Source organism: Lepisma saccharinum, chromosome 5 (assembly GCF_977018435.1).
Source record: "Lepisma saccharinum chromosome 5, izLepSacc3.1, whole genome shotgun sequence".
NCBI lineage: Eukaryota > Metazoa > Arthropoda > Insecta > Zygentoma > Lepismatidae > Lepisma > Lepisma saccharinum.
Genome location: NC_139233.1, coordinates 38,250,780 through 38,379,224, shown reverse-complemented (window position 1 = coordinate 38,379,224; position 128,445 = coordinate 38,250,780). Strand labels below are relative to the sequence as shown.

The 128,445-nt window shown below is 38.2% G+C and overlaps 2 protein-coding genes across 4 annotated transcripts; both read left to right on the top strand.

Moving 5' to 3' along the window:
- The first annotated feature begins 20,789 nt into the window (after positions 1-20,789).
- LOC145987766 (uncharacterized) lies at positions 20,790-64,845 on the top strand. 2 transcript variants are annotated; one of them, XM_083122441.1, is made up of 2 exons: positions 20,790-21,065; positions 58,414-64,845. In XM_083122441.1, the coding sequence occupies exon 2, from the start codon at positions 58,422-58,424 to the stop codon at positions 59,886-59,888; it is 1,467 nt and encodes a 488-aa protein (XP_082978567.1). In that variant the 5' UTR covers positions 20,790-21,065; positions 58,414-58,421; the 3' UTR covers positions 59,889-64,845. The 2 variants fall into 2 exon arrangements, with proteins under 2 accessions (XP_082978567.1, XP_082978568.1); XM_083122442.1 differs by lacking the exon at positions 20,790-21,065 and adding an exon at positions 43,112-43,203.
- Positions 64,846-93,464: 28,619 nt separating this feature from the next.
- Positions 93,465-123,552, top strand: LOC145987765 (serine/arginine-rich splicing factor 7-like). 2 transcript variants are annotated; one of them, XM_083122439.1, is made up of 6 exons: positions 93,465-93,580; positions 95,718-95,781; positions 104,975-105,128; positions 110,887-111,063; positions 117,687-117,896; positions 122,967-123,552. In XM_083122439.1, exons 2-6 carry the CDS (start codon positions 95,724-95,726, stop codon positions 123,043-123,045), a joined length of 678 nt encoding a protein of 225 aa, XP_082978565.1. In that variant the 5' UTR covers positions 93,465-93,580; positions 95,718-95,723; the 3' UTR covers positions 123,046-123,552. The 2 variants fall into 2 exon arrangements, with proteins under 2 accessions (XP_082978565.1, XP_082978566.1); XM_083122440.1 differs by having other exon boundaries at positions 122,916-123,145.
- The last annotated feature ends 4,893 nt before the right edge of the window (positions 123,553-128,445 follow it).

Genomic DNA, 128,445 nt, shown 5'->3' with positions numbered 1-128,445 from the left:
AGATTTCTGATTACTTGTTGATCACTATTGGTGTTGTTTGAACAATGATATTAGTGATTATTGTATTAGCACTCGAACTAGTGTGACATTTAGTGAGCATGTTGTTTTTAATTTTTTACATTTTTTTGTTAACCTTTTTCTGTAACATATAGGCGCATGGATGATACCTCTCATGCGGCCCTTTAAATGTCTCTAAAGTATGAAATACACTGCAACTATACTGCACATGCATGTTGAACATTCTTTCTTTGTCTTTGTTCTAAGCTCAGCTGCGTTGTACTGCTTTTCTAAGTGACATAATATTATAAGGTTAACATCAATCAAGACGACTTAGAAGGGCAGGCCATGTGGCACGAATGGGAGAGGAAAGAAGAGTTTACCGGTTTCTTTCTGTGAAACATGATGGTAAGACACCTGTAGGAAGGCCAAGACGAAGATGGAGGGATAATGTTGGGATGGACCTAAAGGAAATCGGTAAGGAAAGCAGTGCCTTCTTCACTTTGTCACTTCAGTTTTCATTTTCTTGATTTATACACACCTCCGTTGTTCAAGCGGCTCCAGCGCCCACCCAGCATCGTATAAAGTGAATTGGGTGGTAAAGGCAGCCAGGGGCATGGTGCTGATCACATCACCCCCAGCTCGACCGAGATCAAGAAAGTATGGGGCACTAACCCCACACCCCCTATACGCCTTCATGGCGTGGTGCAAAGCACAGGGGAGCACTTTTTTTTTTTTTTTTTTATACACACCTCCGTGTCTTTCTCTTCTTCATTATCCCACCTCTGTGTAACATGTGAGTCTGCTCTGTGCTCTGACTTTCAACGCTATGATATTTTTCTTGTTGTTCTTAAAGGTTCACATAACCATTTTTTGTAGATTCAAAATAATCTAACACAGTTATTTTTAGAGGTATTTATTTTATTTTATCTGTGACGTTTTGTCCTGGTTTCCCAGAACTTTTTCAACCTACACGAAGAAATACTTACAACAACACAACCTCACATGGCAAGTCACTATGTCAGGTAACCAGGACGAAACGTGGCAGATAATGTGAAATACAAACCACTAAAAATAACTGTTTTAGATATTATTCTTGTCACACATTTCAGCATAGGTTTGAACCAAATTTCTAATTCGAGAATAGTAATTAAAACTTCAGAGAATGGTGAATTAATAATGTCCATTTAATTGATAGTCGTTTGGTAGATATAACTGATTTATTTATTTATTTTTCTTTACTTTTCTGCCATTTTTGGTTAATCACAAAGATGAGGATGAGTGATGGTACGATGAAATAGATGAAGGAACACTCACAAAGAGCACCAATGCCCAGTCTAGGTTCGATTAAATTCATGGGCATATAAAGCTTGATGCCGACTGAGACGTGGAGAAATGCTGGAAAAGAAACGACAGAACTTCTATTGTCTTCTTATATTGCAATCAAATGGTGTAACACCCACTACAGGGAAACGCATGGAACTGAAGCCAGAATTTATTTGCCAGAAGACTGCAGGTGTTATCTTAAGGGTTATTGCCCACTGAGACGTCGGAAAAGGTTGTATTGCCTTCTGTTGCCATTTTTCCTGCATCTCAGTAGGCGTCAAACTTTAGTTGTTGATTATATTTTCCCCTTGTACTTGTGACATTTAGAAAAGATTGAGGGTTAGGTGGTAGAGCAGCCCGTGGCTGAAGCTTGCATGTTGAATGAAGAATTATTATTATATCTATCTCTCCCAATATAAGGTGTATTGTTTCCATTGAGTATGTACGTACAAGGGTGCAAAATTATCCTCAATATTAATTCAAAATTGAACGAAATCTTAATACTTAATTGACAGGTGTTTGTTTATTTCACATGTAATATTGTATAACTGGAACTGTGTGTGTGTGTATGTATATATATATATATATATATATATATATATAAATCAAATAAGGTAAAAGGAAACACTCACCGGACAGTAGGAAAATTCAAAATTTTCGCTAATTTATAGCATCATCGGTCATAGAGGTCTTCTGTTTCTTCTCACACCGATGATGCTATAAATTAGCGAAAATTTTGAATTTTCCTACTGTCCGGTGAGTGTTTCCTTTTACCTTATTTGATTTTTACTTAGCCCTTTTGGCCCTCCTTGCTTTTATCCATTATATATATATATATATATATATATATATATATATATATATATATATATATATATATATATATATATATATATATATATAATATATATATATATATTACTAACTATATAAGGATGTCACCAATTCCTCATACCATGGTTAGATAAATAACATTTTTAGACTTTGGTTGTAGCTTAAACCAAAAGTTGGCAAATTGCTCATCATTATTTTGATTCTATTTTATTCTACATCCTGTGGTGTTTTAAGGAATGAAATTCTGTTGATGCAAAGGATATATGTTCTGTGCTTTTATTTCAAGACATGATCACACATTGTGGAACACAAATTGAAAATGATGGACAAGTCGCCAACTACAGTATTACTTTTGCCGTTTAGTGTATACACATTCAACCATGTCTTTAAGGACTGGATTTTTATGTATGCTGGTGCAGAGGTTGTCAGCAGTTTGTTTGGCACATTGTTTCAATTCTCGAAACTCTCATTGCATAAAACTGGTGTAAAACAAAAAGAACAAACATGGTTTTGGACAATTTGCTTGGTCAACAGGGTCTGGAGAGGGTGGCTTTGGCAGAACCACGAGTATTTGTCTGGGGGGAGAGGGCAAGTACCTGGGTAAACATGCCAATAATAATAATATTGTTATTATTATTATTATTATTAGTAGTAGTAGTATCAAGGATGATGTTATCCTTATAAATCACACAAAAAGGGGATAGAAGTTGGTGCATTTGTGTTGGAACAAACTATTTGAAATATTTTTTCAACACATTCAATTTCACATTAACTAATAATGGAAAACAAGCACAACAAACTGTATTTTTGAAAGACAGAAAATGCATGATGAATATATTTGAAAACTAAATATGCTGACCAAGGCAGAAATTTATTTTATTATAAAACATAAACTAAACGTAACGTTTCAACCTTCTAGCAAGGTCTTCTTCAGACTCTGTACCAAGTACAAATGTAACCAGATACACAACAGGACAAAATATATATACACACAAATACTCCCCTCCAGACTATTAGAAAGTAGTTCTGGAACAATCTAGCAGGTGGTGAAAAAGGAGGTGACAAAATGATTCTGTTTTGCAGATATGTGGACGATTGTTTTGGCATATGGAAGGGAACGAAGAGGCAGCTCGACGTATTTGCCAAAGTAATACAAGATGAAGAAAAAGGGATATTATTGGAACTCGAAATAGAAGAAGACAAGATTAGCTACCTAGATATATTGATGAAAAGGAAGAGAGGACACGAAATTGAAACCGCTTGGCATCAGAAAAAGTGTGCAGCAGGGGTATTCTGCCACAAGAGAAGTGATGCAAGTGAGGTGACAAAAATAAATTTTATAAAGAATATGGAGGACAGAATCAAGAAAATATGCATAAAAGAATGTGGAAAAGAAGGCAAAATAAATAGCCTATGGAAACAGCTGGAAAATAATGACTATGAGAAGGAGGATAGACTGGACATAAACAGAAGAAGGAAGAAAAGTGGCAGAGGAGAATTGGAAGAGAAAGAAAAAGAAAGGAGGTTTGGAATGAGGAGTATGGGGAAGACCACACAAAAGATATGCAAAGTGCTTAGAAAAGCGGGCATTAAAACTTACAGGAAGGGAGGGAGAAGCATCTTAAGAATAGCGAAGAATGCAAACAAGAAAAAGGAAAACAGAGAAGAGGAAGAGGAAGGGATTATCTACGAAGTGAAATGTAAAGAATGTCAGAGTGTGTACATAGGAGAAACAAAAAAGAGGCTGAAAGACAGGTTGAAACAACATAAGGATGATGTACGACTTAAGAGAGAGAGAAATGCGATATTTAAACACATTAGAGAAACAGGACATGACATAGAGTGGGATGAGGCTAAGCAGATAGGAATGGAGGAGAAAATACTAGTGAGAAAATGGAAGGAGTTCAAGGAAATAGAAAAGAAAGGTGAAGAAGACACAATGAACTGGAAAGGGGGACTGAAGTTAAACAAAGAATGGAAGAAGGTGTTAGAAAGAGTGGAAAGGACAAGAGAGAAAGAGGAGAGCAGAAGGAAGAAGAATAAAGGAAATAGAGCGTGAGATAAAGAGTCCAGCGACATTCTCTTTCAGGTGAAAGTACAGTTGACAAGGGAAAGCCACCTGCTAGATTGTTCCAGAACTACTTTCCAATAGTCTGGAGGGGAGTATTTTTGTGTATATATATTTCGTCCTGTTGTGTATCTGGTTACATTTGTACTTGGTACAGAGAATGAAGAAGACCTTGCTAGAAGGTTGAAACGTTACGTTTAATTTGTTTTATAATAAAATAAATTTCTGCCTTGGTCAGCATATTTAGTTTTTATATCATGGAAACAAGGCTTAATGGTGTTATAATCGAATATAATTCTTTTTGTACATATGAGATGTATAACTTTCATGTACAATATGTTTTACACATATGCAACATGGAGCGATGTAAAATTAGAAAATACATACTCTATGCAACATGTTAACACCAAGTTTCTTTACATATTTGGTCTTACTTCTCTCTCTGGTAATTTACAATACATTACAGAAAATAATAACATTGCAAGCGACTTGAGCAAAATAATTTTAGATCCAATTTTTTGCAAACTGAAAACAATATTGGTTTAATAGGATGCAAATAGTTTCACCAGTCGCCATGGCATTCTCTCTTTCACTACTTTTTTGTTTTTTTAAATCGTTTGTCACCCAGGGCTGACCCTCATGCCACCTAGTTATGACTCAGAACTTGATGAGACTGTAAGAAAAGCAAGTATTGCAAGCTAAGCAATCAGGAAAATTTCACAAAATTTTTTTTTACTTACTCTGCTATGGAAGAATTTGGAATTCATTCAAAGCTAGTAAGTCTGGTGAAGTTGATCATGACATAGTGCAATGTTTAATCAGAGTGCAATCATAACTTTCTGAACCGCTAATAGCAAAGAATTGCTTAAGATTCTGTTGCCAGTCTCCTCTTTAACATCGTCCTCGAGAGAGATTCCGAGATACATACAAGAGGAACTATAAAACAGTACAGATGTTGGCCTATGCAGAAGATGTAGATTTTGTGTCCAGTACTATAGATCATAGGCATGCACAGATCCTTTGATTGGGGGGGGGGGGAGGCAAGGCCTTGATCCAGTGGCGTGACTTTTTCAAAAGTGTTACCGGCCATCAGACGTTATCTTCTCCACCCTACCGCCCCCCCCCCCCAAAAAAAAAAAACATGCCTTTGATCTGGATTTTTGTTCTCTTTAATTGCAATCCGCCAATGATTTAGCCACAATCACTCCTAAAAAGAACTACCACTCATGAGAGAGTTACCGCGAAAATCCAGTGAATAGTAGTCGAGCCCTGTCAGCCATCTCTATTTCTTTGCAAAGAGGTGGAAAGGTGAAGAACTACACATTCGGGTCAGTTTGACGTTTCTGCGGTGAGCAGACGACAGAATTCCCCTCCTCCAGCGGTGGAAGGGAAGTCCAGATGTACGTACTACTGTTGCTAACTTAGTTTTTTGTAGCAAGGTTTTTTCCAAATCACGAATCGCATCAAGTACTTATCTTTTCGTCTATTACTGAACGGTCTCAGTTGTAGTTAAATCTAGCTTTGCTTTGCAGTCTAGCTCTTGTTGCTTCAGAGAAATAGTATCCCCGTTTTAGGCAGGATTTAGCTCTTTTCTGGAAATCCAATGTGACAACACTTGCTGATCCGATATGCCGCAGTGGCAACAGAGCCCCTAAACAGGCATATGAATAACCCCCTAGCACACTTGCCTCCAAGTCCTTCCCCGGTGTTCCCTTGCATTGACGGGCATCCTTTCCTCTTGTTGCCTCTTGAGGGTGGCGGAACGGCCTGTCTCTTCGCTTTTGTCGGCTGCAGATAAAATGTCCTCTGCAATATACACTCAACTGCAACGCTGTCGGTTAACTTATTTAACAATGTTGTTATTTTATTAAGACAAAAACTTTTTAATATCTTTACATTTTGCTGTTTCCTGCGGTAACACCGGTAACGCCTCTGCCTTGATCAAAGTTCAGTCGGGAAAGAAAAATCTCATTTTTTCTACCTGTTTTAGTGGCCGCGGTGGCTCAGTCGGTAACGCGTCTGACTACCATGATAAAGGTCCCGGGTTCGATCCCCGGCCGGTTCAAATCCGGGAACTTTTCTAACATTGGAAGCGGCTCCGGCGCCCACCCAGCGTCGAATAACATGGGTACCTGGGGGAAACCCTGGGGGGTAAAGGCGGTCAGGGGCGTGATGCTGATCACATCACCCCCACTCACGACCGGATCAAGAAAGTGTGGGGCGTTACCCCCACACCCCCTATACGCCTTCATGGCATGGTGCTAAGCACAGGGGAGAACTTTACTTTTTTTTTTGTTTTAGTTGCATTGCATTGCATACATATATATAATAATGCAACAACATAGAAACACCATAACAAATAGATAAATTGTCTCTGAAATGTGCCACGCTCCTTTTCCTGCGAGCAATTCTGTTCATGCATTTGAAACAAAACAGTTTGGCAGCAAGAGTCTGAAGTACTTAGTAGTTATAACTTCTCTCTCTGGTAATTTACAATGCATTACAGAAAACAACAAAATTGTGAGCTAAGTGAGCAAGAACATTTTTAGATCCAAATTTTTGCAAACTGAAAACAATATTGATTTAATATGGCACAGAAAATTCCATGGGGCATCATGGCATTCTCTTTTACATTTTTTATCATTTAAATTGTTCGGCTCCCAGGGCCAACTCCCACTGCCCCTTTGCTACGGTTCTGAACTTGACAAGGCTGTAAGAAAAGAAGATGTTGCGAGCGAAGCAAGCATTATAATTTTACAAAATGTATTTTTATTTGTATAAAATTTGATATCAAGGGGGCAAAGTCCCCCTGCAGGTGCTCTTGGCCGTCTGGAAGAAATAATGCAAGAAAGGCGTGAGAACTAATTTCATCTTCAGTATCCTTTTGTCCTGCTACTCTTAGATTCTACTAGTCTTGCTTTCTTTTACCTCAATGTTTGCCCCCTAGAAATGATTTCCGTCCAAGGTTTGAGAACGGCAATGCCCATTGCGCCCCTGTGGTTGAGCCACTGCACCTCCTTGCACCGTAGTTGCTTCGAACTTTAATCGGCTTGAAAATACTTGATTTATTTTAAGAGTATAATATCGTTTAATAACAGTGATAAGATTCCTCTACACTAAATATCTAGGTGAAAGTATAATAATGTAGGGAAATAGATGTCTGGAAGGTGTAGGGTGGCCACACCCTATGTCAACCTAAAAATATATATTTCACACGTATAATTTGATTTCAGTCATAGTAATTTACATTAATGGGATAATTTCAAATTCAAGTGGTGTTTTTTTGAGGGGGCAACACTATTATCGGGGTAATATTCTCGATGGAAAAATACTTTGCTTGTCCCTCCTTGGAAAAAATCTGGGGACATCCATGATTGGGGGAGGGTAATTGTCCCCCCCCCCCCTGTGCACACACCTATGTTATAAATCCACCAAAGCATTTGAAACCCTGGCATGGGAGCAGTGGTCACTACTGTCACTAGTTAAAGTCACAAGGAAGCCTGTAGTTTGCATATTTTCCGAGGTTTCAGCAGTCTTGGCTCTACTATATGATGGGATTGAAGGATTCTTTTCTTCCTTTCCCCTGAGAAGGCTGCTAGGTGAATGGGTCTAGAAGACAGTCTACATGTTTGGTGGTAAAGTCTCAAACCATGCAGAAACAATAACCATTGGGGAGTATACTTTTCAATGGGTTGATAGTTTTAAATACTTGGGCTGTATAGCAAGTAAGGATGATGACATCTTTTGAAACAGATGCACGATTCACTCTGGCTAATAGATGTTTGTTTCTATGACCTTATAAATCACATGAAATCAAGACTTTTGTCTAGACAGATGAAAACCCTTTTATACAAGATCTTGATAAGACTAGTTCTAGTCTACGGAGCAGAGACATGGTTACTGTCCAAATCAGTTGAAACACGGCCTGGGGGTTTTGAATGGAAGATCCTTCGAAAATTCTGTAATGCAATTTTAAATAAAGGAAGGTGGCGCTGAAAAACTAATGATGAACTGAACTAGCTGTTTGGTGATTTTGATATGGTTAAGAAGTAGACTCAGATGGGCTGACCATGCCATCTGGCTCAAGGAAAGTGATCCTGCAAGAGAAGTGTTATTAACAGCTAGGTGGACAGAATTGAAGAGGAAGGCCTAAGCTACGTTGAGAGGAGGGTATTGAAGAGGATGCAGCGAGAGCAGAGTCTAGAAATTAGAAGAAGACAGCGGCTAACCAGAAAGTTGAAGGAAGCTTTTGCTTTTGGTCTCTTACGTCAATGGAATAATAATAATAATAATACTTAAGCATCCCACCCTACAAGACCAGTAACTACCACCTCCAACTTTTTTTCTGTATTCATCTTGCACTTATTCATTCATCTTGGTTGGGGGTGTGCGGGACAGAATTGTTTTTAATCCCGACATTCGGGACGGGAAAAATTCGCCATTTCCCAACAAAGTCGGAAAATTTTCGGAACGGAAAATGTTCGAAATTTGCAGATGTTCTGAAAATCTCGAATTCTACACGTTCAACATAAGTGATTGTTTTTGCATTTCTGGAATAAAAACAATGTCCGATAAGTTCCAGACACTTGCAATGCAGAAAACGTCGAGAATTAGCATCTTTTTAAAATGACCATTCGGTATTTCCCGAGTGCTCGGGATCCCGAAAAGTTGGGACGTCATTTCCCGAAGTCTGGATCGGGACGGGAATTTTTTTTCCCGATCCCGACTTTTCGGGATTTCGCACACCCCTTAATCTTGGTTGACCTAAAATGTGCGTGTGCAGTGGCGAAGCGTCCTATGAGGCCTGGAGGCCGGGCCTACCCTAATATATTTGTCTATTACGGATTATTTTATTACTTATAAATTACCTTAAACGACGCTTAATAAAAGAAAACTGAAATTGTAGGTCTTCCGATAATTACCGCAAGTTTGCAACCCTGCCTGGAACCGTATCTGCGCATTCAGCGAGGCCCGCCTGAGAGTGCCTCAGCTGGTCCCATAACAACCTATGTGATTCATGCGGGAAAGCATAATTTCAGGGGCACGTTCGCCTGTAATGTAAACTGAGAGGCCGGCGTCTTTTCTCTCTCTCACCCTCTCTCCCGAAGAGTGCCGATCGTGTACAAGAGCGTGACGAAGCAGGCAGTGGACGTAGAGAGCTTGTTGAGAAGCAGCGTTTCCATGGAAGATTCAGAGCTGTGCCGGGAGCGGAGCACACCCAGCTGCTAACATGAAGCGAAAATGTGTTGCTAAGGGCCGGTTGCACCATCTCCGCTTAACGTCTTATGCCCCACTTAACACCATTTTGCGGTTGTTCAATGTCCGCCTAACGTTACCTAGCACTTATGGCTGTGTGCACGAACGAAGATCAAATTTTAAACTGGGATCGGGAAAGGATCACTGGAAAATTCCATTGCACGAAGACGGTTCAACACTTAATCGCGATCTAGGAACATCAAAACGAGTTTATCTTCTGATCGGCCATTCGCCACCGTTTCGGTGTCTGATCCTGGTTCACGACTGCAGGCAGTTGTTTTTTAATATAAAAAGGGACCACAGCTTGTACGTATGTGCAAGGTATATTTTCCGGGTGAATAATACTGTTTTTTTAAAAAATATATATACGTTCTTGCAATGCACTAGCATATAACGTTGCACGAAACTACCTATCTGAAAGTATATACAGCCTGGAGTTTCTTCTTTTTTCTTAAAAGAATAAAACATGCGTACATACAGTACTACAGTACTTTACATACTATATGATTCTTCCTTTTGTGCTAAGATGATAGCAATTCCCAAAATGTACCTTGTACATGGAACCGTTGATTAACGATTTTTTTTGTGCTATTCGAATTTGTTTTGAATACAAAAAAATAATTTTCATCTGCATCGTTATTACTCAACCAACTTTCAATATTAATCTTGCACAAAAGCTGCATTATGAATAAAGAAGAAACCTATAAGATGGTCAACGTTGATAATACTAATACTCGCTATTCGCTAAAGAAGGGGTTACGGATTGATAAATTATAACAGAAACGAATGATAAATTAGTAAGAACAGAATAGAAGATTGCTCTTCTCATTCCGTATATTTACACAAACTCAGATATGTCAGCCTTGCACTAAAAATTTAATAAATGTAACTTGCATTGGTTACGACTTCGTAAAATTTTGGTCACTGTTTAGTAGTGTTTAATATTTTTAAAAAAGTGACCGTATGTCTTACTGAATATTCTTTTTTGCATTATGTTAATTGGAGTACGTGTAAAATAAATTGAAAATTTTGTAAGCTTTCCACTACTTTGAAAGATTACGGGTTATATTGTATCATATAACATACATTTGATATTATATGAGAGTACGACACATGCATTACCTACTTCTATCAGCTGTTTCATTTTATTGCAATAAATATTTAGCTTTTTTAAACATATTTCAGTTGAAAAAGCATGCATTTGGAATTGACAAGCAGACATTAGCACGTAATAAACAAACAAAACACAACTTTCTCCAGTTTCTGTTGCTAGGTCGTACGGCAAGCAGGAGAAAGTTCCACCTTACAAGGCGGAGGATAAAAATGCTTGGTGCAACCCACCGCCGCCTAAATCTCCCGCCTGTCGTTATCCAGCACTTTGTAAAGTGGCAGATTGAGTGGCGATGGTGCAACCGGCCCTAACACCTCTAAGCCTGCCCAGTCAACAAGGTAATGTTACCACAACGTTGTGGCAACGTTAGCCCTAACATACCTAACGTTGTTACAACGTTGAATGTATGTTGATACAACGTTGCGAAAACGTTGTGTCAACGTTTAAGGGTCATTTATTTCAACGTTGTCGCTGAACATTATGTAGCAACGTTAGATATGTAAGGGGTTAACGTTGCCACAACTTTTTTGCAACATTACCTTGCTGCCTGTATGATTTACGAATATAACAATACACATTTAAAATATGGTTATTTCACATGGTAAGCTATTAGCAATCTTGCCAAATTTTTTGTATGTACTACATACGTGTAACAAGAAACTTTTCCTGCTCCACGAAAATAGAGAATTGTTAGTCTGGAGATTTTCATGAATTAACAAATCTCTAACTACACCTGGTAATAGGTTTCTTTTTGGAGCACTTAGCTCCTGATTATATAGTCTGGGATAAAAATATTTATCATGGGAGATTCACTTGTATTCAACATATTTCATTTTCTGATCTTCCTTACAACTTCAATATTCACACCTCTTTCGAAGTATAATAAAACACATTTTTTCACTAATTACAATTGAAGTTATCCTTATTTGTGTTACTAAAAGTTATGTTTGTTTTGAATTTGAGTCGCACTGCCATCTAGTGTACGCTGTAGGAAATTAAGGTTTGGTGGTCAGTGCACATACAAGTTCAGATTAAACAAAACACTCCGATCTGACGCTTGTGGCGCTCATGGTGGTGACCATCACAACGTTGTTCCCCTACATACAACATTCATCATAAATACAACATACATACAACGTTGTTCCCCTACATACAACATTCATCATAAATACAACATTCATACAACGTTGTTCCCCTACATACCCCTATGTTGAATATGGCATAATAGCTTGGGGTGGATCATTTTATAATAATACTGTCAGAATACTGAGACTTCAAAAGAGAGCACTAAGAATAATGTACAAACTAGGCTGTAGGGAATCTTGCAAAGAGTTATTCAGGGAAAAACAAATAATGACAATATACTCCCTATACATCTATAAGGCTATAATGTTTGTTCTAAATACTGGAAGCATGACTAAAAATAACCAATTACACAACCACAATACAAGGGGGAAAGATAATTATTACCAGAACCAACACAGACTCAATATCTCAAAACAATCACCAATGAATGCCGGAAAAATATTCTACAACCAGCTGCCTCATGACATAAAACTGATATCTCCAAAAGATAATCAAATACAAACAATAAAAAAATATTTGACAGATAGAGCTCTCTACAGTATTGGAGAATTCATGGAACAAGACAATACAAGGCCAATGTACTAAAAAAGGTGTATTTTAATTGTATTCTTATTTCAATCATGCAACAATGATAATGTGTTTTTTTATTTTTATTGTAGTGTAATGAAGTGTATTTTTTCATTTTTACTTTGGTGTAGTGATGTAATGTACTACGCAATGTTTCTTCTTTTTTGTTATGATGTACTTAACTAATTATTATTTCATTATGTATCTTGACGTTTTCCATGCCCTTTTAAACAAGGGTCAACGGAAGAAAAATAAAATTCAAATTCAAATTCATCATAAATACAACGTTGTGGCAACGTTAGTGTGTTGACTGGGTGGCCTCCTAACCTATCAAAGTAGGCATTATTAGAATTCTAACTGCAAATAATACATACAAGTTGGTTACCAGAGTTAAGTTTAGTGCTTTCAGCTCTTTTGAGGACCCGTGTTTCGCGAAGTGTTAGCTGCTGGTTGTCCCCCACACCAATCTCGATTCAGAGAGGGAAAGTATTTTATTTCTTTGAGGAAAGGGATATTGAGGCGACATTTCCTTTCATGATTAGTGACATAACTGAAAACGCGCTACTTTTAAAATGGGGCAAAGTACGTACAATGCAAACGTATAGAGAAAATCCATGTTACTGAAATTTTCTGGTCGGTGTGTTACACAGAAAGGTGTCCGTGTTCTCATTTAGCATTTCATCATTCTCTAAATCATATTATATTTTTTTTTAAAAAAAAGTCGCCTGTTGAAGAAGAATTATATGCATAAAAGAGTTAAAAAGAAATAATTGATTGATAGATTTAGTTTATTTCACTTGGCTTTCTGCCATTTTTGGCTAATTGGGAAGATGAGAATGAGCGATAATATGATGACATTGACGAAGGGACACTCGCGAAGAACACCTATGCCCAGGTGGGGATTCGAACCTGAGGCCCTTGTCGTAGCATGCTGTTATAACCAATCCGCCGCGGAGGTGAGCATTAAAATGAAATAAACGCCTAGTGACGATCAAGTGAACCAACCATTTCTGTAATGCGAGAAACATTTATAATACTGTTATTGAAGTAGCAAATAATTTTTACGAGCAGCTTTAATCTAACAAATGTAAGATGGCTAGGGCCTGACAGAACAGCTTTTTCATTTAGTTTAGTTTAGTTTAGTTTATTTGCGTCCAAGGACTACCGCTGTGTACAAATTACAGTACATGGTAATATAGGACATGTCAATACTTACATTACAATACAGGTACATTAATAGATTTTACAAATACAAAATATATAGCCAAAAATTGTAAAAAATTGGGTCTTACTCTGCTATTATATCAAAATCACAAAAAAAATATAACATGAGAAGATATACTAATTACCCACTTTCATTTGACATTTAATTTTACAAGAATAATATGTGAGTATACTACATTATGTACATTTGTCTTATGTAAAAGCCGCTTCCATGTATTCAGCTATAGAATAAAAAACATGCTTCAGAAGCATTGATTTTATCTTGTGCTTGAATATCATCAAGTTTGGTTCTTTCCTCACATCTTGTGGTAGTTTATTGTAGAGATCTATGGAAGAATTTAGGGGACCTTTCTTACATAAGTTAAGGCGGCAGTGTTTTATGTGAAGTTTGTCTTTATTTCTTGTGTTTAGGCCATGTATTTGGGTGACGCGTGGTCAGAACATCGAGTTCCATTGTCACTGTTTTCTGACCTTCGAGACAGAAGCGCCTTTATTCTCAGATATCTAATCGAGACTAGATTAAAGTAGAATCTGAACCAATGCCTCCAGGGGGAATCGAACCTTCTACTTCTTGATTATAAGGCGAGAGCGTTAATCACTACATTATCCTTTACAATCACTATCCCGACTTAAGTAGACGAGATTCAGGCAATATGTTATCTAAAAGTTATGTTTGTTTTGAATTTGAGTCGCACTGCCATCTAGTGTACGCTGTAGGAAATATAAGGTTTGGTGGTCAGTGCACATACAAGTTCAGATTAAACAAAACACTCCGATCTGACGTTTGTGGCGCTCATGGTGGTGGGGGGCTATATTTTCTGGGGGCTATATTTTAACATACTACTGTTAAAAAAAATCACATCTTCCCCTCCCACCAAACACTACTCCGTCCTGTGCCTACCCTTCCCGAGACAGCACGCTTCGCCACTGGTGGTACTAATTCCAACACGCAAACAATGGGGGTTATTCCTAAGTAAACAAAAAATGATCGATCAGACAATTCGATTATTGATGGCGGGGAAAGAACTTCCTGTTTGGCAAATTTTCCAATGTAAACAAGTGAAATACAGATAGTCACCGAGCTTATTTTCTTATAAAAGATCGGAAACAAAATGGATCACTTGAAACTTTTGAGTGATACAGAGAAACAAAAGTTCCTAGAAAAGATTGGCAATTTCCCGGATCCTTTGGATGCAGATATAAGGGACAATATTAATATTTTTATTTTCCAAGGCAATATTGATCTTCTAACATCAGTTTCGTTTTTGAAAAGACTTCTGCAGGTTGAAATGAAGCTTACATTAATTATAAACATTGGAATACATCGATCGCAACAGTAAAATAAATAATAATAATTACTACGGTTAAAATTATTGTTATACACTAAAAACATATACCTAATTAAATAAATTTTATTATTATTATTATTGTTTATTATTATCATGTTATTCGATCCTCAAGTCGAGTGAATATCCAACACAACTATTTTCCATTAATACTTTTACATTTCATAGTTACTGTACTGAAATGCACAGTTATTGTATTTTGTTATTAACTTTTGGAAGTGTCGTTCAAGAAAGGACTTTAGAAGTTAGAAAAAAATACTCACAAAGTTTATATTGTGTGACCTCATCTAAAATTATAATGTTTCGAATTCTGAATACTGTGGAGCCATTTATTGTTTGAATTAAGACGAGGAAGGACAATTTCCCCTAGGTCTTTCTCACTGGGGCACCTGCCGATCACTGTTGCCAACTTTGCTCTTTTGGAGCCCGATCTGGCTCTTTCGTGCTCTCGTTTGACTGTGAACTATGGCACCCGCCCTCTGCCCCACCATGATGCCGCCACTGGCTCCGGCCCATAAAGACCAATCTTTGCCATGAGTGTACATTTTGCACGTGACGTGATATTCATATATAGGATGCGTCACCCACCTCCTCTTTCCTCCCCAGGTATTTTAAAATATAGCGCTGTGGCTAAGGTGAAGATGACAATATTATTACTCGGAAATCCTTTATTTTCGATTTCAAATGAACATCATTGGATTATTGAGATGTGTGATGCCGCCAAATCTAGGCGGTGAAAACTAAGAATAAATTGCCACCACTTTATAGCTAACGGTAATAACACTGCCCCCACCTCTCCGACACCTAAAATTACCCTAGAAGGCACTTTATGCCGCCTTCGTTAATGTAGCTTCTTGAAAGTCATCTAGCTCTATTAATGGTGAAATGTAGCCCATTTTTGCACATCAGGTTTGGCAAGGAGAAATGCAATTGGTTTATGGGACCTTTATTTTATTCGTTCTCTCGGGAATATCAAACATCCAATGACGTAGAAAAGTACATGGACGGAAAAAGAACACGTTGAACTATGTCATAGTAGGAAGAAAAGTCGAATCTCCCATTTGATTAGCCATAACTTGAAGTTGAGGTCGATTTCCCGTAAGAAATACATGGGATTCTGTAAATACTTATTTATCATAATTTTCAAACATCATGTCTAGCTTACTAATCAACTTGAAAAACAGTTTCCACTTGCAACATGGAGAGAAATTCATACTCTCTTGTATACTAAACCCTTTTTTAAATAGCAGTGCCCAATCCGACGATATTGAAATATATGCGCAACTAGTGCGTAATTGTCTCTCCCCGCCTTAACTGGCAGAATATGAAAAATCCTGGTTCCTGTATTTTTCACTCATTTTTTCGATCTAATGAATATTTTAGATTGATTACTCTGTTCAAATACTAACCAAGTGAACTTTATTTCTGTTATTAACAATAAAATAACAAACTTCCTGATTTTTTGCAACTTGAAATGAAGAATGTCAATTTCCAGAGGGGGAAGAAGGGGTCGACTGACATACCAACCCCAATGGAGAGAGCGTTTATCAACAACCGAGAGGCAAATGTGTTATAAAATATGATTATAAATATTTTCAACTTTTAAACTTAATCAACACATGTGCGTTAGACAATTATAATTTTCGAAACACGTAAAATATTTTCATATGATGTGATGAAGTGCCGACTGCAGAGCCAACTCCCTCGTGTTTGTGTCGAATATTTTCGCTTTACTGCTTAAATCCACGGATCTTTCCCTATCGGGTCTGTCTGAAGAATATTGTCGCCTTTTCCGAAGACACTTCCATTACACCATTGAATTCAATGTTATTCTTTTCAAAACCGGAAGTGCAGTCCCCGCCAGCGCCAAGGAAGCACAGAAATGTAAACATCGGGGGAATAGCGCCATAATTCGACTTATCCAGCACATTCAATTTTTGACAGACAAACTTTTGACTTTACTCAAAGACAATGCCTAAGGTGACATCGGAAATTGGTAACATCTTACAATGGAATGTGAATAGTTTCTCCGCACGTAAACTCGAACTATTAGATTTAATTGCTGAATACCACCCGCTTATTCTTTGCTTGCAGGAAGTTAAAGGTACGAAGCACGAGAATTATAGACTCGTCCATTATCACTTGTACGGCAACCCCACGCATCAGCGTGGTACTGTCATATATGTTCATGAAACCCTTTCTCATACAGAAATCCAAATTCCACATAACCTTTCCCTCGTCCAGACCTTTCAATTAGAGTTAGTGGCTATCAGAGTCAACATTAATGACCGATATATAGTCATCATTTCATTATATATTCCCTCCTCAAACAACTCCCAACGGATCCGTTCTCACGAGTTACAAGAGATAATATCCCTTGCTCCGGGCCCCTATCTCATTCTCGGTGACTTTAATGGCCATCATCCCTCTTGGGGACATCCGTACGCGGACCGTTTGGGGAAAAATTTAGATGCATGGATTACACACAATCGGTTTATCCTTTTTAACGATGGCAGCCCTACTCATTATCCATTAAATGGTAATCGACCCTCCTGTATTGACCTCACAATTACTTCTCCCCGCTTGTATCATAGTTTTCATTGGGTAAAGGAACAAGATCTCCGTGGCAGTGAACATTCCCCCATTTTACTTATAGCCCGTAGATCGTTTTCCACATGCTGGTTGAGAGAAAATAGGGAGTCGGTTCCAGTGAAACGTTGGACCAAAGCTTCCATAAAATGGGACGCATTTACAGCACAATTTAAAAGCATTTATGATCAAACAACTCCCCACAATGACGGAAATATGACATACCAAAATTTCCTCCGTATGATTACCGTTGCAATAGACAATAGTGCCCATCGAAGTCAATATAGTAGTCCAAGTAAATTTCCTTCCCTCAGTTGGTGGACCCGAGATTGTGCTTTAATAAAATGTCAAAAAAAAGATCAATTAAAACGATACGAACGAAACCCCTCGCCGGGGAAGAAAATCGAACTTAGGCGACTGCAAGCTAAGGCGAAGAAAATATATTTACAAGCGAAAAGAGAAGCGTGGCATTCATTTTGTAATTCTCTCGATTGCACAGATAGCCTTAGTTCCATATGGAATAAATTTCATTCTATTAGGAATCCGGCCCACCCAAAACGGAAACATCTCGATAGACAGTGGGAAGCCGAATTCATGCAAATACTCACGCCACCCTCTGTATGCGCACGAGAGGCAAAAGCCTTTGCACAGAATTTCGATTTCACTGCCGATTTCCCGGCTGTTAATGCTGTCGAAATACAACAAATTTTAGAAATTGTGCCGAGCACTTCGCCGAGATATGACGGTCTCACCTATGACATGCTCAAACATCTGCCACATCAAGGTATACAATTACTTGCTCACATATTCAATACCGTCTATCGCACAGGCCGAATCCCTATCGAGTGGCGTCACCATATAGTGCTCCCCATATTAAAACCTAACAAACCTCCCGCGGAGGCAAAGTCATACCGACCAATAGTATTAATACCAGTAGTTGCCAAACTTTTCGAACGAACATTTCAACATCGCATTAACTGGGCGTTGGAAAAGAATAAGTTATTTTCGCCAACACAAATGGGTTCTCGCATGCAGCATGGTAGCCAAGATGCCATAGCTACCCTTACAGTTGAAATCCAAAATAGCCAGATTACTCAAGATTATTGCTTTGGCCTATTCACTGACATAGAACATGCTTATGATGCTGTTCACATCCCGATCTTATATAAAATGATGGTCCAACTAAACATACATCCCATAGTAGGGACCATAATCTGGAATTTATATCACGAAAGAAATTTACAATTCTGGTTTGAAGATAGGTTGGAAGGCCCCCGTATAGCTCGCACGGGGATCCCTCAGGGTTCGCCCCTTAGCCCCCTACTATTTAATATCTATACCCATCATAATCATCACCTAAATATGCATGGCTTTAAATTGTTACAATACGCCGACGATCTTTGCTGCTATAAATGCACTCCTGACGCCACGCAAGGCTTACTCGCCCTAAAGAAAACAGTCACAATTCTTACAGATCACTTAGATACCTTAGGACTCACTATTTCCATTCCGAAATCTAAAATCATAATTTTTAACTCGAGAAAAATGAGCAGTTACCCTAACAATATCACAGAAATACAGCACATTCCAGTAGTCGACAATGTCAAATACCTGGGTGTATACTTTGATAGGAAACTGAATTGGGCAAGGCATATAAAATATCTCAAGGAAAAGGGGTTAAACATTGTTAATTTACTTCGCTGTATTTCCACGACCAAGTGGGGAGGACACCCCCATACAATGCTATTATTTTATAAAAATTGTTTTCGTGCATTGTTTGATTATGCAGCACCAGCATGTGGTGGGGCCAATCCAAAACTTCTTACGTCTATAGACGTATTACAACGACGAGCCTTACGAACATGTCTAGGACTCATGCCGTCCAGTCCCAATGTTAGTGTATATTTAGAAAGCAATGAATCCTCTTTGTCACACCGACGCATCAAACTCACCGTGCAATATTTGTTCAAATCGTGGGCGCGACACGCTCATCCCTTTAATAAAACATTTGCGATTCAACGACAATGGTTCAGCCTCCCGACCCCCCCTCCCCCACTAAACGTTTTTTCTTCTTACAATGTTACAATATAGACCCTGAAGCTTACCACCAAACTTTTACCCATCCGGACCCGCTTTTATATCAACTGAATATTCCCACAGAACCCCGAGTAGAGATACAATATGAAGATCATGGCAGACATGAAAATTATAGAGAATTGTGGCCCACATCGACCTTTATTTATACTGACGGATCGAAGTCTACAGACGGTGTGGGATGCGCTTTTTACGTACCATCTCATAACATCACCCGACAATTTTCCCTCCCATCCGATATGTCGATCTTCTCGGCGGAATGTTATGCTATCTATAAAGCACTACAATTCGCCCTGCAGTTCCGAGTCGATCATTCTTTAATTCTTACGGACGCATTGAGTGTACTACAAACGTTAGCACGAACAGGTCGGGCAGCATATAAATTAACGGTATTTCCCTATCTTATTCTCCGAATCATGCTAGACATTCAACGGCAGGGTCTGTCAGCGACCTTCACATATATTCGCGCCCACAGTGACCTTAATAAATATCAAGATCGCGTTGATGTAATGGCTAAACAAGCAAGAACGAAAGAAACTGTTACCCCGATGCGCCTGCCGTACACTGACCTCCTCCCACGGGTAAAAATCAAAGTAGAACAACAATGGGACGATTGGTGCACCCAGCAACTCCTGAATACCAATACATATAGATGGCATGCATAAGTCGGCAATAAACGTCCTTGGTTTCAACACATTAACCTACCCCGTGCAGTTTTAGTGTTTACCATGCGAATGCGGACAGGTCACGTTGTTATACATCCCAGTTCATATACCGTACCTGCAACTTCCTGTCAATGTGGAGAACCTATACAATCAACCACACATTTGTTTTTACAATGCCCAATTCGACAACAACATCGCAATACTCTATACAACCAGTTACAACGTGTGGGTATTCCATTTCCGATGTCCCTTTCGACTCTACTCTACGAACCACGGTCTGATGTCATGTGGATACTGTACAGCTTTGCACGCAAACACAACATTGTAACATAAACAAACAGATACTTGGAATGTAAACAAACTTTCTCATAACAAACCAAATAGGAACCCTGGCAAGAAATCGCTCATAGGCGGTGTGTGCCAATCAAAGAAGAAGGAAGGAAGGAAGAACGATAGCGCCCATACATGTTCTCTGCTCTGTGACTGTACATCTGTGACTGTACTACGTGTCTGAAACGTGTAGAATTCGAGATTTCCACCGAGTCGGGAAATTTTGAATATTACCTGCCTTGTGCATTTATTTACCGCACAATTCAGTATTAATACGCCATTCCATGCATGTGGAGATGGTAGAATTTTCCATATATTTGGAATTTTGGCCTAACAAATTCCACTGTGAAAATAGAAAGATGAGATCATGGCGACTGGCGTATGGTTGCTAAATTTGTGTGGTAGCTGAAACTATGTGAAAATAAGAATTCCCATTTTGACATCTGCCATCTTTGCATCAGACTGCAAAATGAATAGTTTGTTGTGCATTTTTTGTGATTGAGTTAAGTGTTTAGAAATTAATTATTCCAAAGAAGAATGTCAATACATTTTACTCGGATATGCTTCCAATGGTAAGTAATAGTTTGCTAATATGATGATTATGATTTAAATTGTTTCTGATGTAAAGGAGGGAATGTGTGATTGTTTACATAAATGAACTAGCAGAATGCTGATATTATTCTTTAGTTTCTCCTTACGGGTCTATTTCTTTCTTGCCTTCCTTTCTCATTCTGTTAGGCTGACATCGCTTTTTGGAACGATTTTTGCAATTTATAAATGTTTAAATCGAGAACACTGCATATTTTTATTCCGAACCTTGTGTCGTGTAATTGCTAATAAAATTTTACGTAAGGTTAATTATTGTACCTCATAATCTTCCTAATTGAAATGAGGTGGGTATTTATATACAAACGTACGTTAGTGTGTTAACAGTTATTATTTATTTAGAGGAATAGCAGAAAAAATGAAAAATATTGTCTAGCATATGACTGCCCCTCCCCCCATAGAATTTTCAAGATTTTTCCATACACATTTATTTATTGAAACTATTTACGGTACTACGTTACCATACCGGAGACACCTATCAATGATTTATTTCGCAATTTTTTACATTGCTAACATACTATTCTGCATTGCGGAACATTTCTTTAGGTGAAATAATGAATTTCTAATGAAAATAATGTCTTGTTTCTTACATTAACGAGTACTTACTGTTGTTCCTTATTTCCACACACAATATGGCGATAGCTTACCCGTTCATCGTGCGTTGTGCCAGTGTTTTGTCGATTTGGAGTGTGCATACAGTGTTGCAACCTTGTTCACTGAAAAATACCTAAATTTTTTAAAAAATAACACTTCACGAAAGAAGTAGAATTTTTGACATGAAGAGTAATTGTAAAACCATTAACGTTAGCCCCAAAAACCATTGACGTTAGCCCAAAAATTCACGATAGTCCCACGAACCATCACGGGTACGAGGTATGCCTACTAGGTTAGATTAGACCTGTTAGGTTAGGTTCCATTAGCACTCCTTTCATTCAATTTAGCATATACGGACAACATCGGTTTTTCTCGATGAAAGAAAATACACGGAATTCTTTTAATTTTAACCTTCCACGTCCTGCATTCCACTTATTTCTTCAAGATTCTGTGTTGAATTACAAACTCCTTGGCATCTTCCACACCCGGCAAGAACTTCACATGTCATCTTGTAGTGATAACACAGCGTGGTTTGAAACACTGACTACGGAGTTTACGCTTTGTGCTCTTGTGCAGAAAGCAAATGGCGGCAGCAGCAATAGCGCGTATTGTGGTCTTGTGCAGAAAGCAAATGGCGGCAGCAGGAATAGCATGTTGGAAATAGATTTTCGTAGAAAGCCACATAGATTCGCATTAAAATGGATGAAAACTACATTCCCGAACTTCAACAACACTACAGAAAATGATTTGCGTAAGTATTTTCTCCTGTAAATTTGAAGAAATCCGTCTCCGGTATAGTAAAGTGTTACCCTATTTACTTCGTTTCGCGTCTTTAAATTTATTTTGGTACTAATCTGGGTAAAAATTTACTATCCTTCGGACACCTCTAATTTTTTCGTTTCGTCAATTTTTGACATTCGTACTTATGTATCTGCTTCGCGGAACATTCCTGAAGGTGTAGAACATCTAGAAATTGCAAAATAAGCGAAAGTAAGGCGTTAGTTTTCGGAATGGAATCTGTCGATTTTCGCGATTTTTTTTGTTTCACAACCAAATATATATATTCCTGATACTACCACGACACCAAATTTTAACTATGTTTGCCTAACCTAACCGCGTGCCAATGGTTCGTGGGGCTAGCGTCAATGGTTCGTGGGGCTAGCGCCAATGGTTCGTGGGGCTAGCGCCAATGGTTCGTGGGGCTAGCGTCAATGGTACGCAATTATTTCCAATTTCTAGATCCTGATACTAACACGACACCAAATTTTAACTATGTTTGCTAACCTAACAGAACTAACCTATCCACGCGCCAATGGTTCGTGGGGCTAGCTATTCTCCGCCGGAGAATTAATTTTCAACAAACAACATGAATTTCAGCTATGAAACATTCCCACATCACACAAAACACCTTCCCGATGTAAAACAATGCTACAGGAACTTATTACGGTAAGTAGTTTCTTCTGTAAAAATAAATAAATGTGTCCGAAGGATAGTAAACTTGTACCCATTGTCTAACATCTGGAAAGTGTTTTGTGTGATGTAACGGATTTCTTCACATTTAAAAGTTTGGTTGCAGGTGACTCCGGCCAATTTCTAACATGCCTTTAACAGAGAGACTATAGATAAAGCTGGGGAGTGGAGGCGGGGCCGCGTTAGCGGTTGGGGGCGGTAGGTCAATTACCCCAGGGACGGAGCGCGGAATCGGTGGGAAATTTCAAACAAAAATATTTTTTTAGCTTAAATTTCCCACCGATTCAGGGACGAAAAACGTGAATACACCTTTAATAATGTTCCGCGAAGCAGATAGTTAAGTACAAATATAAAAAAAGTTTCAAAAAAAAAAATGCAAGATTTTAGAAAACTAGACTTTTTTGTAAAATTTTGAAAATTGGGCATTTGCATCTGGAGACCTTATTGTTGCACGTTGTGAACAAGTTATTTTGTTTCCGTTATTGCATGTAAAAGTAAAATATATCATCAGAAAGCAGTGTTTGAAGAGCAATACCCCATTTATAAGCTATATATAACATTACATTCCATAATTGGCAGGGAAAAGATTGACATTTTAAAATTGTTAATAATTGTAACAATAAACATATTGTTTTGCATGCTTTTATATGCATACAAGACAACAAGAAAAACAGAACTGAAATATCGTGTGTAGTTCTGAAGAAATGATGCATTCATTGCTGCCAAATACAAACTATACTGCTCAGCCATCATACAGTACACATGCTGGTAAACCCATGCTATCCTGTGCCTCCACTGGGTTTGATACCAGGTGGAGACACATTGCACAGTGGTTCGGATTCTACTTTAAACTGTGGGTCCAGTCCCAATTAGCCTATCTGTGCATAAAGTGGACTTAAAACAAAAAAAACTGAAACATGCTGGTAAACATGCTTTGTCACTCACCCTTTAAATGTTGAAGGGGTTTTGGGGATGAAAGAGTGGTGGTTCATGATTTGGAATGTTGGTGGTACAATTTAAATATATATATATCTGTGTGTGTGTTATTCTCACAAGAATCTAGCAGAGACAATGTCTCTCTTTTAGATGACATGCATCTCAACCCTGCCCCCTAGCATATAGAAATTAGAAGGGGGAATATTCTCTTATCCCCCATCAAATACCACCCTAATAATAATAATGATGTCATTATATATTGAAAATAATTTTATCCCCTTGAAAACTGAATGCCAGTTGTTCTGTTGGGAGAGACTCATCTTAGTCCCCCTTTAACATTATACTATTTTCCTGGTTTTTCTGCAATATACTGGAACATATATAGGGGAGCTGTCGTGCTCTAGTCGGGAGGGTGTCTGACTGCCATGTAGGAGAACCAGGTTCGATTCTGAGTATAGGTGATCTATGGTAGGAATTTCTTCCATCCTAGTCTCTGCATAAAGCAGCTCTGGGGTTCACCCATCCTCAAATAAATAGGTACCTGGGAGATAAAGTAAAGAACTGTGATTTGAACGTTTTTATTACATAGTGTTACAAACAGTATTTGTTTTTTGTTTCTTTTTTGTGTTTTGTGTATGCTTGGGGTTCTTCCATGATTCTGTGTAGTTTAAAAGAGCCAATAAGATTTGAACTTTTAGTCCTCCCCCATGCGACGAGGGAGGAAGTATAAATATGGCCTCCGACAGAGGACAGGACAGAGAGTGTGTGTGAAACGGATAGCAGAAGGGAGAGTGATCTTCGGTCTCCAGTGGACTCCCATGAGAAAGAGCATCCCGAGGCGGTTTCGTCGATGTTTAGCTTCCACTTGGCAGTTCTGCCGTGGGGCTCAAGTTAGAGGATGTAAGTAATGTAAATTAGAGAATTATTGGAAGAATCTGAGCCTTGTTTTGTTGAATTGTAAATAAATGTATAAAGCCCATTTCTGCGAGTTTTCAGCAATCAACCTGCAACATTAAGTCAGTAAGTTCTTGCCTGTGATTGATTCTTTGGTTCTGAGCACTTTGGTGAGGAACGGGATGGGAACCCAGGACTAACAAGCCTATTTAGTTGTTTATTTGGAGTTTTTCCTGCCAGAAGCGGCCCGGTAAGGGTGGAGTGTTGTGGAACAATATGCTATTGTAAATGAGCTTCAGGTCCTGCACCATGGCTGTGTGGTCTACATGTCGTCGTGCCTTGGGCTTTGGCTATGGGACGTGCACAGATTCGAATCTCCCGGGAGGAAGCATAACTACTTTCCTTCTGATTTTGGTCAGTGGCTACTCACCATCTTGATGAAATCGGGGAACTATAAATGAGTAGTGTAACCTTGTCACGGAAACCTACAAACAACTGGGGGTTTGTGTTCACCACTCATTACCAGCTCTTTGGATAGTCTTCCACATTGGCAGGTGGGAGTGAGGCTGCAATCGGTAGGTAGGCCCTGGCCCTCTTTGGCTGTGGTGCCACAGGTTATAAACAAGCATCAGAAATTCCCGCAACTTGAAAAATGTCAATAATCAACTTCCTTCACATACTGAAAAAGATCTTTAAAAGTGATAGAAATATATATAAGCATTAGAAACAGCAGTTGTTAAAAAATATCAAACTATGCTCTACTATTTGAAACTTATTTGTTTTTTACATCAAAAGTAGCCTGTTGTTCATCTAGCTATTTCTATCCTTTATGTTGTGTTTGTTTACATCCCTTTTCTACATTGCAATGATGACATTGAAAGAATGAATCGCACAAACCCGATGACCCATGCCTTGGCCAGAGTTCGAAACTGGGAGCTCTGGCTTTGTAGCACTTGACCATGCCAACTCTGCCATCTTATGTTACATACCAGGTGTATAAGCTTAAATCTGCTGTTTGCTCATAGATGGCGTTAGTGAGCGTATGAAGCTACCATGGGCACGCCATACCTGGTGTTTGTATGAGTTGGACATCTGCCAACACGAATCAGTGCGCATCGTCAGCACGTGCAGACAACAACAGACAGTGTTCCTGTGGTAAGCATGTCTAGTTTTGTGCCAGAAAAAGAGCATATGCGGGAAGCTCTGCTTTTCTGCTTCCATTTGAAGAAATCGGCTGCCGAATCGCATCGAATTCTTGTGGAGGCCTATGGTGACAGTGCTGTATCGGAAACAACGTGCAGGGATTGGTTTCGTCGGTTCAAAGACGGCAATTTTGACCTGAGCGACAAGAAGCGTGAAAATCGGCCCAGGAAGGTTGAAGACCATCAATTGCAGGCTCTTTTGGACGAGGACGATACCCAAACGCAAAAGATGCTTGCCGAGCAATTGGGTGTTACTCAAACAGCCATCTCCATGCGTCTACGTGCCATGGGAAAGGTAAAAGATCGGAAAATTGGTGCCGCATGAATTGACCGATCGGCAGCTGGAGAGACGCCAAAACACATGCGAAATCTTGTTTGCCAGACAAAAAAGAAAGTCCTTCCTGCATCGGATTGTGACTGGTGAAAAGTGGATATTTCGAGAATCCTAAACGCAAGAAATCGTGGGTTGATCCCGGCCAACCATAAACATCTTTCTCGAGACCAAATCGCTTCGGTGGGAAGACGATGCTGTCTGTTTGGTGGGATCAACAGGATATCGTCTACTTTGAGCTGTTGAAACCTGGTGAAACTGTCGCTGCCCACCGCTACCACCAACAACTGATCAAATTGCACCGTGCTCTGTGTGACAAAAGGCCGGATTATCAACAAAGACGTGACAAGCTGATTTTCCTCCACGACAACGCCCCATCGCACACGTCAATACTGGTCCAAAACTACTTGGAGACACGCAATTGAGAGGTGATACCCCATCCCGCCTATTCACCAGACCTGGCCCCTTCCGACTACCATCTGTTTTCGTCGATGGGCCACGCCCTCGCTGAGCAGCACTTCGATTCGTATGCAGACGTCCGGAAATGGCTTGACGAGTGGTTTGCCTCGAAAGAGGAGGACTTTTTTTGGCGTGGTATCCACAAATTGCCCGAGAGGTGGGCAAAATGTGTAGCTCGCGAGGGCAAGTACTTTGAATAAATTTCTTGTTGCTTTCTATGAACAAACCATGTGTTTTTCTGACTACAAAACAGCAGATTTAAGCTTATACACCTGGTAAGTCATTAAATGCAAGCCTACCACAGATAAACTGTCCATTTTTCTGTGTGAGCATATGCTCAAAAGGCAAGAATGTGGTCACTTTCACATGCATGGATGGTTTTGACATTCTGAGGTTGGCAGCACCAGAGGTAGTTGGTCTGCAACCCCCACGGAAACATAAGCATGCTGTTGTAATGAGCATAAGATGTTTCTGGTATTGGCATTGTAAGGCGTGCATGAACATTTTTAGTGGAAAGAGAGTTCTCTTAAGAAATCAGAATAGTACCTTATGAGATTTTTTTTACAAATAAATTTACAGCATATTGCTTTTCACCGACATATAATTTGACAATGAAGGTTGACATTTTTTCTGGATTTGCTCTGCAAAAGAACACTGGAAAAAAAAAATAGCCAACATAAGATCCAGTATGGAGTTCTCTTTTTCACAAATGGAGTAAGCCACCACATTTGAAATTTAATCCAAATGAAGAGATCAAGGAACATTACCTTATGGCATGTGGGACTGATAATTAAAAATTTGATGAGACCTTCAATTTAAGAAAGGGAAAGAAATAGTTGCTTGTTTCACAGTTGAGGTGTTAGATTCCTGGAATGTAACATTATTGAAAAGATTCATTGTATAACTGCTTCTCTTTTGTTTTTATTTAATTTGTCCCATTACGAGAAGAGATAGAGTAGGTGATGAAAGAATCAGAGAATAATTAAATCAGAAGCCAATAGAAGAAAAACTGACACAAAGACAATTAAAATGGTTCAGACATGTGGTAAGAATGGATGAAGATATAAAAGCAAAACAATTTATGGAAGCTAAAACAGAGGGAAGGAGAACAAGAGGTAGACCCCGGAAGACATTTGAAAAAGGAATACAAGAAATATGACAAAAGAAAGGAAAGGGAATAAGAGAATTGAATTAGTATGGCAAAGGAACGGGAGAGATGGAAGGAGTGGATAGAGGCAACCCCGATACTATAAGGCGAAAGGGGAAAGAGGAAGAAGAAGTTATAAGTTGATTGATTTGCTTTAATTGACTGTCTTTCCCACTTACAATGATGATGAAGATAAGATGAAATCGATGAAACGACAATTTCCAATGCACATGGACAGGACTCGACACAAGCCCCATAGAGGATTATACTAGAGAGAGTCAGTATGCTAGAACCTAATTATTATGCAAATGCGGTACTGCATGGAAGAGAGGTTGACATTTGGTGGACTTAATAAAGGACACCCCTTACACCTCAAACTACAAATAAGTGTCTGATGAGGGAGTTTTCTCCCAAAACTTAATATCAAGAAATGTGTTTAATGTGTTTAAATGCTTGTAACAACTGCAAACATATTTATAAGGGTCAGTCAGTAGAAAACAGGCCACCTCGTATATCTCAACATGTATATGCTACGGCTCCCTGAAACTCGTGTCCACTGGAAGGGTGTTCCGTTTTCGCCCGGTAGATGGAAATCGTGTCGCAGTCTTGTGAAATGTAGACGTGCAGGGACTTGCCGTCCGGAATATCAAAATATGGACTTGAAGTAAGTCTTGAAGCTTTCCTGGTAACGAATGATAGGTGGAAGTGAAGATGAGAGTGAAGTTAGCTCTCGAAAGCTTGGAATCTTTTCCACAACTCACGTAGTCGATAGCCCTAGAGTATCTTTTCAAAATAGAGACTTACATATAAATACTCATGTAGACATCCGTTTGCTATGGCTGAAGATAGAGGATAGTAAAGTAAATGTGGTTGAGATAAAATTTTCAAATGTCATACCGAAGTCGCGGTCTCGTCTCGACTTTACAGAAGTCTTGGTCTAGTCTCAGAGAGTCAGGGAATGTTCTCATCTCACTTTATAAACTGTAGTCAATACATCGCAGGTCAGCATTACTCCACTAGAAAAACCTCCATTCCAATGACGTATTTACGAATTTTAATATGGTTCGAATCCGACAGCTCCCTTTAAACAAGCCACTTCCCTTTCCTCTTTCTTATTTCATTCACACCATTCTAATCAATAGCCTTTTTCCAGATGATTTTGTTCATGTCTTTCTGATTTAATTTGTTTGTTAGTATCGTATTTCTTTCGTAAGATATGCACTACCTCACGACCACAGTTCCGTAAATGTGACGTTTTGCTGCCTACGGCATTCTTTCACACCATCTAGCCCCCTATTGGCAATGATTTATCCACACACCTCCAACACCCCCCCCCAACACACACCCTAAATTACCTCAACATCCCCTATAATTTTTCACAAAGGCCCAGTTTATGGTAACTTTTGCTGCAAATTCCCACTTGCACCCCCCTAAGTACAAACTTGCACCCCTGTTAGATTAAATGTTCTGGATAAACTCCTGCCTGTAGGCATAGCTGTCGCAATCCTCCTTGACAAAAGGAACTACAAACGAAACGGCGATACAATACAGGTGTCATTATCGAGTCATTATCAATCGTAAATTCAATAAAATATAGGTGGGAGTTTCAACTTATATATTGTTATTTATGATGATGTTAATGAAGATAAGAAGTTGCCAAGTTCTAGGAAACCAGTATAAAATTGTCAATAATGATACACCTCCAATAAGTGTCTTTCTCACAGATTTCTGAAGTGAATTCCCACACTGCCATGTATCGATTTATTTTTCCCTCTAGAAAGGGCAAGGCTATAATTTCCATTCTCCTTTTACTCCCTGGTGAATGTGAGTGTGGAGAAGTTGGGGCCTACACGATCGTGATCTGGTGGTGAAACTGAGCAGGGGCGAATGTGAATCCTGAACTGTTTTGTTTGTTTTGTACTGTTTGCTCTTGCTAAGTACCGTCATGTACAGAAGAACGTGTGTTTCAATACCGACAAATTAATATTTCAATATCGAAATATTGCACAGCGCTAGTCCAAGCCTGGATTTGAACCCGAGACCCCTGGCTTTCATGCACACTGAGTTGACACTATTCTCGCCAAGTAATTCATATTGCTTGTTGATACTGATTGATGCCTTGGGATCCTGAAGACAACCTTGACTTTTCCTGCGTGCACTTGCTCAAAACTGGTTGTGTTTCAAGTCCTCATTGGAAGAACACTTCAAAGAAAGTTCCGAAAGATGTTTCCCTCTGACAACCATATGTAGGGGAGCAGAGCGGCAGGAGTGCTTTCGGGGGTGATTACATTTATAAAACTTTTAGGCTAAGAATAAAAATATTTCTCTAGTTTTTCTTTTTTGCTGGGAGGAGGGAGACTGACCAACGGTGGGGGCCTTCGTCTCTGCCCTCTTCTGGATGCTCGTAGCATCGAAACTATGCTCCTGACAGAAAAATCTTATTACAAAATAGTTTGTCTTCATGTACTACCTCCAAGAGTTCTGTCCTCGCGACTACAACATTGTACTTTACTTAACGTAACATAAGGAATGCAAAAACACCATTCAAGCTCGCTTACTTTTAGTTCATTGATTACGGTAGAGTGGTTAAGAACTACAGACTCCATTGTGTTATGGGACTACTATTTTCGATTCCACCGAAGAACAACACGATTCTCTGATTCTCCTGGATAACACTACAATTGAAACTTCACACTGAATGTTTTAGATGTGTTGTGATTGTCATCATTATCATCGATATTTTCGGTATCATCGATATCGAACTTCTATATCGAAAAATCGATATCGCACAGCCAACCCAGTATATCCTCCCCTCAAACTTTTCCCACCAATAGCGTCCGTTTTAGGACTAGCGGTACTTGTCAAGTCCACGTCGAGTAAATGGGATGTTGTCAGTTCAGTTTCTTTAGAGATTTCATAACGTGAGATTGCCGTTATCTTTGCTATGTTGTGTTATTGTGTTGTGCTATTTTTTAATTAAAAAAACAACAACCCAAAGCAATATGGATACTTTGGTAGTGCAACGTCGTCGCAGTTCGTCTAAACACTGCAGGTAAAAGGTTCAACAGTGCTTCTCATAAAAACAGGCGCTGGCTCGAAACCAGATACGCGTCCTGTCGGCTTCCTCTCGAGCTATATCAAAGATACCGAACTGGCGTTCCAATCAGGACTCGAACTTGAACAGTATGGCAATATTGACATTCAGCCACAATCAAGTAACATGTAGAATGCATGCATTGACAGTCTTTGCCCATTCGTCACCTTGCCAATGAATCATTGAACATAGATTTTTTTTATATATAATATAAGCCTGTCTGCGGCAACAGATGTTGTTGTATCACTCACAGAGACAACTCCACATATCTAGTACCAAGGCTTACTTGGTAGCTCACTTGACAAAGGATTGGTACAATAAGCCAGAGACCCAGGTTCGAGTCTTGGTTATTTCACTTAAATTTACATGCAAAAGTCTACATTGTCTTGTGTACACGCACATCACTCGGGCACCAACTTACATGGGCCTGTGGGGCCCGAGCCCACCCAATAATTGTTATGTTTTTATAATATAATGATAGATTTGTTATCTGGTTGGTGGATTGCTTATTGAAATCAGTAATTTCAGATTTTTTTTATAAAATAAGTGAGGATGCATTGTTGTGTAGTTTATTCTCTCCTACTGCTAGTCACATGGCTTGTATTCCCAGTAGCATACGCAGGATTTTATCAAGGGGGGGGGTTATTTCTAAAAATTTCTCCAAATTGACTTTACCATTGTTTTTATACTTTAATTAAATAATAATACTCATAATTAATTAATAATACTTATAATTAATGAATTAGCTAAATTACTACTAATAATCCTACTAATACCACTACTACTATTAAGTAGTAGAGATCTATTAATACATAAGTATAGTATTTATGAAAGCAATAGGACGAAATTACTTTCTAGTCATTCGATTTTTATCAAATTCTGGGAGCATTTCTTTGTATCTTTGTTACGAAATAATTGTGTGGTCAACGAGGTGAGTCATTTTAAGTGTGAAGAAAATCCATAAAAACAAGAAAAGATATTACAATAAATTGAAATAATCTAGGTATGGAACTCATCCAAGGAGCTGTGATGGTCTGGTCGGTAGAGAATCTGACAACCACGCGGGAGATCCGGGTTCGATTCCTAGAATACGTTGGAATTTTTCCGGCTTCTTCCCTGCATAAATGTTCCCTATAATTCACATCTGGATTGTCTCGCTGTTCTTACCAACAAAACATTTTGCAATATTAAGCATATTGTCGTTTGGATAATTGTCTAGTCAACAAGGTGAGACATTGAAACGTGCTGCGGTAAACTATGGGAAGGCGGACTGGTGACTTTATTCTTCTCCGCCCAGGGATGGCGACAGGGGTGGGCACCAAAAATTCCTGTGCCCACCCAATCAAATTCAATAAGTACATATACTCGGGGATATTTGAATGATTAAATATGTAAGTGTAACTTGGTGTTCATAGCATGTATATTTTACTTGTGAATATTATCTATGCTGGAAATGTTCACATATTATCAACCCATAAAAAGCCACTTTTGTCATTGTTGAAACAAAAACTGTGATCAAATTAATACTTCCATGTTTAAAAGCAGCTTGTAGGCTTAGGAGGCTCAAAATTATGCAGGGTATGATCAAGATTAAATCAGAATTGAGGGTGAACTTAAGGACTGCAGCTCCGGGCCTCCGGCTATGGTGAAAATAATCTCCAAATAAACAAATCTAAACATCATCTTAGCGTTATGTCCACCAGCAACACAATAAATTATTTCGACTTTTTAATTAATATTAGAATAATTTAATCAAGAAGACTTAGTTAGATGGGCAGGCCATGCGACACGAATGGCAAAGGAAAGAGTTGTTTACAGGATTCTTGTTGGGAAACCTGATGGTAAGGGACCAGTAGGAAGGCTAAGACGAGGATGGAGTGATAATGTTGAGATGGACCTAAAATAAATCTGTAAGGAAGGGAAAGATTGAATTGATCTTGCCCAGGATAGGGACAGATGGGAGGCTTGTGTTGCTGCAGCCATAAACCTTCGGGTTTAAGTATGCTATAGAGCAGGCATGTCCAACGCGTCGATCACGATTGACCGGTCGATCGCGGGGTGTTTGTTGGTCGATCGCAGTTATCTATTGTAATTATATGAATATACATTATTTGATTTCAACTTCTATAATGTATAATGGCTGAGTAGGTACACATTTTTGCAAAGAGAACGATTAATAGTAGCTCACTGCCTGTTGTGACAATAAAAAGTAGATCACTGCTGATTGAAGTTGGACATGCCTGCTATAGAGTATAATATAATTTTAATTAGTTCTGCATTGAAATTCCAGAAGTGTCCCTTTTTTTTCATTACAATTTTTATATGCCTGTCATCTTCAAAAATCAATATGGTATACGAAATATGAACTTTATATTCGTTCTACTAATAAGAAGGAATCACTACAATACCGAAGTGAATAAATTTTAATAAATCAGTTATATATGGAAAAAGCTACAGAATTATTCCATTGCTAATGAGTGGCTTATCCTATTTAGAAATCCTCGTTCCACATAAATTTTGTCACATGAATCAGCCGAAAATGTCAACAGAATCTGTAGATGTAGCTGAAGTAAAGAAAAAAGTTATGTCACGAAGTATATAGAAGACGATTTTGTTAGTTTGTTTCTAAGCCCATTTTTATGCTTGTTTCTAAGCCCACTTTTATGCTCAGATATGCTAATCGGTACTAAACCTACAGTTTAACGTATAGTCCGAACCCGTGTGCATTGTGATTCCACCAGAGGATGGGGGAGTCGAATACAGGACCTCTTCATTATAATGCGACAGCGTTATGCCATTGGGGGAAAAAATATACAGAAAGAACTCTCACCAAACGTGGCATTTTATCACCACAGAAGATGCATCTATTTTAAGAGGGCGATTGCCTGAGACAAATATTTGAGACTTTCGGAAAACAACGTCATTGTTCACGGAATTAACTGCCTTGATCCACAAATGAAACGCTGCGCGATTGAAATTACCACCTCAACTTTCTAAGAGGTATAAACTAATGAAACCCCATTTTTGGAAGAGTAAGTTCTGGTTGATTTGTTTTATTGTAAGTCATTTTTCTGCTAATTTTAAAAATGACGACGTTATAAGGTTCAATGGTGATTAGATGAAAGTAACGAAGGGGCGAAAACAAACACACGCTGACACTCAAAATACAAACCTTCATAAATTATTACTTTGACAGTGGTTCCAGGCGCCAGGGACTCGTTGCCCTGTAAGAATAAAGTTTCCAGGGTATGCTGCACAGGATAGAGGTTGACATTCTAGTGTGTTCGAAATGGTCACGCCATACAACCCAATGAAAAATAGATGAAGTATTACTGGTACGATGATCAACTTCGATGAATTCCTTGTGTCCTAAATCATTTTGTTACCTCAAAAAATATGTTCATGTAACCATATGTGTATTGCTTCTCCCACATTAGTAATATGACAGTTCTTCAGAAAACGAAGAGCAACTTAGCTAATAATCTCTTAAATTCTGAACAGATTTCTCAATCTTACTTGCTTATTACTTATGACGAGTGATATTTTGTCAAAATAGCCTTTCATTAGCCTAGGGATACTTAATGGACAATGAACAAATAATTTGTTTTCCGTGTGTGTTTTAAATCATTCCTAATAAGACGTTCATTTTAATCCAAACATTCAGTGGCGGCGATTAGGAGGAGCGGGGAGTGGGAGATGTAGTTCCCCAGCCACATTTTGCCAAATTTTGACCCCGCACTATGGCCTCTTTATGCTAAGCCTTTTCTACCAAGAAAACGTATATTCAGGGGTGCCCACAGGGGAGATTATGGCGCAGGCTGCACCATCGAGATTGTTTTGGGGATTTTTACCCTTCAGATAATGTAAAATTGAACATTTATATATTTTTACAAAATTCAGGTAAAAATTGTACACCTTAAATTCACCATATTTAATCCATTAGATGAAAAAAAGCAAGCGTTAAGGTCATTATTGAAGGTGCGAGAGGGGGGGGGGATAAATATCCAACTCTTATATACACTGCCCTCCAGAAATTAAGCAACAACAAGAAAATGTGAGGTACAAGAGAAAACAGTTGGAGAAAAGAGAAGAAGAGTGGTGGGCACGCTGAAAGAAAGCAACGAATGCGTTAGGGATCATATCCCTTATTAGTGTCAGACAACGGTCACTTTCGTTACAAATAAAATATGTACACCCTCCGGCCTTGTGTTTGATTCTATTGGATGATCACCATTTGTTGCGTAATTTATGGAGAGCAGTGTATTAGGCCTTAATTGACAGGTGAGGTCTGGGGGGAATACTGAATTAAACGTTGGCAGGGACATTATTCAACTCAAGTCTTAGATTATGGCGGGTATTTTAGTTAGAGGGGCATTGAGCATTAAGGTATCCAATTCTTATGTATTACTATTGTCTTCGAATGTTGCAGAAATTCTGGTTTCGAGACTGAGAATTAATTTTTTGGAGGAGACAATATCCTGTCTTCAATATCAACAGTAAGTCTAAAATTGGCATGGACATTTTTGTGGTAGGATTGGATATGAAATTTAAAGGGGGAGATAGGAAGCTGTTGGTTAAGTGTTAAATCTTAGATTGTCAAGGGATTTCTGTAGTGAAGATAGAGTTTGAACATTACATTTTGGAGACTGAGCGATATGGTATCCACACGTTTTCGACCCCGAACGTGCCAAAACAGAAGTTGGAAAAGACTAAATATCCCAGGATCCTAAGAAAGTATTGACACCCCGTTAAATTCATATTCTTGAAATCCTGCAAAGAAATGGGTGTAAAAATGTGTGTGTGTTGCCTTGCACCAGGATGGCGTTTTGCTATTTGGCAGGGAACACATTTCTTGACCTGATCATACACACATCGTTTCATGTTGGGGATATAGTATCTACGGTATTTCTATGTTTCGAGTGATTTTATCAGGTTATCCATTGCTGAATTACATATTGCACAATAACATCGCTCTCCTCGTGATTGGCTGAATAATTTCCGAATAATTTGAAATTTGTAAAAAAAATCCGTGTTAAAAAAATCATGACATATAACTGTCATAGCCTCATTTTCAGTGAAAGGTGATCAAAACTTGGGTTGCCAATATATTAAGCATCATTATGTACGCGAGTGCGAGTATTTCACAGGGGTGGAAATAATACTTCTGAACGCGAGACTGAAGTGCACACCCATAGAGCCAGACCACGAGCTGGCACTGCCAGTATCTACAAGCCGAATGTGAAGTTTGTATGTCTTATCTGCGCCTTGGTGAGCGAAAATTTCCTTCCGATTAGCCTTTGGAATGCAGATTTACTTCTTGAATCCAGTAGCAAATTTGTTATCCTATAAAGTAAACCGTTTTCAATTGTGAAAGAATATGAGTTTTTTCAAATTTAGGGTTTGCTGATGGGTCATCCTCGAGTATTTTGATTATGTCACCAAAGTATGGGTCTTGCCTTTGTGCCAAAGTTAAGTCAAAATACACATTTTGAATAGAAAATACCTGACGAGCCATATCTTCGCTATCTGAGTCTGGTTCATCGTCGCGATTAACCTGGTTGGGGGCTGGAAAAAGGCTGAGGCTGTCTGCCAGTGCATTCTGTGCTAATGATATGTGTTGGATATCAAAGTCGAATTCCTGGAAAAATAGAGATTTCCTAGCCAAAATGGAACTTTCTGCTTTTGTTGTTCTAAGGTGAGAAAGAGCGTGCTTATCCGTTAATACAAGGAATTTTGGAATTTATTGAAAAGTAACTGAAGGTTTTTAGTAAATATTGCGCTGCTGTGATTTCAAGTGTGAACACGTCATACTTTTTTCGGTGTCCGTGAGACAGCGGCTGCAATATGCGATGGGTGAGCGTGATCCGTCTTTTTCTTGCATAAGTGCTCCAGCTACGCCTACATAAGATGCATCACAAAATACGACTGTTTTCTTTGTCGGGTCGTACCTTTTGAGTATGGGGGCCGTTGTGTTTATTTGTTCGAAAGCTGCTTGATGAATTTCGGTCCATTCAAATTTGACATTATATATATATATATATATATATATATATATAATGTGTGTATGTAATTCTTATCTCATGTTGACAAAGTCACATACAAGGCCCTACAGGGATTCAAGAGTCCCTTAACACCCCCTATGAAAAGTAATGGATTTAGGCTGGGTGCAATTGGTCATGATAGAAACAGGTTAGACTATTTTGCAATTGAACTGGCTCATTGAAGAGTATGACTACAGTGTTCCCATGTTTTCTCCTCTATTCTCGCATATATTCATTCATAATATACCATGCGTTTTCCTTAATTCATTGTCGGATTGAAAAAGGAAATACTGAAATAGGAAACGCACCAGCACAAGAAAGACACTTAAACCGAGTTATAGTTCCACATTATTGAATTGATTCATCCATTGAATTGTTGTTCTAAGTCCACTTTATGTACAGAAAGGCTAATCGGGACTGGACTTACAGTTTAAAGCATGATCCGAACCACTGTGCCATGTGCCTCCACCGGATATCGAACCCGCGACACCTTGATTACAAGGCGACGACGTTACCACTACCCAATCAGAGGCCTCCATATTATTGATTTTGCCCATTTCAGAGCACAATCCTGCATAATTTTCGACTTGTGTGCAAAAGTTATGCATTGGGCTTCTTATAAGTGGGGGCCAAACGAGAACTGGAGGGGCCCTGGCACCCTGCCCCTCCCCCCAAGGTTTCGGCGCCCGTGATGATGTGATATATATCTGACAAGTGTTTTCTCACACCTGGAAAATGATACATTTGTTACAATCATGCAGTCATAACTTTTTCCTGATTAAAGATAGGTTAAAGAAACCTTCACCGCTTCATTTCTCGTGAAATTTTAGCCTGATTTGATTCTAGTCTGACTACCACGCGGGAGATTCGGGGTGGGTGATCTAAGGTCGGAATTTTTCCGTCTTTGTCCTCGCATAAATGGCCCAACCAGCCTAAAAAAGGCGGCCGGAGCGTAGTGCTGATCACATCACCTCCAAGATGTCCGATATCGAAAATATGTGGGGCCCTACCCCCCACATACCCTAAATGTCCTTTCATGGCACTGTGTTATATGCACAGGGAACTTTAAATTCACCTTTACATGTATATATTGTATTCGTTTCTGTACCCATGAGTAACTACGTTTATATTTTTACATACGCATATACGAACCCTCTACTATGTCGATGACTGAGGCCCCCCGCACTGCAGGGTTTTGCGGCTTGTAGATCCGGTACTGTAAACAGTAGATTTCATGGCATGAAACAAATCAAAGAAAGCTTCACCTTTTTAGTTTGTAAGCCCCATCGCCCTAACGGAACACACCGATAGGCAGTTAGTGAAATCCGCTACTAATTTCTGGAAGAAATATGAAGAAGATGTATCTTGTACTATAGCTACAGAAATTGTTTGTTTTCGGAACGTAGTGTGTGTTAACTGAAAGGCTACAGCGGGATTGCGCACACTTTTCCGGTTTTATACGTGGTATCTGATAAGCCGTTAACAAGCTGTCACAATGTACAGGATTGATGAGGCGATGTTGTCAGATGTTGTTCTACTCGCCGTCTTCAGATACTCGCCGTCTCCAGACATTCATCAGGTGATTTCATCCCTTCTACAGATACAGCCAGAAGCAAAATTGAAATTAGGATCAATTGTGAAAGGGGAAGTCAGTGCACAAAGGAAGGACGAATTGAAAAGACATAACTTCATAGTGGAACAGTATCAGAAACTTAAAAGTTGCAGACATTCAGAATATTAGACAGGACGTATTAAATTTCTGAAAACTGTAGGGTTAAAATTACAACCAAGGAAACGTTGTAATAGTGCCAATAGTGACTTACTGTATTATGCAAATTGATATGAAAATTGTATCTTGAATGATAAGACAAGAGTGAAATTGAGTGGACTGGCGTTGTTAATCATTGAAAGCGATCGGGCTCGAGTACTGGACTTGACCAAACTAGCAAAAGAATTTGCTTCCATCAAAAAACGCAGAGGACTGGTAATGGACATTTAACAATATCGAAATTTTTGTAGTATTTTCATATATATTTATAATATATACAGTTTGTCTGTTGTCTTAAGCTTTCGTACTAGTTTTTCCAATTGATTCAAATTACATGCATGTATTTTCATGTTTGTATTTACCTAATACTGGGTGAGTCTTTTAAAAGAGGCCCCGTGGAAAATGCGCTCCTTGCATGTAGGCAACCTTGGTACACCGAAGAGAAGAGCGGGTTAGAGAACAGTCCAGGATATGTCATGTCATGTTGTCGAATATGCTTGGCACCGATATCCTGGACTGTTCTCTAACCCGCTCTTCTCTTCAGTGTACCAGGGTTGCCTACAAGCAAGGAGCACATTTTCCACGGGGCCCTTTTAAAAGACTTACCCAGTATAAATGTAGGCGTGAATTAATATTTTTGAAAATAATATTTATTTTTTAAAAAAAAACTAACGAGAAGGGACGCACAACTGAAAGTTGCGGAGGGAGGGGAGGGGGAGGTGGAACGTGTTAGTTACGCTACTACCTAACACCATTCTATATGAAACGTTATTTCTCTCGGTTAAATAGTTATCGGCTTTTAATAATATGAAGTGATACATTGTGTACATCTGCACTCGCGACCTAGAGCTCGCTTCTGATTGGATATACTACGGAAAGAGGACCGATTCTATCTTTGACAAATGCCAGGAAATATGCCATGGCATCTGACATGCGATAAGATTTTTTTTTCACGGTGGCTTTTTGATCATGACATAAATGTTAAGGAAAATGCTTTCGTCTAAACCGGCCCGTACTTTAGAAGCATCCTACATCGTCGAATTTGTGTTTCCATTCCCAGGCCAAACGTCGTATTGTGCGTTGATGGAGAGGCGATGTTGCGTGGCATTGTAGGCGTCGAAGACAACGCAACTCGTTTCCTCCCGTGATTCACTATCACGTGTACTTGTTTTACACCGTTCACGCTGGCTGGACACTAACGCGTATCCGGTTGATGTGATTCACGTCTAATTTTCAACCCTTTGACTACAGCGTGGTTCCTCAAAACACCTCACACCTTTGTAATATATTTTTTTTGTTCTTCGAAACAGACTTTACAAATTGCAGTTTTGTTTTCACTTGGCGGAATAGTAGATGATAGGTGATTATGGAATACCAACATAACTAAGTATGTATATATTCATGAGAAACAACTTTTTCGACTACAAGTTATTCTAATTTTAATTATACTCATTCCGCGGTGGTGTAGTTGTTAGGGCGTCTGACTGCCACGCGGGAGACCCGGGCTCGACTTCCGAGGTGGGTGATTCGAATCAATGGGTGCCTTGGGGCAAAGGCGTGGTGCTGATCACATCGCCTCCAAAAATTGCAGAGATCGATTATGTGTGGTGGCCCTACCCCCACATCCCCTAAATGTGCCTTCATGGCACGATTCTATATGCACGGGGAACTTTACCTTTTACCTTTACTCATTACGCTATAAGTACAAGCAATGGCGACAGTTGGGTTCCAAAACTGGGCACAAGGTGCCAAAACAAAAGTTGCGGTCATGGACACTACTTTCCCCTGGTAGATAAGTTTTAGCATAGTGCAGGGGCAAAAGTGACAACTGCCAACCATCGCCTCCCCCCCAAATCGCCGCCACTGAGTACAATCACTTCAAATACATGTGCTATAGCATGAACATAATTTTTTAAAAAAAGGTTAGAAATGAGGGGAAAGGTAAGGGTTATGGAATACCCACACCTGAACTGTATGTAGCTTTCTCGCGTGCACTTCCTGCACACTCCTCCTTGTCCCATTTCTCACGCAGCATATCATATTTACCCCTCTGACGTCTTCGAAAAATCTGGTACCAGAATGTGCGCACCTGAAAAACTTTTCGTCACATCTGAAATTGATTTTCAGCTCTTGTGACAATTCATCGAACACTTACAGTCGATGTCTTAGGAGTCCGTAGAGAACTAGTTCCGTGTCTCTTCTCTCTCTCTTGTCTCGCGTCGGTTGCAAATGTTTAGTCCTTTGGGGAAGGAATGTCAGTCATGGGGAATCCCCATACTAGATTTTTTCAAATATTCCAAGTTTATGTATGTACGCCATACAACAAAATGCATTTTTGTGGTTATTACTTGTTCTTTTTTGTCATTGGACGTTACGACACCACACGCGGACTCGCGTTTGTTTGGGTGTCAGGGATAAACAGAAAATCCACTGTTCCAATCCTCATTGTTTTGTGCTAATTCAATTTTTACTCTTGGTTGTGGTTGAGTAATTGATTCAGTTTATTCAACTTCGCAATTTTGCTACTTGCGGCTAATCGCGACGATAGGGACGAATGCCGATAAGCTGACAACACAATACAAGCCTCTCCATGGATGATTATACGGGCTGTGAGCCCAGACGCCAGAGCCTCGTCGTCCTGCAACATTGGTGTACTACATGGAAGCGATGTTGAGCAAATCTTAATGAGAAGTATAGGTTAAGAAAATGCAATTTTCTCCAAACATGAGCTGGGGACACTATTCTCGCCGCAGAGGTCATATTCATAATGCATATGTCAATTTCAGAATTTCCCTATCAGAAAAGACGGTTTTTAAAGATGTGTGTGTGTTTTGGAGGGTGCAATAACGCTGACAGAAAGACTGGTTACCATATGGCATTGCTTTAACCAGTTATGCCATACGTAACTGGTTAATAAATGCCATACATAACTGGTTAAAGCAATGCCATACATACATGCATGCGAACAATGCATTCTCATTGACATTTCATCGATCAACTCGGATTCCCCCGCCCCGAAGATATACTCCGAGTTACGTTTATGCAAAGAAAGCAGTGGCAGCGATTAGGGTCAGTTGCATCCCCCACTTTTGATCCCGTACTATGCTAAACCTTATCTATAGATCGACCACAAGGAAAAAAAAAACTTGGGACGAAAAGTCCCCGCGCAGCTTTCCCTTCTTCCCTCCACCTCGGACCATAAGGAAGCATGGTCCACTCTCCCCTCCCCTACTCGCGGGGGTACGGTGCACAGGAGTCGCGGGTCTGCGCAGGTTATTTTGCTCGTGGTTCCAGTATACCAAGGGAATGTAAACTGTCCTCCCCCCTCCTCCCTCGCAGTTTTGGAACCCAATTGCTGCCACTGTAGGGAAGACTATATTAATTTGAACGACCAGTTCCTTTTTTTTTTCTTTCGAGAAGGCATATGTGTATCTGTCGAAAATGTCGAATGAATACCTCCCCCCTCCAAAAAAGAAAAAGATATATATATATATATTGTACATGTTTCGTTACACGTATAATCTGTACGCTCAACGCATGAAACATTGTCTATGGTAGTGGTTCCCAAAGTGTGCGCCTCAGGGCGCTGCTAAATGTTCCAATATTTTCACTGAAATGATATGATTGTTCCAAATATGTGCTTTTTTACTACTTTCTACACATAAAATGTTTCTGAATTTGAAATATGTGTTTATTTTTTTAACTTAAGGGAAGCAAACTAACCACACTAACTGAGCGTTTATAGTGTTAGATACATTCTGACTTGGACGCGGCGGGAAAATCTTGAAACACTAAGGGCGCCGTGAATCGAAAAAGTTTTTAAACCCCCTGGTCTACAGCACATCACTGGTCGGTTACATGCCATTGACATTAATAATCCCTTCTGGCCAGAGTTGTCTCATCAGAATCTGCCCTGCAGTTGAATGACGTCATTCGTTATTGGGATGCAAGTGCAGCTTCTGTCGGTGGCGGAGGACAGAAGGAAGAATCAAGTGTGTCATTTTATTAACCTTTGTTACGAGGCATTATGCAATTTTAGCACATCAGGGCCGATGCAACGGAACTCGACGAGACACAATGAACATCTCCGTATTTGTTCGCTGCTTTGTATGCAGAACATTAGTTCTCACATTATAGCCGAAGAAACATGGTCAAGTGCGGTGTACGTGTGAGTATTGAAAGTAATTGATAAGCTAATTTCATTGTTAGCATAATTATATCCTTGGGGAGACTTTTCTACTCTATCCACCAGGTGAGTGAATATCGAGCACAACTGTTTTTCATTATTATTATTTTTTACATTTCATACAGTTAATGTGCTAAAATGCAGAGTTATTCTATATTGTTAACTTCGCACATACCTCGTTCAAGAAAATCCTTTAGAAGTTGGGGAATTTTTAGTCATAAATTTACGTGCTTGCTCTTTCAGTTATCTCCCCTTTCGCCGAATGCCCCGAAGACAAATATCTCACCTAAGCAAAATTTTCGGCGAAATGGGAATTCCCGTTTTGCCGAATCCCTTTTCGCCGAATATTCTGAGGCGAGGGAGTTTTCTCTCTGCCGGGAAATTTCAGGAACTGAAGTGAAAAAGTAACCTCCGTAGATTCGGCCTGTTACCATCTTCCAACATGGTAATTAACCCTTCATTCTCGCTTTGCAACTCTTTCAAAAGAGTGATGAATTCGTAAACGTTCGGAGGTGTGTCTGTAGCCTCCTGTCCAGCCTTGAATGCCATCCCTCTAACTAACGAACTCTCTGGCTGCAGCAACACAGGCCTTCCATTTGTCCCTATCCTGAGCAAGATCTATATACTCTTTTCAATCCCTACCAATTTCCTTTAGGTCCATCTCAACATTTATTATCCCTCCATCTTCGTCTTGGTCTTCCTACTGGTCTCTTACCATCTGGTTTCTCAACAAGAATCCTGTAAACTCTTCCTTCCTCTCCCATTCGTGCCACATGGCCTGCCCACCTAAGTCTTCTTGATTTAATTATTCTAATAATATCTTGACATGAATACAAATTATGTACTTCTAAATTATGTAACCTTCTCCACTCACCTGTCTCCTCATCCCTTTAGGCCCAAATATTTTCCTAAGTATTTTATTTTCAAATACTCTCAATTTATGTTCCTCTTTCAATGTAAGGGACCAAGTTTCGCATCCATATATTATTACAGGCAAAATTACTGTTTTGTATATTTTAACTTTTAGTTTCTTAGATATTAAACGAGAAGACAAAAGTTTATGAAGAGAAAAGTAACATACATTTCCTGAATTAAGCCTGCTTTTTATTTCCTCTTTAATATAATTTTCCTTTGTTAGTATTACTCCTAAGTACTTGAATTTGGAAATTGGTTCGAACAAGTTGTTATCAATAATAAGATTTTGATTATTACCTAACACTTGGTTTCGGGCTGTAAGCATATATTTAGTTTTCTCTTTGCTAACTTCCAAACCTCTCTCTTTAGCTGCTTCGATAAATATCTTAGCATTGTTCTTAATTGTATTTACGTCATCCCTCAGTAAGTCTACATCATCTGCATATGCTAACAGCTGAGTCACCATTTAATTTTAGTCCTTCGTGAGTTTCTTTTACTTTCCTAACAGCGTATTCTAAGGCAAAATTAAAGAGTAATGGAGATAATGCATCTCCTTGTTTTAACCCATCATGAATTGTAAATTTGTCAGACATATTAATATCCACACGAATTTTACTTTGTTTCACTGGTGCATACTTTTATCATATTAACAAGCTTCTTAGGTATCCCAAACTCGACTAATATATTATATAATTTATCTCTTTTGACTGAATCATATGCTTTTTTAATATTTTGTTGAGAGTAGAGAAATTCCCCGGTAATTATTGCAGTTCATTTTATCACCTTTTATAAACACAGGAACAATTATGGATTCTTTCCACTGTTGAGGATTTTTTTCTTTATTCCATATTAAACAAATTAATTTATGAATTTGACATATTAACGAATTCCCACCATATTTAATTAACTCAGCTGGTATTAAATCAATGCCAGGTGCTTTGTTATTCTTTAGCCTTTTAATAGCATCTTTAACTTCAGTCAAGTTAGCTTCTGGAAATAAAGGTTCTGCTGTGTGTACTTCATTTACTTCTGATGTATCTCCTACATGAACATTTAAAAGGTCATTAAAGTAGTTCTTCCATCTAGTGGAAATATCACTTGGGTCAGCCAAAAAAATTGCCGTTCTTATCTTTATCAAGTTTACTTTAGGTTGCCACCCCTTTCTAAATTCATTTACACCTTTATATAAATCTCTGATATTTTTGTTTTTGCTGTTTGTTTCAAATTCGTTAATTTTAGTTTTCAAGTAATATTTTTTTTTTACTTATAAACGTGCGGTTAACTTCTCGCTTTATTCTATTATAATTGCTTAAATTTGTATCATCAGAGTTATTTAACCATCTAAGTCTAGCCTGATTTCTTATTTCTATTAGGTTTTGACTTTCATTATCAAAACATGGCTTACTTTTTCTTGGTTTATGGTATCCTATACTTTCTTTAGCTGCTGATTCAATTGCATTACGTATGTGTTCCCAATTCTTATTTACGTCTGTTTCATTTATATTTTCATCATCATTTAAATCCTGCAAAACATCGAATCTATTTGACAGTTTAATTTGGTAATCTTTCTTAATTCTATCATCAGCAAATTTTCCTGTATTAAATTTTAGAGCTTTTAGATATTACCGAGAGTCTTTCTCTTAATTTAGCATTAACTAAATAATGGTCACTGGCACAGTCAGCACCTCTATGTGAACGAAGAGTGCCATCCCTCTACATATTTCATTTGTCTTTCCTCATCATTTTTGAAATGGTTCCACGTATCACTGAGAAAAATAAAACTATATATCAATGGAGATCCATGAACTGCCCAGGCAATAATACGAAAATTTGGTGTGCCACTTATTACTACAACATTTCTGACTGAAATTAGATTGAAATACTCTTCAGTTATTTTTAAAGGTTTAAAAATCTCTTTAAATTGATATTGATGTGTACTTACAAGGGGGTAAATGGATATGCGTCGTCGACCCAAGTTTCCACCATGTACTTATGGATAGAATCCCTGTTAGGCACCTCCGGAGCTTCATCTTGCAGGAAGAGGAACAAGTCCTCTCGACCGGGACGAGGGGTAGAACTTATAAAGGACCTGAAATTTCCATATGGGGAAATGGAAAGACACGGCTCTTTCACATGAAGGTCTAATTTTTGGAATTTTTGAAACTGTGGAATCATTAATTCTTTGTTTCCTGTATTTTACACTCTACTTTGGTTATTCTGTTCGAATATTAACTAATAACCGACCTTGATTTCCGTTATTAAAAGAACGAGAAGCTTCTTTCTTTTTTGTAACTTGAAATTAACGGTGCCAATTTCCAAAGACGGGGATGGTGGCTTTCTGCCGGTGGTGGGTATCGAATGCATGATGAAACTGTAATTTACTGCAAGAGTCAAGTTAAAAATTGCACATACCACAACCATGTGAATACAGACAAACTTAGCATATCCTGGACGCACTCTAAAGAAGAGGATAGGATAGATATACATAAGCAGCATACTCGGAAGTAAGAAGAAGAAAGGTACGAAAATAACCTAATACGCATGGAATGAATCTCGTAGAATTTAATGGGACAACGCAAGAGTACTATGCAATGGACCAAATTGGAAACAGAACAGCGACCTATATAACTCTGGTCCAAAACCCCGCAAGAAAATATCTCCCTCCCCCTATCAGGGAATAGAAAGAGTAAATTAAATGTAGCAAAAAAGTATAGTTTAGAACTCCGAGGGGAGTTCATTTTTTTCTACTTTGGCTAATCGCTACGAAGATGAATGGTGATAAGATGAAGAGGATTGGGGGGGGGGCAATCACTAACACACAAGGATTTCAGAACTCGAGCCCCACAGAGGATTATCCTGGCTTTTAACGTCCAGACGCCAGAGCCTCGTTTGCAATTGTACAGTCGACGGCAAGATAATGGTAGGCAAATTGTCCACCACTATTTTCATTACTTTTTTATTTTACATCCTGTGTTGTTTTAAGGAATGAAACTATGTTGGTTCGAAGCAGGCATTGTTCTCTGCTTATTGACGTCATTATTTCAATTCATTGTCATCACATTGTGTAATACAGACCGAATGAAAATGGTGGTGAACAATTCGTATACTGTTTCTTTCGCCGTTGGGAGTACTACGTGGAAGTGAGGTTGATTTTTAGATACCTTCTCAAAAAGTTGCACCCCCCCCCCTTCCCGAATTTATAGTAAACAAAAGAAAGACGTTAGATAAGCCTTTATTAGAATAGGTAAAAGTAACAGCACTAGCCAATGTAATCTATGCATACATTGTGTAAACAACACATGTAAACATAGACTTGTAATCTACGGCACATCACTGACAAGAATCGAACGCGGGTCTGTTTGTTCCAAAACACAATCCATTATTCACTGGCCTTTGTGACGCAGTAGCCAGCGTCACGCGCTTCGAAGCCAAAGGTCCCAGGTTCGAACATTTTCATCGTTCATCCTCATCGTCTTGATTGACCCAATCAGTGCTTGAAGGGGAAAATGTTAGCTGGGGGGTTGGTGGGTGGACGAGCCTTGGGGTTGGGTTAGCTGGCGGGATCCTTTGCGAAAATTTTGTTAGCTGGACGACCACATTACCCCCGAGCACTGGATCCAATAGGTAGAAAAGCGACGTAAAATAACCAAAATGTAGAAATAATGCAATCTTTGGCACCATGTTGATGATATTTCATCCACTTCACCAGTAATTCGAAGCAACCGACCCCGTTTCTGTATCGCTGGATGGGGCAACACACACACACGTTCAACAGCGTAAATGGAGAAAAAAATGGGTGAACCCACAACTGACTCAGTAGTTCAGTTCGTAGAACAGAGATCGTGTTCGAGTACAGGCCGAGTGTAGATTTTTCGCGTGTGTAATTTATAACTTGGACCCTTAAGTTGGATAAAATAAGAGGCAAAAAGGTATTTAAAATAGGAACCAGAAGTACAAAATAAACTAAACATTTTCTACACTTACAAGTTAATCATGAATCTCTCCGATGGGGCAGGGGTGTAAGGGGTGATCTGTTAAGGGTGCTCAAATGTAAATCTCTCGCACTTATTACACCCCCCTCCCGGACTGCATTCTTGCAGACTAACTAGTAGGCTTTGGTGCCTGGACCAACAGCCAACATAACCCTTTGTGGGACTCGTATTGTGCCCTGCTTATGTGTGTTTATGATAGTCCTCTCATCAGTTTCAACCTACCGCCATTCATCCTCATCTTCGCGATTAGTCAAAGTAGTAGTGGTAACCCGACTTCTTGTAATCAAGTGAACCCGGTTCTATCTGATTTAATGGTATATCATCCTCTCATCATACGCATGCTGTTAAAATAGCATTTTGTAGGTTTGTCTACAATTCAAAGGGGGGGGGGTAATGGGACTTTTGGTACACCCTGTACAATGGTCCGGATCTAAAACTATAGGTCCCGCTGAGCATAAAGTGGACTTAAAAGAAGAAACGTATTCTTTTTGCTGTGTGTTCGTTCACGTTCGAGGCTATAGTTATTGTGGTCGCCACAGCTGGAACTGACAACTGTGAATGCCCAGTATTCCTTGCCCCAACCCTCGTTTCTGTGAAATCCTTCCCGAAAGTACAAAAATGCAACCATGCCATCGTCCGTGTGCTGTTTCCGGTTCGAAACTCGAGTCGTAATTAATGTTTGGAAGCAGCAGTTCCTCTCTTTCCAGTAATTACCAGCAACTGGTGTTTTTTTTAAGCGATTACCTGTAACTCAGTTATTTTTCCTAGGTAAGGAGTAACGAAATTAACAGTTACTTCTTTGTATTTATTTTGGACCTCCCCGGTGGCATAGTGGTAACACCGTCATCTTGTAATGCCGTAACTTTTTCAAGGCGTAGATTTTTTACTCTATATCGTCTTATTTAAACATATGTTTATTATAATTTTATGAACATTAGTGTTAACTTTTAGGCGGTTATCATTAAGAATAAAAGTTCATGTGTGCAATATGTTCCTTGAGTCATAACGTAGTAAAGTTAACTTACTTGCTTCTAAAGTAACTGTTACTGTAACAGAGTTTCTTTTGAAAAGAACGTTCCAAAGACTGGTTGTAAGTGCAAGCTCCAACTGTATTCGCTTCATGTGCTGCCTACCTCCGTGGCGGAGTGGTAATCACAGCGCGCTACGATGTCAGGGATCCCGAGTTCGAATCCCGGCCTGGACATGGTTGTGCTTTGTGAATATCCCTTCATGTATTTAATCGTATCATCACTCATCCTCATCTTCGCGATTAGCCAAAAGTAGCAGAAAAAGCGAAGTAAAATTAACCAAATTAGCCAAACTTCATGTGCTCGTAGTTGTGTTTCAAGTTCGCCGAACTGCAAAGCTCCGCGTTACTTTCTGTGATGGTTCTCCTTTCTTCTTCGAGTGCATCCTATCAAGCAAATCCACATGTTATCTCTAACCACAGTGTTTTGTTTTCTCTCTCTTTCAAAAGAAAAAAGAGGTCGCTGTTCACTGTGACTCACGGGCTAGGAGTTTGACGTCACCGTGATCTTTCTTGGGTCGTCCGGGGTTACGGTCCGGTAACCTCCCCTATTGTAGGTGCAGCCGGAGGGCTTGAAACTCGACGAGCCGAAACAAGCCCTCCACCCTGCTTACGGCATGAGAAACATTGCTTTTTCTCCGGCAGAGTCGCATTGTTCTCTAAGGCGCAAGGATCGAGGGTGTCGCCTGAAATCAAGAAATCTCGTTTGAGGGAGTAGGTAAGTCTACCTCATTGTGGTGTATGGTAGATCAGTGTTTCCAGAAGTGTGCGCCGCAGCTTTTTTTTTCAACTACAAAAGATGGACTTTGTGTTTATCTCATTTTGCCACTTTTTGGCTAATCGCGACAGCGAATGAACGAATGAGATGATACCGAAGAGACACTCGCTTCTATGAGGCTGGGTGTCAGAACTCTTGAAAGGGCAATCATGAAGGACACATGCCCAAGCCAGGTCTAGAACCGTAAACTTCCGTGCTCTGTCCCGGTACCTCTGGAGCAAGCGAGCGAAATCAAGTCTCTGCGCAAGTTGTGACGCCAGACGGCTCCACCAATGAACACGTGAGGGGAATGGGATTGCGTGTTCTGCTTCGCTCTGCCCACTCGACCCTTCTCTGCTTCTCCTCGTCGCTATGCGCGGCCTTGCTCCATAGATAGCCGGAACAGAGTATAGAATTAAGAACGCCTGTGCCACTTTCTACTCACGGTCTCGCTAATGGAAGATTCTGGTTCGAATACCAACGCCTTTCTTCGAGGTTGTTCTTTCATTAGGGAAGGTAAGAGACGAGACACGGTGACGGTTTCGTGTCGATTTAAACTTCCGCCTCGGTTTCAAAGGGCAAGTCTCAAACTCGTGATTTTCGAATATATGTAATAACAGCGTGCGCCAAATAAACGTTCACATAGAGGCCATTAAGGCAAATGAAGTTCTTTTGCATATCGTTCCGACGCTACTAACCTCGAAATATTGGCACTTTTACTTAATATATATACAGGGTATCTCATAAGTAATAACGCAAACTGACACAGGTGAAAGTACACGATAATAGAAGCAAAAAAGTTTCAGTAAACATGGGTCTGCAAACAAGCAGTTTTCGAGATAATCGCGAATGTGTGATTACAAGCCGCCACTGGCTTCATTGTTTGTAAACGTCGTCCTAGTTGGTAAAATGCTAATAATGTGTCCGAATGTGTGGTTAGAAGCCGTCACTGATTGCATTTTGTAAACACAGAGTGCTTTACTCCTTGCGCGTTCCAAGGTTTGCTCTTTGTTTACAAAACAACATTTCCGAGAGGTTGCGTTGTAATCAAACAGGATGGATACAGTCTAATCGTACTGTGGGAGTCACGCCAGTTGTGCTGGACTGCGTAGTGAAAATGGAACCTTACAGCAACGAAGAGTATGCGGATATGCATTTCATGTGTGGTTTGGGTAACGGCAATGCACGGGAGGTTGCATGCTTGTACCAAGAAAAATACTCTGCTCGAAGGCACCCCGAGAGTCGCTCATTTACAAGGGTACATCAGCGCCGCAGAGAACATTATTATTACTGTATTATTAACATTTTGCCAACTAGGACGACGTTTACAAACAATGAAGTCAGTGGCGGCTTGTAATCACACATTCGCGATTATCTCGAAAACGGCTCGTTTTCAGACTCATGTTTACTGAAACTTTTTTGCTTCTATTATCGTGTACTTCCACCTGTGTCAGTTTGCGCTACTACTTTTGAGACACCCTGAATACACACGTCACCAGATAGCACAATTGCCACATGTGGGAAAGTAATTAGAATATCATACCAAAGTCTCGAAAGAAACCGAGATTGTCGGGTATTATGATTCGGTCTCGTCTAGATTTTTACAGAGCTCTATTTTCTCTTCGACACTAGAATGAGACCAGACACTTCGAGACTTGCTTCTGTACCATCTCCAGTGGCGGCGATTGGGTTCCAAAACTAGGGGGCAACGTGCCAAAACTGGGAGGCAAGACAGTTTACTTTTCCCTCATAGGTAAGGTTTAGCATAGTGCGGGGCAAAAGTGGCAAAAAGTGGGGGGCAATTGCCCCCCCCCCCCTAATCGCCGCCACTGACCATCCCCCATTCGTCATCCAACCTTATAAGGTGAGAACGGGACTCGATAATCAAATACCTAATTTTTAATTATCGATAATATTGTAGATAAGAGTTGAGAACGCGATACAATGGTGTTGTGTTGCATTGTATCTGTGTCTTTTCAGCGCGGACTCTTGGGTGGCCGTGATCATCGTTAGTGTGTCGTTTGTTATGCACAAAGTTCGTTTTTTTATCATTATACATTTGTATATATTGTGGAAAGTCATACGAGACATACAGTATATGTAAATGTAAATTCGAATATTTCAGAATATCCGAACGAGTAAAATGGAAATCATAATATTTTTGCCTAAGTTTTCCGTTTTTCAACTGACCATGTCGATGCACACAATTTGATTTCAACTCCAAATAACTTGGTCGGTATTTTTTGCAAATAACAAAGTTTTAGTTTCATGAGCAGTCCTTTGTTCACTATTTCTCGTATTGCGAAAATCTCTCCATCATCTGCCTCTTATTTTACGTTTCAGCTACCAAGAACGTGTAAGTTGTAAGCGTAGGAGGAGCGAAGGGGAAGGGGATCCGAGCACCTACCTTTGGTTTTCATTTTCCTGATGAAAATGGAGCAATGTAATTATTTCGCCGCATTTTGTATTTCGTAATTGCATCGACATTTTTTTTGGGCGATTCTACCTTTAAAAAATCGGGACGAACCTACGCCGTACTGCATTTGCATGAGGCCGCGCGTTGTCATGCAGTAACCACGATGATGATAACGAATAGGTTGAATAGGCTGTAGATGTAGCCCGGGGCCCCAAAATCATAGGGGATGTCAAGCAAACATACCTTTCTTCGCCCGTTGAATGCTGTTGTTACGCATTTGCGTTGTGTGTTTAGACAAAGATGACCTTGAGTTAGGATGTGTCCTGTTGTTGACAACAAGCCAGAAGATTTATCCTATGTCTGAAATGTTGGTGACAGAAATACTGCCTAAATCGTTTCAGATGTCGCCACTGAACGTGTTTGACTGATCGACGTGCATTTGTCAGCAAAGTTACGACATTATCAAACTTTATGCATGTTCTATTCCTAAATTTTCTAACGTGGTGGGTGTACAGTCAAACTCGAATATATATGTATTCAGATTACAGAAGACACGTGCTTAGAGCCACCAATAAAGTGATTGAAAACAGTGATTGACAATTTTACTCTACCTAGCGATATTGAACTAGTACGACCACCTTAGTCCCTGTTGCCTTCAAAATGGCGACTAACAACTTTTATCATAAATTTTAAATGTCAAATAGTAGTGTACAAATTATTTATACAGGATGGTGCAAAAGACACAAAGGGTATAAATAATCATAACGTATTCCATTTTATTTTTTTTATCTTCAAAATAATAGAATTTCATTTGTAGAAATTTTTTGAGCTGAGTGTAGACGGCACATAAGTGACCAACATACGAAGTTTTACAAGGTCACAAGGTCGGGCTATTTCAATCTTTAGTATTGTCCATGATGTTGATGATCGGCATACAGAATGTCCAATTTTGGCTCAAATATTTCCTTTCAGCAGTTCAGTAGTCGAGGGTTTCTTGGCATATTCCTGCCCATAAGATATATTCAATCACCAATTCAAATGTCAGTCATTTTTGTCCCACTTCTTAACTGGTGAGTGGGGCCAGTTTTATGTGGGATACCCTGTATGTAGTATCTGTAATACTCATTGATTGTGGGTAGAGAACGATCACTCAAAGTAGATGAAAGTAATACAATTTATATACTAGAATCTGAATAACTTAATCTCATTTTCAGTTTGAGGTGGGTGACAAAAAATATTATAGTGTAAAAGTATGCTGTGAGACCATTCTTCATTTCTTATCTACTTGTTCTCAACAATTCTCACCTTTACACATGTTTGATTCACTTTGTTTACCTGCACTCGAGAGATAATTTGTCTGGTGATAACTTCATTGCAAATAGTGATTTATTTCTCAATTCTTTAATGTGATGTAAGATATGTTTTAGTTATGTTTTTTTGTCTGCCAGGCATACTGTATGAGTCACAGACAGATTTTCTTTAAATCTTGTGGAATTGTTACCTATGAATCTAACTCTTCATGTTTTGATGTATCTAGATCAAGAAATTTAAAAAGATATATAATGGAAAATGAAATTAAGAAATGTTAGTGTGATACCTTGATCGATTTATTTAACTTCAAAATATTTGTATCCCAGTTATGTATATTATGAAACTTTTTCTGTCAGTGACCCTCCCCCACCCTATGAAAGAGTTGTCAAGTACTAAAATAAGCAAAATACTTGTATGATGTATTTTACTGTATTTTTCACTGAAGATAAGATTTGATTGGGATAAATAAGTTTTGTACTCAGTGTTTACAAAAATTCAGGGATAATATAATAATATGCATTAAAGAAAAGATGATTGACACCTTTTTTTGTCAGCTGGAAGTGACGAAAGAAAATCTTTCATTTTTCTTTTTATTTTGACATTATTTTTCCTCTTAGAACAGTTTCTTTATAAAAATTATTTTAGTGTTTGTAGCTAGAAATGAGATAGATAATGAATGTATGCTTATATATGTATTCTGTTATATATATACATATTGTTATCCCATGCAATAATTAGACCTTGGGTTTTAAGTTTTTAACCAATTTGTCCTTTGCAGATAAATAAGAAATACCAAGTTACGTAACGTTTCATTAAAAATGCAACAACTGATGAAGTTTTATAGTGCCTAAAATAGCCTATTTTAGCTTTATGCACCTAAATCAAACCTTTTTAAAGGTCCTTTTCTATATTTTAAGGTTTTACAGGATTTTTATATCATACAGAGGTCTTTGCTCTGTTTGGTGCCAAATAAATTAAGTGACTAAGGTGTTTGAAACATTCTCTCTGTCGATTTCCCTCCCTCCAAGTCCATGGCGTTTTTTCAAAGCTCTAAACAAAGCAAAATGTCTGGCGCCAATGTTTCCTGCACAGTCCAAAGTGCCAACTTCTGATATATTTGGTCTTGCTGACTTTTGCATCAGTTTGGTGCTTTGTGGCATTCACGCCTTGCAAAGTAATGTTTCAGAATTCAAATTTACACCACTCACTATGTTTCTGTTGAAAGATAATTTTCAGCATTTAAGATGATCTTCACAGACAAAAGGCGGAGTTTTGACTGTGGAGAACATGAAGAAGATTGTTATGCATTCAGGGTGACCACTCTAGAACCATGATAAGATTCAAGTATAATTCCTGGTTTTCCAGGCAAACTTTTCAAAAATTCAAGGGTACAAGAAGATGTTTTCTCTATTACAACCGTACGTATTACTACCTCTCACCACCACCACACACACACACAAATATATTAACAATATAAAGGTCTGTATGGTTCCAATGTATCCAGTGCAGAGTTTTCATTTGCCATTTCACATACTCTGACTCGAAATACATATACACTTCTGTTCACAGAAAATGGCACACTCGTTTGAGTTAAAAGTCCAGCTTCGTCGCCGGAAGTACAGCCGAAGTAAGTGTTCGGAAAGGAGCAGTGTTGCTTACTATCAATTAATTTAACCATGTGAAGGGAATTTTGTCTCTCAGACTCAAAGAAATGGGCTAACGGAAAGATTACAGCGTAAATATTAATTAACTCGAATTTCAACGTCTACAATCAAAGTAATGTAAATGTGGAATATTCCTGAAATTTATTTGAAAAAGAAACGCTTCATCAGATAGGGTTCATATGCTGTACACATTGCTGACAAAATACAAGTGAAGCTTGTGCATGAAAATTAATAAAGATGTTGGGATATTGTGCTTTTGTGGAAGGTTAGTATTTCCAACCATAAATGATTACCATTCACTTCTTTCCGTCAACATAGCAGATTCTATGATGAAGAGACACTCAAAAAGAACACCCATGCTCAGGCCAAATTCGAACTCGGGGCCCTCGCATTCTAACAAATTGTGATAACTACTTCGTCAAAAACGTGTTTCTTTTTCAAATAAATATCAGGAATATTTCACATTTACATTACTTTGATTGTAGACGTGGAAATTCGAGTTAATTAATATTTACGCTGCAGTCTTTCCGTTAGCCCTTTTCTTTGAGTCTGAGAGACACAAAATTCCCTGCATATGGTTAAATTGATTGATAGAAAGAAACACTGCTCCTTTCCGAACACTTACTTCGGCTGTACTTCCGGCGACAAAGCTGGACTTTAACTCAAACGAGTGTGCCACTTTCTGTGAACAGAAGTGTACAAACACAGGTCACAAATGTTACGGGATATACTAATCTACGAAAAATTGAGCCTATAAGAATTTCAAACTCAAATTTACCTAATCAACTTCCAAGGTTTCTTATCTTGCAACAATCTTCCATCTGTCAGACAGTGGGGATAATTCTGTTTTATGTTCCACGCTGCTTTCTTTTCCTTCCTCAATAAAAATAAAACCTAGACTGTAAAAATACTTGCATCAGGGCATTTGTAACTAGGGCCTGGGACTTTATAACATATTTTTTATTTGGTGTCTGATCGAATACTGGAGTGAGATCTTTACGTATCTGATGAAAATCAGCCAAAATACTAAAAACAACAACTTAAAAAGTTGTTGTTGAGCATTGAAAAATATGATGAACAATGTAGAGTGAAGTGTACAGTGGCTTTGTTATTTATGCATATGGTTGTATTAAATCAGACATTTTACACAACCCGTGCATTCACCATTCATTCACATTACCGACATATTACCAATGAACAAAACAAGTGCAAGTTGTCTTAGTCTTCTTAACAGTTTAATATATACCTATCAGGTGTGTTTGTGTATTAATTGCCTAGATTACCAGAGCTGTAACTTAGGATAATTTTAAGTCAACTTCACGATATTTTCAATATATTCCCACTGCATTCTTTGGTTAAAGGGATTCTGACTTCATTTAATACCCATCCTAGTCGATCTTCCCTGGAAGATACTGACTTTCCATATAATGAGAAATTCGAAAGTACTGTTGTGCATATTTTTGGCTTTCTACATTTTTCTGACTTATTTTAATTTTTTATGACATATTTTTAATTTTTTATGACATATTTTTAAATTTTTATGACATAATTACATGCATATTTTACAGTTTTATAGGCCATCAAGTCCTGGTCCCTATTTTTAACATAACATAACATAACCCATAGTGCAACAGCCCATTGAGAGCCCGAGCCTACCCACCGACTGCCGGCCTCACTTCCACGGGCCTGATCCTACTCACTCTCTCACCCGAGGTGGGAGATCATACAACCAGTTAAGGGGTGATGTATAATCAGCTTGACGAACCCCCAGCTCTTATTGTAGGTTTTCATGACCAGGTTACACTACTCATTTGTGGCTCGCCAATTTCCTCACGATGGTTGGTAGCCACCTATCCCATGCAGAGGCCGAAATCTCAAGAGAAAAGTTGTTAGCTTCATCCAGGAGACTCTAACCTGTGCACGTTCTGTAGCCAGAGCCCAAAGCATGATGCCTTAGACTGCAAGGCTACACTGTGGGGCAGGGCATTTATAAATGTGTATAAATTCAACGAGATTTGGAGTAATAACAGTTGCAACTTTTCACATCTCCAGAGGAAAATTTCACGCATAATTGCCAGAGCCAATAATTCACTCAAAAATCCTGGTATTCAAAGAATTCCAGGTGAATAGCCACAAGTATAGTATTACAATAATTTGTTAATAATTTTGAAAACTATGTAAACAAATGGAAATTTGGTTAGATAATTAATATTTCTTTGTGACGTATTCCTATTAAGATTTCTTACGGTTCTTTTGAAATTTTGTTTTTTTTAAAGACTGTAAATTTTGAACCATTTGAAGATTTTTGGAACCTACTTAAGGATTTTTAGAGCCTATTTTATTCACCTAAAAGGACACTTTTTGGAACCTAAAAATTCTAGGTCTAGTAATAATAATAAATCAGTGTTCTTATTATTTATTATTATTATTACATGTTGGGCAATGTGTAAGGGACCCTCTGATATACATTTCCAGATATGTGCCTGTATTCTGTAATGCATAGTATTCAGATTAACCTGGACTTCATTTACTTGTATCTCTTTGCCTTGTGGATATTATGTTGCACAATAATATACCTACTCACTCCATCCTCTTCTAACTTGTGGTGTAGAGGTTACAATAATATAACAAATCTTATTTTGAAAATGAGTGTGTTCCAGTTTTCCAGAACTCTCTCAAGTATGGGCATTGCCAGAAATTTTGTGTAGGAATAAGGCCCAAAAAGATTAAATTTTATAACAATTGTTAATATAAAATTATTCTGCTCAATACACCTTTTAACCTTCAAATTTTACAATTTTTTTCTGGACGAACACCTATCTTTTGAATATTGAAATGTCAAACTTGGTTTTTAAATATCAGCCCCTTGTGTATGTATTTTTTTTTGTTATGATGAGATAGCACAAGCTATTCCTAAGAACTCTGATGCAGTTAAATAAATAAGAAGACAATTTTTTAATTTGTGGATTGTGTACATTTCTGCAATCTCATATAGTTTTGTTCTGGAGGAGAATTTTCATAATTTTTTACCAATTGAACCATAGCTTTTGAGTCATTTAGTTTGGTTTCCAATACTTCAGAACTAATTTGGCAATACAATTTCTTTTCAGAGACCAGAATGGGCTGTGTTTCCAGCAAAACGGACATCAATGATCTTCATCCAAACATATTTCAGGTGATGAATGTGGACGAAATGGGACACAAGCTGAGTCCTGGCCAACTTGAGATTACGGAAACAGATCTAGTCTTTTATCAGAAAGGCAAAACACCTGTTCGGTGGCCACTTAAGTGCCTCAGAAGGTATGGATTTGATGCCGAGCTCTTCAGTTTCGAATCCGGACGACGGTGCCCCACAGGACCGGGAATTTATGCTTTCAGGTGTCGCCGGGCAGAGCAGCTATTCAATCTCCTGCAAGGACACATTCAGAATCGGAATGGGGAAGATGCTGTGTCAAGGGAGTTTCCGATTGGTGGTACTGGTAACCATATACCTACTTCAGCTTCACGGACTGGTTTTTCATCTAATGTGGGGAGCATTGCTGGTGGTGACGGTGTAGATAATGGTAATTATCTGGAACCAGTAAGAAGCCGTAACTCAAATTTACGAAACTTGTCTCAGACTGGTGAGGGGAACAATATAGGACTGTCAAACATGAGAAATAGTGGTAGCAGTGGACCGTTGGGCTCGCCAAACTCTATTTCCCCACCTTTAACATTCCCCACAATCCCAATACCACCCACAACAGCCAGTAGTAACAGTGCATATTACATCAATGAAGATATATTTTCCGACGGGGATACGAATTCAGTGACCAGTAACAGCAGGAGAACAGTTCATCAGTATGTAAACAGTGCGACGTCACCCACCGATACAACTAGTCCTGTCCAGGTTAGCATAGGTAATGGTGTTGTTAACAGTGATACTAACAGCAAGCCAGCAGAGGGCCCTATTTCGTATATGAATTTGGGGCCCACAAGTCCTGTCTCACCGTATGATATAAACACAAATTACGCCAAATTAGATGATTTGATAAAGTCTGACGAAGAAGCCCACCTTCACTTATACATGAATGTTGTACCTGAGAATGCCAAAGATACTTCACCAAAGATTTTCCGTGACCACTATTATGCAAATCTGGAACCAGGAGAGATAGAAGTTAAGAATACTCATCATCGACCCAAGCTTCATTCACCGTTAGAGAAGGATGCCGAGAAACCTCTTCTTCGGAATCAGGTCCACAACATCACGAATCAAGTACAGACACAGGGTGTAAGCCAAGGGATAGTAAATCAGACACCCATTAGGCAGGTAAATTATATAGTATTGGACTTGGATCGGGGTTCAGATTCCAACAATTCTCAGACTTTGCCAACTTCTCCGATTGGTTCTTTAAGTTCGTGTCCTGAGTCACCTCGGCGAGCATCGGAAGGATATGCAACCATAGACTTTGACAAAACTGTAGCTCTCTCTCATTCCGTAAACCCAAAAATTGATAACGATACGGAAGGTTCTCGGAAAACCCGACACAATTCGACCATAAACGAGGCCACAGTGGTGAGAAATAGTTCCTCCTTAAGTGACTGAAACTAATATTGTTCCCTTAGGTCACTACCCACATTGACATGAATTGGTTAGTGATAGTGTACTTTCAAAGTGGCCAGTTTTTGTCTTCTCCCTCGGTACTCATCAGCTTCACTGCGTGTTGGCAAATGTCCGGTTTTGATCCAAAGAAATAAGTAGTCAATTGCTTCTACTCCTCAATATAAGTTGAATTTTTATTTTCAATATATTCATCCTTTACCAAGATGAAAGCCTATTGTTAAGGCAGATGTTTTCTGCTGATTTTGTGCTTGCTTTTACAATATTTGAGATTGTTAAAGTAGTTGAATTTTAAACTAGAGTTTTTTTATATGCTGAATGTGCTCAGTGACATATTGTATGCAATATGTAAATATTTAGCAGCTATGTATAGTATATACTCAAGTTTTTGTATCCCAACCTTCCCAAAGAATTAAAATGTTACATGATTAATTGTGCCTATGAAATAGTAAGTTTTGTAGGATCTTGTGTGAAACTGTAGTTACAGAATTTAAATCATTGTTGATAAATGTTAACTCTAGACATGAAAATAGGGTAGTGTGATCAGGCCTTTTGTCATTGTAGATCTACATTTGCACATTGAATCTTAAAATAATGAAGTATGTCATCTTAACAGTCTTTTACCTTCTGCTTCACATATATTGTTGATGCATTTTACTTTTCACAGAAGTATTCATTTCTAATTTTTCTTCAAAAACATTACTTCAAACATATTTTTTTTAATATTACACATAAACTTATACTAAGGTGAATACTATAAAACCATTAACTGGTTTGCAGTGTTCAGTGTTTATATTTACATGCACGTTTTGATTTTAGTTTAGTATTTTTTTATACCTGAAATGTTTATTAGAAATATCTTATGGTGCACAGAGGATATATATTAACTTATACACCAACATACACAGAGATTTAATTGTATGTAGTTGTACTTTTAACCACTGCCATATGGTGTATTATTATGTTTCAGAGATTTGTTCTGCCTTTGCTTTTCAGGGATTCATTATGTGCTTATACAGTCATCTGAATAATATTACAAATATGGGTTTGTATGAGATACACAGGTGATGGTACAAACATGTAATGAGTCATCTGAATAATATACAAATATGGTTTTGTATGAAATACCCAGGTGACTGTACAAACATCTAATGAATCCCTGAGACCAGTGACAGAAAAATCTCCATAATATGGGAAAACCCTGTAAGAGTGGTTAAAATTCCAATCCCATGAAAGGTTAGTTAACGAACACTGGTTAGATTTTAAATTACAGAATTATAGACATTCATTATATTGTCTGTTTTGTAATGAAAATAAGGAGAGTTCTACTGAAATCTCAAAATACCAATGTATATGGTTTATATGGAGAAACAAATTCAAATTAACCTACGAAGAACAACAGAGATTTAAGTTGTGATGCAATTATTATTGTTAGAATATTGGCATCTAATTAAAGAGAACCAGTTTTTTTTTATTCCTGGTTGAAACACACCCTGTAGGAAGTATTTAACAAATTACTGGATCTGGTGATTACTGGTGATTCATTGTAAACTAGTCAACCATAAGAGATATTTATTTCACAATTTTCAAAACATTTAAAATTTGATATATTGAATCCAGTTAATGCAATTTGAGATTTCAGGTTCCCATTACAAAATTATCTGAACTACTTAAGCTTTATGGCACTAGTGCATATGAGACAACTGCTCTTAGCTGAATAAACAACTTGCATATTTTTTTTGTGTGTGTAAAGATTCACAATTCATTATTATAATATTCAAAAGGGGCAGGCTGAGTTCATTATCTTCTAGAAGTACTAATTTTTTTCTACTGTTGATCATATGAAGTCTTGAAACATTAATCATTGTGCATAACTGGATAAACAGAGAAATGTACAGTATGTCCATTATCATTTACAGATTTTAAAGTTTCATGCTAATTTAAAATTGATCGTAATTTACTTGTTGTCTTTATGCAGGTGATTTTGTATGGTCGTAACATTTCTCTGATGGGAGCACCAGAGTTTGAATGAGTTGATATCCCCAGCTAGAAGAATTTGTGTAAAACACCTTCCACATAAAAGTTCTGCACTTCACGTGCTCAGGAACATTCTACTGTTAAGATGGCACTTTGTACAGATATATCTTCGTGTGTTGTATTACTTGTGAAGATGAAAAATTCCATCACTATGTGAGAAATGCTTAGAATAAGATCAGTTATAACCTTTAAATGCCAGTAGATCTTATTATGTAAGCTTTGTATCTGCACATAGCTATTAGTTAATCATCATTTCCCTAGAAAATCTCTGATATTTCATTTCTGTTTTTTTTTTCTGTTTATATACATATGGAGGTATAACATACATAGTTGAATTGAAATGCAATATGAGTATTGTGAGTTCGTCGAAAGTTTTAATTTTTTAAGAAATTTATTTGAATTTAAAGCATGTTTATTGCAAATATGAGGATATGTACAAAAAGCATCATCAAATTTGAATATTTGATGTTTAACTTTTAATTGTAAAAATTTGATAGTGACAAGAATCAAAATATCAAATCATAAATGAAGTTGTTGCTCCCTGTGGTGTGGTGGGTAACATATCTAATTGTTAGGAGACATCTAATTGTTAGGAGAGGCAGAAGAGCAACAAAATAATATACAATAGAGTATAATAAAAAAATCCTTGAGTAAGGAAATGTAAATCTCCATTTGTATCCAATTTCAATAAAAATTTAATGTTCCTGCATAAAAAACACAAGAAAATGTCCATATTTTTCACGTTTATAAGTGTAAGAAATGTGTAGTTAAAACTAATAAGTATTAAGGCTCAACTGGACCTTTGGCAGCTGTCAGCGTGATTTTTTTCAAATTTTTCTTGGCGATTGTTTTCAAATTTTCCTTTCCATTCGAAAAACCGATTTGATGTTCCAAAATCTGAAAAATTACATCAGCTTAGAATTCCTTATAGAGCATTGATGTGAATTTTCGTGCTTTCTCTGTTATCTAGATATTTTCAATAGTTTCGTGATTACGTAAGTCTATTAAACTATTGATAATATCTAGCTAGATAACAGTGAAAACAAACTACACAAACATTCATGTCAATGCTCTAGATGGAATTCTAAGCTGATGTATTTTTTTAAGATTTTGGAATATCAAAGTGGTTTTTCAAATGGAGAGGAAAATTTGAAAAAAATCGACCTGACGGCTGCCAAAAGTCCAGTCAAGCCTTAACTAATGATGGCTATATCTGGGTAACTGAATTTCAGTTCTAGGTCCAAGTGCCAGATTTTTCTTTCTAGATCAATGCATCTAGTTCTCACTGGAATCTGACTCGGACCACTAACTTGGATGACTACCCAATGAAATGCTGGACAAACATTAGGGAATAGATTTCTGTCATTAAAAAGGCCAACTTAAATCAAATGTCAAATTCAATATTCATACATACATTTACAAAGCAGAAACCACTTCCGGAAGCCAGAAATGCAGGGATTATAGTTTCATAGTTGAAGTCTTTACAATGTACCACCAAAATAGATTAAAGGTTAACGAGTATTGTCAATTCGTGTTCCAACTTTTTTACAGCAGGTGGTAGTATGTGTGGCACTTTACAAACAATAGACAAATATGTACTGATAAGCTATGGAAATTTTTGATCTTCTTAACGTGAAAACTTTCATTTCACTAGTGTTTTTTTGTTGAAGTTCTTGAATTATGAAATGTGTCCTTTTTTCTTTTCATTTTAGCAAATTTAGCAAACTTCTAGTGGCACAAAATGTTATGTGGATCTCCATAACCATCCATTATAGCATGTAAAAAATGAAACTGTTAAGAAAAAATAAATTTAAAAAAATATAACAAGTGTAATGTATGCATTTAAAAGTGCAAGGCCTGATCACTTTTTTTTCTATAAAAATACAAAGACATGTAGCTTTATATTTGCAATGTGATGTTGCATGGGAGAAATGCATAATGCATTATCCTTCTGTTTACTTGTTAGAATATTTAGATGGAAAACTGTTACTTGTTTTTGCCATAATGAGGGCATGAGTCAGTGTCCACTTTCAAAAAAATAAATACTCCAGTGTTTCATTGTTTGCAGCTAGTTACTGTAGTACCATTAAAATTGATATTGTTTTGTAACAAAATGTAGTAACATGTGTAGAATTGGTGTTTAAGTACAAAGAAAATTTGAAATAGTAGATTTTTATGTACACTCCTTTTCTCAGAGAAAAAGTGACACATTTTTTGTGGTTATAGAGTTTACTACTTTTTCGAACAGGAGTGTACCATGAACTGTAAAAAAAATCCAGTGCCAAGTCCATGTAATATTAAAAATGATAGAAGATTTTTTTGTATCTTGATTAAAGAAAATATTGTATCTATTGCATTGGTCATTTATGATTGCTCATACATTTTAGTCTCTTATATTCAGTTGGATTTTATAGATGTTGAAAATTAAACCCCGTAAGTTACATTGATGTTAATGTTAAAGATTAATAACTATTATTATTAAAAAAAATGTAAATTTGCTATTCAAAATTTATGGTATAAAATATATTGCATTGCTCAGTTGTTCTATGGTTAGGCACAACAACAGTTATAATTGGCTGCATACTGCACAATTTATTGTGTAATTGTAATTTGTGTTCGTTTAATTTGTTGAAATTATATGACTTAAGGGATGTTCATTGTTTGACCTTGTATAAGTTACATTCAGACAGCTATAACTTCTGTTCATTGTACTTCTCCATATTGGAACCTGGGATTGTTAACTTTTTATGTCAGTAGTTTGAGAGTAATTGAAAGACAGAATTTTAATTTCTCATATCCTTGATTACTGTAGTTACTTTTCCCATTCCAATTTGTAGAAGCAATGCGAGTATATACTTTCTGTTGAATCTATGTAAGATTAAATGCATTCAAGAATTATACAAAACTTTTCAAGACAATTTTGTTTGTAATACATTTAGCTGAGTTAACCATTACCCATATATCTTTTGAGACCTATTCTGTTTCCAGCTTTAAAACGAAGTAGGTGTGGCCAATAAGTTGCCGAAATTTGTATTAATGCGCGCGGTGCCCACTTTCTATTCGCCAGCACTTGCCCCTCCCTCCCAGCGCACGTGTTAGCTTCAGTGTCAGTATTTTCCACAACGTTTCGAAACTAGAGTGACTTTTAAAAATATGCAAATATTAGATTTTAAAATCAACACTGTTGTAAATACGAGAGATGAAGAAAATATAATAATATAGAGGTAAACACTTACCAACGATGTCAGTTCTCGTCAATGGTAATATACCATGTAAGAAGAATTGACACAGCTGTCCGTTGTAGCGGAGTGGTTATCACTGTGAGCTACGACGCTAGGAGTCCCGAGTTTGAATCTTGGCCTGGGCATGGATGTTCTTTGTGAGTGTTATTTCATCAATTTCACCATATCATCACTCATCCTCATTCTCGCGATTAGCCAAGTGTGGCAGAAATGCGAAGTAAAATAAACCAAATGAATCATGCAATAATTTAACCAGCGTAGACAAACTCATATCCATGAAAAAAAAACCACCCACTTTCCTGCTGACGGCAGCAAGTACAAAATCGGCTAAAATGTGCCATCCGCGTTTTTGTTCGGCTGAATTTCCTTGCGGACCGCATTGCTTGATTTTAAGACACCTGTTCAAAAGTTAACGATTCAACCCAATATTCTGGATTCACCGCAATTTTGGTATCGCCACTTGTTCAAGGTTTCAAATGTAGATCTTTTGTAACACTTGCTGTTGAAGCCACATCAACATTCAATGATACTTACAACTTATAAACACTACGCAAAATCTCGAGAACCACCACACGGCAACGGAGAGAGGGCAGGTTTTGCAGGGTCGAGGGGAGGAAAGCTATAAATAGCCGTGTGCTTGAAGGTAACAGTGTTTCGGAAGATTCTTGACCACGAGAAGTAGTGTCTCCAACTATGTTATTTTTTCCCTTATGAATTAGATACAAGAAATGTGAAGTGCTTATTACGTACAGTGTTGCCACATGAAGGGAAATTTCCCTTTTTGAAGGGAAATTTGGAGCTAATTTTAAGTGAAAAGGGAAAAGGGAAATTCGATTAAAAATAGCGAATTTTCAGGGAAATTTTAAGACAGACTAAACTTTAATTATATTAACATTATAACAGATTCCAGTTTTGAAAATGAGAACTTATTATTTTTTTTATTTTCTCGTATACTTTGTTCTGAGAGGAAGGGTGGAATTTGGGTTGACCCACATCTGGCTACCGTTTGGGGCCGGAGGTCTTTGGCCATTCACCCTTATGGGAGTGGGAGTCCGAGGGTATTGTTTATTTAAGCTTTCGCCGGTTCTCTGAATTTTGCCTCAAACACTACACGTGCAAACCATAAAGTTATCTTTGTCGCAAACCTATCTTTACTTCAGCAGTCTTCATTGGACACTGGGTGGGTTATTCGTCGTGTGCGTGTGTTTGGTGGAAGGCTGTGCCCATCTTGGACGACGCGAGAACAAGGGAAGCAAAGGAAACTATCTGCAGCTCCAGAATATATTAGAAAACGTCGTGGAGAATTATCGGAAGATGAAAAAACACCGCGAAAACAAGTTAAAAAATTCCGTGCAGAGTGGCAAGAAGTGACCAACAATGGATTAAATTTTAATAAAAAACTTGCTGTGTTTTAGAAGTTTCCACCTTATATGTGAAATTTACCAGAATAGAACATTTGCTCAGGTATGTACTGTATATCTTTTTTAATAAAACGCGTATATCCATGCGCCGAACTTAACATTTTTATGGGGAGCCAAAGATGTGATTTTCCACACAAACTCTTCATATGTGCGCCTTACTAGAACAGCATTTTGTGTAGAATATTTTGAATTTTCTTCTGATGGTGTGATGAAGACAAGGGGCATTGGCCTCCCTAAATCCAATTTCTGTTTGTGTGTTTTGCTTTTTACTGATGAAAATCTTCAGTTGCCAACTATAACATAGTTTTAGCTTTCATCTCAAAACAAAAAAAATAGCTTGGTTTAGAAATAAAATCTAAATCTTCCAAAAATACATTTAAAAGTTATTGTTTATTGATTTGGTTTATTTTACTTCGCTTTTCTGACACTTTTGGCTAATTGCAAAGATGAGGATGAGTAATGATATGATGAAATTTATGAATGGACACTAACAAACAGCCATGCCCAGGCCGGGATTCGAACCCGGTACCCCTGGCGTCGTAGCATTTAAAAGTTAAATTGAATAATATTGTATACATACATACAAACATGGGTCAACGATAATATTTAATTATTATTGTTATTAATAATAAATCTTTAGATGAAGGGAAAAAATGGGCGAAAAAGGGAAATTTTACCCCTTGGAAAGCAAAATTGTGCTTACAGATTGTGGCAACACTGATTACGTACACCCGTGTTGGAACATTAATAAAACTTTGTAGTTGCGAAGTTGGCTATATAGCAATTAGATACGATAACAGCTTTGGAATATTACCGAATTGTAACGATTTTTTCTATACAGGTCGGGTAGCAACACTGCATGGCACAGTTTGTCCATCTGTAACGCCAAAGCTTGTGTCCCCGCCCTCTACAAATTCCTTCTTGGAAGCAGTTGCCAGTGTATGCATCTGGCATTTTTCTTTGACAAGCTGGGGGAATTCAGGTTCCTGAAATCTGAGCATGTTTTATGTGGGAAGTAAAGGAAAGGAAGCGCAGGTGGATCATTTAATAAATGCTAAAGTAACATTCCGTACGATTTTAAGCATCACTGGTTGTATTTGCACCAAGCACTGGCTTTTGCAAAGGTTTCTCTACAATCTTTTGCAGTGTGTTGATTTTACCATTCTAGATAAAATGCATGAAGTTGAAAATAGTGTGTGCGTGTTTGTGGTATATACATCAACACGTGTGTAATCTAGAGATTCCCATGTCATTCACTGTCAGTCTAAATCATGTTTTCTGATTCTGTCTAGTCCGGTGTTTCAAGGTTATAGACTTTACTTAATATTCCGAATTTGCAACACTGCACAACACAGAGTGACGGACAAGTAGCGGGAATTTCGTTAATTTTAATGAGTGAATGTTACCGTAGGTGCTTTACTAAAGAATGGTTATGAATTCATAAGCAAGGATAAGGCTAGTAAATGCTTTCAACAGCATACAATGTTGTATTACTCTAGTTTCAAGACGGCATTGAATGGACTATCTATCAGGGTGCAAAAGGTCTGCGGAGGGACTACTGCCAGAATCCACCAATAGGGCTGCACTGGCTTTCTCTACAACACGTGCTTTTGTTTACATCCACTTCGTAGTGGAAAAAAATGGACTTTAGAGTGATCTAGTTAGTAAGGTGACTGACTGTTACTTTCATACATGACCCAGGTTGGGTGATTTCAGGTGAAAACTATTCCTGCATGGAGCAGCTTTGGTGTTTGCGCAACCTCCAATAAATTAGAAGGGGAAGAAGGGTGTAAAACTTGCTGGAACATTGTGCTGATCATGTCACATGCATAAATTTGCGATATCCTGAAAGCGTGGGACCCTATCTCCACATATTTCTTTTATTCTTTTGTTGAGTTTTAATAAATTTTAATTTTTTTCTTCATTACAAATAACAATAGTAATAAGAAATAATATTTTTTGCAGCACTTGTTCGTCTTGAAAAATTTAATGGAGACATTTTGCTTCTTTTTCCTAAGATTGGTTTACTCAACCTCTTATGGATATGTGTGTTCCTTCACACAAACATGACTGACTTTGTAAACTTGGTCAAACTACTCATTTTACGTCTTTAGAAATACACTAGGCAAAATCATCAGAAAGTGTTTTGTTTATGGAAAGTTTTCAATGGCAACATGTGAGAGAACTGTTCTTTGGGCAGAAATTGCACTGCAGATGTTTTTGTTCATTGTACGCACATTACAAAAACAGTGATCGTTGCAAAGATATTTTTTTTTCAACATCAGTAAACAATCTAATACCTAACTGGCATGGATTCTAGACCCTCTCAGCCTGAAATTTTATTTATTTCTTCCACTGTTGTATACAATACAAAATTCTGATGCTTACCAACAGTCCTTCACATATCATTCACCTCCAGTATACAAAATATATTTTTCTCTATATGCCGCGGTGGTCGGTAACGTGTCTGACTACCATGCTAAAGGTCCTGGGTTCGATCCCCGGACGGTTCAAATCCGGGAACTTTTCTAACGATGGAAGTGGCCCCGGTGCCCACCCAGCGTCGAATAACATGGGTACCTGGGGGAAACCCTGGGGGGTAAAGACAGTCAGGGGCGTGATGCTGATCACATCACCCCCACTCACGATCGGATCAAGAAAGTGTGGGGCGTTACTCCCACACCCCCTATACGCCTTCATGGCGTGGTGTTATGCACAGGGGAGCACTTTACCTTTTTCTCTATATGCCCAGGCTAATGTCCATCTTTTAGATCATGGTCATAATACTCAGTATAGAGAAGTATTGCCAGATTCATTTTTTGTTCACACTGATTACTTCCAAAAAATTTCAGAATGTGGGTTGTGCACACTATGTCCCTGAAGTGAAACACCACACACTAATTAAATTACCACCAGACACTACCATGCTTACAGCAGAATGATATGTGATCTACCATAACTTAATTTATGAAATGCAACACAACCAGAATAAAATACTCATCCTAACAGGTGCATTAACCTACCCCAAACTATGCAGTCAATCTATTTTCATTATCTTGATTTTAAAATTAACTGAATAAGCACAATCCAAAAATATAACCATCCATTCTACATACGTCAAGGCACATCACATTAACCAAAATAATATACTGGTGGATATGTATGCTAAGCGAGGAAGGTATTTACCTCAAATATATTTTACCACACTTGCTTATACAGACCTACTTCCAAGAGTAAAAAATAAAATCAAAGATCATTGGACAATTTGATGCAAGAAACAATTAACAGTAGTAGGTTGTTATACATATGGATGGTTAGCGGAATTTAAAACAAGACATCCATGGTTTAAGAATTACCCCATTCCTGATTGGTTATAGTTTTTATTAATAGATTACGAACTGTACACATACGCACACCAGCACACTTAGTGAAAATATGTATTATACAACTCTAATGCGGTAATAACGACAACCCTGATGCCCAACATTTATTTTTGGAATGCAAACAGTTCTCACAACAACCACATATACGATAGGTCACACTAAAAGTTTTTAGACACGCGCAAGTAAAACACTGGAGACCAAAAGTATGAATGCTATAATTTTTCAAAGTATTCTCCATGACAGTTGATACACTTGTTCATCCGCTCAAACCAAGTGTGAAAGCACTGGGACCACACATCTGCAGGCACCTCTTGAATGCACTGAACGAAGGCGGTGACTGCCTCCTCGGGAGTAGGAAATGAAGAACCTCGTAATGTATCCTTGATTTTAGGGAACAAGAAGAAATCACAAGGGGCGAGGTCTGGACTGTAAGGAGGATGAGTCATTTCTTCGATGTTGGAGGCTTTGAAGAATTCAATTGTTCGTACTGCTGTATGGCTGCGCGCATTGTCTTGATGCACAATAATGCGACTTCGTGGGCGTTTTTCACGAACTTTCCGTAAGATCTCCGGTAAACAAACCATAGTGTACCATTCAGCATTAACGGTCCGACATCCCTGTAGCGGCAGTGTTGCAATATGGCCCGTCCGACTGAAGAAAGTGGCAACCATTTGTTTGCCAACACTTCGTCCCTTCCTGACTTTTGTTGGTGGGTCTTCATCCGGGAAGATCCACTGCGTCGACTGTCGTTTGCTCTCGGGTTCATAACAGTACACCCAAGTTTAGTCACCTGTTACGATGTCATACACTGCATTTGATTGTCCTTGGTTAAATTTGTCCAGCATTTTAATGCACCATGTGACCCGTGCCTGCTTTTGCTCCTGAGTAAGATGGTGTGGGATCCATCTGGCACAGAGCTTCCTGACACCAAGGCGGTCATGCAGGATCGTTTGAACCTGACTCATACCAATACCCAGTGTTGCACTAATAACTGCATATGTCACCCGGTTATCCTCCTCTATCATGCGAAACACTCTGTCGACGTTTTCTTGAGAAGTTGCTGTCACAGGACGACCATCACATAATTCATCACTGAGTTTCTGATGTCCACATCGAAATTCTAAAAACCAATTAAACACAGTCGCACGGCATGGGGCTTCCTCCTGAAATGCATTTCGGAGCCTTTCCTAACATTGCTGCTGCGTTAAACCTGCTCGAAAATCGTAAAAAATCATTGCTCTGAAGTGCTCCCGTGTTAAATCCATTTTACTGTACACACACGACAATAATTGACTAATTTCTGGCACACAACAATTAACAACTATAAATTCTGCAGCATTATCATACTTCACAGACTACTAGCTTCAACATATCCTAGAGACAATGTATTGCTGCAATCAGTGTTGCCCCATCTAAAAACTTTTAATATCACCCACGTATTATGTAAAAGATTGATACCTTTAAAAATCCCACTTCCTTCCCCCTTTATCTGATTTATCCCTGCCACTCATTTCAATCTTATATGGATATGCCTGCAAATGTCAACTTGTAATATAAACAGAACATGCAGTGTAAAAGTACAATACTCATACTTTATTTACAAAATCATGCCGTGTCACTGATGAATTCATTGACATTATGCAGCAAGTGATAACTGATAGGATGTGGGGCTTCACAGCTGGAGCTGGAAGAGGCTTTCTCCTATTATGTGCCCTTGCGAAATGTGTGGGTTGCAAGAAACTCACCTGGGTTTGCTTTTGTGGAGTATGAAGATCCACGAGATGCTAAAGATGCAGTGCGTGGCTTGGAAGGTGAGTTTTTCATATTTTTTAGGTGGACAGTATATTTATTGCAATCAGCATGTCAACCATGTAGCAGTACTGGTAGGGCATGCTACATATTAAGATCTTTTGACAAACCTCAAATTATCATGACTAAGATTTACTCGTGAGCATTGTTTACCTGTTGCATGTTTTTTGGTCCATTTTACATGCATCAAATTATACACCTTTCTAAAACAACGGTAATGCCGAAGATCAAAGAAATTATCTGATGAAACTGCCAACAGTGCTCCCACTCTAGTGAGAGTAGAATTATATTTTTATTGAGGATAGGTTTCTCAAATTTCAATTCTTTATTGGTAAATAATTTCCTCCTCTTACTTTTGGAAATATATTGGGTTGGCAACTAAGTTCTCGCCGTTTTTTAAGGAAGGTGTTAAAAGGTTAGTTTTCAATAAACAGATACAAGTAGTTAATCAATAATGTATTCTCCTGTGTTGTTTACAACGTTTTGCCAACGTTCAACAAGGTTTTCAATACCTCGTCGGTAGAAATCACGTGGTTTAGACTCGAAAAAGTCATCCAACCAAGCTCTCAATTCTGCATCAGTATTGAACGAAACTCCCCGCATAGCATTTGAAAGAGATCGAAAGAGGTGAAAATCCGTTGGTGCCAAATCGGGAGAGTATGGTGGGTGTGGCAGCACTTCCCAACCATGAGCTTGAATGGCGTCCTTGGTCATATTGGCGATATGAGGGCGGGCGTTGTCGTGCAGCAAAATAACACCATGCTGCCGATTCGGTCTTTTCTCTTGAATAGCCGTGTTGAGTCGTTCCATTTGTTGCACATAGAGTTCCGCGTTGATCGTTTGGTTCCTTTCAAGCAATTCGAAATGGAGAATCCCTTCCCAGTCCCACCATACGCACAACATCGTTTTACGTGGATGAAGTTCCTGTTTCGCGCGTGGGGTCGCTTGTTTCCCGGGGCTCAGCCATTCCTTACGCCGCTTCATATTCATGTAAAGGCTCCATTTTTCATCGCCAGTAACGATTCGGTGAATAAATCGTTCCTTGTGTCCATGGGTTGCACGGTGCCGAGCAAGCAAACCAGCGAAGATTGTGGCTCGTTGATTTTTGTTGGTGACACTTAAAGTGTGAGGCACCCATTGTCTCTACCACTTCCCTTGTTGTTTGACACGGATTTTCATGCAACAGGTGGTTCAATCGCTCTTCATTGAACTCAACTGGATGGCCAGAACGAGTTGCGTCTTTGAGGTCAAAATTTCCATTTTTGAACTTCGCATACCAATCACGGGCGGTTCTTTTAGCTATAGCACCCACTCCATACACAGCACAAATGTTGCGAGTAGCTTCTGCGGCCTTAGAACCTTGATTGAAGGCAAAAAGGAGGAGGTGTCGAAAATGCTCATTCTTCTCAACTTGACATTCCATTTTAATGATCTGTAAATAACAAAAAAATGTGTCTTAGTAACAAAGAAACATAAATTTAGGTAGAACAATATATTCTCTTTCGCATGATGTACACCTTCGTGCCAAACGTATTTAATGTCATAGAGATTTTTCCAATTAAAAAACGGCGGGAACTTAGTTGCCAACCCAATATTTCAAAACAGTATAATAGTCTTTGTCAGATTCCTTGCAAATAAAATTTGAACAACACTATTAGGTATACTGACCAGTAATTATTACAGGAACAAAACCACACTGATGAATTCATTGACATTGTACAGTGAGTGGAAACTGATTTGCAACAAGAAACTGGAACGTTGGCCAGTTGACGTCCTTTTGTTGACAGGGTCAAAACAAGGAATGGAATGTCATGGGTCAGTGGGCACAGGGCAGGTCTCTTGCAAATGTTCATCAAAATGTTGAAGGAAGTTTGCCTAATCTATCAGGTCAGGATTATTATTGGTCTTGGATATGCTAGTTCACTTCAAGCAAGCAACTTGCAATGAAAGGGGTCCAATCGTGAAAACTGGGGTTTTCAGGTTAACATTATTTGATTGCTTGATTTGTTTTTAAGGCAAAAGATGCATTGCAAATAGAAAAAGTCTCATCTTTGTGTGTGTCTATTATCTATATTTCATGAAAAACAGTAGTGCAACTGCAAGGGGAGGGGCATTGCTGCCACCCCCCAATCTTGGAAGGAAATCAATTCTAGGGGCAAACATTGATGGCCAAGAGCCCCTTCAGGGGCACAGAGGGAATATTACCTGCCTCGATTTTAAAATTTTATGCAAATAAAAATACATTTTGTAATTATTTTTTTTTGCTTCACTCCCAATACCTCCTTTTCTTGCTCATATCAAGTTCCGAGCCGTAGTTAAGGGGCACTGAACGATGTAAATGAAAAAAGTTGTAAAAAAGATAATGCTATGGTGTCCCGTGAAATTATTTGCAACCAGTGGTGCCCCCCGAACCTCTGATGGAAGCCAATTTTGGGGGGGGGGGCAAACATTGAAATTAAGAAAAGCAAGGCTAGCAGAATCGAAGAGTAGCAGGACAAAATGATACTCAAGATGGAATTTGTTTTCATACGTATATTTCTTGCATTTTTCTTCCAGATGGCCAAGAGCACTTGCAGGAGGCACAGAGGAACAATGCCCCCCTCTATTTCAAATTTTATACAAATAAAAATATGTTTCATAAAATTTTCTTGCTCTGCTCACATAGTCTGCTTTTCTTACAGCCTCATCAAGTTCAGAGCCATAGCTAGGGGGTGGCAGGAGTCTGACCTCGGCACCAAACAATCTAAATTAAAAAAGTTGTAAAAGAGAGAATACCATGGTGCCCCGTGAAATTATTTGCATCCTATTAAATCAATATTGTTCCCAGATAGCACAGACAGCTTGCTGCAAGCATGAAGCAAGTTTACCGTGGCAAGCTAAGTAGGTAGCAGCAAGCTTGCCATGGCAAGCTATTAGCTGGATGCAAGCTTGCATTAAGCAATCTAGTTACCAGAAGTTGAAGTTGCAGCAAGTTTGCCAAGGCATACTTGCATCAAGCTTTTCATAACTAGTTGTAAGCTTACAGAATACGAACACAATGCTCGAAGTAAGCCATAATGTGTATCTTTAAGCTAAATGTATATATCTCTCTATATAAACATGGCTGTAATGTACATTTTATACACATATATGTATAACAGGCTACAGCAAAACTAGAAGCAATTGGGGCTAATTATCAACAAACACACATGTTTGCAATGTCATTGTTTCTCTTTGTAGTTTATAAAAACTTTTCGTGCTCCCCAAAATAGGCAATAGTTAGGTTGAAGATTTCGATGAACTAATCAACCTCTAACTATACACTGGTAATATATATTTTTTTTTTTTGCAGTACTTAGTTCCTGATTATATAGTCTGAGATCAACATATTTATCATGGGAGTTTCACTTTTATTCACCACCTTTTATTTTCTGATCTCTGTTGCAACTTCAATATTCACACATCTTTCGAAGGATAATAAAACACATTTTTTCACTAATTACAATCAAAGTTATCCTTATTTATGTTACTAAAACTTATGTTTATTTTACATTTGAGTTGCATTGCCATCTAGTGTACGCCGCATGAAATAAAAGCTATGGTGCTTTATTCACACTGGAATTCATTCCACTGTATTTCAGTTTTATTTCATTTTGTCACTATTGTTTATGTTTAATAAGTATCTCTATTGTTATATTAAATGGGTGTGTCTATTGTTTTATTTTTTAAAAAAATCATCCTTATCACACGCATCAGGCTTACGTCGAGCTTGCATTGACAAGCTAAAAGTAAGCTATCGCAAGCTTGCCCCAAGCTTATGTGCTATCTGGGTTTTAAGTTTGCAAAAATTGGATCTGAAAATTGTCTTGCTCGATTCGCTTGCAATGTCATTCTTCTCTATACTAGAGAGAGAAGTAAGACCAAATGTGTACTTCAGACTGTTGTTGCTAAACATTTTTGTATTAAATGTATGAACAATTATTTTGAGGAAAGGAGCACACACATGTGAGAGACAATTTATATTATTTTTGCTGTTGGTTTGTTATGAGGTGGATGAATTGATTATGTAATGTATTTAAATAATATACTTATTTGTATTAAAGAAACATTGAATATGTGTACAATTTTGTGCTAACATGTTGCATATGTATTTTCTTACTTTACGTCGCTCCATGTTGCATATGTGTAAAACATATGTTCTACATGAAAGTTACACATGTCATATGTCCAAAAGGAATTATATTTGTCATTTTGTCATTAAAACATACAGTTTGTGTTCTTGTTTTCCATTATTAGCTAATGTGAAATTGAACGCCAATAATATGCCATTATTATTATTAGCATGCTTATCCTCCTGGTACTGCCCTCCCCAGACAAAAATTCGTGGTTGCGCCCCAAGATGATAAAATGTGGCAATTGGGCACCTCACACCTTATAATGCAAGAGATGTAGGGTTACCAGACGTCCGATATTTCCTGGACATGTCCTACATTTTAGCCTTATGTCCGGCATCCGGGAGAAATTTGAAAAATATCATAAATATTCTACATTTTGACTCTGAGCGTCACATAATATTAATTAGGAAACTACATGTTTCAGTTGAACAAAGAGAAATCATGCAAGTTACAAGTCTATGGACTGCGCTCCCAAACTCAGTAGTGAGAGTTATCTTGATTCAGATATTGCTAGGGTGACCATACGTCCCGTTTTGACCAGGACAATCCCGTTTCAGAAGCATGTCCCGGTCATCCCGTCCATATTATTAAAATGCCACTATTTGTCCCATTTTATAAAAGTCTAGGAGTTATCTTGAAAACAAAGTCTACATTTCAGAGGCATTTCATGTTAAAAGAGATGCATTGTTTTGCATGTGTCCCGTTATTTGCAGAGGCGTGGCGTGCATGTAGCCGCTGTTACCGCAGGTAACACCAAAATATAAATAATTGAAGAACCTGTCTTAAAATATTATTACGTACATAAACTGGTAATATTGTCGTAAAGTAAACATTGCAGACTGACATTTGTTCTGACACCGGCAAAAGCGAAGAGGAGGACTGATCCTGTACCCTCCACAGGCAACATGAGGAAAGGGCCCTGAGCCCACCCAAAGAAGACTTCGCGTTGCGGCAAAGACTGACCGCGGGAGGAGGAGGCGGGTTTTTGGCATGCCTGTTTAGCTGGCGCAGTTGCCGGTGATCCTTACCGGAAACAGACCAGTGTTGCCATATTCAATTGACAGAAAAGAGCTAAGTCGCCTAATCGGGTCTATCTTACTCTGAAGGTGTCCAGTCACCCTGGGGAACGATGGTGCAGCGCCTTATAATCGAGGGATCCCGGGTTCGATACCCGGTGGAGGCACAAGTGGTTCGGATCCAACTTTAAACTGTCCCGATTAGCATTACTGTGCATGAAGTGGACTTAAATCGCCAAATCAAAATTTAAAAAAAATCAAATCACACTGGGGAAAAAGCAAACTACCAAGTGATATTTTGTATTTACACTAATATCAGCGATTACGAAAGTCCTCTTTGTCCTTCTTCGACATCATGGGCGAGAAGGAGAGGAGAGTGATGGGTATGGTCAAGGGGTCCGCTGTTCTTCTAAAAATGTCAACCTAAAATTCTATATTTCACGCATATAATATTATTTCCGTTACAGGAGTTTGTGATAATTCTTGAAAGGGCCGATTGAGATTGACATACGTTGTCGCAGGAATGCGATAATTTCGGATTGAAGCAATGTTTTTGAGGTGGTAGAACTGTTTTTGGGTGAAAACATTACTTACAAGCATAATTTCCCGATTGTTATCTTAGCATGCTCTGAAGTGTCAGGTGTCGCAGGTTCGAATCCTGAGCAAGAAATGGTTATTTCAATGTTCGTTGTTATTATTTTACTTACATAATTATAAAAATTAATAATTACATACACAAAGAAATAATAATTTTATTTCAATAATTCACCGTGCATCCTCATAGTCACGATTACGATTATCCTATAAAGCGAAAGCCTTAAAGGTAGCAAGGATCGTAAAATATACGAAATAGTAGTGGTGTCAGAAATGAGATTTCTGTGGATTTAGCGAAACATGGGAGTGGGAGTAGTTAGGAAATAGATGAAGACTACATCTACTCTACATACGTCTTATTTGAAACGAAAAGTTTCGCTATTTGGGCAAATCTGGTTTCAAAAGAACTAAGATGGCAACAGTAGTAGAACTGGACTTCTTGCAGGTTCCGAAGGCAAGGAGGGTGCTTCACATGTTACAAAAGTAAACAACGGTTTGCGGGAGGGACTGTGTAGTGCGAGTTTTGTGAGTGGTGTCTTTCGTCTTTATGTTGTTTTCGGGCATTGCCAATTAATTAATGGAGCTTGCTCAGAGTTCCGAGGTGGCGGGATCATCCTATCTGAACAGTGTGTGTAATCGTGCGATAGAAGATATTTTGAAGCAACTTTCGGTTCGTTCTTTTGCAGAAAAAAATCGAAATTGTGGCAAAAGGGAGGCCAAAGCCTATGTTTTTGAACGATTTAGAAACCAAGTCGTCTGCTGGATATTACCGACATTTCAATGTTTCGTGGTATAACGACTATCTGTGGTTATGTGGATGTGCGCAGTTGTTGAAACTCTTTTGTTGGCCATGTACTCTATTTTCGGGTGGAAAAAAAACGTGTGGAATTCAGATGTGGATAACATGTACCATGACCATGATGCACCCAAAAATTCAAATTCAAATGAAAAACTTCACTTTATGACAGCATCATAGAACTTTTTTGATTTGATTGGTTTTGCTTCGCTTGTGCCACTTTTGGCTAATTTGTGAAGATGGGGATGAGTGATGATATGATGAAATTGATGAATAGACATCACAAACGTCCATGCCCAAGCCAGGATTCAAACCCGGGTCCCCAGCATCATACAACTATTTTCAAAGAAGAGTCGTCGGATTGATCTACTCTATAAGTAGCCTTCGATGTTTCTGTAAGTATCAAATTACGTATTATTGTGTAAACAACCAATGTTTGCAATTTCACTTCAGTCCTTATGTCAACATTTTTCCCCCTGATTAATAACTTTACCAAAATCTAGTATTGAATTGCAGATGTACCAGATTAATATTATATGAACTTCTTGGAAGACATTGGGGGGGGGGGGGCATGAGGTGGGGAGGCACCCAAGTTTTCCTTTAATGTCCTACTGATAACCGGTAACACTTTTAAAAATCCCACGCCACGCCACTGGTTATTTGTATAGCAGTGAATGAGCATGCAGTTTCTTTATGGAGTTACAAAGAGAATTTAAAGTTTCTACGTCTTGACACAAACTCAAAAGGAAATCTAGAGTTGTGGGTGTGATATGTGGAGTAAGGTCTTCAGAGATTTAAAAACGATTGATGAATAATTGAGCTGATCTCAAGAAACTTGGTTATTCTGCTAAATACTTTTTGCATTACTCAACTTCAGCATAGGACTAACATCAAAGGTTTGTTCAGAAAGGACGAGAAACGCTATGTAGCTAAATTATACTGAGATTATAATAATACATTTTGATAACATTTATTGTTTATGATGTATCATTTATGCAATCCATCCCTTATTAAATAATAATGTTAATAATAACAATAATTTTATAATTAGCCCTAACAGATTTTTCAGGATGGGAAGGGGGGGGGGGAGTGATCTCCTTGGGATGCCCTGTTTTTGAGGCAAAATATTATGGTCACCCTAGTCATTGCAAAAAAAATTAAAGTTTTGTCCTGCTAGAGGACAACTGCAAAAATTGAGGCAATTAATGAACAAAGTTTTGGGACCACATTCTGATGATGTCACTGCTCAATGCCGAATGGAATTTCTTTACTTGGGGTTTATACTGATGAAATAAGGTGTTTCCCATTCTTATTTAATATAGTGATTGTAAAACAGGGGTTATAGAGAACAAAGTTATTCAGGGAGTCTACCATTCAAGAAAGTCGTGAAAGTCAGAAAAACTAAAGAAATCAGCAAGTAGGTCATCAATAATAGTCAAGAAATTATACTTGTGGTCAAGAATTTTTGCTATCACAATGACTGATTGGTTGATTTAGTTTATTTTACTTCAATTTTCTGCTCCTTTGGCCAATTGCGAAGATGAGGATGAATGGTGGTAAGATAAGATGGCTGAAGAGACAATCGCAAACATACAGGGAAGACAACACAAGCCTCACGTAAGATTATACCGACTGTGAGTCCTGATGCCAGATGCAGCCTTTGGGTAGGGGTTTTTCAATAAATAGATATTTATTTTCTTAATTGCTAATTTCCAACTTTACCTAAGTAAGGTTCGAATAAATAAAGGTTAAGAAAAACTGATAAAAGGTCAAGAGAAAGTTATGAGAAGTCAAGAATTTTGGATTTCTTATTTTGGTAGACACCCTGTTATTGAACTAAAAACTACCCAAGATGAAACTTCTGGCATCATTTGAAATTATGGTAATTGCTAAATATTTGTTTGCCAGTACAGGTCATAATGCAAATGTTGAGAGACTACTTTCATCACCAGTGATTGGAACGCTACATTTTAAAAGTATCTTCCCCACAGCTACAGCTACTCTTCCAAAAATGTATCTTCTCTACAGCTACAGTTACATTTATCAAAAGTAGCTCACTATGCTACTCATTTGCGCTACTAACTACTTCCCCGCTACTTTTGCATTAAAAAGTAAAAGTTTATATATATATGCAACAGAAGTCCTTAGCAGTTGTACTCCCTACATTATAATTACAACTGATTAATATCACGAGGCCCATTTTTCACTATATTTTGTTACCATCTGTTACAATTTTCATGGTTTTTGAGAATGATATATCTTATATGTAACCGATCGATTCAGATATGATATCTGAGAATTGAAATTAGGATGCTATACAAATTGAGGTTTGCTACTATACATACATATATATAATTTTGTAGGGTTGTTTGTGTTTACATATTGACAGTTATATTAGGAATATTCTTTCATTCTTTTGTGAAGGCAATATTTTGAATGAAAAATATCAATGGCAACCATGACCTACAAAGAAATGAAAATGACCTAAAGACGTACTTATACATTTTGCTTAGGAACAAAGTAAAAATATTGTACTACACAGTTACATGGTGAGATTATTTACTTTTCTGCTTTACTAGTGATGTAAGAAAAAAAGTATCACTAATCCATCGACTTCTGCTATACTTTACGCCTTCCCATCCCGTTGCTATCCATGTTCTCGCGAAAAGAAGCTACTGCTCTTATTGTCCACTGTGACATCCGTAGCATGTCATTCCACGAAATTCCATTTACACAATTTCGCATGGTGTCATACAGTGATGTACGCAAGGGGGAGCTACAGCCCTTCCTGAAATTTTGAGAAAGGGGCGAGTTAAATTCAAGGAAGGGAATTTCCTCAAAATACTGAGAAGTAATGTAGCTGTAGCGAAATTTTTGCTACAAGCTACAGGAATATTGTAGCTTCACTAAAGCTGCAGCTACAATTTTCAAAATGTAGCACCGCTATAGCTACAGCTACAAATTTTGTAGCTAGCTACAGTACCGCTGCTACAAGTAGCGTGCTACTTCCGACCACTGTTTATTACCATCATCACAACGGACTTTGTCTGTAAAAGGGTTTGGTACTGATCCCTATAATTTCAAAGAGTTTGATTCTCCAGTCTTTCATAAATTTATTGTTACTAAACCTGAAATTTTGAGAAACATGGGCTCCTCTGAGAAGTACCAGTTAAAACTTGTAGTAAGAGGTGCGTTGTTTAGTGTGATTACAAGTCTGGAAATTTAGAATTTAAGAATTTTTTTTTAAAAAAACTGAAAAGTGTAAGTTTTAAATAACTTTCTATTGTAACGTGTTCTATAGAAATATGTATTATTTATTGCGAATGGTTTGTGCCCATAGGGGGATTCATGACGTGCCTGCATCATGGGAATTTTGTAGGGGGACAAGATTTTATAGTTTAGCTACCAATTCTACATATATTCACACAAGAATGGAGGGGGTTTGTTTTGTTTGATTGACTTATTGATTTTTAATTATAGTTATTATGTATAGTTTTTCTACCTACCTGTGGGTGATCGCAGAGATGAGGTTGAAATGAAACACCACCTCCTAGAATTGGCTTGGAAGTTGAAGGGGAGGGGGAACTTGTTGTTTGCATTAATACAAGGTTAGTGAAACACACAAATGGTTAAGAGAAAGGTTCAATACACTAACAATGACAGTGAGCCTGAGCAGTTTTGTACATTTTATGTTAGCAAGCATGAAATTGAGCCGTGCTTTTTCATTCTTTAGTCTTTTAGTCACAGTGACAAGTTGTGCTGCAGAAAGCACAGTGAGTGAGTGAGTGTGTGTGTGTGTGTGTCATTAGAATCGTTACAATCCGACTACGTTCGTCTTGAGTTGTTAATGGCTACCATAATTTCATCCTGTGAGACTGATATTCTAAAAGTGGTGCAAAATGAGGAAATTATCAATAATTTTGCTGCAACAACTTTACAACGTCAGAAGTTATTATCATTTATGTAAAATGTTATTTCAATCAATGTCAAAGTAATATACAATATGGATGTAAATGTCTATATTGTAAACAATACCTAAAGTAAACATATATTTCTTAATGAAGAGGTTTTCTTGGGCAACCAACCAGGTGATTTCCCGAAATCAGATCCCACTGTAAACTAGTTCCAATCCCAATTAACTGAATTCATTCAGGAACTGAAGAAACTCAAGGTTTCCGAAAACGACATCCTCGTCAGCTTCAATATTGTTTCTTTGTTCACAAGAGTTTCGGTGAAAGACACATTAGAACTTCTGGGGAGCCACTTTCCACCGGCCATAGTAGACCTCTTTCGCCACATGCTCACTTCGACATATTTCCTTTACAATGGGAAATATTATGAACAAACCGATAGAGTGGCCATGGGTTCACCACTTTCACCGGCCATAGCGAATTTCTACATGCAGCATTTGGAACATGAAGCCCTGAAGGACGCACCACATCCGACATCCTGCTTCTACAGATATGTGGATGACACATTTGTCGTTTGGCCACACGGACGACTGGCATTACATAGTTTCCTTGAATTCCTTAACAACCTTCATTCAAACATCAAGTTTACTAGGGAGATAGAAGAAAATGGCTGCCTCCTTTTCCTGGACATCCTAATCTGCTGCAAACCAGATGGGACACTCGGGTATGGTGTATACAGAAAGCCCATGCACACCGACTCTACCTTAATGCCCATAGTTTCCACCACAAGGCTCAACGTCTTGCAGTTCTCAGCACACTAGCCCACAGAGTAGTAACCCTTTCAGACGAAGATAACCTACAATCAGAACTCAGTCATCTTAGAACCACGCTACAATAGAATGGATACAACATCAGGGACATCAACAGGGCAAGCAACAAGGCAGTGACATCTCAGCGGAAACCAACCCTGGACAACAGCGTGGTCCTAAAAACGGCCGATTCTTCACCACCCGGACCAGCTGAACATGGGGATGTGGTCCCTTCACCACACAGCCTCCCTGCTAGGAGCAACACAGGAGAACATCCCACTACAACAGTTTTACCTTTTATTGGGCACACCTCTGGGAAATTAAGCAGAATTCTCGCAAGATACGGAGTGAAGACCATTCATAGACCACCACTCAGTGGCGTCTCATCCCTTGAGGCTTCCGGGGCTTAGCCCCTAAAGAAAAACGGACGTATTCACGTAATTATCAATTACCATAACATGTAACTATCACAGTCTTTTAAAAGGCGATTTTTACCCACGTAAATTCATCGTCTGTTGCAATGGATACGACAGCGCTCCTAGCGGCATTGATGTCAATTATCGCTTTCCGGGGCACGTCGCAAAGGAAGGCGTGGCCTACACCCACCTACGCTACAGTGAAGGTCACATGCTAGCAGAGAGAGGAGGGGAGAGTGCAATGGATTTGAGTGCTGATTCGGGGCTACTTCCTTCGCGTTGCGTTTGATCTCGCATGTTGTTCTGTAACGTTTTGGTGGCTTTCATTCGCTATGTTTGAGTGAGTTTGGCAGGGTTGATGTTCGAACACAAATTGAAGAAGGCCGCGGTGCCTCAGTCGGTAACGCGTCTGAGTACCATGCTAAAGGTCCCGGGTTCGATCCCTGGCCGGTTCAAATCCGGGAACTTTTCTAACGTTGAAAGCGGCCCCTGCGCCCACCCAGTGTCGAATAACATGGGTACCTGGCGGAAACCCTGGGGGGTAAAGGTGGTCAGGGGCGTGATGCTGATCACATCACCCCTACTTACGGCCGGATCAAGAAAGTGTGGGGCGTTCCCCCCACACCCCCTATACGCCTTCATGGCATGGTGCTATGCACAGGGGAGCACTTTACCTTTTTTTTTACCTTTTTACATAGGCTGTCAATTACAAGACACAATGAATTTGTCCGGAAAAATAGGCATATATTAAATAGAATTATCGATTGCTTAAAATTCTGTGGTCGACATGAACTTGCTCTACGAGGACATAATGAAAGAGAACAATCTTTAAACAGAGGCATCTTCCCAGATTTATTATCCCTTCATAGAAGAGGTAACTTCGTGTTCTTTATTGTAGTGAAGAGTTGAAAAATATAAACTCTATTAGTAGATTGCATTCATTTTTTATTTAAAATTATTTAGAGGGTACCTTTTCAAAAACAGTAAAAATGACAAACAGTTTTAATAACTCCAGTGGCAACAGCTGAATCTGAACTATGTTTCAGCACATTGAAGCATATTAAAACCTGCTTAAGAAATGCAAAATGCCTTGGCACTTGCTTACAATAGAGAAAGAATACATTTCAAACATAGAGGGCTTCAACGAAAAAGTAATAACAAAATTTGCTGAGCAGAAGAACAGGAGTCAACGTTCATAGAAAGGTATGTTTCACAACAATACCTTTTTTTTTGTAATCATGTGAATTGTCATTATATTTTAAATTCTTTAAAAAATAAGTCCAGTTTTGTAGTTTAGAAGATAAACACCCGTTTTTTTTGTAATTCATGTAATTTGTCATTACATTTTAAATTTTTAAAAAAAAGTAAGTCCAATTTTGTAGTCTAGAAGAAAAATACCTATTATTTGTAATTCATGTGAATTGTCATTATATTTTAAATTCTTTAAAAAATAAGCCCCGGCCAAATTTGAGGCCACGAGACGCCACTGCCACCACTCAAGACCAAGGCTCTTCTCCGCTCAGTCAAGGATAACCTGAAGCAACGGATTCCAGGAGTATACCGTATTCCTTGCGAATGTGGGACACCATACATAGGCCAAACAGGATGCACCATTGAATAACGACGCAATGAACACCAGCATAACATGAGATTATTCCAACCTAAAAAGTCAGGACTTGCAGAACACAGCATCACAGAGGGGGACAGGTTTTATTTTCTGACATAAAAATTATAGCCAAATGTGCCAGGTACTGGGACCGACGAGTACAGGAAGCCATAGCCATATCACGGGAAAGCACCAATCTCAACAGGGACGTTGGACTCCAGCTCAGTCACACCTGGAATTCGCTCCTCCGTAAAAACAATGCTACAGCCAATAAGTACAACAGGATCCAGAGCGAGCCAATAAGAAGACAGAACCTAAATTCCGCACCATAATTGTCATATATTTAACCCCACACTGGTCTCCATTTCTATATTCCCTGAAGTGTGCACTCGAAACAGAAGCTAACTTCAATCGAACATGGTTGGTAACCCGAGAACACCTGTTCGAGATTGTATTAGGTTATTTTCTGCCACTTTTGGCTAATTGTGACGATTTTGACGAGTGATATGAAATTGATGAAGAGACACTCACAAGGAATGCCCATGGCCAGTCCAGGATTCAAACCCTTGGCATTGTAGCAGAGTGCACTAACTAGTAAAAATTGCTTGAAATCTGGATAAAATGTTTTCTGGATTTGACTAATCGAGACGAGACCCAGTATGATAAGCATTTACAACTGAGCAGGCGATTATCCGCACCAGGGGATTCAACGGAATAATTTTATTTTCACCACAGCTGATTGGCAGCTACTTTCTAGAAAGAGAGAGTTTGGATTTACTTCCTCACAAATAAGGATAGAACTGTGCATGCACAGTCCTCAAAATGAGGGTGGTATGCTGGGGGATAATATATCCCACCGTCACGGGCGCCCAAACCGGAGGACAGGGAGGGGCTCTGCCCCACTTGAAGGTGCCCAATGTAACTTTCAATATTTCATTTTGGAACAAAATATTGTTTATATTTGATGAAAATTTTATAAATTTATTGAGGATTATGTGTGACAACTTTTTAGGTCATTTTTTTTTGTGATAAGATGAAATAGGTGAAAGGACAATCACAAACACAAGCTCCATGTCTGTGATTAATTATACGGGCCACGAGTGATGTCAGAGCCTCGCTATTCTACAAAATTCAGTCACAAGGGTGCACTACGTGGAAGGGAGTCTATGGAGCGAGCAAACGAAAGCAAGTCTATAGGGGCTATCCACCGGAAGGAAGTGCCTTCGCGCGGACGCCATACTTGTAGCACAACAACTTCCGGTTCGTAGGCTCACAACATGCCGCTAAAGGGAGCTGAGATTGTGTCATGTATGAAAGGAACGAATGAGTGTGTACAAGGAGGATGTAAACTACGATCAGGGCTAAATAATCTTTCATGGATCTCTCTTCATCCATTTCCTCGAGATCTAGGCGCCAAATTATTGCATTGAAGCTGTCAGGCGAAAATTGTAAGACCATTAGCAGGAGTAGACTGCGCAGTAATGACAACGGAACGAAAAAAAAAAAACACATTCCGATCCAGACTTCGGAAAAAATGATAGCTTAAAAGTAGTTTATTCCCTACTAAATGTCCGAAATTTATTGAAATTAGCAGTTTTTATTCCAGAAATGCAAAATAAATCATCACCCGAGGGTGAAATTGTGTGTATAGTTTTTTTTTTTTTAGTATCGGGTAATGTTGAATATTTTCCGCTCCTATAATCTCCCAATAACATTATTTTTCCCGTTTTGAACGTCAGGACTTTAAAAATACCCCGTCCTGTTTCCTTCCCAAACAAAAATTTTGCGTCCCGCACCACTTGCACTTCATTAAAAGTAGAAGAGAAATCATTCAGATCTCGATTTTCTCCCTGTTTTAGTGATATGAGCAAAAATATTACTTTTCCTTTCAAAATATGCCCGGTCATGGCCAGATAGGTTACACGTTAAGTTCTTGAAGTACGCACGAACTGTATTAAATTTTTGTGTAACCAGATTTTTTTTTTGTGTGAGTAACCAGAGGAAATATTTTTTTGTGTAGCCAGAAAATTAATTGCGGGTACTATTATTAATTTTCGTCTTTTGCAATGGAAATCTTTTCAACATTCATAGATAGAGTGCCTCCCCGATGGCGCAGTGGTAGCTTCGTCGCCTTGTAATCAAGGGGTTCCGGGTTCGATTCCCGGTGGAGGCATATTGTGGTTCGGATCCCAATTTAAACTGTAGGTCCAGTCCCGATTAGCCTTACTGTGCACAAAGTGGACTTAAAACACCAACTCAATCAATCAAATCAACATTGAAGGAGAAGAGGTCCTAGGTTTGAACACCATGGTGAGGCAATGGTGTGTCATTGTGTTCGTCCCATCATTAATTTTTCCAGTTTATTATTCATCTTCATCGTCATGTTTAACACAAATAGCAGAAAATTGACTTAAAAAAACAATGAGCGTTTTGTATTTCTGCTTTCAAACGAGAACGAAACCAGCAAGTGTGCATTATCGCATCCCTCTGACTCGTCCTGACTGAAGAAAGAAGAAAAGAAGCTCCTTTTTCCGTTTTTTATATGTCCGTACATCTCGCACTTTTTCACTTAAAACATAAATGTATGCATTTAAGCGCTCTCGCTCTGTAGGAAAAATTACTTTCTATTTAATATGTAGGCTACAAATATCGCCAATGAAACGACGATCAGCAAATGGATCTCATCTTGGAATAATACCGTATTACTTCCTAGTTGCTCATCCAATTGATATGCAAAGGCCTCTACTTTGCCCTGATATCTCTTATCCTCGTCGTCAAGTGCTTTTATATGATCCATTTCATCCGGTATACAAAACGAGAAGAAATGCCACAAGTACGCGCTTGAATTACCCGGCCGCCGTGAACCGGAAGTTGTTGTGCTACAGTTCGACAATCGATTGTGCCGTTCGATATGTTTTTGTTTACTCGTGGATAGCCCCTATAAGCCCCGCGACAGGATAACTTTGCAGCAACTTTTCGCATACATAGACCCAAACGTGCGCGCAGAATATAGTTCCGCTGCAATACTGCGGATTTTCTCACTGTCTGTGATATGAACAGCTCAGCGGTTAGGGCGAGACTGGCACGGGAATGCTGAGTGTCGTTCTCGAGTGGATTGATACATAAAATCTGCTGCAAACTTAACTTGTCGCGGGGCTTACACAAATAGCTGGCCCTCGTGGCAGTGAGGTTAGCACATCGCACTACGATGCCAGGAGTCCCGGATTCGAATCCATGCCTGAGCATGGATGTTTGCGATTGTCCATTCATCAATTTCATCAAATCATTACTCATCAGCATCTTCGCAAATTAGCCAAAAAGTGGCACAAAATGCGAAGTAAAATAAAACAAATCATTAAAATTTCGGTAACCACCAAACGTCCCTAATTCCCTTATTTTCGTATTTTTCACATTGATACTTACATATTCTGCATTCGTAAGGATTCTTCTATTTCGCGTTTCGTTTTTTGCAAGCAAATAATCTCAATGGACATTTCCACTTTGACATGAAAAACGTTTTAAATCCATTCATTTTACAGATAATGACACAAACATGAAATGTGCAAAATATCTCGGCGATATTTGTTTCGGTTCTCGAGAAACACGCCTTCAAACACCGCTGAAATTCACCTCCTACGTCACAGATTTGAAAACGTTCTCTCCACAGACAGGAGGTCCTCTGACGTCATCACTTAGAAATGCGTGGAGGCGGGGCTTCTGCTCGTCCCGTCAACTTAGCATGAGCCGCGGAAGCGACAGAAAATGAACTTGTTACTGTGTAAAACAAGTATCTTACAACTTCCAGTGCAAAAATCTGTGGTCCATTTCTTGGAGATGAATTATGCCCTAGCAGTATAGTAGTATTTACTATAATTCAGCCACTCGGTAGAGGGTTATCCCATTAGGGTGACAAAACAAACCTTGTAACAGTCAGTGGCTGAACACGTGAACAGCCTTGTTCATTGCGAATACATAGGTTAGTTCTGACTGACAAGAACTTAATATTATAGGAATGCCTTTTCTGGAATTACAATTATTTTCGTCATAATATTTTCTTCGCAAATTTTAAGATAATACTTTTAGAACACACTGGTTTACACGCCAATTTCTGCAATATAAGAGGTGATACGGTATAAAAAGGTACGTGAGTTTTTAAATTTCCTGCAGTAAATGACAGTTTTCTTCACTTAATGTATATTGCAAATTTTTGTATTTAGCCTACTTTTACGTCGCTTTTCCATTCACTTTGTTTAACCGCAACGATGAGAACGCATGGTTAATTTATTATGTATCATCTCTAACATCACATTTCTTCCCACTTTTGGCTAATCGCTACAATGAAGATGAATACCTACAAGCAGTATTCGAAGTCGGAGTGCAGGAGTACACCCCCCAACACACACACACACTACCACCAACTGCACAATCTAAGTATCACCCAACCTGCCACGATAAGAGACGAACTTTTTCTTCTGTCCCATCTCATTTCGAAATCATTCACTTGTCCCATCTCCTTTTATGAGACGAGACGGAACATGCCTCGTCTGGTGATCAACACTAACATTAACAATAGAAGCATCCCCCTAGCTGTCCCCAAAGTCTCGAGCAAACATCCTCCCATGTAACAATTTCCAGTTCAATGAAATGTCACTCACAAGGAAACAGTCATGCCCAGGTCGAGTCAAACCTGGAACATGCGACTTCCTCAGATAGGCATGAATTTTGTGTATAATAATTACAACGCCAGTTCATTCCTGGTAATTCTGAATCTGCAGTTTGGTTTGCATATATGAGCAGGATAATATTTAGTTTTCGAAGCCTGTACCGTCGAAACGAGGAGTCAATATATATATATATATATATATATATATATATATATATATATATATATGGGTTTTTTTTGTATTTATAATGATAAGCCTTTGCATACGTTGTTAATTCTATATTTTTTCTAGACTTGAGACGAGAACGAGAATTGCTTCCCAAACCGAGACGGATGTTTATAAATTGAGACGAGACTGTCAATGAGACATTTACAAATAAACACGAGACAGACATTTACAACTCTCAACAAGAACTAGACCAAGGCTGCCATGTCTCGTCTCGATAGGATCCTTAGTGGTGAAGTTGTGAACCAACCAATTAATGCGTTAGAGATAACGAGATGAGGCGGCTTTTTTCGCAGTACAAAATTCAAAATAATTATATCGTACCATTTCAGTATGGGATATTGTTATACACATGGGCGTATATATAGTTCACGGGGGAGAGGGATGGATCAACTTTTGGTATGATTAGGGTTGCTTTATTTCGTAAGTGAAAATCCAGGACACTGCTGGCCGGAAGCTTGTTGGGGAGCGGGGGGGGAGGGGTGCTGGACCTGACAAAGTTTTGTGTATATAGTCACACTACTTATTAGTATTGATACTTTTCTGTTCATCTTGTGTCACTACGTTTTTAAGAACCAAATTTCTTTAATATGATTCGAGGGGGGGGAATAACTGATTTGACAGTCTCAATGTAGTTTCTTATCGCAGAAATTCCGAAACTATCAGGAAATTGCAGATATTGGTCTGCAGTCCCATCTGGTGTGTGGAATTACGAAATTTCCTTCCCATCCGCATCCCTTCCTATACGTCTCTAATTTAAGAGAATGAAATAAGTCCGAAGGAATTTTTCATGAACAAGCGGATAGAACAAGGAAACTGGTAATTTTAGTGAACCAAAAAAGAGAGGGGTTGGACCCGTTGAATCCCCCTTAAATACGCCCATGGTTATACACATCATTTCCTTGTAATAATTATACATAAACTAAGTATAGATATGTACTGTGCAACTAATGTAATCTTCTCAGTGTATTTTCTCTTATCTGCACAAAAATATTTGATCATAATTTGCGCAACAGAAATGGAACACAAACTGAAATTGCTTTATGGAAAAGAAAGTTAAATAGGCTTTATAAATAAAGTGAAGAATGTGAAAATTCCTATCTTGCACTACATAGATTACGGTAAGTATCGATAAATATAAGTTTAAAAATTATTTTTGAGTATCTGGTCAGCAAACCAATTTTATAAGCAATATTTTTCGTATGGCCTGAGAACACACACGCAACTGAACCCTTCCATTTACCTTGCACGTGAGCAGCACGGATATTTCATAGAAGAATGATCATTACAAAGCATAGCTTTCCTTTCTCCTATCGCTCCTCCTTCCATTATTTAAATCGGGACAGATTTGTAAAACTGCTGCACGTGTTCGCTCACCGTGGGCTACCCATCCGGAACTGGACGCTCGAAGCAGACGACAAACGAGCTCTCCCTAAGGAGTGACGTAGTAACATGGCGGCGGCGTGTTTTCAGCGCAACGCTAGCCTCGCAACTTTGGAAGTCTCGTTTCTGCCTTAAACTGGACGCAGAGAAACGCGAGAACTTGCAGGGGTTATTTTTCCAGGGTGTAGTTTTTAAAACTGCTGTAAAAAAAATTGAGTGGAAATGTCCATTTTCGAAATATGGAGTATTTTTATTTTCTTCGCTTTTGCTTGCGTTACACGCGATATGGCGGAGAAATCTTGACTAGCGTAGTCCATGATCAGTGGCTATGCAGTGTTGCGACCTTCTTCATAGCAAAATATCTAGGTACTAGTATGGAGAATACGTAAGTACGAATGTCAAAAATTGACGAAACTCGGAAGTTATAGGTGTCGTGTGGTGGGTGTGTTGTGAAATTGGTGCCGGGTGTTGAGGATCCGGTGGAGTTTTTGGTTGCACACGGGGTGGTGAAGAGAGGAAAGGAATGTGCAAAGTGTGAAATTGGAAATAATTGCAAATCATTGGCGCTAGCCCCACGAACCATTGGCGCGTGGATAGGTTAGTAGGGCCACGCAAAGGTTTCAATAGTGAAAAAGATAGCCCCACGAACCATTGGCGCTAGCCCCACGAACCATTGGCGCGTGGATAGGTTAGTAGGGCCACGCAAAGGTTTCAATAGTGAAAAAGATAGCCCCACGAACCATTGGCGCTAGCCCCACGAACCATTGGCGCGTGGATAGGTTAGTAGGGCCACGCAAAGGTTTCAATAGTGAAAAAGATAGCCCCACGAACCATTGGCGCTAGCCCCACAAACCATTGGCGCTAGCCCCACGAACCATTGGCGCGTGGATAGGTTAGTAGGGCCACGCAAAGGTTTCAATAGTTAAAAATTGGTTTCGAAAAAAATATTCGTAGCCCCACGAACCATTGGCGCTAGCCCCACGAACGATTCATGGATAGCCCCACGAACCATTCACGGATAGCCCCACGAACCATTCACGGATAGCCCCACGAACCATTCATAAATAGCCCCACAAACCATTCACGGATAGCCCCACGAACCATTCATGGATAGCCCCACGAACCATTCACGGATAGCCCCATGAACCATTCACAGATAGCCCCACGAACCATTCACGGATAGCCCCACGAACCTTACATAAATAGCCCACGAACCATTCATAAATAGCCTTAGAGATACTGGGCGAAAGGGGGGGTTATACCCCCCATCAACCTCACATTGAGCACGCCACTGATCCTGTGCACGTCATGTTGTCGCAAGTTCGTAATCAGAAATGATGAACAGTAACTCACGTTTATTTACGTTCTAGAACTGTTACACAGTTACAAAACCGCGTATTTGGAAACACTGACCGGTTGTTACGTCATGAAACGCTCGCAAATATTTGGTTCACGTAGTAGACGGACATCAAGGGAACAGCTTTCGTGCATTGGAGTGACATTAATGTCGAAAATTACATGATTTACCGGCAAAAAAATTTCAACGAGGTGAAAACAAACTTCCAAGACCTTCCTAAAGTATAAATAAACCCATTTCGGTAAGTACTTTCTCCTGTAAAATTGAAGAAATACGTTTTGGGGATACGAAAATTTTACCGAAAAGAAAATATTAACTGGGGGGATATTTGATCGAGCCTTGGGCTAACTGGGGGATGCTCCTATTGTTTAACATGGTGAAAATGGGTCGACTGGGGGATGCCTTGCAAGCAGTATTCATTTCTAGTCTGTGGTATCCCCCTCACTGCATTAGGGAAATTTCTGTTCTAGTGGCAACACTATTTGGAAATTATGCCCCATTGGGTCGACACTGGCAACCCTTCCACCTTCATGGAAATGTGAATTTCGAAGTTTACATACTATACAAGACAATTCTATAGTTAAATGTGTATATTTATCCGCAATTACTTATAGAATGAGAAAGGTAGGTTGCTACATATAATTTGTTTAAGGAATATGAAACAATCCGCTTCTTTAGGAAGCGCTTTCCGCTCATACGATAATGTGATACAAGTAATCCTAAGCGATACTTCGTATTTCGACGGCGGCGTGCATATCAGTAGCCATTTTGTCCGGTGTTTCTCGTTGAGTGCTGTTGTTATACCAAGTTGTTTGGAGTGACAATTTTCATGACTAGAAATAGTTCATAATACGGTAAGTTTTTCTTTTTCTTTTAGTGTTGAAGCATTGCAAGTGAAAACTCTTAGTTTTAGTGTGATGTAGCAGAAAATAACTTTTATTTAATGTTTGTCTCTCATTGTGCAGATTTTGTTTGTGGTCGCTAAAATGTTCCATTTACTTATCACATATAGATAAAATATTCCATTTACTTATTATAAACATTAGAGGTACTAAAGTTTTAGTCTGAGTAGAATAGAGGCTAACATTATTAAACATTTTTAAACTTGAAAGTATCCAAATGCGTTAGTTCATCGATTGGCCCGGCAGGAAATTCGAAGCTATCAGTTACCTGAATTTCGTTGGATAACAGTATCTTAATTTTTTCACTCCTGGAAAAAGCTAAAGTGCTACATGTACAGGTTGTAATTGTTGCATCCCCCTTATCGGCCGTGCATCATGTACTTATTTGCAATTTTTTATTCACCTGCATGGTCTAATAGACAAATTAGCCAACCCTATATTCAAAGTTTTGTACAGGATTTTACTGGTTTTGTTGAAGTTTGTTGTTGGTGTTAAAACTCGCTTGCGTAAATAAGTGAATGAACGTATCTAGCAATTTTATAGTTTACTATTTTCTCGTTGGTTAAAAGTATCCCTTTATAGTTTGATCAGGTTTGAATGACTGCCATATGTTAGTGGTTGTGGTAAGCTTGTATCCCTCTCACAAATATTTTCTAGAGTAGGCCTATATAAAACTATTTTGTATCATAATTACTCTCCATTGTCAATGTGGTTGTACAATCCTTTAATTTGAAAACTTGATTTAAAACAGGTAAACCCAGCCTTGTATTTCTTTTTTTTTTTTGTCCCAAGTTCCTTTTGTTCAATTGGAATTACAGTTTAAAGTGGGATCTGAACCACTATGTGCCTCCACTGGATATCAAACCCGGGACCTTTCAATTACAAGGCGACGTCCCTGCCACTGTGCCATCGGGGAGGCCCTAACAGAGCTTTGAGACACGAGACTCTTGGAAACTTTAGACCAAAGTGACATGTGTTGCTTAGAAGCAAACTCTCAGTGATTCCATTCAACCTTTTGGACCGAAGCAAAACAATAAGCTACACGTGTCGTTCAAATGTTGAAAATCATATATACTGTTAGATTCTATGAAAAATGTATGCAAAACTACTCTAGTTAATGTGATTATGTTTATACTACATAGCTATATTGGTACCCTTGACCCTCTGTACCCCCTACAGAAAGTGAAATATCTTGCATGGTTTATGAAGATTTTGTTGTTTATGAATGTTTTCAGTTGATATTAGCTCTCGGAAATGTGTTATGGTCAAGTAAAGTAAGTCTGTTGCCTTAGCGTGTTACTTTACCATAGCAGAACAGCCCGAAGGCTTCGCCGAAGTGAATATAGCACGACTATCCACAAAGGCAGCTATATTATTACGTAGTTAGGTTAGGTTTGGTACTGATAGTTACTTTCGACATGTTCCTTTGCTATTTTAGTGTGCATACAAACAGTTTTTACCAACAAAAAGCATTGAAAAATACTCTTTAATTGTAGGATTTAACTTACGTGGGCCATTCTTTGGGATCAAATATCTGTTATTTGTGCTCTTTCCTAATGCTGGAACCACTTTTACAGTACATAAAATGTTGAAATCTATCGATTAAAAGAAAAATTGACGTAATTCTTGAGGGGGTACAGTGGGTCGACGGCCCTGATATATTTAATAGGTCTACTGAAATATGAAGATAACACTGAAAGAACCGCCCATTCAAAAAAGCCAGCTTTCTTGAAAAAAATTATATCTAGCTGTGAGTTTCATATTGTAAGTTGTATTTTATATTTAGAAATGAGTGTCTATTTTACACTGGGGAGATGACCGAAGCAGGGAAACTACTGCCAACTCCTGGATTTTCATCAATTTTTCATGATAAGCCGAACCAAAGAAGCTGCGGAAAAGAAACATCGCCCCCCCCCCCCCCCCCCAAGCAGTTTTTCCGACCACTTCAATCTCTGTATGATCCATCACAAGCTTCTGCCTTTTGTTTTAAGCTGTCTATTAAATAGTGTTCATAATATCTCTATGAGATTGCATTGTATCATGTGAAGTTGGGTATTCAGGAATTGATCATACTTTTTCCTCTTTTCAGGTCAGAATGTCAAGATACAGAGATTCAGGGTCTTCAGACTGCAAATTGTATGTTGGAGACCTAGGTAAGTACATCATATCCTAGCAGTTGCTCTATGCAACGCGTAAACGTATAAATAAAATCTCCATCAGAAGAACCACATGTTTTATCCTTTATATGAGATTTATGTGCCTGTAAAAGAAAATTGGCGTGGGTGTTGGGTACTTGTGTTCTTTTCGCAATATTCTACATATACATCCCAAGTAGTCTGGTTCTTGTTGGCTTCTAACAAGGTGATGTCAATATCATCCATACTAAACATGTTTCCCCATTCAAATCATATATGAACCATACTTATGGGACAAAGTGTTTCCATCTGTGTATTGTAGCATGACGGTTGGTATGGCACGGGATTGAGTAAAGCCGGGACGTAGCTCGGTGAAAATAGGTAGGTTTTAGATTAGGTCTCGCTGGACCACCTCTACCCTGAGTGGTGCGGATGAGGGATTGTAGGGAGCCTAAGTTGTTGTACACTACTCACCCCCCCCCCCCACCTGCTTGAATGTTCTGGCATCTGCAACGGTTGGACAGATACGGGTGCCATGAAGGTTGTGGTAGACTGTGGAGAGACCGCTGGGCTAGATGTTACAAACACGAGGCAGCTGGAGATTCAGTGGTTTAGTCTATGGAGCACTGATTCTCCGGACTGTAGCTGGCTTTTTCGGCTTCTGTTTCTCCCTAGTCTGGACTCCTCGTTCTGCTAGCTCGTTGCCGCCTTGAGATGTTGCGATATCTCTGAGTCCTCTCATCGATTGAGTTGCTGAAGATGTGGAGTGATAGAGAGAGCTCGATGTACAGTCTCCAGAGGTTTTATACTTTGAAAGTTTGCCCTTACGTTGTGGACTTTACACCTCCAACTGTACACCTGGGGTATCCCTAGGTCAGGGCGCGGAATTTCTGGTAGCCATCGTCGACCAAAAGTTTTGGGCTGGCGACCAAAATTTCGTTGTTTCAAATGTGTGTCAGAAACGCCTCAAGAGTTCACCTCTTGAGAGAAAACTGAGTGATATCCACACTATGAGATGGTTAGCCAGCAAAGAACGTGCAATGAGAGTTCTCTTGCAATCATGGAAAGCTGTTGTGACCCATCTTGAACAGGTGGCCCATAGAAAATACAATGATGGCGCTACAGCTGAGGATTTGCTGAAAAGTTTGAAGCAATTTAAATTTGTTAAGCTTCTGTTCTTCCTTTTGGATTTCTACTGGAAATTGAACCCTTTAAGCGTGGCTTAATAAAATAAGAATCTTTTGATTTCATCTCTGAAAATAAGAATCGAACACTGTATTTCAGTTTTGGCTGACCTGGAATCTAATGTTGGACGGACCAAGCGAACAAGATTTCTTGGACCATGTATCCATTTCAGGGAAGATCAGGGATGTGCATTGCTGTCTATGTCAACAGATGCGATTGCATCTCTGCATGTTTTCGACACCTTGGGTTGGCCTCCCAAAGAAAATTTTCTTCAGTTTCTGAAGAAATAAAGAAGCTCTACATATACTTGAACCCGAGCCTTTATAATGAGAAAATGGATGTTCTGTCAGCAGAGTGGACAGAATACAAACTTTTGTTTCCTTCTCCAGCTTTAAATCGGACGCTGGAGAATATCCACAGTGCGGAGTGTTCAGCAAGATTCTCCACTTTGCTCCAGATTTTGACATTTTGTGCTGTTCTACCAATGAGCACAGCCTCATGTGAGGGAGGTTTCAGCTGTCACAACAGACTCAAGACTACTTACAGGAAAATTCTGAAGACTGAGACACTGGATGATTTGTCAGGGAATTTGAGGTGTCCAAAAAAGTCAGGGAATTTTGTATTGTACGTAGAAAATGCATTGGATTCTAATTTTTTCTTGTCCGTATGGGAGTAGTAAGCGGATAGAACTGTCAACAGATTGAGGGGATGCGAGCACGTGGCGCCGTCCGATAGTTGTCGGACATCGTAGTAAGGCATTTTGTTGAACAAATGGAAGGAAAATGGAAACAAATAGGATCCATTGATACATACAATATTTGTCGAGTATCGCCACCTGACAAAGTATCTCACTACAACATAAATCAAGAAATTGCATGCATGGCACTCTTATGGAATTGATTTTTGTTGGATGTCTTTGGACTGCAACATCCTACAAAAATCGCATGCTGATGGAATATTATTACTCTTGTGGCTCACTTCACCCTATTTAATGTATTAGTGCTTACAAATGTTTTCTTTCATCATCCTGACGTATTACTGGTTTCACACAAGTTAACATACGTTTACAATGACATTGCACTATTCTTAGATATCAAGGAGAATCAAACAAAACGGGATATATATTGAATACTATCACTAAAAAGTAAAACATAAATCTGCTTTGCTGAAAGTTATAAAAATTTGCAAGTGCATGCTCCCAACCTCAAATTTATTGCAACACTAGTTGGCTGCGGTAGCTCAGTTGTTTGGGTGTCTGACTACCATGCCAGAGGCCCCGGTTAGATGCCTGGCGGGCGAGAACCTGGATTTTTTTTACCTGTTCAAGCGGCTCTGGCACCCACTTAGCGTATCACTTTCTTCAAGAATTGACTTTCCTCTGCTAGCTCTGCTAAATTTTACTTCTGTATTTCCCACGATTTTTTCAACTTCTATGAAAACAATTTGCCTCTCAGAGCAAAGTGGCAGGGTTCTAACAGGAGATCGAGTGCGTATCTACCGTCACATGGGAATACCGTCTGTATTTGTCGCGCGAGATGTTTTGAATTACCAAGCTAAGTGCGCACAATCGGCATTTGTCGAACGATAAATAATGGATCTCAGTCGTTAGGGCATCCAAATACCATGCGAGAGACCTGGAGTCGATCCCCTGCGGGGGAGAACCGGGATATTTTCCACCTGTTCCAACTGCTCCGGCGCCCACCCAGAGTCGTATTCGGGGGGTACTTGGAGCAAACTTTGGAGGGTAAAGGTAGCCAGGAGCATGGTGCTGATCACATAACCCCCACCTTCAGCCGTGATCAAGAAAGTTTGGGACCCTAACTCCACACCCCCTAGATGCCTCCATGCCTTAGTGCTAAGCACAGGGGAGAACTTTGCTTTTACTTCCTCAAAAATCTGTTCCAACATATCAAACTGTCACGAAAGTACGTAGACCATGTGACCTACAATTTAAAATCATATTTAAAACCACAATGGAAGTATTAAGTTTTGGTATATTTGGCAGAAAAATGTTCTAAAACAAAAACGCTAATTTTGGGAACGTAACACTAAGAAGTCAAAAAGAGATAATGTCAATTTTTGGTGACACGTGACAGAGTTATTGATTGAAATTTTTTGTGTGCATCGCCACTTATGGTCATTATGCAACCTTCAGTATATTCAGGGAAATTTCTATTATCTAAAAACCTTACCTTAAAATTAAAAAGGTGGTATGGAACATAACTTTTCCAAAATAACTTCCAAGATATCAAACTCTCAGTAAGAGGCATAGGCCATGTGACTTACAATTTGAAACAGTAGTTTAAAGACATCATGAAGGTATAATTTCAGATATTTGCTAGAAAATGCGCTAAAATAAAAATGTGAACTTTGGGGAAAATAACACCGAATAGAAAGAAAATAAAAAAAATACAATAATTTGGGGAAAAAAATCAAGGTCCCTACCGATTAGGCATAAATAAAACATGAATATCAGTAGTAATTTATTGCATTAGTAACAGTGAGTTCTAACATAATTTTCGGCATAATCGCCACTGTTGTTCTGGCATTTGTCGTAGCATGGCACTAAATTTTGTATGCCCATGGCATATACGTCTGACAGCAATGACTGGAACTATCTCTACCGCAGTGTAGCTATCAAATCCTTGTCCTGCCAGAAACCTCTTCAGTTAAACAAAGAGATGATAATCAGTACATGCAGGTTCAGGGCTATACAGGGAGTGTTTCAAGATCTCTCACGTGAAGTGACTGTATGGGAGCTGCAATATTAACCTAGAACTGTCCTAAAATGGCTGAATTGCGATTGTACCAGATTACAGCTACATGCCACTTCTTCTAGCCTGCATGTGTGTGTCACTCTCTGCCCACTAGTGCTTCGTACAATCACCGTTGGAGCTTTTTTCAGGATGCCCCTCGTATATGAACTTTCACAAGCTGTAACAGAGTATTTCTGTTTTAATGTGTGGTTAGCTAAATCAGGTACCTATACAATGCAATTCTATAAATTCTTACATGTCCTTTTCGTCAGCAATAATGGTATAACTACATGTTGTCAGTTTCACAGTACTTCACTTGGATATACAGTACTGAAGCAGAAATCCCATTGATAATGTAAGGAAATAGGACACTTTCTTTTGTACAAATCAATTGTTTCACTTATATGCAAGAGTTAAATTATTTGCTTTACAGTGAAGAGAGAAGTAGCTTTATTCATCAAAAAATGAGTCCGCACTCATGGTTCTTGCAAGAAGTGGGTTCCAAACCTCAGTGGAAATATCAACATAATACCGAGGATATGGATAAGGAGACTGATAAATTACAAAATGTATTTCTTAATCAGTCACTCTTCACTCCAGTCTCATTTACTCGTAACTTTAAAAATAATAGAGTATTTTATTTTAAACTTACTGTGTATGATCCTTCCCTAGCTTGTGAATTGTAATAATTTTCCAAATTCACTATTTTGCAGTTTGAATTCAAATCATAGAGAATAGAGAAATTAAGTTATTTTCTTAGAAGATAATATTGGTATTTAACAAATCCATACCTGGATCTGTATTAGTTCATTATTTCCATTTGCAAAAACATAGATTTAGTTTAGTTCATAATTGTCAGGGAATTTCATTTCTGCTTGTTTGTAGCCACCCTGATTCAATACAACGTAACAAATAAGTTTTCAGAGCAATAACATTTACTTGAAATCTGAAAGCACACAGTGACTTGGTGACTACTTTCGGATTAAAAATTATGGATTTTGGACTCCAATTACAAATTGACCAGTAGATATACAAAAAATCAAGTTACATCAAAAATTGGTTTATTCAGTTCTTCGTTAATCTATGGTAACCTAATCTTACCAAGTATGTCTTAGATTTTTGTCGTGAGAACAAAGATAGTACCTTTTTCCATACTATCACTCTGTCTGAAATTCTGTGCATAATAAATTGGTGGCCCGATTATGATGATATTTTTAATATGGTGCAGGCAAAAAGTTTTTACATACACAATACTTAATTTTCAGATTTTTAAAAATGAATCAAAAACAGTTCCTATCAATTTTGTGAAACAAATTTTCTTAGTAGTTCTACAAATACAATATTGATTTTGTTTTCAAGTTCTTTGCATCTGTTTTTTACATTATTATCAATTAATGTTTCCGAACAGATTTTATACAGATATTTATTCAATGAAGTAAAGATGTATGTGGAACATGGCAATACCAGATGCACTGCAGTTTCCGCGGTTGAATGGACATCATATTGTGTGCTGTGTTGTCACGTTCCATGTAAATCTTTACTTTGTTGGTAAAGTCTCAATCTAAATTTTGATTTAACTCTTTTTTTTTATGTAGGTCTATCGGTTAATTTAGGCCTCCCCTATGATGCAGTGGTAGCGTCATAGCTTTGTAATCAATGGGTCCTGGTGAAGGCACATAGTGGTTCAGATCCCACTTTAAATTGTAGGTGCAGTCCCTATTAGCCATACTGTGCATAAAGTGGACGTAAAACACAAAATATCTCACTATTGGTTAGTTTTTAATCCAATAGTAGGTCTCTTACTCATATTGATAGCTCCATGTATTTGCCAGACACTATATTGCCTAAAATTTGTGGCTTAAAAATCTACTTAAATTGCTCTAATAAATGCTCATAATAAATGGGGTTAGTGGTTCTACTTTCAAAATATTTTATTTGAATTGCAAGTGAACTGTCAATATGCAGAAGTGGATGGAGAGGTCTGGTTTGTTTTGTGTTTGAATTAGAATGTATACTGTGGTACAGTGGGATCCATGAGTATTACCCTGCAAATTGCCCATGACTATTTTCATTATTTTTTCTCTTACATCGTATGTGTTTTTAAGCGATGGATTTTTATGTATGCAGAAGTTGTCAACAGCTTGTTCTGAGTTTTGTTTTAATTCTTGAAGCTCTTATTGGATCAAATAAGGTGCACGAACATGGTGATGGACAATTTGCACGGTAATACTCATGGATCCCACTGTACAACCAAATCCTAGCAAGTTGAGCAGGCTTTAGAGTACATGATTGTGAAACAAAATAGACTAAAGCTAAAGTGAAGCATGTTTAAAGCTTTGTTAAACAAATTCTCTCCAGAAAGAAAAATGTGGGAAAATTATTACAAACCTCTTGCCTTCGGAACCTGGATACGAGTTTGGATTATATGAAATCAACTGATTGGCCAAGCATGTCAAGTAATAAGCTTTAATTTGCCACTGAATTTCCCATGTGAAAGTCCTGGCTAGAGCCTGGTTGTTAACGTTGTTAACATTCACCAATTTCTTCTAATCACTCATTGTCACGATTAGCCAAAAGTGGCTGAAATACAACATAAAGTAACACAAATACAAGAATGGTTCCAAAGTTAATGGAAAGCTCTTGGAGCTTTTTTTTCTCAGCCTCAGTTCACTCTGCCACCTACACCTTATGTGTGGGAATGGGCTGGTGACAACTGTCACCACACATTGACCAGATTCCCCCCCCCCATTTTTTCAATTTCATTTACTCGCAGTGAACCCTTGCAATACAGAAAATGGCAGGTACTCATTACTAACAATTCAAGACTCATGTCTGAGAGACAGTATTTTAAAAAAAGAGTCCAAAACTAGTCTTGGTACATTTGCTGTACCACAAGATATTTGGTGGAAATACCTATTAGTGCAGCATGTGTACAACAGAAGCCATGTTGTAAGCGTTAAAGATCCCTCCTGTTTTCAAATACCTGTAAGATGTGGTGGTGCTCTCTAACCATTGTGACATTATGTATCTCCTGCTCCTGGCCATTTTTCAAACTTGTACAACATGAATTCCGTGATACTGTTCAATATTAAACATAGTGATAGGGAGATTTAATGTGCTAACATGAAACTGCTATAGACATTTAATTAGATTTTTATGTGAACTTGGTTTAGCATGGAATTTTCCAAATGTGTGTGTTTTTTGTGCCATGATCTGAAAAACACACAATGTGTATTTCAGGTTTTCTCTACTCAGATTTATTTTTCTATGATGCTAGTCATAAATATGAACCTATTGTCATTATTTAAGAACCTGCATAAAAACCAACAGATTGCATAATATAGCAGTTTGTCAAGAATGCACTGAAAACTTGAGTGCTTTTGATCCGTCACCATTGTGGTAGGGTGTGTTTCCTAAGTTCAGGCAGCTCAATGTGAAGCCTCTATCCCTCTTTGGACTTAGTCCCTTCCTTCTTTTTGCTTCTGCTCCAAACAGCAGTGTATAGTAGTGATTCTCTAGAATCACCTTTCTCTATGCTGCCTAAACGGTATATATTACCCTGGAATATATAGTACTTAATTCCAAGAAAGTGTCTCTAGAATTTCATGTTACCATTGATGGATGTGCAATTTTTGAACAGGATAACCTCCTGTTTTCATCTTTAGTAGAAGACAGATCTGACATTTTGTTGTATGGAGCTCATTTGAGAGGAAAAGCATATAGGGGGTTATATGCTATGAGGGTCGCTATTTATATTTTGAGCCTAACAATGAAAAAACAGGAATTTTTCATTGAAAACTGCTTTATTGTTTTTCGAAGTATTCTCCTTTATGGTCAATACACTTTTGCATTCGTTCGAACCATTTGTCAAAGCAGTTTTTCCAATCTTCTTGAGACACCTCCATAATATGGTTTTGAACGCATCAACGGCATCTTCTGCCGACAAAATTCGTCGTCCACGCAATTTATTCTTGACATTCGGGAACAAGAAGAAGTCATTGGGTGCCAAATCAGGACTGTACGGCGGATGACCCATCAATTCGATTTTTTGACTGTTCATAAAGTCTGTTGTTAGACGAGATGTGTGACAGCTGGCATTGTCTTGATGAAGAATGATCCGACGGTGTTTGTTTGTTTTCCGTATTTGATGGAAGACCTCTGGCAAACAAATTGTTGTGTACCATTCAGAGTTGACCGTTCTACGTTCCTCTTAAGGCACAGTTGCCACATGACCAGTTTTCCCGAAAAAACAGGCGACAATTTGTTTCGATGTGCTTAGAGCGCGCAAACAACTTTGTTGGATTGGGTTCAACTTGAAAAACACATAGTCAACTGCTGTTTACGTTCCAGCTCATATGCATATATCCATGATTCGTCACCTGTTACAATCTTATATACGTCTTTTGAAGCACCACGATTGTATTTATTGAGCATTTGTCTTCTTGAGTTTTTGTCAAATTGTGTGGGATCCAACGAGAACATACCTTTCTCACAGCTAAGTGATCATGTAATATTTTATATATGCTGGTGGAACTAATGCCTATGGTTGCCTCAATCTCACAGCATGTCACATGACGATCTTGCAGTATTATGTTTTGCACAGCATCAATGTTTTCTTGAACAACTGATTTTGGACGACCTTCGCGAATCTCGTCGGTGAGCGAATGGCGGCCACGATTAAATTCGTAATACCAGCGTTTCACAGTGGCAAAGGATGGGGCTTCATCGCCACATTCATGCTCAGTTTTCATCATCATGATGAATGAAAGTTGAAATACTGTGCAGAAATCAATCAGTAGTCAGATATAGCAGTAAAACGAAGTGTAAGATACTTATCATATTGACGCAAGGCGTAAGCTCTGCTTTAATCTCTTGCAGATCGAAGCCCCTCTGGATTGTAACTTTTCAGGTGTTTTTTTTCCAACCTCTCCATGATGTACAATAAATATATAGACCAAAGTGAATGAAAAAATGTATGTAGCAATGATACATACCTAAAACCATGCAATATTGTGTAATGCAGTGGGTGTATTGTTGTTTTGCCATTCCAGTATGTCATACCTTCAAAATTCGGTCTATTTTTTGTGAAATGACACATTAATTGCTGCCACGTAGTGGTGTTTTCATTTGAGACCAACTGCCCAGAATGTCATAATTTGGTGACTGTTCAAAAGAAGCCATCTTGCAGACGTTGAGTATTATTTTATGAAAGTATTAAGAACATCAAATATTGACCTGAGGTTTATCCTGTTGTAATTGCTTTTCTCTAGGATCGGGGGCTTCAAAGCAGGAGTTGGAAGAGGCTTTCTCCTATTATGGGCCCCTGCGAAATGTGTGGGTTGCAAGAAACCCACCGGGATTTGCTTTTGTGGAGTATGAAGATCCACGAGATGCTGAAGATGCAGTGCGTGGCTTGGATGGAAGGTGAGTTTTTCATATTTTTTTATGTGGATAGGATATTACTTTATTGCAATCAGCATGTCAAACATGTAACAGTACTGGTAGACATGCTACATCTTTAGATCTTTTGACAAACCTCAAATTATCATGACTAAGATTCACTCATTGTGAGCATTGTTTACCTATTCCATGTTTTTTAGTCCATTTCACATGCATCAAGTTGTGCTGAGAACAACGGTAATGCCAAAGATCAAAGAAATTATCTGATGAAACTGCCAAATGTGCTCCCACCCTAGTGAGAGTGGAATTATATTTTTATTGAGGATAGGTTTCTCAAATTTCAATTCTTTATTGGTAAATAATTTCCTCCTCTTACTCTTAGAAATATTTTTTTAAAACAAATAATCTTTGTCATTTGAACAACACTATTAGGTATACTGACCAGTAATTATTACAGGAACAAAACCACACTTACCTGCGTGAAAATGTGTTATATTTATGAAAGTTTCCAATCTATTTTACTTGTCACAGTGTCTGAAAAAAAAAAAAGGCGTTTTGAACCCGACCCCCTCCAATTTTCTGATTTTTCATACATAGGCATACCTTAATGAGGGTCGGCTTTTCAATGTTTGGCCAACTTTTTGGTCATCCAACCACCAGTTGGAGTTCAGTTTTAACCAACACCATGTTTATTAATGTGAAAATAACCAGAAGTTCTCTGACCTTGGGTACTGAACTGAACTGTACTGTACTGAACAATTGTATGTTGATAATGCTCGCATGAGATATTAGATTCCACTGCCATCTAGATGTCTAAATTCAAATCAAATTTTGCCTGTTGTGAAAAGGTAGAACTACAATAGGGCACATGCGGTTGTTGAAATTCATTGTTTACATTGCAAATACAGAACCAAATGTGCATGCATTGCATTGCTACATAGAAATACATGCAAGTAGAAAACCGTTACTACACCTTTGGCCTTTTTCCTAAAACCGATATTCACAAAATACTAAAATGTAGTACAAATTAGTATTTTTTCATACAGGACGAAAGAGACATCAGATGCAAATAACTCCTATCTAGCCGTGTATTTAGGAAAATATGTTGAGACTTTGCGCGTATATTTTGACTAGAAGTTTATACCCTGCTTTGTACACATTTTTTCCCTGGAAGAAAGTAACCACAGCAAATTTTAATTTTTTTATTGAACATTCATACTTTGTAGGCAACCTTTACACCGTATCTCTACCCAACGATATAGAAAGAACAATTAAAATTAAACATAGAATCAATGTTAAAATCGAATTAAATGAACAATAACAAACAAGTAAGAAAACACGTCAGCAGAGGGACTTGAACTCTCAACATAAAACGGAACACATGCTCCAAGCTACCGCCCTTATCCACCACACCAACTTGCCACATCGGGATTTGCTTCGCCATAGGACAGATGTCTACAGTACATGTACAGAAATCAGTCTGGCGACAGTTTACTTTGTTTTACCTGTTACTACGCACTTCATTTGAACTCTACCAAGTGCAACAAGTTTGTTTACATCAAGGTAGCTTTTTATGGAATTATTTCTCATTCAATGTGCCTGAGAAACTGTCTGGTGGAGATCGATCTTCAGATGATCCAGCCATGTTTGTTCACACACTACCAGTCATCCAGCTGACCCCGGAAAAAAGCAGGGATCAAGTTTACAGCCACTTAAGCTCCATTTGTGAAGCTGACCACAGATGGAAAAAAAAATAATTGCAGTAACCCTTAGTTATTTGCCCAACCCGACATCTCGCATTGAAAACCTGCCGTGAATGTGATGCAGATACCGAAGTCCAGCTTTGAAATGTTCTTAGTTTTGGAATTATGGGGTGGTTACATTTTGGTCGACTACATATGGTAATAACACAGTTATTATTGCAGTTGGAGATTTGATTTGTGGCTCACTGGAAACATTTGAAAATGTTTAAAATGATAAATTAACATACTTATTTGTGCAAGGTCAATGACCATACCATGCCAGGTTTCATTTTGGAACTTTTAGGACTACCATGGTATCGGACTGCACAACTGATCACAGTAAAAATGTTTTTTCTACTGCAGAGACAATTATTTCCTGAAATGGTAGCAGGGTGGAGAAATGATAAAAAATATCCTCCTGAACCAGAGAATTTGATGTTAAAAATTAGATGTTCTTTTGGTGTTGACCCTTTTGGAGGTGATGTGATCAGCAAAATGCTCAAGAGCACCTTTACCTCCCAGGGTTGTCCCCAGGTACCCATTGATTTGTAGCTGGGTGAGCCCCAGAGCCACTTTGTGGGAGGAGCAGACCGAAAATGTTCCAACCTTCGATCACTCACCCCGTGAATTGAACCTGGGTCTCCTGTGTGGAATTCAGATGCTCTACTGACTAGATCATCGCACCTCCTCACTCATGCTTGAAAATTGTAGCATTTGTAATTGTAAAAAATTTTGTTCATGACATTAATATTAATATATGAGTATTACATGCAATTATGTGCATCGTTGTATGAGAGTTTTTCTTTACAATATTCAAGAATTACTTCAGAATGTTAAAATAATTTTCAATAAACACAAGGTTTTTTCCTCCCCACATAGTACTTGTGTAGCTGAACGCTGGAAAAATGCTAGGTGGCATTTTTGTAGACCATGCAAAATACCCAAATTCTGGAAAAATATTGGCTTGTATGGGTTACTAAAATCTAGTTACGTTCCGGAGACTGGTCCATAGGCATTAGCCAATGGGGGATACGTTGATATTGAGGCAGTGCTATTTGCAACCATAGACACATAATTGGAATTGTTCTAGTCACATCTTTGTATAGCCATAAAGTTTGAACATGGGCTGTGTGTTATTTAGCAATATATTGCAAGTTTGGAATTGATGTGCAGAAGCATTTTTGATTAAATACACAGTTTGTAACGATAAAACTGGATTTTGCGTCGTTTCTAGCTTTCGTTCAGTGGGAAACAATTCCTTTCCAGGTTTTATTAATACTCTCAAGTTGCGTATCCAATAAAAATTACATTTATTAAAGAATAACCTTTAGTAAACAATTATAAAATGTAAAGTGAAAGGCCGCAGAGTTCCCGCTTGTCCTCTGTTTATAAAAGCACTTTGGATTGTATTGAAAAAAACAAAACAAAATACATTTCTGTAGCTACACACTCTTATAATAATTGAGTTTAAAAATAATTCCTGAATATTACTACATTTACTTACATGACCAAAGGCTAGCCTGTTTTGAGATCTCTACCTTTTTTTTTCTTCTGAATTGCGCTTTTCGTTCACCCTTTTGTAACAACCACTTTAATCGCTGAATACGAGAGCTCTCTTTATTATCAAAGTAATCACGTCTCACTTTAGCACTAAGTTTTTCACTTCACTTTCCTTTCTGCGAACTCTGATCCAATTAGAAGAAAACTCTCTGGAACAGCTGACAAAATCCTTTCGAGATGATCACGTCATCATATCAGACCCATGCTTCTAGGCACACGTTTCCATCTTCCTCACTGCAGCTTCCGGGCCAACCAACTTAGACCCTACAGTTTTCGTGGATATCGAAAACTAACAACGGACAGTCACAGATTCAGAGTTTTGACTACTTCTTAACGTGATTGCAAACTACCGTTCAGTAGACAAGAATGCATTTTCAGTCTTAACATGACGAAAACTGCGTGGCCTTCCAAAGGCTTCCCACGCTCACTCGCTATTGTTCTTAGCGCCAAAAGTAACTGACACTGCTGTTTCCCACGAGACCTAGTCCATGTTTTCAGGAGGGGTGTTTATAGTTCTTTTTGTAATTCTTTTCGGACATCTCAACAATCTGTTACAAGTTGAGTCAATTTGAAGAAGAATTGGTTACTATTTATGTGCACAGTGGCACTACATTTTCCATAACATGTCGCTCTATTGAGTATCTAATACGGAATAATGTAAAAATAAAATAAATGGGGTTCATAGATGAGGTGTGAATGGGAGCAAGCATCGTAATTGTGTGAAAGTAGTCTTCAAAGTAAAAATTACTTCTTATTTCAGTTTTACTTTGAAATCCTGAACTATTGTACTAATTTGTAATGTTTTACTGTAACAGGGTGGCTACTCACCGGGAATTCTGGGAATTATGTGTGAATTATTGGCTCCTGGAATTATGCGTAAATTCTACTTGAATTTTTCTCCGTAGACGTGAAAAATTACAACTTATAGTAATCCAATCCTATTCACATTTTATGCAAATACAAATTATTTTCGTATTTTTTTTGCTTGCTTGCTTCGCTCGCAAGTCCTGCTTTTCTTAGTGTTACCAGGTTTATAACCATAGCTAGGGGGTGGTGGGAGTCAGCCCTGGGTGCAGAACTAAATTAAGAAAAAAATGTTATAAAATTGATTGATTGATCTGTGGTTTTAAGTCCACTTTATGCGCAGAGAGGATAACCGGGACTGGATGTACAGTTTAAAGTGGGATCCGAACTACTGTGGCATGTGCCTCCACCAGGTATCAAACCTGGGACCCCTTGATCGCAAGGTGACGATGTTACCACTACACCATCGGGGAGGCACAAAAGTTGGTGTCCCGTGAAATGATTTGCGCCCTATTAAATCAATATTGATTGGAGCCTACAAAAAATTAGATCCAAAAAATTTCTTGCTCTCTTCACTCACATAGTTTCATAGTTCTCCGTAATGCATTTTCTTGTAATTTTTCAGACAGAGAAATAACACTTGTCTTAATTGATTTGTTTTAAACACATGAACAATTGTTTTGAGGAAAGGGAGTGTGTACACTTGAGACAATTTATGTAATTTTTGCTGTTGGTTTATTGTGAGATGGATGAATTGGTTGTGTAATGTATTTAAATAATATATGTTGTATATAATATGTATTAAAGAAACTTTGAATACATACACAATTTACTGTCCACGTTGCTCCATCTTGCATATATGTTAAACATATATCGTGCATGAAAGTTATACATGTTAATGTAAAAATAATTATTTTTGGAATGAATTTATCAAGCATTTTCTGTTTGAAAAATAGTTTGTGTGCTTGTTTTCCATTATGAAATTGAACGGGTTGAAAAAATAATTGAAATTGTTTGTTCGAACATAAGTACTTTAGCACCAACTTCTACCCCTTTTTTTGCATAATTCACAAGTATTATAACGTCTTTGATACTACTACTATTACTACTTATTATTAATAGTAATAATAACAATGTTGGTCCCGGCTTCGGCATCGATGTTTGCGGCTGTCCATTCATCAATTTCATCATATCACTCATCCCCATCTTTGCAAATTAGCCAAACGTGGCACAAGAAGCGAAATAAAATAAAACAAATCAATAATAATAATAATAGTTATAACTAAAATATTAATTATTATTATTAGTATGTTTATCCTGGCAATTTCTCTCTGCCTGCCCAGACAAAAATTCATGGTTGCGCCTCTGATTGTAAATTGAAATTCAGCACCTTAAATTAAATATTTTATTTATATTACGTATACCGTTTAATTGAATTATAATTTTTGGATGTTGGAATCACATAGACCCTTTATATTAAGATATTTGTGTGTGGATGTTGAGAGGCGGTAATACGTAAGGTTGAAATAGAGAAAACATCTCCTTGAATTTTTGAAAAGTTCGCCTTGGAAACCGGGAATCATACTTGAATTTTATCATGGTCCTAGAGTAGCCACCCTGTGTAATTTTCAAATCATTGAATTATATCTTTTGCTTTTCCATTTGATTTGTTGTAGGACCATATGCGGCCGTCGTGTAAGAGTTGAAATGTCAACTGGAATGAGTAAGTCAAGATTCCGTGGTCCTCCAGTGAGACGTGGTAGACCATTCCACCCAGAAGATCGGTGCTATGAGTGTGGAGAACGTGGCCATTATGCCCGTGATTGCTACAGATACAGGAGTCGCCGACGCAGGTATGATAGCTTCCAACTCTGACGTGATATTTTCTTTGTGAAGCTTAAAAGTGATATAGGTGACTTGAGTTTTCTTTTTTTAATAATGGTTTGATTATATCTTTTTTTGAAAAAAGAAAGTAACTTTTTATGTCACAATTTCTTTGAAAGTAAATTGTAGTTTTAAATAGTTTTATATTGAACCCATGCAAAATTATTATAAAAAACTGTTTTACCATTGGACAAAATAGTGATAATGTGTTCCTAACATTTTTGTAGGAAGTACGGCTGAAAGTACGGCCTTCAAAATACACTGCTAGAGTCTACTACGAGTAACTACAAATTGGGTGACTTCTAAGAACTACAGAGACACACCGCTGAAAGTTGCGAGTTAATAGCGTCGTAGTTTTTCATCGCATCAGCTAGCGGCAGATGCAGCATCTTTTTTACCCCAATGAGACAGCATCGTAGTTTGATTTACATTCTGCAGAGCATAGCGTTGCAGAGAGCTGCAACTTTTTCAAAGTATAGCCAGCGTAGTATTGCACGTATCAGCAACTCACGATCGTCTAGAAATTCACCAGAGTATAACGTCTTGACTGATCTCTCAGGGGGGAGATCGGGATGCCTTTGCTCAACGCAGTTAGTCGTCTTCTTCTTTATCCGTTTGGTTCTTCGGTTGGTTTCGCCGCCACGTCCCACACTACAAGAACACGCCCTCGTAGCCTCAGTTGGTACAACTCTTCTTAAAGCAGCTTGCCAATGGGATGGTGTAACTCCTTTTAAATTTTTTCTTTTCATAAGTGAGTTCAGTACTTAGAATTTAATAGTTGTGTTAGTTTGCAAAAGCAAATTGGATAGATTAATCACTAAATATTAACGTCTAAATACTAAAATGCATGCATGTACAGTATGCCATAGTTCTCGTAATTGTGGTATCAAGTAACGGCAAACACTATTTATATTTAAAAAAAATCTTAGTAGTCAATGAAAGATACTGGGCTCACAAGTTTTGGGAAGTAAAGAAATGAATTGTTTTTGCAACACAGTAGATCAGCCTCGGGGTCATGATTGATTTTCTTTGTTATGTGGGTGGGTGTTAACATGAGTGGATCTTCTGAAAATTTTGTTCCATTTCATTAGTTTTTGCATGCCTCTGGTTATCCGGCTAAAGTTTACAGTATAGATAACAGAATAGATTCTTTAAAATATAATCTATGTGCTGAATTTCAAGTTTCATTTATTTTCTAAATACCATGGTAATTTTTAGTATTGCAGTTCTAAATTCTTCAAGTGTCATTCTAATTCAGTCATTCCATCCTGGCTTTTTATTTTTTGCATTAGTTGCTATATTTGTAGTTACATAAATTAGTTGAAGCTGTACTTTGTACACAAATTTATTATTAATTTTATGGATGGCAGGAGGCAGGCATCTAATCCCTGTTAGGAAAGATAGCAATAATGACGAGATTGCTGAATTACTGTGTTGCTAAACATTCTGACCTGGTCTATTATGTTAAAAATTGTTCAGGAATGAAATTAATATTTCTACGAGTCGTTATTCTTGATGTTAGATCCAATGTGGTGGGTACGTGCTAGAAAAGCACTTTTCTTCTTTACCCTATCATGTGCGGTGAGGGTTGTCTTAAATTGGCAGATAAATTAGTGGATATGCCATGTAGAAGGCAGTTGCAAGATGCAAATTAATTGCTTATAATCTGTAACCTTTTAGATGATAGATTTTTGGAGTCATGGGTCATATGTTAAAAGGGATTTTGATTTTGCCAAGTGCTACACATGTTACATGATAAATATTGCATTAAAAGAACTGCATAGAATAAACTGGCGCAACTAGGTCAGATTTACCAGACTAAGTAGTATTAGAACTGAAATTATTTTGAATTTACCCTCGGAGACAATTTTAAAATCCCCCTTTTAAATTGGTGTACTTTGTGATGGTGGCAGATTGCGTGAGTAATTGACTGGCAATTTACAAATCGAATAATGCATATTAATTGCTAAAGTTTAAGATACAATACATCTGCTGTTGGAAATGCTGTTTAATGCTAAATGCCCATAAACCAGTATGTCAATGTTATCCTCCAATTTATCAGGTTTTTGTCACCTAGATGTGCTGGTAAACAACCTAGAGGCTCCCCAATAGTTGGGTGGTTAATGCTCTTGCCTTGTAATCAAGGGATCTGATGTTGATTCCTGAAGACATGCAGTATAATTAGTCTATCTTTGCATAAATTGAACCTAAAACTAACATTTACTAGCAATCACCAATGGGAATGTGCTGTACTTTGCTGCATTTGTAGAAAAACTTATTGTGCAAATTTGCATGTTCAAAGTTACATGCAATAAGAATATCCGGTTTCCATTCCCAGAGCCAGAATGTGTGTGTGCAGGGGCGCACTTATCCTCTCATCCTCATCTCCCAATATCGGTGAAAAATTTAGTCTTGAATAATTAAATTTTAAATTTTGTATGTGAAGAAACTAGAAATCGAAAGATTTACTAAACAGAAGATGCTTAATAATGCAGAAAAACTATCATGGTTTCATGTCATGAGTTGTGGTCGCATGACTTGAAAATGCACTTTATTTTTGGTGTGGTGCAGTAAACATGGAGAGAGTATTGCATGATAAAGTTTCGTATTTCCACATTGCTCTTGGTTTTTATCCGATTATTTTGGAAGGCCTCTGCCTTCCTTAAAACAGGCAATGTGAATGAAGGCAGAGGTCTTTCAAGCCCCAAAGTACAGTATAAGAGGTGTGGGTAACTTTGGTTTCAGTAGTTGGGATATGACGTACAATGACGATTGAAAATGTTTTTGCACAGAATGTTCTCAGAGGTTGAGAAAGTAATTGTTTATGAGATGAAATATTTGTCTCGGGATTTTTTTTCTGGAAAACCTGGAATTATACTTGGAATTTTTCCTTTCTGCAAAACCACATGCTTTCAATTCATTTATGGCGGTCATTCTATTAACAGAGGTTGAAGCTATTCAAAATGGAAGTCATTCTTGAGATGGTGTGTGATATGAATGTAAATGTGAGTTGCATTAACCTTGGAATAGACTGAATGATCGGATGAGTGTGCATATTGTGATTAAGCCGAAAAGGTTGGCTGGATAGTTGAGTAGTTGCACTTACGGCTGGCCTCTTTTGTGAATTGTTTGGAATAAGACTATTAGATTTGGCAATTGTGTGGAATATAATCTACTCTTACTTATGGCTCCATGCATGAGGGGTAGCCTAAAAATGTGTTTTGCAGGATGATGTTGAAGTGATCTGCAGCTGTGACAGTAGTCTGCTTCTGATGTGTAGATTTCGGTTTGTGCCATGTACGGGCAGATTTAAGTGACTGTAGAGAATATGCACATAGTGTTACAGCAGAAGACGTGGCAAACATAAGTGTTTCTCAGACTTGGGCAAAAATTGGAAGTATTCTGTTGCTGGCCTTTAAAAAGGTGATAGATACACTGACATTGCTGAAAGATGGCATTTGAAGAATGTACTTTCCAACCACAAAAATGAGTTTGGCTCTAATGGATGAATCCAAACTCGTAAAGAGTGGAAACATATGCTGTGGTTTCATATCAATATTTTGCTAATGTGGGCTAGTTTGTTTATTACCACTTATTGTATCGTGTTTGGGATGACTCGCAACAAAGCATTTTTGAAGTGAAATAAAGCAGATTCTTATGGATTCAGCTTCCCTGTCAGTGTTACCCTTGCAGCTGTCACCCCTATTTTGCCAGCAGACTCGTCAGTTTAGCACATGTGTACTCGTCAATGGTTCCAGCCAATTGCTTCTAGACATTTTCAGAGTTCTGATGTATTGCTCTGTGAAAAGATGACCAGACCTTACATGGCAAGAGGGCTTTCCCTTTTATCTCCTTGATTTTGACCTGGAACTCTGCAAATTCCTTTTGATCTTCGTAGACGGTGCTAGTTGGAAACTACTACACCAGCAGTGATGAAGTGAAGTATGGCATTCAGATGCATGACATGGCCATTTAAGAGAAGGTCTTCAGCAGGTGCAGTGTCCCAGTGTCTGTCTGGGCTACGTTGAAAAATATGTCCATGCAGTATTTGTCTTCTCCATAAGATCATTTGTCACCAGAATGGATACTCCTTGTGGTGTCGAAAACTTGTTTGGACTACCCCTTGTATTTTTTTTCTAAAATAGTGATCAATTTACCGGCATAGAAGTCATAGAAAAGGGTGACAATTAATCACTATTAGAAAAATCATGTAGTACCATGGCAGCATAACATACATCAAAAGTAGTAGTCCTTTACTTATGTACTACATCATGCATTCCCAATACATTAACTTTGAGGAACAAAAGTTTTGAACAATATCATACTTCAATAGAACTTCACAACTTCCCTGTTTTTTTTTTCACCTTTTAATCGACCTGGAAGACTTTTTTTGATCAGATTGGTGAAATCATAGAATGCAATGTTATCTAATACATATAATGCCTGGGAACAGTACTGTGTTTACTCAAACCACGCGCACAAGAAACCAACATTGCACTGAAAACATAACACATTCGTAACCTTCCTTGAAATTCATTATTGATCACAATTGTCCTCAAATAAGTACACAAGAGGAACTCTTTTATTGGCCTTTAGAGGATGGATGAAACACCATGAACAGGTGAGTAGTAATGCAATTGGGTGTCTTGAATTTTTCACTTTCCGCATTGTTTACAATAAGACTAACAAATGACAGGCATGCCTCCTTGATGGTTAATCCTTATATAATGTACGGTATATATTGTATAATAACCATGGTTGCAAGGACCTGTTTATTGTTATTGATGCCTGGGCAAAGTAAATAAAATTCAAGATCATAAGTTCCATCAGTTTGCTCACCAGAAAATGTGTTGTACCATCTGTGGTGATGAATAAGATAGTAATGGAATCCATAGTACACATTCTATTTTGATTTAGTAGAAGTGAAATGTAATAATAATACATAGTTATTAACACAAAATTTCAATTCACTGTCATTTCTTAGAAACATGGATATTTATTTGTCACTAAATGTGGTAAGAAGAATTTAGTTTCTGCAGTTTTTCTTTCAATTTTGAAAGGCATTTTTAATGATATGATAATCTTTGTTAAAACTCTTGGGTGTCAATATTGAATAATTTAAAAATTTGTTCACTACAACTAGTTTTATTATTATTTGTTTGTATATTCACTTATTTTGTGGGAAAATATCAATCTATACGTGACACTGTAAAAGTGTCAGCCCTAAATCCCCCTCCCCCCTTTCTCTTATGGCTCAAAAATCATATAAGTTAAATTTGCATTGCAAGAAGTAGAAACAAGCACTGGCCACGAGTTACCAGACTATCAGTATGGAAAATAAAATATATTCAATATGAATCTTGTGATGCAATAGTTCAATCAATAAGTATAGCCATTACCTCTGTTTTATGCATTTCTGGGAAATTCTGACTTCCCAATTTCATTGTATATTACATACATGCTTGCTTGTGTATTTTCCAGATAGAAATTGGCATATAAGAAAACACCAAGATTTCATCATGTTCCTCACCCCCATTTTCTCAAATTCTCAAGCATGACCTATAATTGATACTGATAGGAGTATCATGACGTGTCAAAATGAGCATGGCCATGATTTTTTCCCCGTCTATCCAATGCCTCAATGCGGGGATCTGGTGTCCATGAAGTATTGAATTTTATCAGTTTTAAATGTTGCGTGTACAGGTAAGAATGCATTTCTCAAAACATTTGTCAACCACGAGGAAATTTCTGCCATGGTGTTGCCAGATGATCTCGTTGAAATTGTTGTATGTTGAGGTGTCACAAAGTGAATTAAATTTTTATGTTGCCTCATCAAGTTTTGCATATTATACTAAAGCCAGATATTTTCCCTAGATTTGTATTTAGAAAGTTTATAAATTATTAAAATTTGGGTGTATACGAAATGCAGAATGTGAGTTGTTGCTCAGGCTTTGTAAAATAACAAGCAGACACACTTTAATTTTAAATCTTGGAATATAGCAAATACAAGGTCTTTCTGATACATAGGTAGTGAAAGCAATTTCTATCTGAATTTCATTAAACTGCACATTTTTTTTTAACTGTGGGTATTAAAATTTGGTCTATGCTGCTAAAGGAACATCCTCGTAAATATGAGGAATGGAAAAAAATGAGTTAAGTAGCCTGCCTATACTGTTTGCATATTTCTGGGAAGAGATTGTTTTTTCCTTGCACAGCTGTGCCTTAAGATTATACATTCTGCCCCGCAGTTGATGGTTACATTAAACTTCACTTATTCATAAAATCATGTAATTATAACTTTACAAAAGTGTTATTGTCATTTATATAAGATTTGTATTTGCATCATCTAAGTCTAAGCAAAGTTTTCTTCTCACCTTTGAAAAATGTTATTTGTAAACTACTACTGCACATAGTGCACATAAATACAACTTAAAGCCTTGTTCCCCAGTAGTCAATTTAAAATATGGCATATTCCAGTAAAATCATTTTTAGGTAAGGGAGGTGCCCTTAAGGTATTTTTTTCTAGATATAGGTCTGTACAAAATATTTGACAACGTATTTACTACAGTTCTTACTCCCGATCCCGTTCAAGATCCCGATCTCGCAGCCGCTCCAGAGATCGTCGCACTCGCTCCAGAACCAGGTCAAGGACTGGATCTCCTTCCCGCTCGAGGTCACGCAGCGCCAAGTCACGCTCTCGTTCCAGAGACCGGGATAGGTCCAGATCACGAGATAGGTCACGAACACCAAACCGTTCGAAGTCAAGATCAAGGTCTCGCTCTCGCTCCAAGACTAGAAGCAGGTGAGTTAATTTAAATGTTTATATTTTACTTCGTAGGTTAAGATTTTTGTGTTTTGCACCATTCAGGAATATGAGGGTAGTCATGGAGCCAAACCATTTTACATTTTGTCACTATCTGTTTCACATGGTAGTAAGCACTTAATGTTTTACATTTTACAAGCTCTTCAGAAACCAGTGGTGTGTGTGTGTAAACTGATTGTAAGGGGAATTCAAGTATGCTGTTTTAGTACAATACAATCATGACTGGAAATTCTCAAAGGTTAAAAAATGTGGATGTATATAGTTATTTGTGAACAAATTTAAGTACATAGTGTTACCATACACACACATGCAAACAATCTTTTCCACAAGAGTTCCACTTTTTCTGCCCACTTCCAGTAAAACACATTGACTCACATTTTTCTTATACAGTAATCGCTTTACCCATGTACACACAAAGTTTCTCATGGGTGTTCTCTTTGTTGAAAACATAATTGTATTACATGAATTACAACATTTTGAATTAATTTCAGGGATAACATTTATAATTGTATTAATGTCGAGACACTTCTACATGATATAGCCCAATAAAGTAAATAATAATTTTGTATGAATTTATCTGATTTTTCATGTCACTGAGGATCAAAACTATTGTTGCAACACTTTTGGATTACTATTACCAGATGAATGTTAGACCAGTTTTTGCACTGCCATTTTGCCCAACCTTTAGATCCTCTTGTGCTGAATTTCAGTTCTGTGTAGTTGTGGTTGGCTGTTTAAAATTCCAGGCATTGCATGATCTTCTGAGAACATAGCCAGAAAGGGTAAATAAAATAATTTTTTGAAGAAAAATCCCGATCAAAGCCGAACTAGATCCTTTGCTTGGCAATTTTTTTCCTAAATTTAAAACCACCTACTCATGGTGTGCTGAATTTAACCTTTATTGTCTGGAACCTTGCATACCTGTATTGTCGTTGAAGACGTTGCCTTTTCAAGCACATGCTCTTCAAACTTCCCTCTAAGTCCGAACAAAATTCCCAACTCCAAAACTAATTGTCGTAGAGAGATGAAATTGGTTTTGCTTTCTTTCTTAAAGACAGAGCTTTTAGCGGAGGTAAAATTTATACATTGTGCAAAGTTTAATTTTGTTTAACAAAAATTGACAGGTCCTCTTGCCCCTGTGCCCCCACCTCAATAGACCAAAGTAAATGAAAAATGCAGTATGTAGTGGTGGTACAACCATGCTAAGTTTTGAAATCAGACTGATACTTCTCGAGTAAAAAATAATTACATTATATAAAGAGCAGTGCTGTCAGCTTTGGGACAATGTCTGGAATGTTGTTTCTAGCGTCGACCCTATGGATGCTGGATGAACCAAATGTGGACGGATGGATGGCAAAAGACCACTATCAGGATGTGTAATACACGTGCCCCAACTTTGAAGAAAAAGTAATGTAAATTGTGCGTAATTACGGAAAATTTCGAACTTTGTGCCTTTCCCCCCACTTCCCTCCGCGACTCTTAATTGTCAGGTGTTACTTAAAATGTTGCTTATTACTCATTCTTACATTTAGAAATTTAAATCGTTAAAAAAGATGCAGTGGCAGAAAAGTTAGATTTTTGTCTTCACTTTATAAGATGCAGTAGTTTAGAAGTTAGTCTTTTTTATAAATCTATCCCATACTAATTTTTCTAACAAAGGGGAAGGACTTTTGCAAACTGTGCATGTTAATAGTAGTAAGAATGTATATATTGGTGTGTAATTAGAGTATGTCATAACTTTCATATGTATACTAAAGATAAAAAAAAAAGAATGAACTGAAATAACATGTAAAGTTTTCAAGAAATGGCGCATTAATTGCTGCCACATGCTCCTGTCCGAACGATAACAGGTTAAATGTAGACACATGAGTATTGTAGTGGATGACCAAGTGAGGCAAGGAAAAGAAAAGTAGAAGATAGGGTATGATCTCATCTGACCATTTTTACAATTAGACGAAAATGCCACCAGATTTGCTAGACCCCCCCCATCTGTAAGAAAAATATCTTGGAGGACAAACCTTTTCTGTGAGGAAGTTGTACAAGCTGTGGAACATTATTTTGCCAAATGGTATAATGCCATTAGAACTCTTTTTTTTTTACAATGTATGTCAGTTAAAATAAGATCATTGTACGTAAATATAGACGAGGTGTCTCATTAATCTACATTTTCCACTTGCTCATTGAACCGCCCTTATACAGTCAACTCTCGATTCTACGACCTTTCACAGTTCCCGGGAAAAGGGTCGTTATTTCGAAGGGGTCGTTATTGGAATTTGCACCAATTTTCAGCTTAAAGGGAGCTCAAACGGACACAAAGATGCCTAGGAGATGGTAACACCATTTATCCTGGTAGTTATACAACCTGTTATGCACAGGATGCATGTTGTAAGAAGGAAAATAGAACATGAAAAAGTTTTCACAAACGAGAATTTAAAATAATGTTACTTTGTTTCAATTGTGCACAGTCGTTGCTTTTCCAGGAAATTGTTACAATTCTAGTTCATGAGAAACCCGTTTGCACTGAGACCAATGGAAAGGAAAACAATCTCTTGCTTATTGCAAGTGAAACTCTAAGAATCTTGACACCAGTCAGACTGGTGCCAGCAAAAGTCTGGAGATAATCGGGCAGAATGAATGTTTTTGGATTTTATACGGGTTTACTGGAGCATTGTCTGTTACAAGATTAACTGGTAAGAGTAGATCTCTCGGGAGAAACAACACAACCTCTCTAGGCACCAGACAAAAAAAATAAAGGTAGGGTTATAATTTTCGTTCTGGTTCGGCTGTGTAAAATACATCGTAAAAAAAAAGTCACTTTTCTTTGCTTCCACCAACTTCATTCACCCTCCTTCCCCATTCAAGGGAGCAGTCCAAACTCTTTCCTTGCCTTGCATTGTAATCCAGCGTGAAAAAGGAAACGTCCAACTTGCGATCTGTTTTCACCCAATGCCTATTCTAGGACAAGTCATTAAACAGCGTGGCAGTCGATAATCATTCGGGTTTGGAATTGAATTTCACGTTAAACTGTTTATTTAGTCCCGAATAGCCCATCAGCATAAAATGAACTGAAAACAAGCTTTATGAAACTGCGCATTTTCAGTTAATCGACTATTTAATGTTGGATTTAGGAGTATTCTCGATGTCAAACACCCACCCCTCCAAACGTTTTCCCCTTGAATAATGTCTTTTTAAATCGGTCTCAGTGACCATTCCTACATTGAACTCATTTTTTTTTCTCTCCACATGAATGGTTTTGAAGAAAAGCGGATGCAAATTAAATTTACAGATTTGCTTATCAGAAGGTGCAGAACATGAAGTTATTTTAACTCTTGTTTTCCTTTCTGCAGATCGAATTTCGTTATCCTCAAATCAAAACAGCTTTGCGAGATTCAAAACAATAACTTTTTCCTTCACGCTGGATGAGTCTATCGGCAAGCAAGAGCTTTGCAGACACTAGACAAAACACTGGTGCCAGCTGCATCGTAAAAACGAGGAGCCCAGCTGGAAGTTCGAGCAACAGGTGGCGAAAGAGAAAAATCCCAGTATTTTAAAGATAACGCCCAACTGTCGAAGACTGAACTTTTAACAGCAGTGTAAAGAAGAAAGAAATGACCCTTGCTTTACGTTTTACCATGCAACAGACAATAATGCGGGCAATATTTCCTATGCAGACAACAGCATAAAAAAAATAAGAAACTGAATTCTGCCGTGCACACCAGTGGTGGAGAATGAGCTGGGGAAAGTGAGTTGGGTCACTTTTTTTTTTTTTTATACTTGTTCTGTGGTTTTTGTTAGTTTCAAGAATATATCCAGAACTGGTTGCCCCATCTTAGACGTCAAAGGAAAGGAAGAGGAGTGGGTCCTTTTCCACCCTCGCCTGTAATCAGCCTGCATCAGCAAGAAAATCGTGGTTGAAACAATCTGCATCACCCCCCCCCCCCTTCGTTTGCTGACAGGAAAAGAGGGAGAAGTCAGTCAACCAACGGAACACTTTTTTGGCAGATATTACGACATCCACACAATTAGGAAAACGTATGAAGTGGGAAACGGGAGTTATGATGCACGTAAGATCGAAGTAAACTTTTGTGGAAACCTGGATGACAACGCATTAAGCGGGTTTACGATCTTTAGTTCACCTATGTGGTTTTGATTATCTATAAAAGTTTTGCTTTTTTATGAAGTGTTGCAGGGAACAAAGAACACATTTTGAATGAAAGCAGTTACCGGAAGTTGTCGTCTACAAGGCCGAGAGTTGCTCACTCACGGGAACCTGCTGAACTCTAGGTCAGAGCTGGACAGATGGGCCAGACTTCCAGGCGCCACGCATCTGTATTTTCGAACATTCCTGCAATCTTATCTCTCAAGGTGGTGTATTTATCGATGAAAGAGCTTGACCTGCCATACACATTGGCAAAGACTGCAAGTCCAGCAGTCATTTCAGGCTGCTCCCCCCCCTCCTCTGCGAGTTTTCAGCAGCTCTTAGGACAAGGAAACAAGTCAAGTCGATTTAAAATAACATCCAAGCACATTCAATCTTCTTTTCTCGCGTATCCAAGAGCAAGGTTGGCACTTTGGGTAGCGGCCGTTAGGTGCGGGGTAACATTGGCACACTTGAGGGAGGGGAGGGTAGAGGTCAAGTGCTATTGGATATCACTCGAGCATGGTGTGGTGGTGTCTATTTTTAGTTCAGACCCACTTGTGAGCGGTAGAGCGTTCATAAAGGGAATGAGTGGAGGAAAAAACAACGCATTTTTCGGCCGATTTCCTTCAATTTTTCAACTCGTTTTCCAAATTTTTCACGGTTCCCGGTAAAAGGGTCGTTACTTCGAGAGGGTCGTTATACCCGGGGTCGTAGAATCGAGAGTTGACTGTATGTAACTTTAAGATTAAAGAGTAGTCAGTCATATTAGAAACAAGTTAATATGATCTGTATTTGCAGTGACAAAACCTGTTTGTCCTATTTTAGCCTAAACCTGTGTGTTTCGATTCATCTTTCAGCTAAGAACAAGCGCAAGGGCCAACTTTACTGATGATTTCTTGTTTCCCCAGGACTCCACGTGGATCACCAGAAAGGAACCATGGATCTCCTGGCCAGCAAAATGGGGATGCTGATGATGACCAGAAGTAACCATGTTACATGTTCTGTCTATATAAACTTTAATATTAATCTTTTATAGATAATCATTTCATTTTGACTGTAGTTGTAAATGTTGAAAATTAGTAAGACACAAGAAAAAGTATGCATTTTTTTTGATGGGTAATCTTTGATTTTTTTCATACCAAATTTGGAAATTCTTGTCTTAACAGATGTAATAACTAAAGTATATGCAATGCTACTTGCAAAGATATTTTTTGTTTATTTCCTATCATGATGAAGTAGTTTTTAAGATGGGGCAAGAAGTTATTGCTGTAGAGTATTAATATGTTTTGAGAAGTGTGACATTGTCTTTGTGCTTATTGTTCTCTCTAGTTTTTGCTTGTAAATGTTCATTCATATTGGAATTTACTGTTCAAGTAGCAGTCAATGCCCCTCTGAAACATACAAATTATTAGCAAATCCATGTATAGATAGAGTATATGAACAAATACCATTTGTAGCGGTATACAAACTTGCGTAAAAACTTTTACTCTGAAAGATGTTTGTCAAAATTACTCAGTTAATGTATATGGTATCATTCTTCATACTCTTCCTGTTTTTTTTTTTTTTTTTAAAGAATAAATAATTAATAAGATCGTTGAGTTTGAAATGAAATTTTACAGATCCATACGCTTGTGAAGTGACACGACTGACTGTATTGCATGATATGGTGCAAATTGGTTACTTCGATGGTTGTTGGAAATAAGATTCCAGAGGGGGAGTATAGGGGCTATCCAAGAGTAAACAAAGGCAAATCAAATGGCCTAATCTATTGTGGAACTTCAGCACATCAACTTCTGGTTTGGTGTAAATGTTATAGTAGGTGGGCAATTCAAGCACTTACATGTGCCTTTTTTTCTTTTGCATCTCATAAAATTTAACACACAAACTTTATGATGATGATAAGAGGTGTCCTGACGAAGTAGTGGGTTTTGCACATCCATTGGATGAGCAACTAAGAAGTAATATGGTTCATTCCAGAATGAACTGTGTTACTTTTTGGGAAACGGGGAAAACTAACTCATTGTTCCGGTGATCGTGGTTAAATACAAGCAGCATGTCAAATATAAGATATATAGAGAGAGGGGATGAAATTTAATGATGTAGCTAATTAAGCATAGAAAAATATAAATACATATATTTCAGCAAGACAAAAGCTCTATAATAAGTCACTGGAGTGCATTTTAAGTTTTGTCATCAGGAAAAATTGGCCATGTTGATTAAAATATACATTACAGTTAGAATTTGTTTATCATATAAAGCATCGTAATTAACTCATTTCTCCATAGATCACCATCGAAACTGAATTAGTAAAAATATGACAGACAGAAGATGACTGGAGCCACAACTAGAAATAATGGCTATTTTTCTTGGCAACTTTTTTTCTGAATGTCCTTTAGGTTTAAAGATGTAAGTTCTCGTATGCTGTATTATTATTATTATTATTATTATTATTATTCACTAGTATCTTCTTTCTCAATTATCAGTTTTAATACTGGCAATGCACGTTCAATGAGTGAGATCCTGTGTTTCACGGTGACGAGGGAGCTAGTGGATTGATAACGATTTACTATGGACAGGGCTCGAAAAATCCTGGTCGCCATGGCGACTAAAAATTTCAGCTTGGCGACTGATCTTTTGCTGTAATATTGCAGTTTTTTAAGTTTTAGTGTACGAAACTTTCAAGATTCTAAGTTCAAATTGCAGTACAGCGTAATTATCAAAGTTGTGAACATTCTATAGAATCAGTAACAATTTCTTACTCTTTGTCCCCCATTTCCAGCTTTCTCGCATAATTCAGCGATGTTTAGAATACTGTGATGCTCAGCTTATAGACTGATTTGCTTTATTTTACTTCGCTTTTTGTGCCACTTTTAGCTAATTTGCAAATATGGTGATGTGATGATATGATGAAATTGATGAATGGACAAGTTCAAACATCCAAGCCCAGTCCGGGATTCGAAAACCGGGACCCCTGGCATCTTGGCACAATGTGCTAACCACTCTGCCACAGGGGTTGGATCAGCTTCTTATAGTATCCACAATTACTAGTAGGTGGTTTCCTGGCGCCTGATTTTCAGACCTGGCGCCTAGCTCTGAATAAAATTTTTTGAGCACTGACTATAAATATATTAAGGTCACAACTCCGTTCTTAGCTATGGTGGATTCAACTGCACTGTCAAAATACCGAGAACCTTACCTTCAATAACATTTATCAGTTATGTAGGTCAAACTTCCTGGTGGAGTGGCAGGTGGTTCGAATCCCAGCCTGACCATGGGTTTCTCTCATTACTCATCCTCACTGTAGAGAATAGCCAAAAGTGATAGATAGCAGACACGAAATAACTAAAAAATAATAAAAATAGTTATTTACGCTGGGTTGCATATAATACATTCGTTATTAGCATCAATTTATTTATGTACATGTAGTTTCAAAGTGTCTTAATGAATGCAAAATTTAGGCACACATTAATTTTCATAATTACAAGCCATAAATGGGGCTGAATTTATGTTAGTTACTTTTTATGCACAGGCAGGCTAATCTGGATTGGACCTATACAACTGTCCCCAGTGTGGAGCAGTTTGTTGCAATAATTAAATAAAATAACTTGACAAATGTCACTTCACACGAGTATATTAAACATTTTGTAGTCACCATGCTGACCTATAACTAGAGGCACATATTTTTGGTAAATAAATTTTCTTCATTTTTGTTCATTCTTTTCAGGTTATGCACAAATCAAATATAATTGCAAAAATGTCAACTATAGGTGCAACAGTTTTTTAAGTCAAAGTTGAATCCGAATCACTATGTGGCTCCACAGAGTATCGAACCCAGAACCCCTGGTTTACAAGGAATGACATTAGGTTGGGGGGGGGGGACATATAAACTGCTTCATAAAATTTGACAAATTGCTATTGATGGAATGCTTGGGATCAGGATGTCATTTGCACTTTCTCTTAGTGATTTTAAGACCGGAGTTATGAAAGAAGAAAAAAACCTTTTTCGTGTGCTATTTTAATTAGGCCAAAAGGAAGTATGGTTCAGCAAGGGTTGGTGGGGGTACTGATAGATTGGTTTATTTATTTTACTTCAATTTTTGGCTAATTGTGTAGATGAGAATGAATTATGGTATGGTGAAATTGATGATGGGACACTCGCATATAACAACCATCCCCAGGCAGACTGGATCAAACCAGATTTCCCTGTCATTGTAGTGCACTCTGCTAACCACTCAGCAATGGAGATCTGCTGTGAGATAAAGACTGACGTGTGTGTATTACATTTCGGTGAATGCATACGTGATCCACTGCCCCTCCCCGTGCACACAAAACACACACATACCACTCACGCATGCACACATCTACATTAAAAAAGTAAGTATTATTCCTGCAATACAATCACTAAAATATCTTTCCATTGGACAACTGTAAATGGGAGAAGATGCTTCTTGCAGCTGTGTGTAGGGTGACATTTAAAAGGTTCACTATTATTGAGAAAATGTCACATTAATTGTAAGGAAGATTTTGAAATGTCCACACAATCAGAAAGAAGTTTCACTTCAAAGAGTCTGTTACAAATTAATTATCTTGAGCTTTATGCATTGAATGAATGAGTTACGAGTCTTGCTTTTTTGGAATGCACAGTTTTAATCTAACAACATTGATGAACCTGACAGGCTTGTTGCTTGCCTTGAGTACAGGGTCAACGAAGTTAGTAGTAAGTTGTTTTAATACAGTATATTGATACACTTGCAAGTTGAATTGCATCTTCTGCAAATCTGCTGTATAAAGATAAACTGCCGGAGTACTAAGTGAGGTGAGTACACAAGAAACTGATTGTAGAATTAAGTTGTGAAATTAATTGTAAAAACTTATTTTTAAAACATGGAAACTTAAGTAGAATTGCAATTTTTCTGTAATTTTCTTAAAAGTAGTTGTGTAAATAATGAAAATAATATTTTGGTCTGAGAGGATCTTTGGAAATTTTGGGACTGATCTGATACCCCCCTCAACTATTGCTGACACTGAAATTTTCAGTGAAAATTTAATACTGGTTTTCAAAATATTGGTTCAGGGTGTCTACCTTTCTCGAAATTCCTGCAAATGTCAGGGAAATTTCCTGTCTGGAAAAGTCAACATTTTTGTATTAGGGTAGGTCCTTTGACGAAGAAAGGACACGCAAGAAATTTAAAACTTGGACAACCTACACTTCAGTTTAATATACTGACCATTACCAGTTCTTACAGTAAAATTTGAACTATTTTCATCTGCTAGAATAGGTGTACTATGAAATTGTACTATAATGTATTATTTATGCAGTAATATGAATTTTTAAAACAATAATTCCGTTAATATGCTCCCCATATCCAAATCAATTACTGTTAAGTTTACCTTCTTGCTATTATGAGGCTCAGTCAATAAATAACGAGGCAGAGGATATTACACAAAAAAGTATGGTAGTTTGAAATTGGTCGATGGGCCTGACATGATGCTGCAAGTGTGGTGAAACTGATTCGTGCAGGTTTCCTCACTAGATGGCATTACGTGTGTGCAAGGTATGTGCAAAGGCTGCTAACCAAGCAGCAACAGTGTCCAGTCATTCCGTGTTGGACTGCAATTCATAATGGAGGCATCCAAAGAGGAGCAGCAGGGTGTTCTGTGCTTCTTGACATTGGAAGGTGTAGGGGGTCATGAAATCCATTGACGAATGGAAAGGATATATCCAGCAACAAAAGTTCGTGCCAGCACTTTGAAGCATGCAGATTCCCCTCCCCTCCACGAAAACAGTTCAAGATCCTCCACACTAGTGCCCGGCAAGGTGATGCTTTCGTTCTTCTTCGATCGCTCCTAGACTTCCTGGAGCATGGAGCTATGATCAATGCCCATCTATATTGTGAAACAATGAAGCTCAGGAAGGCAATCAAATCAAAACATCCCTGTCATCTTTCTCATGGTGGTGTCCTATTGCACAACGACACTAAACCACACACAGCCAACGCAACAAAGGGATGTCTGAAAAAATTCAAGTGGGAAGTACCGAGCCATTCCCCCTATAGTCCAGATCTGTCCCTGGGTGACCTACATTTTCTGAGAGTTCAAAAAAAAAACACTGGGGAGAATGGTTTCAATCTGAGGATGACGTCAAGGAGTATGTGCACAATTGGTTCCAAAAGCAACCAGAGGAGTTCTACGAGCATGCAGTTTTGAGACTGGTGTCAGTGGGAAACAATATACAGACATGTACACTAATGGCCTTAATGGTTTGGTGTGGAAAAATTTGGTTCTTCGTATGGAAGATGTGGAAAAAGGGAATTTTTAGTTTTTACAAAATTTTGGACACCTTGTAATTTTCAGACTAAATCTGGGATTTAGCGAAATATTAAAACT

Coding starts and splice junctions, on each gene's coding strand:
- LOC145987766 (XM_083122441.1), top strand. CDS start 58,422: ATGGGCTGTGTTTCCAGCAAAACGGACATCAATGATCTTCATCCAAAC.
- LOC145987765 (XM_083122439.1), top strand. CDS start 95,724: ATGTCAAGATACAGAGATTCAGGGTCTTCAGACTGCAAATTGTATGTT. Junction 95,782..104,974: donor ATTGTATGTTGGAGACCTAG/GTAAGTACATCA, acceptor GCTTTTCTCTAG/GATCGGGGGCTTCAAAGCAG. Junction 111,064..117,686: donor TACAGGAGTCGCCGACGCAG/GTATGATAGCTT, acceptor ATCCCGTTCAAG/ATCCCGATCTCGCAGCCGCT.